A 121,896-nucleotide genomic window follows, 5' to 3' on the forward strand; every position below is an offset into this window, starting at 1 on the left:
TTGACCATGAAAGGGCTTAGATAGTTGACCATGAAAGGGCTTAGATAGTTGACCATGAAAGGGCTTAGATAGTTGACCATGAAAGGGCTTAGATAGTTGACCATGAAAGGGCTTAGATAGTTGACCATGAAAGGGCTTAGATAGTTGACCATGAAAGGGCTTAGATAGTTGACCATGAAAGGGCTTAGATAGTTGACCATGAAAGGGCTTAGATAGTCGACCATGAAAGGGCTTAGATAGTTGACCATGAAAGGGCTTAGATAGTTGACCATGAAAGGGCTTAGATAGTTGACCATGAAAGGGCTTAGATAGTTGACCATGAAAGGGCTTAGATAGTTGACTGTGTGGGGATGTGTGTGGGTGGGGGGGGGGGGGGGGGGGGGGTACATGTACATACAGGTTTGAGCTCAGGGTTATTAATTAAGCACACACACATCTAGTCTGTGTGTTTGTGAATAGATCCAATAAACTGGTTGGTTATTATTAGACAAGGGCTGTCTTTATATAGTGCTTTCTCTAACAATGAGCTTCCCACTGACCCTAACCCTGCTTCTCTCATTTTCTCTCTTTACCCTACACACAGTTCTGTACTGTGGTCTGATCTAAGACCTGTTCATACTCCTCACAAGCACCAGGTCTGCATAGTTCCCCAGGTCTGCAGCTAGGTGTCAGTGCTGCATGAAAGGGAGTGTACTTAGAGAGGGGGGGGGGGGGGTTAGCCACCACTAGGGGTGCTGTGGCTCTACATTACAGGCTGTGTGAGAGGGAGACAGAGAGGGTGGGGTGTAAGAGAGATTGTAGAACAGCAGATGTCTCAGGAGGATTAGACGGTGTTGGTCCTCAGAGCAGAGGGGGGGGGGGGGGGGGCATGGACCTGCAGAGGAGAGAAAGGGATCCACAGGAGACAATGATGAAAGGGGGGTAGGAGATGACGAAGTGAAGATGGATGCCCTCCTAGATCACCTCTTGTTGCTGAAGGAGGGGCTGTTGTGTGTGTGGTAGAGTAATACGTGTGTTCTGCACATAATGATGCCAGGCTGGGGGAGGGGGGTCTATTCTATCATGCTTATCTCCTGCTATGTCTCTAATGCTGTTACATTACTAACACAGCTTATCAACACAACATATGTCCTTAACTCCCGGACATGTGTGTCGGAGCAGGGTAGAGTGTTCCATAGTGACCTTGACCACAGTCCACCACTCAATACCCACTCTCATATTGATTGTTTTAATGGCTGTATTAATGAAGTAAATGTCCGTTTATGAACTATCAGCAAGCACTTCAAATTGATTTAATGCAAAACAGTTGTAGAAACCTTTAAGAAATGCTAGGACATGGTCAGTAGTGTTCCCTGTTTAATCTGGCTTATTCATTAAACAGTCATTCCCAACGCCTGTATGGCTCCGTATCATGATGCTGGACAGTCCATTAGCCCTCTACTGTCTCTGTCTAGATGCTGTCATTTTAGCAGCCTGGTCAATAAGCTTTATAAAACAGGTCCCCGTTTAACACCCACCCAGAGGCAGTTTCCTCCAGAGCGTGTGTGTATTTTTCCTGGATGTGTTTGGGTTTAACACAGGCATGTGATTTGTGGAAGTGGGTAGTGGATGGATGCCAGACGTAGTCTCCTTTGGGTAGAAATAAAACATGACTGCATGTTTTCTGCCTGTGCAGTTGTGTGCCGCGGCCACTTGGGTGTGTATGTGAGCTGTGTTGTGGGACTGCACTCTCTCTCTCTCGTGTGTGTGTGTGTGTGTGTGTGCGAGACTTTCTCTGAAGTGACAAGCGAGACCAGGGGCCATCTGCCGCTAGGTTTACAGTGCGATTAAACTAGTGTGTTTGGGGGAGGGGCGACAGGATGAGGGGGAGGGGGAAGAACTAAACCTTTAACCCCAGCCAGTTCACAGTGATAATAATGAGAACCATCTGCCTGAGTACCATTGAATCCTCCCCACACACACATTCCTGGTGAACATGGCAGTTTATTGAGCCTCAGTGTAATAGACGTGTAGACGGTGTGTGTACTACTAGATGTATGTAGCCTGCAGCCTAGGCAGTATCTAAACTGGGTCAGCGCCCAACTAGGTTAATGTATCTAATGGGCCACCGGGTCCATGTGACTAGTGATGTCGCTAAGTCTGTGTGTGTGTGTGTGTGTGTGAGAGAGATCTGATCTGTCCTCTGTCTATTATGAGAGAGAGAGACTAAATGTGGATGCGTGTTTTGTATTGACTCTGTTGTTATAACCATAGAATACTAGAATGGCCAGGAACCGTCTTCTAATGGGATAAAGGTCAGGGAGTTGGTCAACCCGGGGTGGTTCGCCAGGGCTGTGATAAGATATTGAATTGGAAGGAAGAATGTATGTTAGCTAGCCAGACAGTTTTAGAGGAATGATTCCATGTTTTTTTAAATTAAATGCCAAAATGGAACCATTCGATTGAAACAATGCAGTTTAATCGCAGCCGTACACTGGCTGAAGTCAGTTGATGATAGGACTTAGATACGTTGTAAATGTAGCAAGTACTTATACTGTATCATATAATAGCACACAAATATAGACTTCTGTAGTCTGTTTACATACTTTTAGACTATTTATACAGAATAAAAACCTTTATTAACTATTTTTAGAATTATATGACTATTTTAGGTTGACAATTCTATTACACCATTTCTGATACATCACACACCTTTTATTTTCACGCAGAAGTAAAATCAGGATTAATCCTCTACTGCCATTCATTCCAATTAGACTGGTTGGGTTTCTCCCTGAACAATGTGGCTGCATGTTCACCCCATTCTGGAACGTTGAGGGTTTATGACATAGCCCCTCCAGTAATTGAATAGGATGTCTCTGGTTTATAAGGTTGTGTATGTAATATTGATTGTGTATCTGTATGTGTGTCCAGAGGGTGATGAGACTGGTATCATGGACGACCTGATGGAGGCGCTGCAGTCTGGGGCTGCCTTCAGGAGGAAGAGAGGACCACGACAAGCTGGTAACAACACACTGTTGCTCTCTCGGTCTCTGTCTCTCTGTCTCACTTACACACACTTGGGCGGATACACTCTTTCAGTCCCTGCTTGCTCTCCTGTGTGTCTGCCATCTGTTGTGTGGCTGTAGGGCTGGGGCGTGACACCAGTTTGGGCTCTGCTCCAGGGAACCAGCCAGGGCAGGGCAGGGCAGTAGGAGAGGGATGGGGGTGGCAGAAATACACTGTAAAATGTGGCTTCACAATGACTTCAACATTAAACCGTGTTAACCCTGGACCAGTCTACAACCACTAGCCTGGGGCTAGCACTAGCAGGGATGTTCACACTTAGCGTGTCTAAATGATCTGTATTGATTTCCACTCAGATCTGTTCTCCAGCCTCTCTCTCTCAGGCCAGACGATACACCACCCACATAATCTGTTAGATAAGTTAGATACTCTCTCTCTGCTGTTTCACTGGCCTACTGGCCTATTGAGTTACTCACTTCAGCTGCTAGTGCTACACACACACACACACACACACACACACACACACTTAAAGCTAGAATCCTTAGTTTCTGTTTACGTATAAATGATTTATGTAAACCTAGTGATCAAGAACATAACTGAGAAATTCCCCATGACCTCATTTCAACTGTCGTACCCCATCAGTACCCCAAATATGAGTTTATATCAACTGTCGTACCCCGTCAAAACCCCAAATATGAGTTTATATCAACTGTCGTACCCCATCAGAACCCCAAATATGAGTTTATATCAACTGTCGTACCCCGTCAAAACCCCAAATATGAGTTTATATCAACTGTCGTACCCCATCAGAACCCCAAATATGAGTTTATATCAACTGTCGTACCCCGTCAAAACCCCAAATATGAGCTTGTATCAACTGTCGTACCCCGTCAAAACCCCAAATATGAGCTTGTATCAACTGTCGTACCCCGTCAAAACCCCAAATATGAGCTTGTATCAACTGTCGTACCCCGTCAGAACCCCAAATATGAGTTTATATCAACTGTCGTACCCCGTCAAAACCCCAAATATGAGCTTGTATCAACTGTCGTACCCCGTCAGAACCCCAAATATGAGCTTGTATCAACTGTCGTACCCCGTCAGAACCCCAAATATGAGCTTGTATCAACTGTCGTACCCCGTCAAAACCCCAAATATGAGCTTGTATCAACTGTCGTACCCCGTCAGAACCCCAAATATGAGCTTGTATCAACTGTCGTACCCCGTCAAAACCCCAAATATGAGCTTGTATCAACTGTCGTACCCCGTCAGAACCCCAAATATGAGTTTATATCAACTGTCGTACCCCGTCAAAACCCCAAATATGATCTTGTATCAACTGTCGTACCCCGTCAGAACCCCAAATATGAGTTTGTATCAACTGTCGTACCCCGTCAGAACCCCAAATATGAGTTTATATCAACTGTCGTACCCCATCAGAACCCCAAATATGAGTTTATATCAACTGTCGTACCCCGTCAAAACCCCAAATATGAGTTTATATCAACTGTCGTACCCCGTCAAAACCCCAAATATGAGTTTATATCAACTGTCGTACCCCATCAGTACCCCAAATATGAGTTTATATCAACTGTCGTACCCCGTCAAAACCCCAAATATGAGTTTATATCAACTGTCGTACCCCAAATATGAGTTTATATCAACTGTCGTACCCCGTCAAAACCACAAATATGAGTTTATATCAACTGTCGTACCCCGTCAAAACCACAAATATGAGTTTATATCAACTGTCGTACCCCGTCAAAACCCCAAATATGAGTTTATATCAACTGTCGTACCCCATCAGTACCCCAAATATGAGTTTATATCAACTGTCGTACCCCGTCAAAACCCCAAATATGAGTTTATATCAACTGTCGTACCCCGTCAAAACCCCAAATATGAGTTTATATCAACTGTCGTACCCCGTCAAAACCCCAAATATGAGTTTATATCAACTGTCGTACCCCGTCAAAACCCCAAATATGAGTTTATATCAACTGTCGTACCCCATCAAAACCCCAAATATGAGTTTATATCAACTGTCGTACCCCGTCAAAACCCCAAATATGAGTTTATATCAACTGTCGTACCCCGTCAAAACCCCAAATATGAGTTTATATCAACTGTCGTACCCCGTCAGTACCCCAAATATGAGTTTATATCAACTGTCGTACCCCATCAGTACCCCAAATATGAGTTTATATCAACTGTCGTACCCCGTCAGTACCCCAAATATGAGTTTATATCAACTGTCGTACCCCGTCAGTACCCCAAATATGAGTTTATATCAACTGTCGTACCCCATCAGTACCCCAAATATGAGTTTATATCAACTGTCGTACCCCGTCAGTACCCCAAATATGAGTTTATATCAACTGTCGTACCCCGTCAAAACCCCAAATATTAGTTTATATCAACTGTCGTACCCCGTCAGAACCCCAAATATGAGTTTATATCAACTGTCGTACCCCGTCAAAACCCAAAATATTAGTTTATATCAACTGTCGTACCCCATCAGTACCCCAAATATATGCTTGTATCAACTGTCGTACCCCATCAGTACCCCAAATATGAGCTTGTATCAACTGTCGTACCCCATCAGAACCCCAAATATGAGCTTGTATCAACTGTCGTACCCCGTCAAAACCCCAAATATGAGTTTATATCAACTGTCGTACCCCGTCAAACCCCCAAATATGAGTTTATATCAACTGTCGTACCCCGTCAAAACCCCAAATATGAGTTTATATCAACTGTCGTACCCCGTCAGAACCCCAAATATGAGTTTATATCAACTGTCGTACCCCGTCAAAACCTACTGATGTGGACTGGTGTATTGGAGTGGATATTACATTTTAGAATATATATATGCAAAAGAGACTGTGTTCTCTCTCCCTCTGTCTGTCTCTCCTCTCTCTCTCTCTCTCTCTCTCTCTCTCTCTCTCTCTCTCTCTCGCTTCCCTCTCTCTCGCTTCCCTCTCTCTCGCTTCCCTCTCTCTCGCTTCCCTCTCTCTCTTCCATCTCTCTCTCTTCCCTCTCTCTCTCTCTTCCCTCTCTCTCTCTCTTCCCTCTCTCTCTCTCTTCCCTCTCTCTCTCTTCCCTCTCTCTCTCTCTTCTCTCTCTCTCTCTCTCTTCCCTCTCTCTCTCTTCCCTCTCTCTCTCTTCCATCTCTCTCTCTTCCATCTCTCTCTCTTCCCTCTCTCTCTCTCTGTCTCTCTCTCTCTCTGTCTCTCTCTCTGTCTCTCTCTCTCCCACTCTCCCTTCTGTGTCCCTCTCTTTCGGGCAGGTCTGTGTGATTTTGTGTGTTATGAGTGTGGAGGTTGTTGGGCTCAGTGGTCTGTGGAGAGGTCTTCTGGGGTCCTCTAGCTCTGGTGTGTATGTAATTCTGTGGTTGTAATACATGCGCTACTTGGCCAGAAATATGAACATCGTTTGTCCTCGGTTGCAACACTCGCTGCTGAGTTCCAAACTGCCTCTGGAAGCAACATCAGCACAAGACCTGTTGGTCGAGAGCTTCATGAAATCAGATTCCATGGCCGAGCAGCCGCACACATAACTAAGATCACCATGTGTAATTCTAACTGTTTGGAGTGGTGTAAAGCTCGCCACCATTGGACTCTGGAGCTGTAGAAACGCGTTCTCTGGAGTGATGAGTCACGCTTCACCATCTGGCAGCCCGACGGATGAATCTGGGTTTGGACGATGCCAGGAGAATGTCTCTCTCTCGCCCTGTCTCTCTCTCGCCCTGCCTCTCTCTCGCTCTGCCTCTCTCTCGCCCTGCCTCTCTCTCGCCCTGCCTCTCTCTCGCCCTGCCTCTCTCTCGCCCTGCCTCTCTCTCGCCCTGTCTCTCTCTCGCCCTGCCTCTCTCTCGCCCTGCCTCTCTCTCGCCCTGACTCTCTCTCGCCCTGTCACTCTCTCACCCTGTCTCTCTCTCGCCCTGTCTCTCTCTCGCCCTGTCTCTCTCTCGCCCTGTCTCTCTCTCGCCCTGTCTCTCTCTCGCCCTGTCTCTCTCTCGCCCTGTCTCGCTCTGTCTCTCTCTCGCCCTGTCCCTGTCTCGCTCTGTCCCTCTCTCGCCCTGTCTCTCTCTCGTCCTGTCTCTCTCTCGCCCTGTCTCGCTCTGTCTCTCTCTCGCCCTGTCCCTCTCTCGCTCTGTCTCTCTCTCTTGGTTAGCTATGGTTTATTCAGGCCAATCAGAGCTTTGTTTATGTCAAATTTTCCAGTCAGCCACATGGTTCTCCCCTGGTCTCATTAGTTTGGATGCGATAGAGTGTGTGTGTGTTCAATGACTCAGAGGTCTTATAGTGGGCTGAACAAGAAGGAGAGGGAGACACATCCTGTTTCTAATACAGACATTTAAGATGGCTGACATTCTGACGAGCAACCCCCCCCCCCATACCTTATATTTTACTGTGTTGTTATTCTGGCGGCGGTTTCTCTCTCACATCCCTCTGTTCTTCCATACTGTTAGATTCCACACACACAGAGCTCCAGCCTCATGCTGAGTGGTGTCAGGACCTTCCATACTGTTAGGTTCGACACACACAGAGCTCCAGCCTCATGCTGAGTGGTGTCAGGACCTTCCATACTGTTAGATTCCACACACACAGAGCTCCAGCCTCATGCTGAGTGGTGTCAGGACCTTCCATACTGTTAGGTTCCACACACACAGAGCTCCAGCCTCATCCTGAGTGGTGTCAGGACCTTCCATACTGTTAGGTTCCACACACACAGAGCTCCAGCCTCATGCTGAGTGGTGTCAGGACCTTCCATACTGTTAGGTTCCACACACACAGAGCTCCAGCCTCATGCTGAGTGGTGTCAGGACCTTCCATACTGTTAGATTCCACACACACAGAGCTCCAGCCTCATGCTGAGTGGTGTCAGGACCTTCCATACTGTTAGATTCCACACACACAGAGCTCCAGCCTCATCCTGAGTGGTGTCAGTACCTTCCATACTGTTAGGTTCCACACACACAGAGCTCCAGCCTCATGCTGAGTGGTGTCAGAACTGTCTGTTTCCAACGAGAGCCACGAGGCTGAGAGGAGACAGACTGGGGAGACTGATCTCTAACCCCTGACCTGTGACTCAGCAGCTCTGTCTGCCTGGTTGTCTCTAGGGGAGAGGGGCAGCAGCTGCCCTCACTCTGTCTACACTGCTCTTTTTAAGCAAGGCCCACACACACACACTGCATACCAACACACACACACATACACACACTGCATACCAGCAGACATATATGCTCAAATACCAATACTGATACAAATATATACACACACATACACCCACACTATAACACATAGTAACACACTTTACACAGTCTAAGATTAGGCACTCATTCTGAATGGTTAAGATTAGGCACTCATTCTGAATGGTTAAGATTAGGCACTCATTTTGAATGGTTCATATAAGGGTTAAGGTTTAGGATAGTGGTAAAATAAAAAACCAACGTCCACGACTGAGATTGAACACACAACCTTCTGACCCAGAGTCAGGGGATTACCCGTCCACAAAGCCCTAGCAAAACCCAAGCCTGCTGATGGTAATATCGCGCGCTGTTGCCCCTTGTGGCTGGTGTTGACGTCTCAACGTCCTCAGGACATGGATAGATGTCCAATTTTGAGTAAAATCTTGAACTACTGGCTATTCCCCTCTGTCATGTGATGGTGTTTAAAGGAATGGTGACATCACAAAGAGGCGTCGCGAACATCACTATAGACCCATCTGCTAGGTCATAACACCACCCTAAAGCACCAATCACAAAAGATTACGAATAACAAAGCACCAATCACAATAGATGGACACATATGAAGAGCCAGTCACAATAGACACACTCTCTCCTCAGCAGGCCTGCCCTTTAACAGGGGGGTGACCCTAATAAAGACCTTCCCCCACCGTAGGGCTCCCTGTACACCTCAACAATACACACGCTTTCCAAAAGTTACTGACCAACAAAACCCTCATCTAGACAAGTAGAACCCCCTTCTCTCTCTCTCTCACACACACACACTGCCCTTTAACAGGGGGGTGACCCTAATAAAGACCTTCCCCCACCGAAGGGCTCCCTGTACACCTCAACAATACACACGCTTTCCAAAAGTTACTGACCAACAAAACCCTCATCTAGACAAGTAGAACCCCCTTCTCTCTCTCTCTCTCACACACACACACACACACACACACACACACAATGCCCTTTCTGCTTTGAGAGCAGTTGTCACAAATGGTTTGTTATGGGAATAAGTGTATTGCCTGTCTTGCCTGGGGAGGGCGATGGAGCTTCTATAACCAGACACACTGTCTGCTGCTCCAGTTGGGAGCTTCTATAACCAGACACACTGTCTGCTGCTCCAGTTGGGAGCTTCTATAACCAGACACACTGTCTGCTGCTCCAGTTGGGAGCTTCTATAACCAGACACACTGTCTGCTGCTCCAGTTGGGAGCTTCTATAACCAGACACACTGTCTGCTGCTCCAGTTGGGAGCTTCTATAACCAGACACACTGTCTGCTGCTCCAGCTGGGAGCTTCTATAACCAGACACACTGTCTGCTGCTCCAGCTGGGAGCTTCTATAACCAGACACACTGTCTGCTGCTCCAGTTGGGAGCTTCTATAACCAGACACACTGTCTGCTGCTCCAGTTGGGAGCTTCTATAACCAGACACACTGTCTGATGCTCCAGTTGGGAGCTTCTATAACCAGACACACTGTCTGCTGCTCCAGTTGGGAGCTTCTACAACCAGACACAGTGTCTGCTGCTCCAGCTGGGAGCTTCTATAACCAGACACACTGTCTGCTGCTCCAGCTGAGAGCTTCTATAACCAGACACACTGTCTGCTGCTCCAGTTGGGAGCTTCTATAACCAGACACACTGTCTGCTGCTCCAGTTGGGAGCTTCTATAACCAGACACACTGTCTGCTGCTCCAGTTGGGAGCTTCTATAACCAGACACACTGTCTGCTGCTCCAGTTGGGAGCTTCTACAACCAGACACAGTGTCTGCTGCTCCAGTTGGGAGCTTCTATAACCAGACACACTGTCTGCTGCTCCTCTCTACACAGACACATGACTATAGACCTCTCCCTCTACACAGACACATGACTATAGACCTCTCCCTCTACACAGACACATGACTATAGACCTCTCCCTCTACACAGACACATGACTATATACCTCTACACAGACACATGACTATAGACCTCTACAGACACATGACTATAGACCTCTCCCTCTACACAGACACATGACTATAGACCTCTACACAGACACATGACTATAGACCTCTACACAGACACATGACTATAGACCTCTACACAGACACATGACTATAGACCTCTACAGACACATGACTATAGACCTCTATACAGACACATGACTATAGACCTCTCCATCTACACAGACACATGACTATAGACCTCTACACAGACACATGACTATAGACCTCTACACAGACACATGACTATAGACCGCTACACAGACACATGACTATAGACCTCTACACAAACACATGACTGTAGACCTCTACACAGACACATGACTATAGACCTCTCCATCTACACAGACACATGACTATAGACCTCTACACAGACACATGACTATAGACCTCTACACAGACACATGACTATAGACCTCTCCCTCTACACAGACACATGACTATAGACCTTTCCCTCTACACAGACACATGACTATAGACCTCTCCCTCTACACAGTCACATGACTATAGACCTCTACACAGACACATGACTATAGACCTCTACACAGACACATGACTATAGACCTCTACGCAGACACATGACTATAGACCTCTACACAGACACATGACTATAGACCTCTACAGACACATGACTATAGACCTCTACACAGACACATGACTATAGACCTCTACACAGACACATGACTATAGACCTCTACACAGACACATGACTATAGACCTCTACAGACACATGACTATAGACCTCTACACAGACACATGACTATAGACCTCTACACAGACACATGACTATAGACCTCTACACAGACACATGACTATAGACCTCTACACAGACACATGACTATAGACCTCTACACAGACACATGACTATAGACCTCTACACAGACACATGACTATAGACCTCTACAGACACATGACTATAGACCTCTACAGACACATGACTATAGACCTCTACAGACACATGACTATAGACCTCGACAGACACATGACTATAGACCTCTACAGACACATTACTATAGACCTCTACAGACACATGACTATAGACCTCTACAGACACATGACTATAGACCTCTACACAGACACATGACTATAGACCTCTACACAGACACATGACTATAGACCTCTACACAGACACATGACTATAGACCTCTACACAGACACATGACTATAGATCTCTACACAGACACATGACTATAGACCTCTACACAGACACATGACTATAGACCTCTACACAGACACATGACTATAGACCTCTACACAGACACATGACTATAGACCTCTACACAGACACATGACTATAGACCTCTACACAGACACATGACTATAGACCTCTACACAGACACATGACTATAGACCTCTACACAGACACATGACTATAGACCTCTACACAGACACATGACTATAGACCTCTACACAGACACATGACTATAGACCTCTACACAGACACATGACTATAGACCTCTGCACAGACACATGACTATAGACCTCTACACAGACACATGACTATAGACCTCTACACAGACACATGACTATAGACCTCTACACAGACACATGACTATAGACCTCTACACAGACACATGACTATAGACCTCTACACAGACACATGACTATAGACCTCTACACAGACACATGACTATAGACCTCTACACAGACACATGACTATAGACCACTACACAGACACATGACTATAGACCTCTCCCTCTACACAGACACATGACTATAGACCTCTCCCTCTACACAGACACATGACTATAGACCTCTCCCTCTACACAGACACATGACTATAGACCTCTACACAGACACTTGACTATAGACCTCTCCCTCTACACAGACACATGACTATAGACCTCTCCCTCTACACAGACACATGACTATAGACCTCTACACAGACACATGACTATATACCTCTCCCTCTACACAGACACATGACTATAGACCTCTCCCTCTACACAGACACATGACTATAGACCTCTCCCTCTACACAGACACATGACTATAGACCTCTACACAGACACTTGACTATAGACCTCTCCCTCTACACAGACACATGACTATAGACCTCTACACAGACACATGACTATAGACCTCTACACAGACACATGACTATAGACCTCTACACAGACACATGACTATAGACCTCTACACAGACACATGACTATAGACCTCTACACAGACACATGACTATAGACCTCTACACAGACACATGACTATAGACCTCTACACAGACACATGACTATAGACCTCTACACAGACACATGACTATAGACCTCTACACAGACACATGACTATAGACCTCTACACAGACACATGACTATAGACCACTACACAGACACATGACTATAGACCTCTCCCTCTACACAGACACATGACTATAGACCTCTCCCTCTACACAGACACATGACTATAGACCTCTCCCTCTACACAGACACATGACTATAGACCTCTACACAGACACTTGACTATAGACCTCTCCCTCTACACAGACACATGACTATAGACCTCTCCCTCTACACAGACACATGACTATAGACCTCTACACAGACACATGACTATATACCTCTCCCTCTACACAGACACATGACTATAGACCTCTACACAGACACAGACACATGACTATAGACCTCTCCCTCTACACAGACACATGACTATAGACCTCTCCCTCTACACAGACACATGACTATAGACCTCTACACAGACACATGACTATAGACCTCTCCCTCTACACAGACACATGACTATAGACCTCTTCTCAGACACATGACTATAGACCTCTACACAGACACAAACATGAAAAACTCTCACTGGCACAATAAGTGACTTTCCCCATCTGTCAGTAATTATGAAGACTCCCATATTGTGTAATGTGTCGCAGATGATCTTTAAACCACTCTGTGTCCCCATCTCCCCTCTCACTCACACACACACACACACTCACTCACTCAGGAACACACTCTCTCTCACACACACACATACACACAGAGTTATAAACTAAATTGAACACAGGCAGCATGTTTTTGAGGCATTGTGCTGGGTTCTTGTCTAGACATCTCATTTCCTGGTGGGAAGAGAACTCTACTGTCCCAGAGCCAAACTCCCCTCTCAGCTCTGACTGGAGAACCAGTTACGATAGCACCAGGAGCTAGTTACGATAGCACCAGGAGCTAGTTACGATAGCACCAGGAGCTAGTTACGATAGCACCAGGAGCTAGTTACGATAGCACTAGGAGCTAGTTACGATAGCACCAGGAGCTAGTTACGATAGCACCAGGAGCTAGTTACGATAGCACCAGGAGCTGGTTACGATAGCACCAGGAGCTGGTTACGATAGCACCAGGAGCTGGTTACGATAGCACCAGGAGCTGGTTACGATAGCACCAGGAGCTAGTTACGATAGCACCAGGAGCTAGTTACGATAGCACCAGGAGCTAGTTACGATAGCACCAGGAGCTAGTTACGATAGCACCAGGAGCTAGTTACGATAGCACCAGGAGCTGGTTATGATAGCACCAGGAGCTGGTTACGATACCAGGAGCTGGTTACGATAGCATCAGGAGCTGGTTACGATAGCACCAGGAGCTGGTTACGATAGCACCAGGAGCTGGTTACGATAGCACCAGGAGCTGGTTACGATAGCACCAGGAGCTGGTTACAATAGCAACAGGAGCTGGTTACGATAGCAGTTGAGGTTACTATCAGCACAGATGGGCTTTGTCCTGATCAGTCAGGAATTGATCTGCTCTTCTAACCAACATCATCCTCTATTTCGTTCATAACAACCAGTGTCCTCTCCCTGATTCGCCGACCCCCAAACCAGTGTCCTCTCCCTGATTCGCCGACCCCCAAACCAGTGTCCTCTCCCTGATTCGCCGACCCCCAAACCAGTGTCCTCTCCCTGATTCGCCGACCCCCAAACCAGTGTCCTCTCCCTGATTCGCCGACCCCCAACCAGTGTCCTCTCCCTGATTCGCCGACCCCCAAACCAGTGTCCTCTCCCTGATTCGCCGACCCCCAAACCAGTGTCCTCTCCCTGATTCGCCGACCCCCATCCAGTGTCCTCTCCCTGATTCTCTGATTAGTGGTTTAGTCTTTATTCTGACCTCTCTCTCCCTAGCTCACTGTGGTTCTAATCATCAACCCCTTTCTTTCCTCTTTCTGTTCTCTCTCTTCTGAGGGAGAGGAGTGGCGCAGAATTGACATCCTTTGAAATTTCTTCTCATGTTGGGTCTCTGGGACTGGCTCTGATCTGTACTTCTCCACTCTATCAGAGTCATTTGCATAATGTCTAATTAGTGTGTGTGTGACTGTGAAATCTCTCTGTTCTGAACACCCTGGGGTGGCTGCCTGTTTTCGTCAGCATTGATGAAGTTCTGTGAAGCCAAGAACTGATCAAGTGAAATGGACTGAATTACATAACCGCTAATGTATCTCTCCATCTTCCTCTGACTGATCCCTCTCTCCTCCTCTTCCTCCCCAGACTCACAGCTAGTGCTGGAGACATGCTCGGTTGTGTGTGTGTGTGTGTGTGTGTGTGTGTGTGTGTGTGTGTGTGTGTGCATCCGTGTCCAAAGTCTTACTATCAGGTCAACTCCAGAATACACTACTGCATCTCACTGACTGCTCTAAACTCTCTCACACACCTACATCCAACTGTGTGTGTTCTCGGTCACATTTTGTGTGTGTGTGATACAAACACACAGTTCTTTTGCAGCAGGTCTTGAGGAATAATTGTACTCATTTCTCAGACACACACACAATCCCCGTCTGATCTATATAATTCAACATGGCCACTGCGGCACAGCTGTCCACCCATGCAGGAGAATAGGGAGGGAGGGAGGGAGGGAGGGAGGGAGGGAGAAAAAATCAGGATTGTTGAGATAAAACAAGTAGAATGATAAAAACGACATAACGTCAGCAGGGCACAATTTCTCGCTCCTCTCTCTCCCTCTCTCCCCTTTCTCTCATCTTCCTACTACAGGCATTATCCTTCCATCCCTCTACATTTCTCTGTGTCAGCAGGATCATGTGGAGCGGTAGTAATCTGACACATAGTGAAGGGTTTGGTACACACACAGACTAATCCTCACTCACATTAACACCACTGCTGTGTTCGTGTGTGTACACGTTTACTATACTTGTGAGTACCAAAAGTCCTGGCACGAATGAAAGCAACTAAAATTCAGAGAAGTGAGGATATTTTGCCAGTCCTCACTTGTAAAAAGGCTATTTTAGGCTTACGGGTTAGTTTTATGGTTAGGTAATAAAGGATTCTGAATGGGGATCAATTGTTTGTCCTAAAACAGTCCTCACAGTTCTAGTAAGACATACAGTTGAAGTCGGAAGTTTACATACATTTATGTTGGAGTCATTAAAACTCATTTTTCAAGTCGTTTAGGACATGTACTTTGTGCATGACACAAGTAATTTTCCAACAATTGTTTACAGACAGATTATTTCACTTAACATTCACTAACAATTCCAGTGGGTTAGAAGTTTACATACACTAGGTTGTCTGTGCCTTTAAACATGATGGCGTGGCTTTAGAAGCTTCTGATAGGCTAGTCAATTGGAAGTGTACCTGTGGATGTATTTCAAGGCCTACCTTCAAACTCTGTGCCTCTTTGCTTGACATCATGGGGAAATCAAAAGAAATCGGCCAAGACCTCAGAAAAAGAATTGTAGACCTCCACAAGTCTGGTTCATCCTTGGGAGCAATTTCCAAATGCCTGTAGGTACCACGTTCATCTGTACAAACAATAGTACGCAAGTATAAACAACATGGGCCACGCAGCCGTCATACCGCTCAGGATGAGACGTGTTCTGTCTCCTAGAGATGAACGTACTTTGGTGCGAAAAGTGCAAATCAATCCCAGATCAACAGCAAAGGACCTTGTGAAGATGCTGGAGGAAACGGATACAAAAGTATCTATATCCACAGTAAAAACGAGTCCTATATCGACATAACCTGAAAGGCCGCTCAGCAAGGAAGAAGCCACTGCTCCAAACCGCCATAAAAAAGCCAGACTAAGGTTTGCAACTGCACATGGGAACAAAGATCGTAACTATTGGAGAAATGTCCTCTAGTCTGATGAAACAAAAATAGAAGTGTTTGGCCATAATGACCATCGTTATGTTTGGAGGAAAAAGGGGGATGCTTGCAAGCCGAAGAACACCATCCCAACTGTGAAGCACGGGGGTGGCAGAATCATGTTGTGGGGGTACTTTGCTGCAGGAGGGACTGGTGCTCTTCACAAAATAGATGGCATCATGATGTGGGGGTGCTTTGCTGCATTAGGGACTAGTGCACTTCACAAAATAGATGGCATCATGATGTGGGGGTGCTTTGCTGCATTAGGGACTGGTGCACTTCACAAAATAGATGGCATCATGATGTGGGGGTGCTTTGCTGCATTAGGGACTGGTGCACTTCACAAAATAGATGGCATCATGATGTGGGGGTGATTTGCTGCATTAGGGACTGGTGCACTTCACAAAATAGATGGCATCATGATGTGGGGGTGCTTTGCTGCATTAGGGACTGGTGCACTTCACAAAATAGATGGCATCATGATGTGGGGGTGCTTTGCTGCATGAGGGACTGGTGCACTTCACAAAATAGATGGCATCATGATGTGGGGGTGCTTTGCTGCATTAGGGACTGGTGCACTTCACAAAATAGATGGCATCATGATGTGGGGGTGCTTTGCTGCATTAGGGACTGGTGCACTTCACAAAATAGATGGCATCATGATGAACGAAAATACGGTGGAAATCTTGAAGCAACATCTCAAGACATCAGTCAGGAAGTTAAAGCTTGGTCGCAAATGGGTCTTCCAAATGACCCCAAGCATACTTCCAAAGTTGTTGCAAAATGGTTTAAGGACAACAAAGTCAAGGTTTTGGAGTGGCCATCACAAAGCCCTGACCTCATTCCTATAGAACATTTGTGGGCAGAACTGAAAAGTGTGTGCGACCAAGGAGGCCTACAAACCTGACTTAGTTAAACCAGCTCTGTCAGGAGAAATGGGCCAAAATTCACCCAACTTATTGTGGGAAGCTTGTGGAAGACCACTCGAAACATTTGACCCAAGTTAAACAATTTAAAGGCAATGCTACCAAATACTAATTGAGTATGTATGTAAACTTCTGACCCACTGGGAATGTGATGAAAGAAATAAAAGCTGAAATAAATCATTCTCTCTACTATTATAGATTAAATGTCAGGAATTGTGAAAAACTGAGTTTAAATATAGTTGGCTAAGGTGTGTGTAAACTTTCGACTTCAACTGTAGTTGTGTGTGTGCGTTACCAGTGAATACAGGCTTGTTCGTGTGTGGGTCCTGTTGACCAGTATCAACAGACGGTATATTCCTTCAGACAGCCCGCCTGGGGGGAGTCAGTCTCTCTCTGCCATCTGCATCCCAAATGGCACCTTATTCCCTACATAGTGCACTACTTTTAATAAGATCCCTATGGAGTCTTGTAAAAAGTAGTGCACTACATAAGGAATAGAGTGCCGCAGTCTGGTTGTTTGCAGTGAGACGTTTGGTTTGCTAGTCTTTAACCTGTACTGAACTGACCCCCGTCTCCACTGTCCCTCTGAGCTTGTCTGGTAACACAATATGACCAATCCCTGAAATGACCTGTCTGACCTCTCTCTCGTTCTCTCACTTTCTCTCTCTCACAGCCAACCGGAGAGCTGGTCATGCAGTGACGAACATCTTGGCCAAAGAGTTGATGCAGGAGGACACCGCACCCCGCTTCAGCAAACCACCCAATAAGAACACCAAGATGGCGCAGATGGAGGAGCCTAGCATAGAGGGGGCGGGGTCACTAGAGGACCTCTTAGAGGACAGTCTGTCACGGTCCAATTAAAGGAGATGGGTGGAAGTTTGCCCTTAGCCACAGATCTAGGATAAGCTCGTCTTACTCATATCCTAACCTTAACCATAGAGAAAAATAGAAACTGTTCTTCAATCAGTGTCTAAGGGCAACTTCATCCTCCTGCCAGTTGAAGGAGGAGTCTGTGCCCATTGTCCTTCATGGGACCACCGGATTGGACATGCTGGGACTGAAGGAGCCAATGGGTGAGGGCGGGGCTCTCACCATGACACAGTCCCAGGGTTTTCCACTCTGAGGGACGACTCTTGCTTTGCCATATAAACATATCCCTGTTCAAGCATCAGCTTCTGCACACATCCACTGCACTCTCTCTCTCTCACACACACATCCACTGCACTCTCTCTATTTCTCACACACACATCCACTGCACTCTCTCTATTTCTCTCACACACATCCACTGCACTCTCTCTATTTCTCACACACACATCCACTGCACTCTCTCTATTTCTCTCACACACATCCACTGCACTCTCTCTATTTCTCACACACACATCCACTGCACTCTCTCTATTTCTCTCACACACATCCACTGCACTCTCTCTATTTCTCACACACACATCCACTGCACTCTCTCTATTTCTCACACACACATCCACTGCACTCTCTCTATTTCTCTCACACACATCCACTGCACTCTCTCTATTTCTCACACACACATCCACTGCACTCTCTCTATTTCTCTCACACACATCCACTGCACTCTCTCTCTCTCTCACACACATCCACTGCACTCTGTCTATATTTCTCTCACACACACACACACACTATCGGTCTACTTTCCTCTGTCTGAAGTGCATCGTGAGAATCCAAAGACTCTTTGTCAGGAGGAGGGGTCCTACATTTTCCCAGAGGGATGGTGGGGGTGTCCTGCTGTATGGAAGCCCTGGGTGGTTTTTGGAACACTTCTTTTTCCACGTGGTTTGATTTAAAACCTATTAAATGTTGCTCTTTAATTGTCAAATATACTGTATGCTAATGTTGTGCTGTATACTGCATGTTTATAAAAGAAACAGGTGCCAACCAATGCAATTCCAAGCTTCACATTTCAGCTGTCGTGTTGTCCAATAGGGTTAGGGTGGACCAATCAAAAACCTTCTATCTTAAAGTGTGTGTGTCTGTCTCTCTGTCTGTGTGTCTGTCTGTCTGTTTGTCTCTGTCTGTGTCTCTCTCGCTCGCTCTGTGTGTGTGTGTGTGTGTGTGTGTGTGTGTGTGTGTGTGTGTGTGTGTGTGTGTGTGTGTGTGTGTTTATATGATATCACATGTTGAGTGTGTTCCACAATCCTCATCTCCATTGTTCTATCTCCCTGGTTGACAGGGAGGAGTCACTGATTTACTGGTTATATTTAGAGCACTCATGGGCTTTTCTCGTGGCTTTTCTCGTGGGCTTTCTCGTGGGCTTTCTCATGGGCTTACTGGTGGGCTTTTTCGTGGCCTTTCTCATGGGCTTTCTGGTGGGCTTTCTCGTGGCCTTTCTCATGGGCTTTCTGATGGGCTTTTTCGTGGCCTTTCTCATGGGCTTTCTGGTGGGCTTTCTCGTGGGCTTTCTCGTGGCCTTTCTCATGGGCTTTCTGGTGGGCTTTCTCGTGGCCTTTCTCATGGGCTTTCTTATGGGCTTTCTCATGTAAGTCGCTTTGGATAAAAGCATCTGCTAAATGGCATATTATACATTATTATTAAAAGAGAAGTGTGTGTGTCTAGCGCTGTGTGTGTGGGTGTAATGGGGGTTGTTTGTGCATTTATGTAGTGTGTGTGTGTGTGTGTCAGTTTGTGCATGGGTATGTTCTGTCTATAAATACTGTCCGCTACTGCCTCTGTCTGCTGTCAGCATAACTGCTAGATTTCATAAACAGAGCTGTGGTCTTTCTGCTGAGGTTACTGGAGGACCTGCCCAAAAACTGCTGAGATATGTTTGTGTGTGTCCAAGTGTGTGTGTGTCCCAGTGTGTGTGTTTTGCCCTTTTAGACAGCAGCACCTGTTGCTTAATGTCTGGACTTGCTTTTCTCTATTCCGTAGCCATCAGCAAATGTTGCTGTCGCAACGCTAGCATTGTGAGGAGTAGTTCTGTCAGCTGCCTCATGCAATACCAATCCCTATGCAAATATAACACATCCCTACCGCTGATCTCAAGTCGGTCTCAAGCGGTTTGAACATCTGCATGTTCAAACCGCTGTGGTTTCCGTTAGTACTGATCAGTTTGTACTGTAGAGCCAAGCACACGTTGTTTAAGGGCTGTTACCAACACAACATGTTGTTGTTGTCGAGCTGAGAGATGAGTTCATGGTAATTGTGGATTCCTACAAAAAGCTTATCCTCCAGTCAGTCAAATGCTGGGGAGAATGTCTGACTGGAGACATTTAGCCCTCAGATAGTGATTGTTCGCCAGAAACACAACTACAACATTGTGTCAACCGCAAGACAGCGTTCCTTGTGCAAATGAGTTATTTCATGTGATCCTGTCACTATTGAATTTCTCTTTCAAACGTTGCTGAGAGGTTTAAAAACATAAATGGATAATAATCTGATTTTCTTTGTCTATTTTCTTTTCTTCATTTGATTAGTTTGTTTTCAATGTGAATTTTTACTCTTTATTTGTTTTAATGCTAGTGAGGTTTCATTTTGTTTTGAGAGATATCACTGTGGTAATGTGTATATGGTATTATGTATGAAGTCCTTCTGTTAAAATATCGTCAATAAGAATGTCTGAGGATTATTTTGTACGGCAGGCTTTGTGTGTGTGTGTGAGTTCAAATCAAAAACAGAGCTCTGTTCCTGGTTCTCAGCCAGAAGAAATTCCATCCGAGGTACATTTCTCTGCACCCCAGGGGTTAGAGAGACTGTGTGTACTGGATCTGACACACACACACACACACACACACACACAGACACACAAAGTCCATTTGGAAGAGCTATTACATCACCACAGAGTCAGACTTTACAGCCCTATACTGTATCATCACACAGTATTTCCTGTTGTGACCATGTTACGGCTGTACTAACACACACACACACACACACACACACACACACACACACACACTGCCATGGTGAGGCTGTGTTTCTGCTGTCGGTCCAGGTCCCAGACGTTTGCTGGTGAATTTTCCACAGACTTCTGCCAATGTACGTTCCACAGTTCCCAATGATCCCTCACTGGGACATCCACGGGACGAGCACCAGACTGTGTGTGTGTGAGAGAGAGAGAGACATGGACACGTTTGCCTGTTTTTTTCTCAATTCTTATTTTTTCCTAAACTCCTCTCCCTGATGGTGGTGGAGGGTTAGAGGTCAGTCTGACTACTCTCTAAACTCCTCTCCCTGATGGTGGTGGAGGGTTAGAGGTCAGTCTGACTACTCTCTAAACTCCTCTCCCTGATGGTGGTGGAGGGTTAGAGGTCAGTCTGACTACACACTGGGAACCAGCCAGGGGACCTGTGGAAGCCACTTTAAAGGTCAATGATTGTGTAGAAAATATGGTCATTATTTTATTCAACTTCCACTGTCCTCCAAGAATGGCTGACTATGATATAGTGACAGGCTACTTTCCCGTTCCAACGAAGACCTTAGAAAGGGAGGATGTTCTCTGTGACACACCACACATTTCTTCTTCAGTAAGGAGAATATCTACTGCCCCCCCCCCCCCTCATTAACACTGGTGTTGATTTAACCAAGACCCCTCCCCCCCCCCCCCCCCCCCCCCATTAACACTGGTGTTGATTTAACCAAGACCCCTCGCCCTTTCCCCCTCTCATTAACACTGGTGTTGATTTAACCAAGACCCCTCTCCCCCCCCCCCCCCCCCCCATTAACGCTGGTGTTGATTTAACCAAGACCCCTCTCCCCCCCCCCATTAACACTGGTGTTGATTTAACCAAGACCCCTCGCCCTTTCCCCCCCCCATTAACACTGGTGTTGATTTAACCAATACCCCTCTCCCTTCCCCCTCTCATTAACACTGGTGTTGATTTAACCAAGACCCCTCTCCCTTCCCCCTCTCATTAACACTGGTGTTGATTTAACCAAGACCCCTCTCCCTTCCCCCTCTCATTAACACTGGTGTTGATTTAACCAAGACCCCTCTCCCTTTCTCCTCATTAACACTGGTGTTGATTTAACCAAGACCCCTCTCCCTTTCTCCTCATTAACACTGGTGTTGATTTAACCAAGACCCCTCTCCCTTTCCCCCCTCATTAACACTGGTGTTGATTTAACCAAGACCCCTCTCCCTTTCCCCCTCTCATTAACACTGGTGTTGATTTAACCAAGACCCCTCTCCCTTTCCCCCTCTCATTAACACTGGTGTTGATTTAACCAAGACCCCTCTCCCTTTCCCCTCATTAACACTGGTGTTGATTTAACCAAGACCCCTCTCCCTTTCCCCCTCTCATTAACACTGGTGTTGATTTAACCAAGACCCCTCTCCCTTTCCCCCTCTCATTAACACTGGTGTTGATTTAACCAAGACCCCTCTCCCTTTCCCCCTCTCATTAACACTGGTGTTGATTTAACCAAGACCCCTCTCCCTTTCCCCTCATTAACACTGGTGTTGATTTAACCAATACCCCTCTCCCTTTCCCCCCCTCATTAACACTGGTGTTGATTTAACCAAGACCCCTCTCCCTTTCCCCTCATTAACACTGGTGTTGATTTAACCAAGACCCCTCTCCCTTTCCCCTCATTAACACTGGTGTTGATTTAACCAATACCCCTCTCCCTTTCCCCTCATTAACACTGGTGTTGATTTAACCAAGACCCCTCTCCCTTCCCCCTCATATACACTGGTGTTGATTTAACCAAGACCCCTCTCCCTTTCCCCTCATTAACACTGGTGTTGATTTAACCAAGACCCCTCTCCCTTCCCCCTCATTAACACTGGTGTTGATTTAACCAATACCCCTCTCCCTTTCCCCTTATTAACACTGGTGTTGATTTAACCAAGACCCCTCTCCCTTCCCCCTCATTAACACTGGTGTTGATTTAACCAATACCCCTCTCCCTTTCCCCTCATTAACACTGGTGTTGATTTAACCAAGACCCCTCTCCCTTCCCCCCCTCATTAACACTGGTGTTGATTTAACCAAGACCCCTCTCCCTTTCCCCCCCTCATTAACACTGGTGTTGATTTAACCAAGACCCCTCTCCCTTTCCCCTCATTAACACTGGTGTTGATTTAACCAAGAACCCTCTCCCTTTCTCCTCATTAACACTGGTGTTGATTTAACCAAGACCCCTCTCCCTTTCTCCTCATTAACACTGGTGTTGATTTAACCAAGACCCCTCTCCCTTTCCCCCCTCATTAACACTGGTGTTGATTTAACCAAGACCTCTCTCCCTTTCTCCTCATTAACACTGGTGTTGATTTAACCAAGACCCCTCTCCCTTTCTCCTCATTAACACTGGTGTTGATTTAACCAAGACCTCTCTCCCTTTCTCCTCATTAACACTGGTGTTAATTTAACCAAGACCCCTCTCCCTTTCTCCTCATTAACACTGGTGTTGATTTAACCAAGACCCCTCTCCCTTTCTCCTCATTAACACTGGTGTTGATTTAACCAAGACCCCTTTCCCCCCCTCATTAACACTGGTGTTGATTTAACCAAGACCTCTCTCCCTTTCCCCCTCTCATTAACACTGGTGTTGATTTAACCAAGACCCCTCTCCCTTTCTCCTCATTAACACTGGTGTTGATTTAACCAAGACCCCTCTCCCTTTCCCCTCATTTACACTGGTGTTGATTTAACCAAGACCCCTCTCCCTTTCCCCTCATTAACACTGGTGTTGATTTAACCAATACCCCTCTCCCTTTCCCCCCCTCATTAACACTGGTGTTGATTTAACCAAGACCCCTCTCCCTTTCCCCTCATTAACACTGGTGTTGATTTAACCAATACCCCTCTCCCTTTCCCCCCTCATTAACACTGGTGTTGATTTAACCAAGACCCCTCTCCCTTTCCCCTCATTAACACTGGTGTTGATTTAACCAATACCCCTCTCCCTTTCCCCTCATTAACACTGGTGTTGATTTAACCAATACCCCTCTCCCTTTCCCCCCCTCATTAACACTGGTGTTGATTTAACCAAGACCCCTCTCCCTTCCCCCCCTCATTAACACTGGTGTTGATTTAACCAAGACCCCTCTCCCTTTCCCCTCATTAACACTGGTGTTGATTTAACCAAGACCCCTCTCCCTTTCCCCTCATTAACACTGGTGTTGATTTAACCAATACCCCTCTCCCTTTCCCCTCATTAACACTGGTGTTGATTTAACCAATACCCCTCTCCCTTTCCCCCCCTCATTAACACTGGTGTTGATTTAACCAATACCCCTCTCCCTTTCCCCTCATTAACACTGGTGTTGATTTAACCAATACCCCTCTCCCTTTCCCCCCCTCATTAACACTGGTGTTGATTTAACCAAGACCCCTCTCCCTTTCCCCTCATTAACACTGGTGTTGATTTAACCAAGACCCCTCTCCCTTTCCCCTCATTAACACTGGTGTTGATTTAACCAATACCCCTCTCCCTTTCCCCTCATTAACACTGGTGTTGATTTAACCAAGACCCCTCTCCCTTTCCCCTCATTAACACTGGTGTTGATTTAACCAATACCCCTCTCCCTTTCCCCTCATTAACACTGGTGTTGATTTAACCAAGACCCCTCTCCCTTTCCCCTCATTAACACTGGTGTTGATTTAACCAAGACCCCTCTCCCTTTCCCCTCATTAACACTGGTGTTGATTTAACCAAGACCTCTCTCCCTTTCATCCTTGCAGTTCTGTTGTGACCAAAGACATGTGCCCGCCATATTAAACTAGACTAGTGCTTTTGGATGAACAGTAAGGGGGGAGAGGGTCTGTGTGCGTGTCTCCGCCGGTCTAACTCATCTTCCTGTATATATCTCTGAGCACATGGCTTTGGCATGTCATTCTTCCTCTCTTGTTTGAAGACAGACATAACTGGCCAGTTATTCTCTCAGCATCTGATCTGAATCGCAGTGAGCGTAACTGTCCTCTCTCTGGTCTGTCCTTATACCTTTGGCTAAGTGTGTGTCTGATTTACTTGCATGTGCGTGTTGTGTTCTGGGAAAGATGTGAAATGTGGCTGAGTTAAATGAATGTGTTGGTGGTGTGTGTGTTGTGCTGGGAGTAGTCTGAAGTTGTTCAATGTGTTTCTGTTAGTGAGTTTGGGGGAATGGCATGTGGGTCTGGATGGAATGCCACGACTACAGACTAGATTATCTTTAATCTACAGTGCTTTCGGAAAGTATTCAGACCCGTTGACGGTTTCCACATTTTGTTACGTTACAGCCTTATTCTAAAATTGATTAAATAAATCGCAAATCCTCATAAATCTACACACAATACCCCATAATGACAAATCGAAAACAAGGTTTTAGAAATGTTTGCAAATCTATTAAAAATTCAAAAACAGATACCTTATTTACATAAGTATTCAGACCCTTTGCTATGAGACTCAATTGAGCTCAGGTGCATCCTGTTTATATTTATCATCCATGAGATGTTTCTGCAACTTAATTGGAGTCGACCTTTGGTAAGTCAAATGATTGGGCATGATTTGGAAAGGCACACACCTGTCTATATACAGTTGACAGTGCATGTCAGATCTAAAACCAAGCCATGAGGTTGAAGGAATTGTCCATAGAGCTCCAAGACAGGATTGTGTTGAGACACAGATGTGGGGAAGGGTACCAAAACATTTCTGCAGCATTGATGGTCCCCAAGAACACAGTGGAACCTCCAAGACTCTTCCTAGAGCTGGCCGCCCAGCCAAACTGAGCAATCGAGGGAGAAGGGCCTTGGTCAGGGAGCTGACCAAGAACCCGATGATCACTTTGACAGAGCTCCAGAGTTCCTCTGTGGATATTGGAAAACCTTCTAGAAGGACAACCACCTCTGCAGCATTCCACAAATCAGGCCTTTATGGTAGGGTGGCCAGACAGAAGCCACTCTTCAGTAAAAGGTACATGACAGCCCACTTGGAGTTTGCCAAAAGGCATCTAAAGGACTCACACCATGAGAAGCAATATTCTCTGGTCTGATGAAACCAAGATTGAACTCTTTGGCCTGAATGCCAAGCGTCACGTCTGGAGGAAACCTGGCAGCATCATGCTGTGGGGATGGTTTTCAGCTGCAAGGACTAGTCAGGATCAAGGGAAAGATGAATGGAGCAAATTAGAGAGAGATCCTTGATTAAAACCTACTCCAGAGGGCTGAGGACCTCAGACTGGGGTGAAGGTTCATCTTCCATTAGGACAATGACCCTAAGCACACAGCCAAGACAATGCCAGAGTGGCTTCGGGACAAGTCTCTGAAAGTCCTTAAGTGGCCCAACCACTGCGACTTGTATGCTCTAGTCGGCTGGCCCTCGCTACATATTCGTCGCCAGACCCACTGGCTCCAGGTCATCTACAAGTCCATGCTAGGTAAAGCTCCGCCTTATCTCAGTTCACTGGTTACGATGGCAACACCCATCCGTAGCACGCGCTCCAGCAGGTGTATCTCACTGATCATCCCTAAAGCCAACACCTCATTTGGCCGCCTTTCGTTCCAGTTCTCTGCTGCCTGTGACTGGAACGAATTGCAAAAATCGCTGAAGTTGGAGACTTTTATCTCCCTCACCAACTTCAAACATCTGCTATCCGAGCAGCTAACCGATCGCTGCAGCTGTACATAGTCTATTGGTAAATAGCCCACCCATTTTCACCTACCTCATCCCCATACTGTTTTTATTTATTTATTTTTATTTTTCTGCTCTTTTGCACACCAATCTCTACCTGTACATAACCATCTGATCATTTATCACTCCAGTGTTAATCTGCATAATTGTAATTATTTGCCTACCTTCTCATGCCTTTTGCACACAATGTATATATAGACTCCCCTTTTTTCTACTGTGTTATTGACTTGTTAATTGTTTACTCCATGTGTAACTCTGTGTTGTTGTCTGTTCACACTGCTATGCCTTATCTTGGCCAGGTCGCAGTTGCAAATGAGAACTTGTTCTCAACTAGCCTACCTGGTTAAATAAAGGTGAAATAAAAAAATAAAAAAAAAACTTGAACCCGATCAAACATCTCTGGAGAGACCTGAAAATAGCTGTGCAGCAACGCTCCCCATCCAACCTGACAGAGCTTGGGAGGATCTGCAGAGAAGAGTGTGTTTGTGTGTGTGTCAGCCATGATATGTCTATGAAAAGGGCTGGGTGTGTCAGAGAGAGAGACCAGGCTAATGGGATGGCAGAGTGAAAGAGAGAGCTGCTCATAATGAAGTGATTAGCCATCTAACAAAGAAGAAATTTAAGAGATGGAGAGTGTGTCTCTGTGTGTGTGCATTCTCTGAATGTGTAATGTGTGTGTGTTCTTTGTTGGGTGTGTGTGAATGAAAACTCTGCACACACCGACTCTCGTGAACGGGTGTGTATGAATGGCACATCCTGTTTGGTCGTGTCTATGTGACTGTTTGAATGACTGAAGTTGAACATATCCTGTTTGGTCATGTTTGTGTGACTGAATGACTGAAGTTGAACATATCCTGTTTGGACATGTTTGTGTGACTGAATGACTGAAGTTGAACATATCCTGTTTGGTTGTGTCTACGTGATTGTTTGAATGACTGAAATTGAAATTGGCTGTGTGACTGTTTGAATGTTATCTATTGTGTTCTCATCATTTGAATGTATCCTGGGTGGATATTTCAATGTATTTTAATATTGTATCTTGAAGATCTAGCTAGGCTCTGGAGCATATCATTGTTTGCCATTGAAGTCACGTTGATGTTTTTGGGCCCCTAAGAATGTGTCTTATTGTTACTGTCCCTAGTGTCGGCCTGCGTACCTCATCCAGATCTGGGTTCAAATGTTATTATATTATTCAATTACTTTCAGACATTTCAAAGGAAGTATTTGGATATATTTTTTCTTTGAAAACACAAGTAGTTGAATATTGGAATGTATTTGGAAATACACTTTTGGGAATTATTTGCTTTCATTAAAAAATTATGAAATACCAAAAGTGTTTTTTCAATTACAAATGTTTAATTACTTAATGTATTTGAGTGAGGTCTGTTTGGTCCTGGGTATTTGAAATAATGTATTTGAGTGAGGTCTGTTTGGTCCTGGGTATTTGAAATAATGTATTTGAGTGAGGTCTGTTTGGTCCTGGGTATTTGAAATAATGTATTTGAGTGAGGTCTGTTTGGTCCTGGGTATTTGAAATAATGTATTTGAGTGAGGTCTGTTTGGTCCTGGGTATTTGAAATAATGTATTTGAGTGAGGTCTGTTTGGTCCTGGGTATTTGAAATAATGTATTTGGAATTACCTTTCTGAAAATAGTTTATGCTATTTATTGGAAGTTATTTGAAAAATAGCTTATTTGGCCGCAGTATTTGAAAATACTCAAATACAGATAAAATAAGTATTTAAATAACAAATATCCCACATGAAACTGTATCTGTGTCAATCTGAGTCTCAATCTTTCAGCTATAAACTCAATTCCTCCAGACTGTCTATTTAATTACCAGAAACTAGGAGTCACCTAAAGTATCTTTGTGGCTTTCTTGACCTTTAGTACAAAAGCATCATGGTCTCCTTCACTTCCTCATTAAGATGTTGTTTGTAGTGTGTGTTTGTGTGAGAGAGAGAGAGAGAGAGATAAAGGGTTGGGGGTAATGCAGCACAGAAACAGAAAGAAAGTCGGTGGACAAAGTTGAGGGGGCGTATAATTGGCCGACCATTGCCAGACGACACAGCGCCATTTACATTGATTCTGTAATGAGCCCAGGACCAATCAGAACACAGATGCTCGGTTCTCAGGGACTGTGATTGGATGGCTGGGGGTTCTGTTGGTCGGTCTCCAGGTAGCATAGTGGACCCTGGAGAATATCCACCCCCGGGAGGGACGATGGAGGGGGGCGACGTGACCTCGCTACAGGAAAAGAGGGATAAACTCAAACACGTTTCTCCCTCGCTCCCTCTATATTTCCATGTGTTTACCTCTATCCATTCTTCTCTCTTCCTATCATTATTATTTTCCCCTCATTACCCCTCTATCTCGTTCTTCCTCCACATCCTTCTCTCCCTCCGTCCCTCTCTCGTTGTTCTTCTCTGGCTGTTAAGGAGCAACAGGACTGCCAGGCAGGGATCAGTTTTAAATGAGCATCCTCTTTCTGTAAAGCTGTGGGTCTCTTTCTGATTAGTGTCGCCGTCTCTATTTCGCCCCCTCTCTCTCTCTGTTTCTCTCTCTCTCTGTCTCTCTCTGTTTCTCTCTCTCTCTGTCTCTCTCTGTTTCTCTCTCTCTCTGTCTCTCTCTGTTTCTCTCTTGCTCTCTGTCTGCTTCTCTGTCTCTGTCTCTCTATGTTTCTCTCTCTCTCTGTCTCTCTCTGTTTCTCTCTTGCTCTCTGTCTGCTTCTCTGTCTCTCTCTGTTTCTCTCTTGCTCTCTGTCTGTTTCTCTCTCTGTCTCTGTCTCTGTTTCTCTCTCTGTCTCTGTTTCTCTCTTGCTCTCTGTCTGTTTCTCTCTCTCTGTCTCTCTCTCTCTGGAATTCTGAGAAAAGTGGAGTAAAGCTGAAGTTTGTTTGGAAAGGCTTAGTCTAACTTTTTCCTCTCCCTGAGAGAAGAGAGTTTTGGCATTGACTTATTCCAAATACCCTCTCCAGGATACCATTCCAGAGAGAGAAAGGGTAGTACTGACTGATGAAAAATAATGTTTTGGCTGGCCTGTCTGGAATGGATTTTTGTGGGTGTGCAGAGAGACCCATTCTGGGTCTTATCTCCCTGTCTCAGTCATCATGTCTGTATGTGATTTCTCTGATTTAAATTATCCAGCTTCTTGTACAACAGGTTCCACGTGACACAATTAATACACAATTAACACGGGCCACCAAATGTCACTCAGTTGGTAGATGGCAGAGCAAATCGGTTGACATCTCCATTGTAGTCTTGTAGGCTCCCTCTGGCCCCTCCATGTAACCCATCTTACATAAGCAGCAACACCTGAACATTCAAGAAAGTAGGTTATGTCTGAAATGGCACCCCATTCCCTATATAGTGCATGAGTAGGGGGCCATTTGTGACTCGCATAGATCTACTACATCCTCTTATGTCACCAGCATGTGTCACATGTCAGGAACATCCACAGTAGAACGAGGAAGGGTGTTGTGTATGTCTTGGGGACATGTATGTAACGCATTAAAACGGGGCAGTCCATCTCATTTTGCCCCAGGGGCCGCATTTGGTTTTCAACAACGTCCAAAGTTCCGCACTGAAAATTGGTTATATTTCCTTGCCATCAATTTTTTTATTGTCCTCTCCGTCGTTTTGGTCATTTTCGATTCTCACGGACTGTCTAAAGATGTTTAGTGAGCTGGAGAGTCAATAAACTGTGTGAATATCCGTCATTTCAACAGTTTCCATTTGGTTTTGGTCAAGTTCTTTTACTCAACCACCCACGGGCCACATGTTTGACACCCCTGCGTTAACGTGCTGTGCCGTATCCGTTTAGAAAGAAGCGGTCTCAGGGGGATTGAGAGCACACTGCGCTGCAGAGAAAAGCCACCCAATTAAGCTCTTCTTTCCGCCCCCGATTCTCTGAGCGCACAGGAACAAAGTCAACTTGGCCTACATATTCACTGTGAACGTGATCCACTCCCGTCCATGCACTCTGAAAAAGACTTGAATGTTTGTGCTGTGCAGTATGCTAGATCTGAGGGCGTCGAATGTAGACCAGCTTAAGCATGACATCCTTTCATAAACCTGACTTGATCCTCCATAGACTTATGCAAATCAACAGAAGGATGAACTCTGTGATGAAAGGGCGTGTGGCCCCTGAAGGTTTTTTTTAAAGGAAATATTCTAGAAGAAAAGACAATTGTCTATTTTTAGATTCAAGTGGTGACTGAATGAACCGGAGCTCTACCATCATCATCCCTATATATTAGAGATTGGAGAAACAATCTGAAATTCTCCTGACACTTCATTCTTAGCTCTCGTCATGCAACGATCATACACCTCTCCCAGAGGATAATATTTATGGACTAAGAATAAATGTGTGAATGATGCTAAAGCTGCTATGCCATTTTTATAAGTGTGTGAAGATCAATTGCAAGTCTTTCCACTGCTTTTGTCACATGCAAATCTATCTCTGTCACTGCTTTAGACTAGAATAACCCCACACCACCACCCAACTATAACCCCACACCACCACCCCACTATATCCCCACACCACCCCTCCACTATATCCCCACACCACCACCCCACTATAACCCCACACCACCACCCCACTATATCCCCACACCACCCCTCCGCTATATCCCCACACTACCACCCCACTATATCCCCACACCACTATAACCCCACACCACCACCCCACTATATCCCCACACCACCACCCCACTATAACCCCACACCACCACCCCACTATAACCCCACACCACCACCCCACTATATCCCCACACCACCACCCCACTATATCCCCACACTACCACCCCACTATATCCCCACACCACCCCTCCGCTATATCCCCACACTACCACCCCACTATAACCACCACCCCACTATAACCCCACACCACCACCCCACTATATCCCCACACCACCACCCCACTATATCCCCACACCACCCCTCCACTATATCCCCACACCACCCCTCCACTATATCCCCACACCAACACCCCACTATATCCCCACACCAACACCCCACTATATCCCCACACCACCCCTCCACTATATCCCCACACTACCACCCCACTATAACCCCACACTACCACCCTACCATAACCACACCACCATAACACAACCCCACACCACGATCACCCCACACCACCATATCACCACACCAAGATAACCCCACACCACAATAACACCCCACCAAGATCACCCCACACCACCAAATCACCCCACTAAGATCACCATAACCCCACACCACCATAACCCCACACCATCATAACTCCACACCACCATAACCCCACACATCATAAAACCACCCCACCATAACCCCACACCACGATATCACCCCGCCACAACCCCACAACACAATATCACCCCACACCACGATATCACCCCACACCACCAAATCACCCCACCAAGATCACCCCACACCACCAAATCACCACACCACGATAACACCACACCACCATAACCCCACGATAACCCCACACCATCATAACTCCACACCACCATAACCCCACACATCATAAAACCACCCCACCATAACCCCACACCACGATATCACCCCACCACAACCCCACAACACAATATCACCCCACACCACGATATCACCCCACCAAGATCACCCCACACCACCATAACCCCACACCACGATAAAACCACCACACCACCATAACAACCCACCACAACCCCACACCACGATATCACCCACCAAGATAACCCCACACCACAATAACACCCCACCAAGATAACCCCACACCACAATAACACCCCACCAAGATCACACCACCAAATCACCCCACCAAGATCACCATAACCCCACACCACCATAACATCACACCACCATAACATCACACCACCATTTCCCCACACCACCATAACCCCACACCACCATAACCCCACACCACGATAAAACCACCCCACCACAACCCCACACCACAATATCATCCCACACCACAATATCACCCCACCAAGATCACACCACCAAATCACACCTCCAAGATCACCCCACACCACCAAATCACACCTCCAAGATCACCCCACACCACCAAATCACACCTCCAAGATCACCCCACACCACCATAACCCCACACCACACCACCATAACCCCACACCACGATAACATCCCACCACAATAACACCCCACCACAACCCCACACCACAAGATCACCCCACACCACCATAAAACCCCACACCACCATAACACCCCACACCACCATAAAACCCCACACCACCATAACACCCCACACCACCATAACACCCCACCAAGATCACACCACCAAATCACCACACCACGATAACCCCACACCACCATAACCCCACACCACACCACCATAACCCCACACCACGATAACATCCCACCACAATAACACCCCACCACAACCCCACACCACAAGATCACCCCACACCACCATAAAACCCCACACCACCATAACACCCCACACCACCATAAAACCCCACACCACCATAACACCCCACACCACCATAACACCCCACCAAGATCACACCACCAAATCACCACACCAAGATCACACCACACCACCATAACCCAATACCACCACCCCACCATAACACCATAACCCCACATCACGATAACTCCACAACCATGATAAACCCACATCACAATAACCCCACACCACGATAAAACCACCCCACCATAACCACACCACCTTAACACCCCACCACAACCCCACACAACAATATCACCCCACACCACGATATCACCCCACCAAGATCACCCCACACCCCCATATCACCCCACCAAGTAACTCCACACCACAATAACACCCCACCAAGATCACCCCACACCACCAAATCACCCCACCAAGATCACCATAACCCCACAATAACCCCACACCACCATAACATCACACCACCATTTCCCCACACCACCATTTCCCCATACCACCATAACCCCACACCACAATAAAACCACCCCATCATAACCCCACCACCATAACACCGCACCACACCACCACCACACCACCACAACCCCACAACCCCACACCACACCACCACAACCCCACACCGTAATAACACACCACCACAACCCCACACCGCAATAACACCCCACCACAACCCCACACCGCAATAACACCCCACCACAACCCCACACCACAATAACACCACACCACAACCCCACACCACAATAACACCACACCACCACCATAACACCACACCACCATAACACCACACCAGCACCCCACCATAACCCCACACCACCATAACCCCACACCACCACAACACACCTCCAAGATCACCCCACACCACCACAACACCCCACCAAGATCACCCCACACCACCACAACACCCCACCAAGATCACAACACCCCACCAAGATCACCCCACACCACCACAACACCCCACCAAGATCACCCCACACCACCACAACACCCCACCAAGATCACCCCACACCACCGTAACACCACACCATCATAACACCCCACCACCATAACACCACACCACCACCCCACGATTAAACCACCCCACGATAACCCCACACCACAATAACACCCCACGATAACCCCACACCACGATAACCCCACACCACGATAACACCATAACACCACACCACGATTAAACCACCCCACGATAACCCCACACCACGATTAAACCACCCCACACCACCACTAAACCACCCCACCATAACCCCACACCACGATTAAACCACCCCACCATAACACCACACCACGATTCAACCACCACCACCATAACATCACCCCACCACGATTACCCCACACCATGATAAACGCACACCACCATAACCCCACACCACCACCTGACCGTCCTCCAAATCAATCTGTTTCACTTCTCAAATGTTGAAACACATTTATATTTGAGCCTTCATCCTAATCCTAATGTCACAGCTCCTCCCACGGGATCAGTTCTGTACAGAAAGATGTCCGTGTTTATTTCTGCTGGCAGCAGGGGGAAGGTCTCTCTTTCTCTAGTCTCTGCACCAGGCTGAGCTGAGGGAAGATGCCACCAGAATATCAATAAGACCCAAGAGTCACACTCAATGCCGTAACTCACTCACACACAATGCACCAAATTCTACACACTCATTTTACCTTGTGTTAAGGCTGTGGGGATTAATAGTAGGGACTGTAGTATAAGCATGCTATGTTTCAGTGATAGTTGGTGTTCTAGTGGTAGTACTGTTGATGATGTATTTGATAAAGCCTGTGGTATCAATGTGTTAAGCCCTAGTTGTCTCTGGAGTCAGGAACCACTGACCAATTTCTCCCTTGATCTCCAAAGTGTGTGTGTGTGTGTCTGTCTCTGTGTGTGAGAGAGACCCTCCCTCCTGCCCTCTATGTATCTATATTGATGAAGATGAAGGAGTTGCCAGTCGATTCACCTACAACAGCTGAGCCTGCAGCTCTGTGTGTGTGTGTGGTGTGTCTGTCTGTCTGTCTACGGGGTCTTGTGTGTGAGAGTATGTGGGGCATAACAATTATTGTGGGGTTGGTTGGTGGTAGACGGGGATATTGGGTTAAACTGTAGTCAGACTAACTCAGAGACATTTATATTAGTTCAAGTCAGATGGAAGTCCCAGACAAAATGGCACCTGATTCACTACAGTGTTCCCTGTAAATGTCAGTCGGGAGGTAGGCCTCCTTACATAAGCTACCCGTTCACACATTGAAGAGTGTTGAAGACAGGTTATTCCTAGTCCGTGTGAATTCTTCCCTTGTTCTTTGTGTATAGAGACTGTCCTCTGCTTCTTAGACTGGGCCCACACACACATACACACACGCACTCTTAGGCCCTCTGTGGCAGTCTGGCTGGTTAGTCTCTGTTCATGCTCCATATTAACATTCTGGCAGTAGAGCCTCTTAAAGGGCTTAGTCCTCTCAGAGCTGCTGAGGGAGCGATGAAAGAGAGGAGGGGGAGCAAAGGGTGGGAGAAGAGACAGTATAGAGGGAAAGAGAGAGAAGGGGGAGCAGAGGGAGAGAAAGAAAAGCAGGGGAATAGAGGAGTATTTGAGGGGTAGCACTATTGTCATTGTTAAATAGCTTAAGGAAAATGGAGGACTCTGGCTTTGAAGAGTCATGAAAGGAGGTGGAATTGTGTTTTTCCTTTGGTGTATTAGACTCCCAAATGAAGTGCTGAGTGCACACACACATTCACACAACAAACCCTAAAATACACCTGCCCTGTGAAGGACATATTAACAGGGATGCCATCACCACTTTGGCTCTCTAACCACGGTTACCATGTCCTCTAGCTACTGAGCATCAGCAGAACCTTAATCCCCACCTTCTTTCTCCTGCTGACTTCCTGCTCTCTCTCTACCTCTCTTGCGTTCATCTCTCTCTCTTTCTAGTCTCTGTCTCCTTCCTTTTCCAACTCTGTTTTCATTCCTTTCCACCCTCTCGCTTCCTCACTCCCTCTCACTGCCCCCACCCCAGGTCCCAGTCGGTCTGTGTATAAAGTGGAGCAGTCATTGTGTATCATGTATAATGAAGGAGACACAAAGAGCAGTGGACAGGACCGTTCTCTGGCCCAGTGAAATGCCAGGCAATCAGCCGTGACCTTTCAGAGGCAAGAACGCAAGAAACAGTAACGATGTCAGTGGACAGACCACAAGGTCACATTTGGGCCAGAGGGAAGACGAACAGGGCTCTAAGAGAGAGAGAGCTCCTATAATGTTATGCTCTGTATGTATGGAGAGACACTAGTTCCAGGAGAGCAGTGGGTTAGACTACAATACATGAGAAATGTATTTGAGCGATCAGGCCCACGTATAGAGGGATGAGACATTGATGTACAGGGTCCCTATATAGGTCCTTATATAACATGCAATAAGTGATTTATATGACCTCTACGGGAAAGAGATGCTGAGGGCAGGACACAGAAGCATGTTGGCATTTGTTGGGATGACTCATGTACTGGAGATAGCTCTGCAGAGTGGTCACTAGCTGGCACAGCCACAAAGTCATATAAGCGGATTTTAAACCTAACCTTAAACCTAAACTTAACCACACTGCTAACCCTGATGCCTAAACCTAACCTTAAAATAAGACCAAAAAGCGAATATTTGTTTTCATGCTGTTTTTACAATATAGCCAATTTTGACTTTGCAGCTGACCCGTCTAGCGGAAATCGATCAGTGCAACCTCCAGGGCCAATAAACGGCAACCTCCATGACAATAAGCGTCAACCTGCGACACTGAGAGGAAGGATAGGACAGGGAGAGTGAGCGACAGCACCACCGCTGGTGAAATGGAGTCAAGACAGCGAGGTGTGATGAGACCGTGTCAATGGATCAGGGGGTATAATGCTGTATTAAATCCCATTCTGTAGCTGTCTTACAGTAAGCAGCTTACAGTCCCTCTGCAGGCCTGGTCTTTATGAAGGGACAGAGACTGGACAAAGACAAACCACAGTGGAGACCTTGGGACGGAGAAGGCAGGGTGGGTCCTATCGCTGTCTGTTCTCTGTTCTTACTCTACCTATCTCAATCCATCCTTCACACATGAAAAAATACTATGGTTTTCTCTGTACTGTTTTTGAAGTGAATACTGTAGTATTTACTGTAGTATTGCAGACATGACTGTAGTATTTACAGTTTTCTATAGTATAAATACTGTAGTAAAAAAAACTGTTGAATTTACTATAGTATTAACTCTGACATATCAGTGGGGCCTTTCTCCTTGAGGAAGACGACTGGACAAATACTCAAGGCACATTTTCTATAACCTGTAGGTAGGTAGGACTGGGGTCTGAACAGAGATTTCAGAGCTTCTGCTCTTTTCTATAACCTGTAGGTAGGTAGGACTGGAGCTTCTGCTCTTTTCTGTAACCTGTAGGTAGGTAGGACTGGAGCTTCTGCTCTTTTCTATAACCTGTAGGTAGGTAGGACTGGAGCTTCTGCTCTTTTCTGTAACCTGTAGGTAGGTAGGACTGGAGCTTCTGCTCTTTTCTATAACCTGTAGGTAGGTAGGACTGGGGTCTGAACAGAGATTTCAGAGCTTCTGCTCTTTTCTATAACCTGTAGGTAGGTAGGACTGGAGCTTCTGCTCTTTTCTGTAACCTGTAGGTAGGTAGGACTGGAGCTTCTGCTCTTTTCTGTAACCTGTAGGTAGGTAGGACTGGGGTCTGAACAGAGATTTCAGAGCTTTTGCTCTTTTCTGTAACCTGTAGGTAGGTAGGACTGGGGTCTGAAAAGAGATTTCAGAGCTTCTGCTCTTTTCTGTAACCTGTAGGTAGGTAGGACTGGAGCTTCTGCTCTTTTCTGTAACCTGTAGGTAGGTAGGACTGGAGCTTCTGCTCTTTTCTGTAACCTGTAGGTAGGTAGGACTGGAGCTTCTGCTCTTTTCTGTAACCTGTAGGTAGGTAGGACTGGAGCTTCTGCTCTTTTCTGTAACCTGTAGGTAGGACTGGAGCTTCTGCTCTTTTCTGTAACCTGTAGGTAGGTAGGACTGGAGCTTCTGCTCTTTTCTGTAACCTGTAGGGAACACAGTATATGGTCGATACTTGGCATGTACAGTTGAAGTCGGAAGTTTACATAAACTTTAGCCAAATACATTTAAATACATCCACAGGTACACCTCCAATTGACTCAAACGATGTCAATTATCCTATCAGAAGCTTCTAACGCCATGACATCATTTTCTGGAATTTTCTAAGCTGATTAAAGACACAGTCAACTTAGTGTATGTAAACTTTTGACCCACTGGAATTGTGATACAGTGAATTATAAGTGAAATAATCTGTCCGTAAATAACTGTTGGACTTGTGTCATGCACAAAGTAGATGTCCTAACCGACTTGCCAGAACTATAGTTTGTTAACAAGAAATTTGTGGAGTGGTTGAAAAACGAGTTTTAATGACTCCAACCTAAGTGTATGTAAACTTCCGACTTCAACTGTAGGTTTCTCACTTACGGGATATGGGGGAGGGGAATGGACACGGTATATGTAAATGAAATAATTTAGCATGTACTATAGTGCTTTTCTGGACTGTACTGCTTTTGTGGACATTACTGTAGTCTTTAGCTACACATATGATCGAGGGATACAGCCGTATGTAGTATGGTACAGGGGTGTCAAACTCATTTTGCCCCAAGGGCCACATTCGGTTTTCAACGAGGGCCGCACATAATTTTTTTATATTTCCTTTTGTCAAAATGTGCTAAAAATAGTCCTCTATCCATAATTTTGGGAATTGTCAATGATCCCTGACTGTTTAGTGATTATTTGCGAGATGGACATTCAAGAAAGTGTACGAATATCACTAGACAGTCAGGGATCATCAAACATCTCTCTCTGTTCAGTGAAGTACAGTGTAACAGTGCTAACAGACAGGCCCTGGCACCGTATGAGTAACTGCATGATTTCTCCGGTCTCATCTGCCCATACATGATACTGCAAATGTAGCTAGTCGCCTCGAGTTTTGGGGAAACGGCGGGATGGTGGGGTTGCAATGGACACTGAGGCTGTGGCGCTCGCTTGGCGAAACGACGACATCTGTCACTTGGCGGCACACAGTAGACATGAATATTTGAGCTTGATGAACACCGACATATGACACTTCCCAGCAGAACCCTGATTCAGAACCTGTTATTTCACATGGGAAAATAGAGAAGATGGAAGCAGACGGCAATGCATTCAAATCTCATTAACTGACATATTTGTGTCCCAATTGTCTCATCTCTATAACTATGATTCATTTTAACATTACACTGTTGTTTTTGATCGACAAAACCAAGGACCTAATAGTTTGTTCTCTTATTCTGGCCGATAGTAGTATTATTGGGTCCCAGGAAGCCATTCCTACCATCCACGAATTATGTCGTTCGGATTGTCTCTTCATCGTGATGGTTTTCACACCTCTCCCAGAGGTTCTGACCAACAGTATGTTCCTTTATGGGCCTTGGTACTGAAACCACTGCCGCTTAACAGAGTACTGCTGAAAGCTCTGAGTGTAGCCCTGTTTGAGTTGAGCTGTTTGAGGAGCCTGGAATTCCCTAGCTCCATCGCCGGGTGGAATATGAGGTCAGCTATGAATGGATGGGGTTTATTCGGAAGGAGCGGAGGGTAATAAGTGGGAGAAGGGGGTGCTGAACCTGACCAATTAACCTTCGTTCACTTTCGGGTTATGTCAGGGCTTGTTTAAGGACTGGCTGATTGCTGGACTAGGAGCCTCAGCAGGTTAAAGATGTAGCCTCCATTGTTAACTTATATTTATGAGCAATTTACAAGTCTTATTTGATGTTGAACAAAAGGTTTAGGCTGTTCCAAGCCTGTTTCTATTAAAGTTATTTGTGTAGTTATTATCATCATATTATACTCACAGTGGGACCTTTGTAAATGTTATTATTCAGGCCTTGGTCAACTCCTGCTGTATGTTTCACACTCTCTGAAAGAAAGGTGTTATCTAGAACCGAAAAGGGTTCTTCAGCTGTCCCCCTTTGAAGAACCCCTTTTGGTTCTACATTAAACTAAATGGTTCTATCTGGAACGAAAAGGGTTCTACCTGGGGAAAAAAATAGTTATCCTATGGGGACAGCAGCAAAACCCTTTTGGAACCCTTTTTTCCCTAAAAGTGCAGTATCTAATTCCATGGCTGTAGCTTAAGTTTCCTAAGAGTGCAGTATCTAATTCCATGGCTGTAGCTTAGGTTTCCTAAGAGTGCAGTATCTAATTCCATGGCTGTAGCTTAGGTTTCCTAAGAGTGCAGTATCTAATTCCATGGCTGTAGCTTAGGTTTCCTAAGAGTGCAGTATCTAATTCCATGGCTGTAGCTTAGGTTTCCTAAGAGTGCAGTATCTAATTCCATGGCTGTAGTTTAGGTTTCCTAGGAGTGCAGTATCTAATTCCATGGCTGTAGCTTAGGTTTCCTAAGAGTGCAGTATCTAATTCCATGGCTGTAGTTTCGGTTTCCTAAGAGTGCAGTATCTAATTCCATGGCTGTAGTTTAGGTTTCCTAAGAGTGCAGTATCTAATTCCATGGCTGTAGCTTAGGTTTCCTAAGAGTGCAGTATCTAATTCCATGGCTGTAGCTTAGGTTTCCTAAGAGTGCAGTATCTAATTCCATGGCTGTAGTTTAGGTTTCCTAGGAGTGCAGTATCTAATTCCATGGCTGTAGTTTAGGTTTCCTAAGAGTGCAGTATCTAATTCCATGGCTGTAGTTTAGGTTTCCTAAGAGTGCAGTATCTAATTCCATGGCTGTAGTTTAGGTTTCCTAAGAGTGCAGTATCTAATTCCATGGCTGTAGTTTAGGTTTCCTAAGAGTGCAGTATCTAATTCCATGGCTGTAGTTTAGGTTTCCTAAGAGTGCAGTATCTAATTCCATGGCTGTAGTTTAGGTTTCCTAAGAGTGCAGTATCTAATTCCATGGCTGTAGTTTAGGTTTCCTAAGAGTGCAGTATCTAATTCCATGGCTGTAGCTTAGGTTTCCTAAGAGTGCAGTATCTAATTCCATGGCTGTAGCTTAGGTTTCCTAAGAGTGCAGTATCTAATTCCATGGCTGTAGTTTAGGTTTCCTAAGAGTGCAGTATCTAATTCCATGGCTGTAGTTTAGGTTTCCTAAGAGTGCAGTATCTAATTCCATGGCTGTAGCTTAGGTTTCCTAAGAGTGCAGTATCTAATTCCATGGCTGTAGCTTAGGTTTCCTAAGAGTGCAGTATCTAATTCCATGGCTGTAGCTTAGGTTTCCTAAGAGTGCAGTATCTAATTCCATGGCTGTAGCTTAGGTTTCCTAAGAGTGCAGTATCTAATTCCATGGCTGTAGCTTAGGTTTCCTAAGAGTGCAGTATCTAATTCCATGGCTGTAGCTTAGGTTTCCTAAGAGTGCAGTATCTAATTCCATGGCTGTAGCTTAGGTTTCCTAAGAGTGCAGTATCTAATTCCATGGCTGTAGCTTAGGTTTCCTAAGAGTGCAGTATCTAATTCCATGGCTGTAGCTTAGGTTTCCTAAGAGTGCAGTATCTAATTCCATGGCTGTAGTTTAAGTTTCCTAAGAGTGCAGTATCTAATTCCATGGCTGTAGCTTAAGTTTCCTAAGAGTGCAGTATCTAATTCCATGGCTGTAGTTTAAGTTTCCTAAGAGTGCAGTATCTAATTCCATGGCTGTAGCTTAGGTTTCCTAAGAGTGCAGTATCTATTTCCATGGCTGTAGCTTAGGTTTCCTAAGAGTGCAGTATCTAATTCCATGGCTGTAGCTTAGGTTTGGACAGTGACACACATGCTTAAGATATTCTATTTTCTTTCAGTGAAATCATTCCAATCTCTGATCCAGGGAGGGATGTTTCAGTTTGGGGGAGAAAGGGGAGGGATTTATAGTGAACGCTTATTATCCCAAAGTACCCATGCAACAGCTGCATCATTTCCTCAGCAACACTTGTCGCCATGGCGCTGCGATGTCGACATGCCTCCATGTCAAAGTTTTCTGGCATTCACTGGCTGACGAGGTTGAGAAACACACACACACACACTTATTTTTCCATTACACAAACACATTAGTACGCATAACAAAATTCTACAGTTTTATCCCCCCCAAAATGTCACCTTTATTTAACTAGGGAAGTCTGTTAAGAACAAATTCTTATTTACAATGACGTCCTACCAAAAGGCGTCCTGTGGGGATGGAGGATTAAAAATAAAAAATATAGGACAAAAACACATCACCACAAGAGAGACACCACAACACTACATAAAGAGAGACCTAAGACAACAACATAGCAAAGAAAAAGCTACCATCTGGTGCTGTTGTTTTAGAGAAACCTTCCCCCCCACCCCATTCCCGCTCTAGTCTAGCCCCCTTAACCCTCCCCTCCCAATCCTTCTCTCAACTCCTTTCAACCACCCCTGTCCCCAATCACCCCCTCCTCCCATGACAGTCCCACTGCAGCCACATGACAGTCCCATTACAGCCACATGACAGCCACATGACAGTCCCACTACAGCCACATGACAGTCCCACTACAGCCACATGACAGTCCCACTACAGCCACATGACAGTCCCACTACAGCCACATGACAGTCCCACTACAGCCACACGACAGTCCCATTACAGCCACACGACAGTCCCACTACAGCCACACGACAGTCCCACTACAGCCACATGACAGTCCCACTACAGCCACACGACAGTCCCACTACAGCCACACGACAGTCCCACTACAGCCACACGACAGTCCCACTACAGCCACATGACAGTCCCACTACAGCCACATGACAGTCCCACTACAGCCACATGACAGTCCCACTACTGCCACATGACAGTCCCACTGCAGCCACACGACAGTCCCACTGCAGCCACACGACAGTCCCACTACAGCCACACGACAGCCACACGAGAGTCCCACTACGGCCACACGACAGTCCCCCTGCAGCCACACGACAGTCCCACTGCAGCCACACGACAGTCCCACTGCAGCCACACGACAGTCCCACTGCAGCCACACGACAGTCCCACTGCAGCCACACGACAGTCCCACTGCAGCCACACGACAGTCCCACTGCAGCCACACCACAGTCCCACTGCAGCCACACGACAGTCCCACTGCAGCCACACGACAGCACTGAGACGTTGGCCTGTTCCTCTAATCCTACATGGAATATAGCTCCCTTTGTTGGCTGTCTTTGTTTAATTCGCTCCTCTCTTTTTCAGTATCTCTCCCACTCCTTTTCCCCTCTCACTCCCACTTCTGTGCCTTCTTCCTCCACTGTCAGAGAGGGGGGAAAGCAGTGTTTCCAGGACAACTGCAGACATGGAGGAAATGGATTTGTGAAATGTAGAGTGCTAAAGGTGTGTTTTGCAGCTAGAACAGATATGGAAACAGGGGGTAGGGGGATTGGAATGGGGTTTAGGGGAGTAGGGGGTGATTGGGGACAGGAGTGGATGAAATTAGTTGAGAGAGGGATTGAGATGGGAGGGTTAAGGGGGCTAGACTAGAAGGGGGATGTGGGTGGGGGGGGGGGGGGGAGGTTTCCCTAAAACCACAGCACCAGATGGAAGCTTTTGATCCCACAAGAGTTTCTGTTTCATCATGACTAATGAATGTGATTCTACTCCATTTGATTCAATTCAGTAGTTTTAATTCTGATTCACTACATGGAGCTTTCTTAACCTACAGAGTGCTTGAATGCTTGAGTTATTTCCCTTCTGAATCATCTACCTTAGTGGGCTGTTACCACATAGAGCTCTGCACTTGACCTGAGTAAATGTATTTCATATGTTTGCCCTTTGACTATGTTCTTGGTGGTGTTAAATTGGGGTAGCCAGAAGGGGTGAAAATACCCCCCTCATCAACCTCTTATTTTAAAGCTTAGTTCTGATTAGAGTGTAGCTCTGACTGTCTGTCTGTCTGTCTGTCTGTCTGCCTCCCTCCCCTTTTCTGTCTGATTTCCTCCCAGCTGAGAAAACAGGCTCGGGGACTCTTGGCAGAAGAGACGAGGAGAGGACTTTTCAGACGGAGAGAAAAGAGAGTTTGCCACAATGAAAGAGAGCATTGTGCTAGCCTTACATTGGGCTACACATCTCTAGGCTACATCTCTAGCTCTGTTAGCAACCACAGCATTACTGTGTCTCTTTAAAGCAGATGAGATAGCCCCTGGCAATGCAATGACTGTGTCAAGTGTGTTTATTCAATGGCTTCTTCCATTTCCTAAGGACACTTCCCGCCATGTTCTCTTACATCACCATTCTAGTCATTTTGCATCAGTCAATTTAAAGGAAAGGCTGTTGCCAGTTGTATGCATAAACTTGTTCAAACCTCTGTGTGTGTGAAATATTTTATATGTGCAAATACTCATGAGTGCAAAACCATTTTTTTCTGTTGGTTTAGAGGTGTGTGTGTGTGTGTGTGTGTGAGATCAACTGTGTATGGTATTAATGGTTCAATGGTTCAACGTTTACACCTGTTGTGTCCTGTGCACATGGTGAATAAACAGTACAGGGGAATTCTTTGAGAGCTGTTTCCCACAATGCACTGATGATGATGATAATACTAATATAGATAATAATAGGCAGTAATATATACATGTAAACAGGGCTGAAAGTGACTGTAAGCAGGAATATATAAATACTTATGGTAATATACTAATGGTAATATATACATGTAAACAGGAGTAATAGTGACCAGTAACAGGATAAATAGATACTAATGGTAATAAATACATGTAAACAGGAGTAATAGTGACCAGTAACAGGATAAATAGATACTAAAGGTAATATATACATGTAAACATGAATAATAGTGACCAGTAACAGAATAAATAGATACTAATGGTAATAAATACATGTAAACAGGAGTAATAGTGACCAGTAACAGGATAAATAGATACTAATGGTAATAAATACATGTAAACAGGAGTAATAGTGACCAGTAACAGGATAAATAGATACTAAAGGTAATATATACATGTAAACATGAATAATAGTGACCAGTAACAGGATAAATAGATACTAATGGTAATAAATACATGTAAACAGGAGTAATAGTGACCAGTAGCAGGATAAATAGATACTAATGGTAATATATACATGTAAACAGGAGTAATAGTGACCAGTAGCAGGATAAATAAATAGATAATAATGGTAATATATACATGTAAACAGGAGTAATAGTGACCAGTAACAGAATAAATAGATGGTAATGGAAATCATTAATCAACGAACAGCAGTGTAATTGAGTAATTAATCTAATCAATAATCATTTTAGCAGCAGCGTAGGTTGTGTGTGGGTAGAGACCTGTGGAGCAGCATAGAGTCAGGTAAACCGTATAGATCATCTGTGGGAGATGGAGAGCACTAATTGTTAGGCATTTAACAGGCTTATGACCAGGGGATAGAAGCTGTTTTGGAGTCTGTTGATCTCAGCCTTGATGCACCTGTACCGCCTGCCGGACAGGAGCATGGAGAACAGTCCATGTCTCGGGTGGCTGGAGTCTTTGCCAATTCTTCAGGCCTTTCTCAGACACTTCGTAGTACGTACATCCTGGACGGCGATGCGCTGGGTCGTCCGCACCACTTGGTTGCGGGCGGTGCAGTTGCCATACCAGATGATGATACAACCAGTCAGGATGCTCTCGCCATCTTCACAACTGTGCTGGTGTGAGAGGACCATGTTAGGTCCTCAGTGATGTTGACACAGAGGAACTTGAAGCTCTCGCCACTGCGTCCCTGTCGATGTGGATAGGGGTGTGCAACAGGGGTTGGAACCAGTTCAGGGAACAGAACCGAAAGCCAAAAAATAACAATTTTAGAGGAACAGGATCAGAAACAAGAATGAAAGTAATCAATACTGTTCCGGAACAGAACCATTATATTAAAAGCATGGGATCTGGTTAATAATGTTATTTTACATTCTGGGCATTGTTTTCTGTCCCACAAGACACGCAACAAGGCACCTATGCCAAAGCCCTCACTGTCACTCAGCTGAAAAGCTTTGCCTGTGTGTGTGTGTGTGTGTGTGTGATGTTTATAGGCAACCTGCCACTCCCCCTCTGAAGCTTAGGCTACTGTAGCCTACTGATGTTACAAGCGTGATTCAGAAATTAGGGAGATATTTTAATTAGAGAAGAATGGATGAACTTTTTCAATGGTATAGTTGGTATCTTGCGCTCTACACTTGGTTGTCCATTGCGCATGTAAACAACTATAGCCTCGGCTGCCTAGGCTAAAACAAATATATCTTGCTCGCTCAATAGCAAGCTTCTCTATCCACACTGATTGATGAAGTCATTTCATGTCCAGCTAATAGAAAAAAAAGTGGAACGGCCGAAACAAAAAAGAAGAATGGTTCTGTTCTGAATCAAATGATTGGAAAATAATTTGGGCTCCAACCCCTGGTGTTCACCCCCCCCCCCCCCCCCCGTCAGAGTCCAGGATCCAGTTGCAGAAGGAGGTGTTCAGTCCCAGGATCCTGAGATTAGTGACGAGCTGAGAGGGCACTATGGTGTTGAGCGCTGAGCTGTAGTCGATGAACAGCATTCTCACATGTATTCCTCTTGTTCAGGTGGGAGAGGGCAGCGTGGAGTGCAATTGCATTGTGGCGGTATGTTAATTGGAGTGTGTCTAGGATGATGGTGGGGATGTGTGCCATAAAAGCACTTCCTGATTACAGATGTGAGTGCTACAGGGCTGTAGTCATTGTGGCAGGTAGCCTTAGAGTTCTTTGAACAGGATGGTGATGGTGGTCAACCTGAGACGTGGGGATTACATTGACAGTGACAGTGAAGATGTCTGCCAGCTGGTCTGCGCATGCTGTGAGAACGCATCCTGGAATATGGTCTGGTCCTGTGGCTTTGCGAGTGTTGACCAGAGATGGTGAGCTCATCAACGCTATCGGCGGAGCCCCGAAACATATTCCAGTCAGTGCTAGCAAAGCAGTCCTGCAACATAGCCTCTGATTTGGCGGAGCAATTCTCTACGGAGTGTGTCACGGATACTTCCTGTTTGAGCTTCTGTATGTAAACAAGAAGCAGGAGTATAGAGACATAATCTAATGTGCCAAAGGGGACAAGAGATGGCCTTGTATGCTTGCGTTTGGGTTGTGTTACAGTGGTCTAACACTTTAACGCCCCTAGTGGTGAAGGAGATGTGTTGATAAAAGTGTCTTAGTGAGGCGGATTTTAAAATCGCAAGCAACAAGAAAAGCAGTCTCCGTGTACATGGTTTCCAGAGTAGATGCGCGAAGAGGATGGCTGTTGTTTTATATGCTCCTAACCAGCTGTGCTATTTTGTTAGTTTTTAGTGTTGTTTTTCACATATTTCTTTACTTATTTTGTACATAATGTTGCTGCTACCATCTCTTATGACCGAAAATAATTTCTGGACATCAGAAGAGAGATACTCACCTCAAACTGGAATAAGCTTTTTCCTCTAACGAGTCCGACGAGAAGGATATATTGCTTCCCGGGAACAGGCCCAAATTCCCATGCTTTGCGTGAAGAAAAGCCTTCTGAGAATTCGTAGGCGAGCGAGTAAACTCCCACTGCCATCCGTTTTATTGGCTAATGTGCAACCATTGGAAAATAAAATGAATGACCTATGATTAAGATTATGCTACCAACGGGACATTAACAACTGTAATATCTTATGTTTCACTGAGTCGTGGCTGAACGACGACACGGATTATACAGAGCTGGCGGGATTTTCCATGCACCGGCAGAACAGAGAAACTACGTCTGGTAAGACGAAGGGTGTGGGTGTGTGTCTATTTGTCAATAACAGCTGGTGCGCGATGTCTAAAATTAAAGAAGTATCGATGTATTGCTCGCCTGAGGTAGAGTACCTTATGATAAGTTGTAGACCACACTATCTACCAAGAGAGTTCTCATCTATATTATTTGTAGCCGTCTATTTACCACCACAGACCGATGCTGGCACTAAGACCTCACTCAACCAACTCTATAAGGCCATAAGCAAACAATAAAATGCTCACCCAGAAGCGACGCTCCATGTGGCCGGGGACTTTAATGCCGGCAAACTTAAATCAGTTTTACCCAAATTTTACTAGCATGTCACATGTACAACCATAGGGGCGAAAATGTTTACTCCACACACAGAGATGCATACAAAGCTCTCCCCCGACCTCCATTTGGCAAATCTAACCATAATTCTATCCTCCTGATTCCTGCTTACAAGCAAAAACTAAAGGAGGAAGTACCAGTGACTCGCTCAATATGGAAGTGGTCAGATGACGCAGATGCTACTCTACAGGACTGTTTTGCTAGCACAGACTGAAATATGTTCCGGGATTCATCCAATGGCATTGAGGAGTATACCACCTCAGTCAATAAGTGCATTGACGACGTCGTCCCCACAGTGACCGTATGTACATATCTCAACCAGAAGCCATGGATTACAGGCAACATCCACATCAAGCTAAAGGCTAGAGTTGCCGCTTTCAAGGAGTGGGACACTAATCCGGACATCTATAAGAAATCCTGCTAAGCCCTAAGACGGACCATCAAACAAGCAAAGTGTCAATACAGGATTAAGATTGAAAACTTTTACGGACTACAAAGGGAAACCCAGACGTGAGCTGCCCAGTGACGCAAGCCTACCAGACTAGCGAAATGCCTTTTATGCTCACTTTGAGGCAAGCAACACTGAAGCATGCACGAGAGCACCAGCTGTTCTGGATGACTGTGTGACAACGCTCTTGGTAGACGATGTGAGCAAGACCTTTAAACAGGTCAACATTCACAAAGCCGCGGGGCCAGACAGATTACCAGGACGTGTACACAAAGCATGCACAGACCAACTGGCAAGTGTCTTCTCTGACATTTTCAAGCTCTCCCTGACCGAGTCTGTAATACCTACATGTTTCAAGCAGACCACCATAGTCTGTGTGCCCAAGGAAGCAAAAGTAACCTGCCTAAATGATTACCACCCTGTAGTACTCACGTAGGTAGTCATGAAGTGCTTTGAAAGTGGTAATGGTTCACATCAACAGCATCCTCCCGGACACCCTAGACCCACTCCAATTCGTATACCGCCCCAGCAGATCCACGGATGATGCAATCACTGGATCCTGGACTTTCTGATGGTCCGCCCCCAGGTGGTAAGGGTAGGCAACAACACGTCTGCCACACTGATACTCAACACTGGGGCCCCTCAGCGGTGTATACTTAGTCCCCTCCTGTACTTCCTTCTCACCCACGAATGCATGGCCATGCACGACACCAACACCATCATTAAGTTTGCTGACGACACAACAGTGGTAGGCCTGATCATTGACAACGATGAGACGGCATATAGGGAGGAGGTCAGGGGACTGGCAGTGTGGTGCCAGGACAGCAACCTCTCCCTCAATGTGAGCAAGACAAAGGAGCTGATCGTTGACGACAGGAAAAGGTGGGCCGAACACACCCCCATTAACATCAACAGGGCTGTAGCAGAGCGGGTCGAGAGTTTCAGGTTCCTTGGTTTCCACATCACCAATGAACTGTCGTGTTCCAAACACACTAAGACAGTTGTGAAGAGGACATGAGAAAACCTTTTCCCCCTCAGAAGACTGAAAAGATTTGGCATGGGTCCCCAGATCTTCAAAAAGTTCAACAGCTGCACCATCGAAAGCATCCTGACCGGTTGCATCACTGCCTGGTGCTTGGCGTCTGACTGTAAGGCGCTACAGAGGATAGTGCTTATAGCCCAGTACATCACCTGCCATCCAGGACCAATCCAGGACCCTATATCAGAGGAAATCCCATAAAATTGTTAGACTCCAGTCACCCAAGTCATTGACTGTTTTCTTTGCTACTGCACGGCAAGCGGTACCGGAGCGCCAAGTCCAGAACCAAAAGGCCCCTTAACAGCTTCGACCCCCAAGCCATAAGACTGCTGAACAATTAATCAAATGACCACCGGACTATTTACATTGCCCCCCCCCCCCCCCTCCATTTGTTTTGTACACTGCTGCTACTCGCTGTTTATTATCTATGCATAGTCACCACCCCTACCTACATGTACAAATTACCTCAACTAACCTGCACACTGACTCGGTACTGGTACCCCCTGTACAGTTGAAGTCGGAAGTTTACATACACCGTAGCCAAATACATTTAAACTCAGTTTTTCACAATTCCTGACATTTAATACGTGTAAAAATGCCCTGTCTTAGGTCAGTTAGGATCACCCCTTTATATAAAGAATGTGAGATGTCAGAATAATAGTAGAGTGTGTGATTTATTTCATCACATTCCCACTGGGTCAGAAGTTTACATACACTCAATTAGTATTTGGTAGCATTGCCTTTAAATTGTTTAACTTGTGTCAAACTTTTCGGGTAGCCTTCCACAAACTTCCCACAATAAGTTAGGTGAATTTTGTCCCATTCCTCCTGACAGAGCTGGTGTAACTGAGTCAGGTTTGTAGGCCTCCTTGCTTGCACAGGATTTTTCAGTTCTGCCCACAAATGTTGTATAGGCTTGAGGTCAGGGCTTTGTGATGGCCACTCCAATACCTTGACTTTGTTGTCCTTAAGCCATTATGCCACAACTTTAGAAGTATGCTTGGGGTCATTGTCCATTTGGAAGACCCATTTGCGACCAAGCTTTAACTTCCTGACTGATGTCTTGAGATGTTGCTTCAATATATCATAACATAATTTTCCTCCCTCATGATGGCATGTATTTTGTGAAGAGCACCAGTCCCTCCTGCAGCAAAGCACCCCCACAATATGATGCTGCCACCCCCGTGCATCACAATTGGGATGGTGTTCTTCGGCTTGCAAGCCTCCCCCTTTTTCCTCCAAACATAACGATGGTCATTATGGCCAAACACTTCTATTTTTGTTTCATCAGACCAGAGGACATTTCTCAACATTACAGTCTTTGTCCCCATGTGCAGTTGCAAACCTTAGTCTGACTTTTTTATGGCGGTTTTGGAGCAGTGGCTTCTTCCTTGCTGAGCGGCCTTTCAGGTTATGTCGATGTAGATACTTTTGTACCTGTTTCCTCCAGCATCTTCACAAGGTCCTTTGCTGTTGTTCTGGGATTGATTTGCACTTTTCACACCAAAGTACGTTCATCTCTAGGAGACAGAACGTGTCTCTTTCCTGAGCGGTTTGACGGCTACGTGGTCCCATGGGGTTTATACTTGCGTACTATTGTTTGTACAGATGAACGTGGTACCTTCAGGCGTTTGGAAATTGCTCCCAAGGATGAACCAGACTTGTGGAGGTCTACACTTTTTATTTTGAGGTCTTGGTTGATTTATTTTGATTTTCCCATGATGTCAAGCAATGAGGCACTGAGTTTGAAGGTAGACCTTGAAATACATCCACAGGTACACCTCCAGTTGACTCAAATTATGTCAATTAGCCTATCAGAAGCTTCTAAAGCCATGACATAATTGTATGTATTTTTCCAAGCTGTTTAAAGGCACAGTCAACTTAGTGTATGTACACTTCTGACCCACTGGAATTGTGATACAGTGAATTACAAGTGAAATAATCTGTCTGTAAACAGTTGTTGGAAAAATGACTTGTCATGCATACAGTAGATGTCCTAACCGACTTGCCAAAACTATAATTTGTTAACAAGAAATTTGTAGAGTGGTTGAAAAACGAGTTTTAGTGGCTCCAACCTAAGTATATGTAAACTTCTGACTTCAACTGTACATAGCCTCGTTATTGTTATTTTATTGTTACCATTTAATATTGTTGACTTTAGTTTATTTGGTAAATATTTTCTTAACTCTTCTTGAACTGCACTGTTGGTTAAGGGCTAGCATTTCACGGTAAGGTCTGCACTTGTTGTATTTGGCGCATGTAACAAATAATGTTTGATTTGATTCCTGCTTGTTCATAGCCTTGTACTTTTCATTAACTGCCAGTTTATTGTTGTTGTTGTTGTCCTGAGGTGGAACATATACAGCAGTCATGACAACAGATGAAGACTCTCTCGGGAGGTACAGTGCCTTGCGAAAGTATTCGGCCCCCTTGAACTTTGCGACCTTTTGCCACATTTCAGGCTTCAAACATAAAGATATAAAACTGTATTTTTTGTGAAGAATCAACAACAAGTGGGACACAATCATGAAGTGGAACGACATTTATTGGATATTTCAAACTTTTTTAACAAATCAAAAACTGAAAAATTGGGCGTGCAAAATTATTCAGCCACTTTACTTTCAGTGCAGCAAACTCTCTCCAGAAGTTCAGTGAGGATCTCTGAATGATCCAATGTTGACCTAAATGACTAATGATGATAAATACAATCCACCTGTGTGTAATCAAGTCTCCGTATAAATGCACCTGCACTGTGATAGTCTCAGAGGTCCGTTAAAAGCGCAGAGAGCATCATGAAGAACAAGGAACACACCAGGCAGATCCGAGAGACTGTTGTGAAGAAGTTTAAAGCCGGATTTGGATAGAAAAAGATTTCCCAAGCTTTAAACATCCCAAGGAGCACTGTGCAAGCGATAATATTGAAATGGAAGGAGTATCAGACCACTGCAAATCTACCAAGACCTGGCCGTCCCTCTAAGCTTTCAGCTCATACAAGGAGAAGACTGATCAGAGATGCAGCCAAGAGGACCATGATCACTCTGGATGAACTGCAGAGATCTACAGCTGAGGTGGGAGACTCTGTCCATAGGACAACAATCAGTCGTATATTGCACAAATCTGGCCTTTATGGAAGAGTGGCAAGAAGAAAGCCTTTTCTTAAAGATATCCATAAAAAGTGTCGTTTAAAGTTTGCCACAAGCCACCTGGGAGACACACCAAACATGTGGAAGAAGGTGCTCTGGTCAGATGAAACCAAAATTGAACTTTTTGGCAACAATGCAAAACCTTATGTTTGGCGTAAAAGCAACACAGCTGAACACACCATCCCCACTGTCAAGCATGGTGGTGGCAGCATCATGGTTTGGGGCTGCTTTTCTTCAGCAGGGACAGGGAAGATGGTTAAAATTGATGGGAAGATAGATGGAGCCAAATACAGGACCATTCTGGAAGAAAACCTGATGGAGTCTGCACAATACCTGAGACTGGGACAGAGATTTTTTCTTCCAACAAGACAATGATTCAAAACGTAAAGCAAAATCTACAATGGAATGGTTCAAAAATAAACATATCCAGGTGTTAGAATGGCCAAGTCAAAGTCCAGACCTGAATCCAATCGAGAATCTGTGGAAAGAACTGAAAACTGCTGTTCACAAATGCTCTCCATCCAACCTCACTGAGCTCGAGCTGTTTTGCAAGGAGGAATGGGAAAAAAATTCAGTCTCTCGATGTGCAAAACTGATAGAGACATACCCCAAGCGACTTACAGCTGTAATCGCAGCAAAAGGTGGCGCTACAAAGTATTACCTTAAGGGGGCTGAATAATTTTGCACGCCCAATTTTTCAGTTTTTGATTTGTTAAAAAAGTTTGAAATATCCAATAAATGTCGTTCCACTTCATGATTGTGTCCCACTTGTTGTTGATTCTTCACAAAAAAATACAGTTTTATATCTTTATGTTTGAAGCCTGAAATGTGGCAAAAGGTCGCAAAGTTCAAGGGGGCCGAATACTTTCGCAAGGCACTGTAGAAGGGTCGGCACTTGACCATCAGGTAGGTATTCCATCTGTTGTTGATGAAGAGACGTATTCTTCCCCCTCTGCAGTTCCCTGAATCCGATGTCCTGAATTGAGAATCCATTGAGGGTATCTTGTCCGAAAGCCATGTTTAAAAAATATTGAGAATATTGCAGTTACAAGAGTCCCGTTGGTAGCAAATCGGCGATCGGAGGTCATTCATCTTATTATCAAGTGACAAATAGAATGGAGGGAAGTGGTGGCCAGTTTTCCCTTCACCTTAATCTCAACAGGACTTCAATCTCTTGTCACTTTCTAACTTGCGTTTCCTCTTGGGTAGCCCGAAGATTAGATCAGATGTAAATGAAAGTTGAAGCCGATCTGATGTTCAAAAGTTTTTGAGGAAATGTTAGCGGATACACGCCAAAATAATCACAAAATGGAAAAGTTGGGACTCAAGACGGCCGCCATGAAGTATGGCGCCATCATAGAGAGAATGGTCCAACACTAAACTGCCCCCCTGCATCCCCATCTGAGAGCCAACACCAGAAACAGATGTTCCATTTTCCCCATTTTTTCATGAATCATTCCAAAGCCAGCGGAATCTCTCTCTCTCTCTCTCTCTCTCTCTCTCTCTCTCTTTTTCTCTCTTTTTCTCTCTTTTTCTCTCTTTTTCTCTCTTTTTCTCTCTCCTCTTTTTCTGCCTGTCCTGCTATGCTGGCTATTGCCTCAATAGTCGAGATTACCCAGAACTCTGTGTTCTGTCACAAGTCCCAGAACTCTGCTGCAGTAATCATTACACAGATATCATGATCTCATCTTTAATTTATCTTTAGGTCACCTGTTGATGCTCCCTGAAGAGACCTACAACTCTACCAGACATAGACATAACACAGACTTTATCATTGTCTTTTATCCTGTGTCTGTCCAGGGCTGTATTTTATAGTACAACATGTGTTGACCTATATTACTATATAAAAGCACGGTGGCTCTTCATCCTCTGTCAGTGGGGCAGCTGCCGGACACGGACACAGGGGTGGGGTGCTGGGTAGAGGTGGGGGTTCCTCCCCTCTGGACGGGCCTGAGCTGTAATGGCAGAGTAAAGAGCTTAAAATGGCACGGAAATTAACTTCCTGTCCCGCCATACACATATCTCATTACTTCCTGCTTTCCTCACATGGATCAGATGGCTGCCCCTGAAATCAGATCCCTGTTTCCCAGAGCCTTCATTTCCTCCTCTGTCTTCCCTGCTCTTCCGCAGTGGCCTGATGGTTCAGATGAGGAAAGGAGAAGTTGTTTCCTGCCTTTACTTTCTATATAAACGAAAGGGATGTTTTTGATAACTTTGTCTCAACAATGCATCCTAGATGTTTTGTTTCTGTGTGGAAATCTATGTATGGTGTGTCTGGTGTCTGGTAGGTGCGACCATCTGGTGTGTGAGTCTGGTGTGTGTGAGACTGTGTCTGTTGTGGGAGTCTGGTGTGTGTGAGACTGTGTCTGTTGTGTGAGTCTGGTGTGTGTGAGACTGTGTCTGTTGTGTGAGTCTGGTGTGTGTGAGACTGTGTCTGTTGTGTGAGTCTGGTGTGTGAGACTGTGTCTGGTGTGTGTGAGACTGTGTCTGTTGTGTGAGTCTGGTGTGTGTGACTGTCTGGTGTGTGTGAGTCTGGTGTGTGAGTCTGGTGTGTGTGAGACTTTGTCTGTTGTGTGTGTGAGTCTGGTGTGTGAGAGTCTGGTGTGTGAGACTGTGTCTGGTGTGTGTGAGACTGTGTCTGTTGTGTGAGTCTGGTGTGTGTGAAACTGTGTCTGTTGTGTGAGTCTGGTGTGTGAGATGGTGTCTGGTGTGTGTGACTGTCTGGTGTGTGTGAGTCTGGTGTGTGTCAGTCTGGTGTGTGAGTCTGGTGTGTGTGAGACTGTGTCTGTTGTGTGTGTGAGACTGTGTCTGTTGGTGTGTGTGAGACTGTGTCTGTTGTGTGTGTCCCTCAGGGTATGATGACATCTGTGATGTCCTTTGTCCAGAATGTCTGACTGACGTTATTACCACACAAAGACGGTCTATTGTCAAGGTTCCCATTAGCCTGGCTACGCCTGGGATCCCCCTAATGCTCTTTCCAGTGCTGCACATGCCTGATCCATGTGTTCATGTGACTCTGTGTATGGTGAGTGTGTATACCTCTTTGTGTACATTTGTGTGTGAGTGTGACTGGTGGAAATGTGCCTAATGAAGCCAGATGGGAAGATGGGATAAGTGTATGATAAAAGAACAATCCCCCCCATTCTGTTGTGTGTGTGTGTGTGTGTGTGTCCCAAGGCATCGCCCCACTTCCTGTTGCACAGTCACAGGAAGCAGGAAGTCGGCTCAATCAGAAATGACCTTTAAATTTCAACCACATTATAACGCAGATATTCTGTGTTCCGGATTGAATCTAGCCTCTAGGATCCCAGCGACGTTAGTCAAGAGGAATGAAAGATGGATTCTATATTATATCAATGTGATTCTAAAGATATTTATCCATTACATAGGATTGTGTAACCTAGAATAAAATGTGTAGTGTATCCTAATAGCTTAACAACATTCTCTCAATAATATAGAGTGTTCTGTATAGTTCCATCGATTGCAATACATACTGTACATATTTAAAACTTTGGAATATGATCAATTTAAAGCAAAAACAGGTGTCTTCAGATAGGCTATGTATTACATAATGCGCATCCACGTTCACTTTGAGGACTGTCGGAAGAAGTTGTCACATTTCTACTGAGGCTGAGGAAACATTGTCATCTTGCTTTCATCCCCCCTTCCCCTCATCCCATTTCCCCTGTTTCCACATCGCAGCGGACACTTCAAACGGGCGTGTGAGTTGAGGCTGCTGGGAGCAGAGGATTATGGGATAGCGTGGTGCTGATGAAGTCTGGTGGATCTGGGTCACAGATAAAAGCTGAGCAAACTGATGCAGAACTACTGCCACTTAAAAAAAAAACCTGGCCAACAGAACAGACTGGAACACTGTGGTTGCCAGGACAACTTTACTAGTTGTTTGATGTGCTGTAATGCCTTAGTTGGGTATCTATAATCATGATACATGACTATGGTAGAATTTAAGTTGGACCCTAATTATGTTGTTAGTGACTGTCTTGAATATTGCATCATTCTGCACTATTTTATTGACACAATTTATAAAGTTCCCTTAACTAAAATACATTTTTCCCATCTTACAAACCAAGCTGCACGGTAGAAAAGACTCTCGACGGACAACAAGGGTTTAATGATTTCTGAACCTTTAATTTGAAACGTCAGTGTTCAAGGGAAAATAAAACAGCAATATAAATATTAGCATAACAAATAAGAGATTAGGGGGGGGGGGGGTTAAGAGTTTCATAAGAAAGATATCAGGCCACAGCACGGGAGAGGATTAATTCAGCAGCAGACGGACATACACACATATATAATATTTATAATCATTTGTTCATATGGACAGAGAGAGAGAGAGGCATTCCTGCACAAATGCGCGATATGAATCACCGAAAGAAAACGTAAAGAGGTTACAGAAGGATAGAAACATTTTTTCAATATACTTTTTTTTTTGTTTGGTTTCTTTACAGGGCGGTAAAATGGAGAGAGTGAAAAATGAACACAAAAATATGCGCAACACATATCACAAGTTAACTAGTCTATGTGTGTCACTGTTTACTCATCGTCTAAAGTTAGCAACTTTATTTATTTACACTGAAGAGTTAGTTAGTTGGCCTTCGTGGTGTGTAGTTACTACATTGCAACACAAACTGTAGAAGAACATTTCAGAGATCTTCTTTTCTCACAGCGGTTTTCATATTTTTCTTGAAAAACAAATGCAACACATTCCAGTAGTAAAGCCACGCCTTGTGGAGAGATGCTGGACGTGGTCCGTACTATACAAACAACTGGCTCATGCCATCGACAGGACCAGTGTTTATTTACAGTGGGGAAGAGCCTTCACTGGACCAGGGAGTGGAGGGCAGAGTCTTGAGGTTAGCTTTACCAGAGTGGATTTACACTGAGGGGATAGATACAGCGAGGAATGGAACTAGCGAACTCTGTCCCCGCTCCCTTCTTCTGAAGTGGTATCTCCTCTGTGACATGGAGAGATGTGCTTGGCTCTGTCAACCTCTAACCGGGGTCAGTGCATTCGAGGAAGTTTAGGGGTGGACCTTGCCTATGTACATTCAGTGAGTAGAGCCAAGGTCGTTGTCCCCCTCCCAGTCAATCTAATGGTACCAACCCAGACGTCGTACCCCATCCCTTTCCACTCCCCCTTGAACCCTGCCTCCATGCTGCCTCTTCATGTGGTGGGAGCCTGACAGACGGACGACAAACTAAAGACTTCCTACGTATCTTCTAAACAACTCTTATGCTGCTGAGTCGTCAAAAAACATGTCTTATCACATCAAGAAATATAACTATCTGCACTTCAGGATACATAGCAAGGGGTGAACACTCAATCTGGAGCCTAGTGACCTAAGAAGTGTAACTTCTCAGCAATTTGTTGAAGATCTCTACTTGTGCCCTCCTCTGAAGGGCTTTTTACCCTACAGTTCATCTTTACAGTATGAACAGTGCATCTCCCATGGTTGAAGTGGGATAGCCAGTGAGGGGAGGGGGCATAAGGGGACAGCAGGTGGTCTCTATGCCCATCTATGGTGTTCTAAAAAAGGGAGAGGAGTTAAGGTGGTCGTCCTCTTTGCAACACTTAAGCAATGCATTGTTGAATCTTCTAGAAGGTCTGTGGTTTGAAGCTATAGGAACATGCAGAGGAGTAGAATACTCCCAGTGGACACGATACCCTTGTGTTCCAAAGAGCTGTGGTGTAGGATCCTATGAGGCTGATCCTATATAGCGGTGGAGGCTCGACGCTCACGTCGGGATTTTCACATTCAACTGAGTGCCGCACAGATTGGTTTTAGAACTGCTATATAGGAATCTATACTATAGTCATCTACTATAGTCAACACTGATCTCCTTTCCAACTCAGGAAAATAAACAATTACAAATCCAACATGAAACATCTTAGGGAACATGGTTAAAATATCAACCTGTGAATACGTCACTGGGTGAACCTTGTTACCCCAGCTAGGTTTCTTACACTCAATCTGTTGTCTGAAGTGAATCCAAATTCATTGACCCCCCCAACTCCAGTCTTCCTTACCAGGAAATACCATTAATACTTTGCTGTTGAGGAGAACAGAACCCAGGCTTTCCAAAAACAACTGTTTCTAGCTAGCCTTCAGAAAGAAAACAACTGTTTCTAGCTAGCCTTCAGAAAGAAAACAACCGTTTCTAGCTAGCCTTCAGAAAGGAAACAAACGCAACCGTTTCTAGCTAGCCTTCAGAAAGAAAACAAAAACAACCGTTTCTAGCTAGCCTTCAGAAAGGAAACAAACGCAACCGTTTCTAGCTAGCCTTCAGAAAGAAAACAACCGTTTCTAGCTAGCCTTCAGAAAGAAAACAAAAACAACCGTTTCTAGCTAGCCTTCAGAAAGGAAACAAACGCAACCGTTTCTAGCTAGCCTTCAGAAAGAAAACAACCGTTTCTAGCTAGCCTTCAGAAAGAAAACAAAAACAACCGTTTCCATCTAGCCTTCAGAAAGGAAACAAAAACAACCGTTTCCATCTAGCCTTCAGAAAGGAAACAAAAACAACCGTTTCCATCTAGCCTTCAGAAAGGAAACAAAAACAACCGTTTCCATCTAGCCTTCAAAAAGGAAACAAAAACAACCGTTTCTAGCTAGCCTTCAGAAAGGAAACAAAAACAACTGTTTCTAGCTAGCCTTCAGAAAGGAAACAAAAACAACTGTTTCTAGCTAGCCTTCAGAAAGAAAACAAAAACAACTGTTTCTAGCTAGCCTTCAGAAAGGAAACAAAAACAACTGTTTCTAGCTAGCCTTCAGAAAGGAAACAAAAACAACTGTTTCTAGCTAGCCTTCAGAAAGGAAACAAAAACAACTGTTTCTAGCTAGCCTTCAGAAAGAAAACAAAAACAAAATGTCAATGCGGTTTCGAAACCTTCAACCCTTTCCAGATTCAAGAGCCCAAAAACAAACATTCCCAAACCATCTCCATATTTTGTGTTATCATATGAGCGTGACCAATACAATTCCAACCATGGTTAGAGTAAAAGCATTGTGTGGAAAAGTGGGGGTGAGCGAGGGTTGAATTCACAGGAGGTTGGTGGCACTTTAATTGGGGAGGACAGGCTTGTGGTAATGGCTGGAGAGGAATGGTATCAAACACATGGTTTCCATGTCTTTGATGCCATTCCATTCGCTCTGTTCCGGCCATTACGAGCATTCCTCCCCTCAGCAGCCTCCTGTGGTTAAATTTCATTTCTCATTGGGTTGTTCTCTTCTCATCGTATACTCCATATCTATCCATTCATCGTTCGTCCTTCCATCCATCCTACTTCTTCTCCTTCTTGGTGGACTTCTTCTTGGAGGCGGGGGTCTGGGCAGCCTTGGGGGGTTCAGGCTGAGCCGAGGCCTCGGAGGGCTGGGCCTGCAGGGCCTGTTGTTGGGCTGCCATCTGCTGCTGCATCAGCATCTGCTGTTGCTGCTGCTGCTGCTGGGGATTGGAGGTCAGGGTGGCCGTGCTGCCAGGGATGTAGACGTTCTGACGGTAGTCGGGCACGTGCTGCAGGGTGAACTGGGGACTGTAACGGGTGCTTAGACCCATGGTGCCTGGTCCCAGGGTGGCGGTCGCTTCGCTCACTTCTGGGGAGAAGAGGGGCAGAGCGGGGAGGAGGAGAGCAGAGAGGAGAGAGAACATATTAACAAGATGTTCTGACACGGCAGAGATGACTTGTTTGTTAGGATTTCAATGATCACTTCTATGTGTTGCTTGGTAAACGTGTGTGTTTATGCAAAGCTAATTGGACTGAAATGAAGTGAATCGAGAGAGACTAAAATAATAAAGGCAGAGACCTTTTGTCAAGGTGGAGAAACTTGTGAATTCATGGTGTGCATGTGTGTGTGTTCATTTCTGAATGTATGTTTTATTTTATTTTTTATTTCATTTCACCTTTATTTAACCAGGTAGGCAAGTTGAGAACAAGTTCTCATTTACAATTGCGACCTGGCCAAGATAAAGCAAAGCAGTTCGACACATACAACAACACAGAGTTACACATGGAGTAAAACAAACATACAGTCAATAATACAGTATAAACAAGTCTATATACGATGTGAGCAAATGAGGTGAGATAAGGGAGGTAAAGGCAAAAAAGGCCATGGTGGCAAAGTAAATACAATATAGCAAGTAAAACACTGGAATGGTAGATTTGCAATGGGAGAATGTGCAAAGTAGAAAAAAAATAATGGGGTGCAAAGGAGCAAAATAAATAAATAAATAAAATACAGTAGGGAAAGAGGTAGTTGTTTGGGCTAAATTATAGATGGGCTATGTACAGGTGCAGTAATCTGTGAGCTGCTCTGACAGTTGGTGCTTAAAGCTTGTGAGGGAGATGTGTGTGAGTGACCTAGCTGCTAGCTCATAATTCTCTTCCAGCCCAGAGCTACAGACACACACACACATCCCGACCCCGTTGCCTGCTCTCTGCCTCCACTACACGCACGCACGCGTGCTCACACACACAAACGCAACCACACAAGCTAGTAGAATTAGACTACGGATAAAAGAAGCTGGGACAATAGCTGATTTGACAAGGCTGTTTCTGCTACCCTAACTGACTGTGCTATCTCCTAACTGACTGTGCTATCTCCTAACTGATTATTAATGCACTACCTAAAGCACCATCTGCCTTTGATAACATTCTAAACCCTCCGTTTCTAGTTGTTAACATGACTCGTCTGGGACCTCTGTTTCTAGTTGTTAATATGACTCGTATGGGACCTCTGTTTCTTGTTGTTAATATGACTCGTCTGGTAGCTTCTGTTTCTAGTTGTTAATATGACTCGTCTGGTAGCCTCTGTTTCTAGTTGTTAATATGACTCGTCTGGTACCTCTGTTTCTAGTTGTTAATATGACTCGTCTCGTAGCCTCTGTTTCTAGTTGTTAATATGACTCGTCTGGTAGCTCTGTTTCTAGTTGTTAATATGACTCGTCTGGTAGCCTCTGTTTCTTGTTGTTAATATGACTCGTCTGGTAGCTCTGTTTCTAGTTGTAAATATGACCCGTCTGGTACCTCTGTTTCTTGTTGTTAATATGACTCGTCTGGTACCTCTGTTTCTAGTTGTTAATATGACTCGTCTGGTAGCTCTGTTTCTAGTTGTTAATATGACTCGTCTGGGACCTCTGTTTCTAGTTGTTAATATGACTCGTCTGGGACCTCTGTTTCTTGTTGTTAATATGACTCGTCTGGTAGCTTCTGTTTCTAGTTGTTAATATGACTCGTCTGGTAGCCTCTGTTTCTAGTTGTTAATATGACTCGTCTGGTACCTCTGTTTCTAGTTGTTAATATGACTCGTCTGGTAGCCTCTGTTTCTAGTTGTTAATATGACTCGTCTGGTAGCCTCTGTTTCTAGTTGTTAATATGACTTGTCTGGTAGCCTCTGTTTCTAGTTGTTAATATGACTCGTCTGGTAGCTCTGTTTCTAGTTGTTAATATGACTCGTCTGGTAGCTCTGTTTCTTGTTGTTAATATGACTCGTCTGGTAGCCTCTGTTTCTAGTTGTTAATATGACTCGTCTGGTAGCTCTGTTTCTAGTTGTTAATATGACTCGTCTGGTAGCCTCTGTTTCTAGTTGTTAATATGACTCGTCTGGTAGCTCTGTTAATAGTTGTAAATATGACCCGTCTGGTACCTCTGTTTCTTGTTGTTAATATGACTCGTCTGGTACCTCTGTTTCTTGTTGTTAATATGACTCGTCTGGTAGCTGTGTTTCTAGTTGTTAATATGACTCGTCTGGGACCTCTGTTTCTAGTTGTTAATATGACTCGTCTGGTAGCTCTGTTTCTAGTTGTTAATATGACTCGTCTGGTAGCTCTGTTTCTTGTTGTTAATATGACTCGTCTGGTAGCCTCTGTTTCTAGTTGTTAATATGACTTGTCTGGTACCTCTGTTTCTAGTTGTTAATATGACTTGTCTGGTAGCCTCTGTTTCTAGTTGTTAATATGACTCGTCTGGTAGCTCTGTTTCTAGTTGTTAATATGACTCGTCTGGTAGCCTCTGTTTCTAGTTGTTAATATGACTCGTCTGGTAGCTCTGTTTCTTGTTGTTAATATGACTCGTCTGGTAGCCTCTGTTTCTAGTTGTTAATATGACTCGTCTGGTAGCTCTGTTTCTAGTTGTTAATATGACTCGTCTGGTAGCCTCTGTTTCTAGTTGTTAATATGACTCGTCTGGTAGCTCTGTTTCTAGTTGTAAATATGACCCGTCTGGTACCTCTGTTTCTTGTTGTTAATATGACTCGTCTGGTACCTCTGTTTCTAGTTGTTAATATGACTCGTCTGGTAGCCTCTGTTTCTTGTTGTTAATATGATTGTCTGGTACTTCTGTTTCTTGTTGTTAATATGACTCGTCTGGTAGCTGTGTTTCTAGTTGTTAACATGACTCGTCCGGTAGCCTCCATTTCTAGTTAACATGACTCGTCTGGTACCTCTGTTTCTAGTTGTTAATATGACTCGTCTGGTAGCCTCTGTTTCTTGTTGTTACTATGACTCGTCTGGTAGCTGTGTTTCTAGTTGTTAATATGACTCGTCTGGGACCTCTGTTTCTAGTTGTTAATATGACTCGTCTGGTACTTCTGTTTCTAGTTGTTAATATGACTCGTCTGGTAGCTGTGTTTCTAGTTGTTAATATGACTTGTCTGGTAGCCTCTGTGTCTTGTTGTTAATATGACTCGTCTGGTAGCTGTGTTTCTAGTTGTTAATATGACTCGTCTGGTAGCTGTGTTTCTAGTTGTTAATATGACTCGTCTGGTAGCCTCTGTTTCTTGTTGTTAATATGACTTGTCTGGTAGCCTCTGTTTCTTGTTGTTAATATGACTCGTCTGGTAGCTGTGTTTCTAGTTGTTAATATGACTCGTCTGGTAGCTGTGTTTCTAGTTGTTAATATGACTCGTCTGGTAGCCTCTGTTTCTTGTTGTTAATATGACTCGTCTGGTAGCTGTGTTTCTTGTTGTTAATATGACTCGTCTGGTAGCTGTGTTTCTAGTTGTTAATATGACTCGTCTGGTACCTCTGTTTCTAGTTGTTAATATGACTCGTCTGGTACCTCTGTTTCTAGTTGTTAATATGACTCGTCTGGTACCTCTGTTTCTTGTTGTTAATATGACTCGTATGGGACCTCTGTTTCTTGTTGTTAATATGACTCGTCTGGTAGCTTCTGTTTCTAGTTGTTAATATGACTCGTCTGGTAGCCTCTGTTTCTAGTTGTTAATATGACTCGTCTGGTACCTCTGTTTCTAGTTGTTAATATGACTCGTCTCGTAGCCTCTGTTTCTAGTTGTTAATATGACTCGTCTGGTAGCTCTGTTTCTAGTTGTTAATATGACTCGTCTGGTAGCCTCTGTTTCTTGTTGTTAATATGACTCGTCTGGTAGCTCTGTTTCTAGTTGTAAATATGACCCGTCTGGTACCTCTGTTTCTTGTTGTTAATATGACTCGTCTGGTACCTCTGTTTCTAGTTGTTAATATGACTCGTCTGGTAGCTCTGTTTCTAGTTGTTAATATGACTCGTCTGGGACCTCTGTTTCTAGTTGTTAATATGACTCGTCTGGGACCTCTGTTTCTTGTTGTTAATATGACTCGTCTGGTAGCTTCTGTTTCTAGTTGTTAATATGACTCGTCTGGTAGCCTCTGTTTCTAGTTGTTAATATGACTCGTCTGGTACCTCTGTTTCTAGTTGTTAATATGACTCGTCTGGTAGCCTCTGTTTCTAGTTGTTAATATGACTCGTCTGGTAGCCTCTGTTTCTAGTTGTTAATATGACTTGTCTGGTAGCCTCTGTTTCTAGTTGTTAATATGACTCGTCTGGTAGCTCTGTTTCTAGTTGTTAATATGACTCGTCTGGTAGCTCTGTTTCTTGTTGTTAATATGACTCGTCTGGTAGCCTCTGTTTCTAGTTGTTAATATGACTCGTCTGGTAGCTCTGTTTCTAGTTGTTAATATGACTCGTCTGGTAGCCTCTGTTTCTAGTTGTTAATATGACTCGTCTGGTAGCTCTGTTAATAGTTGTAAATATGACCCGTCTGGTACCTCTGTTTCTTGTTGTTAATATGACTCGTCTGGTACCTCTGTTTCTTGTTGTTAATATGACTCGTCTGGTAGCTGTGTTTCTAGTTGTTAATATGACTCGTCTGGGACCTCTGTTTCTAGTTGTTAATATGACTCGTCTGGTAGCTCTGTTTCTAGTTGTTAATATGACTCGTCTGGTAGCTCTGTTTCTTGTTGTTAATATGACTCGTCTGGTAGCCTCTGTTTCTAGTTGTTAATATGACTTGTCTGGTACCTCTGTTTCTAGTTGTTAATATGACTTGTCTGGTAGCCTCTGTTTCTAGTTGTTAATATGACTCGTCTGGTAGCTCTGTTTCTAGTTGTTAATATGACTCGTCTGGTAGCTCTGTTTCTTGTTGTTAATATGACTCGTCTGGTAGCCTCTGTTTCTAGTTGTTAATATGACTCGTCTGGTAGCTCTGTTTCTAGTTGTTAATATGACTCGTCTGGTAGCCTCTGTTTCTAGTTGTTAATATGACTCGTCTGGTAGCTCTGTTTCTAGTTGTAAATATGACCCGTCTGGTACCTCTGTTTCTTGTTGTTAATATGACTCGTCTGGTACCTCTGTTTCTAGTTGTTAATATGACTCGTCTGGTAGCCTCTGTTTCTTGTTGTTAATATGACTCGTCTGGTAGCTGTGTTTCTAGTTGTTAATATGACTCGTCTGGTACTTCTGTTTCTTGTTGTTAATATGACTCGTCTGGGACCTCTGTTTCTAGTTGTTAATATGACTCGTCTGGGACCTCTGTTTCTAGTTGTTAATATGACTCGTCTGGTACCTCTGTTTCTTGTTGTTAATATGATTGTCTGGTACTTCTGTTTCTTGTTGTTAATATGACTCGTCTGGTAGCTGTGTTTCTAGTTGTTAACATGACTCGTCCGGTAGCCTCCATTTCTAGTTAACATGACTCGTCTGGTACCTCTGTTTCTAGTTGTTAATATGACTCGTCTGGTAGCCTCTGTTTCTTGTTGTTAATATGACTCGTCTGGGACCTCTGTTTCTAGTTGTTAATATGACTCGTCTGGTACTTCTGTTTCTAGTTGTTAATATGACTCGTCTGGTAGCTGTGTTTCTAGTTGTTAATATGACTTGTCTGGTAGCCTCTGTGTCTTGTTGTTAATATGACTCGTCTGGTAGCTGTGTTTCTAGTTGTTAATATGACTCGTCTGGTAGCTGTGTTTCTAGTTGTTAATATGACTCGTCTGGTAGCCTCTGTTTCTTGTTGTTAATATGACTTGTCTGGTAGCCTCTGTTTCTTGTTGTTAATATGACTCGTCTGGTAGCTGTGTTTCTAGTTGTTAATATGACTCGTCTGGTAGCTGTGTTTCTAGTTGTTAATATGACTCGTCTGGTAGCCTCTGTTTCTTGTTGTTAATATGACTCGTCTGGTAGCTGTGTTTCTTGTTGTTAATATGACTCGTCTGGTAGCTGTGTTTCTAGTTGTTAATATGACTCGTCTGGTACCTCTGTTTCTAGTTGTTAATATGACTCGTCTGGTACCTCTGTTTCTAGTTGTTAATATGACTCGTCTGGTACCTCTGTTTCTTGTTGTTAATATGACTCGTCTGGTAGCTCTGTTTCTAGTTGTTAATATGACTCGTCTGGTAGCTCTGTTTCTTGTTGTTAATATGACTCGTCTGGTAGCCTCTGTTTCTAGTTGTTAATATGACTTGTCTGGTACCTCTGTTTCTAGTTGTTAATATGACTTGTCTGGTAGCCTCTGTTTCTAGTTGTTAATATGACTCGTCTGGTAGCTCTGTTTCTAGTTGTTAATATGACTCGTCTGGTAGCTCTGTTTCTTGTTGTTAATATGACTCGTCTGGTAGCCTCTGTTTCTAGTTGTTAATATGACTCGTCTGGTAGCTCTGTTTCTAGTTGTTAATATGACTCGTCTGGTAGCCTCTGTTTCTAGTTGTTAATATGACTCGTCTGGTAGCTCTGTTTCTAGTTGTAAATATGACCCGTCTGGTACCTCTGTTTCTTGTTGTTAATATGACTCGTCTGGTACCTCTGTTTCTAGTTGTTAATATGACTCGTCTGGTAGCCTCTGTTTCTTGTTGTTAATATGACTCGTCTGGTAGCTGTGTTTCTAGTTGTTAATATGACTCGTCTGGTACTTCTGTTTCTTGTTGTTAATATGACTCGTCTGGGACCTCTGTTTCTAGTTGTTAATATGACTCGTCTGGGACCTCTGTTTCTAGTTGTTAATATGACTCGTCTGGTACCTCTGTTTCTTGTTGTTAATATGATTGTCTGGTACTTCTGTTTCTTGTTGTTAATATGACTCGTCTGGTAGCTGTGTTTCTAGTTGTTAACATGACTCGTCCGGTAGCCTCCATTTCTAGTTAACATGACTCGTCTGGTACCTCTGTTTCTAGTTGTTAATATGACTCGTCTGGTAGCCTCTGTTTCTTGTTGTTACTATGACTCGTCTGGTAGCTGTGTTTCTAGTTGTTAATATGACTCGTCTGGGACCTCTGTTTCTAGTTGTTAATATGACTCGTCTGGTACTTCTGTTTCTAGTTGTTAATATGACTCGTCTGGTAGCTGTGTTTCTAGTTGTTAATATGACTTGTCTGGTAGCCTCTGTGTCTTGTTGTTAATATGACTCGTCTGGTAGCTGTGTTTCTAGTTGTTAATATGACTCGTCTGGTAGCTGTGTTTCTAGTTGTTAATATGACTCGTCTGGTAGCCTCTGTTTCTTGTTGTTAATATGACTTGTCTGGTAGCCTCTGTTTCTTGTTGTTAATATGACTCGTCTGGTAGCTGTGTTTCTAGTTGTTAATATGACTCGTCTGGTAGCTGTGTTTCTAGTTGTTAATATGACTCGTCTGGTAGCCTCTGTTTCTTGTTGTTAATATGACTCGTCTGGTAGCTGTGTTTCTTGTTGTTAATATGACTCGTCTGGTAGCTGTGTTTCTAGTTGTTAATATGACTCGTCTGGTACCTCTGTTTCTAGTTGTTAATATGACTCGTCTGGTACCTCTGTTTCTAGTTGTTAATATGACTCGTCTGGTACCTCTGTTTCTTGTTGTTAATATGACTCGTCTGGTACCTCTGTTTCTTGTTGTTAATATGATTGTCTGGTACTTCTGTTTCTTGTTGTTAATATGACTCGTCTGGTAGCTGTGTTTCTAGTTGTTAACATGACTCGTCCGGTAGCCTCCATTTCTAGTTAACATGACTCGTCTGGTACCTCTGTTTCTAGTTGTTAACATGACTCGTCTGTAAGCCTCTGTTTCTAGTTGTTAATATGACTCGTCTGGTAGCCTCTGTTTCTAGTTGTTAATATGACTCGTCTGGTAGCTCTGTTTCTAGTTGTTAATATGACTCGTCTGGTAGCCTCTGTTTCTTGTTGTTAATATGACTCGTCTGGTAGCTCTGTTTCTAGTTGTAAATATGACCCGTCTGGTACCTCTGTTTCTTGTTGTTAATATGACTCGTCTGGTACTTCTGTTTCTTGTTGTTAATATGACTCGTCTGGGACCTCTGTTTCTAGTTGTTAATATGACTCGTCTGGGACCTCTGTTTCTTGTTGTTAATATGACTCGTCTGGGACCTCTGTTTCTTGTTGTTAATAACTCGTTTGGTACCTCTGTTTCTAGTTGTTAATATGACTCGTCTGGTACCTCTGTTTCTAGTTGTTAATATGACTCGTCTGGTACCTCTGTTTCTAGTTGTTAATATGACTCGTCTGGTACCTCTGTTTCTTGTTGTTAATATGATTGTCTGGTACTTCTGTTTCTTGTTGTTAATATGACTCGTCTGGTACTTCTGTTTCTAGTTGTTAATATGACTCGTCTGGTAGCTGTGTTTCTAGTTGTTAATATGACTTGTCTGGTAGCCTCTGTGTCTTGTTGTTAATATGACTCGTCTGGTAGCTGTGTTTCTAGTTGTTAATATGACTCGTCTGGTAGCTGTGTTTCTAGTTGTTAATATGACTCGTCTGGTAGCCTCTGTTTCTTGTTGTTAATATGACTTGTCTGGTACTTCTGTTTCTTGTTGTTAATATGACTCGTCTGGGACCTCTGTTTCTAGTTGTTAATATGACTCGTCTGGTACTTCTGTTTCTAGTTGTTAATATGACTCGTCTGGTAGCTGTGTTTCTAGTTGTTAATATGACTTGTCTGGTAGCCTCTGTGTCTTGTTGTTAATATGACTCGTCTGGTAGCTGTGTTTCTAGTTGTTAATATGACTCGTCTGGTAGCTGTGTTTCTAGTTGTTAATATGACTCGTCTGGTAGCCTCTGTTTCTTGTTGTTAATATGACTTGTCTGGTAGCCTCTGTTTCTTGTTGTTAATATGACTCGTCTGGTAGCTGTGTTTCTAGTTGTTAATATGACTCGTCTGGTAGCTGTGTTTCTAGTTGTTAATATGACTCGTCTGGTAGCCTCTGTTTCTTGTTGTTAATATGACTCGTCTGGTAGCTGTGTTTCTTGTTGTTAATATGACTCGTCTGGTAGCTGTGTTTCTAGTTGTTAATATGACTCGTCTGGTACCTCTGTTTCTAGTTGTTAATATGACTCGTCTGGTACCTCTGTTTCTAGTTGTTAATATGACTCGTCTGGTACCTCTGTTTCTTGTTGTTAATATGACTCGTCTGGTACCTCTGTTTCTTGTTGTTAATATGATTGTCTGGTACTTCTGTTTCTTGTTGTTAATATGACTCGTCTGGTAGCTGTGTTTCTAGTTGTTAACATGACTCGTCCGGTAGCCTCCATTTCTAGTTAACATGACTCGTCTGGTACCTCTGTTTCTAGTTGTTAACATGACTCGTCTGTAAGCCTCTGTTTCTAGTTGTTAATATGACTCGTCTGGTAGCCTCTGTTTCTAGTTGTTAATATGACTCGTCTGGTAGCTCTGTTTCTAGTTGTTAATATGACTCGTCTGGTAGCCTCTGTTTCTTGTTGTTAATATGACTCGTCTGGTAGCTCTGTTTCTAGTTGTAAATATGACCCGTCTGGTACCTCTGTTTCTTGTTGTTAATATGACTCGTCTGGTACTTCTGTTTCTTGTTGTTAATATGACTCGTCTGGGACCTCTGTTTCTAGTTGTTAATATGACTCGTCTGGGACCTCTGTTTCTTGTTGTTAATATGACTCGTCTGGGACCTCTGTTTCTTGTTGTTAATAACTCGTTTGGTACCTCTGTTTCTAGTTGTTAATATGACTCGTCTGGTACCTCTGTTTCTAGTTGTTAATATGACTCGTCTGGTACCTCTGTTTCTAGTTGTTAATATGACTCGTCTGGTACCTCTGTTTCTTGTTGTTAATATGATTGTCTGGTACTTCTGTTTCTTGTTGTTAATATGACTCGTCTGGTACTTCTGTTTCTAGTTGTTAATATGACTCGTCTGGTAGCTGTGTTTCTAGTTGTTAATATGACTTGTCTGGTAGCCTCTGTGTCTTGTTGTTAATATGACTCGTCTGGTAGCTGTGTTTCTAGTTGTTAATATGACTCGTCTGGTAGCTGTGTTTCTAGTTGTTAATATGACTCGTCTGGTAGCCTCTGTTTCTTGTTGTTAATGTGACTTGTCTGGTAGCCTCTGTTTCTTGTTGTTAATATGACTCGTCTGGTAGCTGTGTTTCTAGTTGTTAATATGACTCGTCTGGTAGCTGTGTTTCTAGTTGTTAATATGACTCGTCTGGTAGCCTCTGTTTCTTGTTGTTAATATGACTCGTCTGGTAGCTGTGTTTCTTGTTGTTAATATGACTCGTCTGGTAGCTGTGTTTCTAGTTGTTAATATGACTCGTCTGGTACCTCTGTTTCTAGTTGTTAATATGACTCGTCTGGTACCTCTGTTTCTAGTTGTTAATATGACTCGTCTGGTACCTCTGTTTCTTGTTGTTAATATGACTCGTCTGGTACCTCTGTTTCTTGTTGTTAATATGATTGTCTGGTACTTCTGTTTCTTGTTGTTAATATGACTCGTCTGGTAGCTGTGTTTCTAGTTGTTAACATGACTCGTCCGGTAGCCTCCATTTCTAGTTAACATGACTCGTCTGGTACCTCTGTTTCTAGTTGTTAACATGACTCGTCTGTAAGCCTCTGTTTCTAGTTGTTAATATGACTCGTCTGGTAGCCTCTGTTTCTAGTTGTTAATATGACTCGTCTGGTAGCTCTGTTTCTAGTTGTTAATATGACTCGTCTGGTAGCCTCTGTTTCTTGTTGTTAATATGACTCGTCTGGTAGCTCTGTTTCTAGTTGTAAATATGACCCGTCTGGTACCTCTGTTTCTTGTTGTTAATATGACTCGTCTGGTACTTCTGTTTCTTGTTGTTAATATGACTCGTCTGGGACCTCTGTTTCTAGTTGTTAATATGACTCGTCTGGGACCTCTGTTTCTTGTTGTTAATATGACTCGTCTGGGACCTCTGTTTCTTGTTGTTAATAACTCGTTTGGTACCTCTGTTTCTAGTTGTTAATATGACTCGTCTGGTACCTCTGTTTCTAGTTGTTAATATGACTCGTCTGGTACCTCTGTTTCTAGTTGTTAATATGACTCGTCTGGTACCTCTGTTTCTTGTTGTTAATATGATTGTCTGGTACTTCTGTTTCTTGTTGTTAATATGACTCGTCTGGTAGCTGTGTTTCTAGTTGTTAACATGACTCGTCCGGTAGCCTCCATTTCTAGTTAACATGACTCGTCTGGTACCTCTGTTTCTAGTTGTTAATATGACTCGTCTGGTAGCCTCTGTTTCTTGTTGTTACTATGACTCGTCTGGTAGCTGTGTTTCTAGTTGTTAATATGACTCGTCTGGGACCTCTGTTTCTAGTTGTTAATATGACTCGTCTGGTAGCCTCTGTTTCTTGTTGTTAATATGACTCGTCTGGTAGCTGTGTTTCTAGTTGTTAATATGACTCGTCTGGTACTTCTGTTTCTAGTTGTTAATATGACTCGTCTGGTAGCTGTGTTTCTAGTTGTTAATATGACTTGTCTGGTAGCCTCTGTTTCTTGTTGTTAATATGACTCGTCTGGTAGCTGTGTTTCTAGTTGTTAATATGACTCGTCTGGTAGCTGTGTTTCTAGTTGTTAATATGACTCGTCTGGTAGCCTCTGTTTCTTGTTGTTAATATGACTCGTCTGGTAGCTGTGTTTCTAGTTGTTAATATGACTCGTCTGGTAGCTGTGTTTCTAGTTGTTAATATGACTCGTCTGGTAGCCTCTGTTTCTTGTTGTTAATATGACTCGTCTGGTAGCTGTGTTTCTAGTTGTTAATATGACTCGTCTGGTACCTCTGTTTCTAGTTGTTAATATGACTTGTCTGGTACCTCTGTTTCTAGTTGTTAATATGACTCGTCTGGTACCTCTGTTTCTTGTTGTTAATATGACTCGTCTGGTACCTCTGTTTCTTGTTGTTAATATGATTGTCTGGTACCTCTGTTTCTTGTTGTTAATATGACTTGTCTGGTACCTCTGTTTCTTGTTGTTAATATGATTGTCTGGTACCTCTGTTTCTTGTTGTTAATATGACTTGTCTGGTACCTCTGTTTCTTGTTGTTAATATGACTCGTCTGGTACTTCTGTTTCTTGTTGTTAATATGACTCGTCTGGTACCTCTGTTTCTTGTTGTTAATATGACTCGTCTGGTACCTCTGTTTCTTGTTGTTAATATGATTGTCTGGTACTTCTGTTTCTTGTTGTTAATATGACTCGTCTGGTAGCTGTGTTTCTAGTTGTTAACATGACTCGTCCGGTAGCCTCCATTTCTAGTTAACATGACTCGTCTGGTACCTCTGTTTCTAGTTGTTAATATGACTCGTCTGGTAGCCTCTGTTTCTTGTTGTTACTATGACTCGTCTGGTAGCTGTGTTTCTAGTTGTTAATATGACTCGTCTGGTACCTCTGTTTCTAGTTGTTAATATGACTCGTCTGGTAGCCTCTGTTTCTTGTTGTTACTATGACTCGTCTGGTAGCTGTGTTTCTAGTTGTTAATATGACTCGTCTGGGACCTCTGTTTCTAGTTGTTAATATGACTCGTCTGGTACTTCTGTTTCTAGTTGTTAATATGACTCGTCTGGTAGCTGTGTTTCTAGTTGTTAATATGACTTGTCTGGTAGCCTCTGTTTCTTGTTCTTAATATGACTCGTCTGGTAGCTGTGTTTCTAGTTGTTAATATGACTCGTCTGGTAGCTGTGTTTCTAGTTGTTAATATGACTCGTCTGGTAGCCTCTGTTTCTTGTTGTTAATATGACTTGTCTGGTAGCCTCTGTTTCTTGTTGTTAATATGACTCGTCTGGTAGCTGTGTTTCTAGTTGTTAATATGACTCATCTGGTAGCTGTGTTTCTAGTTGTTAATATGACTCGTCTGGTAGCCTCTGTTTCTTGTTGTTAATATGACTCGTCTGGTAGCTGTGTTTCTTGTTGTTAATATGACTCGTCTGGTAGCTGTGTTTCTAGTTGTTAATATGACTCGTCTGGTACCTCTGTTTCTAGTTGTTAATATGACTCGTCTGGTACCTCTGTTTCTAGTTGTTAATATGACTCGTCTGGTACCTCTGTTTCTAGTTGTTAATATGACTCGTCTGGTACCTCTGTTTCTTGTTGTTAATATGACTCGTCTGGTAGCTGTGTTTCTAGTTGTTAATATGACTCGTCTGGTACCTCTGTTTCTTGTTGTTAATATGACTCGTCTGGTAGCTGTGTTTCTAGTTGTTAATATGACTCGTCTGGTAGCTGTGTTTCTAGTTGTTAATATGACTCGTCTGGTACCTCTGTTTCTTGTTGTTAATATGATTGTCTGGTACTTCTGTTTCTTGTTGTTAATATGACTCGTCTGGTAGCTGTGTTTCTAGTTGTTAATATGACCCGTCTGGTACCTCTGTTTCTAGTTGTTAATATGACCCGTCTGGTACCTCTGTTTCTTGTTGTTAATATGATTGTCTGGTACTTCTGTTTCTTGTTGTTAATATGACTCGTCTGGTAGCTGTGTTTCTAGTTGTTAACATGACTCGTCCGGTAGCCTCCATTTCTAGTTAACATGACTCGTCTGGTACCTCTGTTTCTAGTTGTTAATATGACTCGTCTGGTACCTCTGTTTCTAGTTGTTAATGACTCGTCTGGTAGCCTCTGTTTCTTGTTGTTACTATGACTCGTCTGGTAGCTGTGTTTCTAGTTGTTAATATGACTCGTCTGGGACCTCTGTTTCTAGTTGTTAATATGACTCGTCTGGTACTTCTGTTTCTAGTTGTTAATATGACTCGTCTGGTAGCTGTGTTTCTAGTTGTTAATATAACTTGTCTGGTAGCCTCTGTTTCTTGTTGTTAATATGACTCGTCTGGTAGCTGTGTTTCTAGTTGTTAATATGACTCGTCTGGTAGCTGGGTTTCTAGTTGTTAATATGACTCGTCTGGTAGCCTCTGTTTCTTGTTGTTAATATGACTCGTCTGGTAGCTGTGTTTCTAGTTGTTAATATGACTCGTCTGGTAGCTGTGTTTCTAGTTGTTAATATGACTCGTCTGGTAGCCTCTGTTTCTTGTTGTTAATATGACTCGTCTGGTAGCTGTGTTTCTTGTTGTTAAAATGACTCGTCTGGTAGCTGTGTTTCTAGTTGTTAATATGACTCGTCTGGTAGCTGTGTTTCTAGTTGTTAATATGACTTGTCTGGTAGCTCTGTTTCTAGTTGTTAATATGACTTGTCTGGTAGCTGTGCCCTGGCTCTGTCTGAACCTGCACAGAGTGTATCCTCTTTCTCACTGTGATGACAGACACACTATCCAGCCAGAGTCATTCTATCATTCTCCTAATGGAAACCGTAAGATCACATCCGGGGTGTGTGAGCAGTGTCTTGGAGGGAGGGGTATATGTGTGTGCGTGGGAGGATTGATGTGTCAATGGTAGAAATAACAATGAAACAATGACAGAAGTCTATGTGCTAAGACTTCTTATTGAAGTTTGTCTGTCTGTCTCTCTGTACAATGAGTCATGGACATCTTTATCAATGAGTCAGGCTTCATGCCCTCTAACATAACAGGAACAAACCATGACCCCTCCCTCCCTTCCCCTTTACCCCACCACATTGAGGGAGAGAGGGGATAAAAACAAATGAAGATGGGGATGTGGTGATGGAAAGAGAGGGATAGAGAGTGGTAGAGGATTGGAATAAAGGATAGAGAGATGAATGGAGAAGTGTTGGACTCACCGTTGGCGGCGGCCATCAGGGCTTGGAGCTGCTCAGCCTCGGTGGGGGGGTTGGGCCAGGGTCCGGTTCCCATGGTCATTTCAGGGGGGCCTCCAGCCCTGCAAGGACAGAGAGAGACAGAGGACACATACGTCAACAACTGGCAGCCATTTTGGAACTCTAGTCTTTTGAGAGTGTTTTGTTGTGTTGCTGGTCCCTGGTGTGACGTTTGGTGGTTTATGATCTGATCATGAGTAGACATTGCCTGCGTGTACATCCGAAGATGATGTACACACACACACAGTCATGTGCACGCATGAGCACACACTTCAGTACATCCTCACTCTCTCTAGCATGTCCACTAGCACAGCACCATGTAGTAAATCGGATGGCACCACATTAAAAAAGAACAGCTGGCTAAACACACGGACACACACACGTTGAACATTTCCATATGGGCAATGTTGATCTTCAAAGGGTTGTTTTTTAGTCTGTAATCAGCATGTAGAGGAACAAAGGAAGGAGTAGACCTGCTCTCTAGAACGCTCACCTTCTTACACACACACACACACACACACACACACAAACAAACATTTAGGTCAAATAGTTTTCTGCTAGTCCTGTCCTGTTTCACAAGACCTAACAGAGAAGGCCACTGATACTCTGCAGTTTGTTTTCTGGGTTCTTCAGTTCTGTATCTGACTGCCTGGGCTTTACAATGTCCCTGTTCTCTAACCTTCCCTACCCTGCCATATCTCACAGAGTCCTATAGGCATTAGGCACGGGCATTTCCTCGAAGCAGTCGACTGATGGTTTTCACCCACACCAGTCTCTTCAGCAGCTGTTTGACGACCTAAATCAGTAGTTCATTAGCTCCAGGAGGTTGTGGGCAGTAGTTCATTAGCTCCAGGAGGTTGTGGGCAGTAGTTCATTAGCTCCAGGAGGTTGTGGGCAGTAGTTCATTAGCTCCAGGAGGTTGTGGGCAGTAGTTCATTAGCTCCAGGAGGTTGTGGGCAGTAGTTCATTAGCTCCAGGAGGTTGTGGGCAGTAGTTCATTAGCTCCAGGAGGTTGTGGGCAGTAGTTAATTAGCTCCAGGAGGTTGTGGGCAGTAGTTCATTAGCTCCAAGAGGTTGTGGGCAGTATTGGGGGGTTACATAATCAGATGACTTTTTACAGTTACTTTGTCAAACAACGTTACGCGTGCATTACTTTCAGAATCATATCTCTACGGGGTGCATGTTTCCGTGATCTGGTCTCCACTTGTTTCCTCATTTAGTTCTGGAGTGAACGGTAGTGCTGAGCAATTCTGTGACATTTAGGTTATTTTTCATTTTTTAAAACAACTAATTGACCGACGTCAATTAAATTATTTGAATTCCATTTTGTTCGTGTCATTTTTTTCTGTGAACTAAATGCACAGTTTCTTTAGAGATAAATCAGATCAAGTCCGAACTGGGCAATGTAGTTGGAAGTTGTAGTTTCCAACAGGCCAATATTCTACATAGTTTAGCACAGAAAACGTGGTAATTAACTACATGACCATAATCCATTGCGGGCCTACTACTGTGTGGGGCAGACACAGAGGGAGAGAAGAGAAAGAAGAACGCGCGATGGAGAGGGATAGAGAGCAGTTGCTTCGCAAAGTATCTCTACCTAAAAATACATGATCTAAGTGATGGATGGTTGGTGTTCAGCAGTCATAAAAGTATGTCTTATTTACTTTGAAATTAATAATATAAATAATAAATAATATAAGTAATCGAATAAAACTAATGTAATATACACAACAACTGAAGTATTTTATTAAAGTGAAGTAGTGTGAATAAATGATGGTTAACAAGTGATAAGTAGTAATGGGCAGTCACTACTGTCATGGGACTTTAATTGTTTCAGTCTGTGTTGTTACATCATTCAACCCACATAATGCATAGTGCATTTCATGTTTGTTTTTTAAATAATCAAAATCGTACCGACCTTAAAAAGCACTAATCGCTCAGCACTAGCAAGCAAAGAAAGGATATTTGGAGAAAAGCCATGACTGCTTTCCATAGAAATGTATAGAGGGCACTCCTCTGACCTTTGCCATTGATCACTTCTGTGATATTTGTTTTGTTTATTTGGATCCCCATTAGCTTTTGCAGAAGCAGCAGCTACTCTTCCTGGGGTCCACAAGAAACACAAAACATGACAAGGAAAGTAAAACATAGAGGGCTTTCCCGTCTAGTGCCCTCTATACATCTCTATACATCTCTATAGGTCCGTGTACATGCAGTCTATAACCAGAATTGACAGATTTTGAATGAAAAGATAGGAAATCTGTACAGATGTTTGGCTTACAGTATATATGGCTAATTAAGCAGCCCATATATAGTGCAGAACTTGTAGACTAGCACAGGGAAGCAGAGTCCCAGATGAAAGGAGGAACTAGTGATTAAACCCGAGTTAGAAAGTAGTCTGACTTTGGTAGAGTGTGCGCGGTTCGCCTTGCTCCCTCCGACAGTCAAACAAACAATGATCTTTTTTTTAAAATGTTCATGAAACTAGTGTAAAGTAATATAGCTTTTTTATGATTTTTTTTCAAATTTAACTAGGCAAGAACAATTTCTTATTTTCAAAAACCTGGACGACGCTGGGCCAATTGTGTGCCGCCCTATGGGACTCCATGGGACGACGCTGGGCCAATTGTGTGCCGCCCTATGGGACTCCATGGGACAACGCTGGGCCAATTGTGTGCCGCCCTATGGGACTCCATGGGACGACGCACAAATGTAACAAGTAAATGTAATATGTAATGTAATACTTTCCCAAGTAACTAATGACACCACTGGTTGTAGGTAAAGGCTGTGCCCCTGTTTGAAGCCCCAGGGAGGAAAGAGAATGGCACGCGAGGGGTTAAAAAGGTCTCAGGTCCAGCTTCCTGACTTATACGAGCAGCAGTAAAAATAAGATGAATGCGTGTCATGGACTGCAGTTTAAAAAAATAACTGAATGCCAATTAAAACCCCATTGGACTAAAGTACATGGAACGGGGAGTAGGATTTTGTTTATTATCTACTTCACTTGCTTTGGGAATGTTAACATATGTTTCCCATGCCAATAAAACCGTTACAGTAGAGAGCAGTGGAGGCTGCTGAAGGGAGGACGGCTCATAATAATGTCTTGAACGGAGCAAATGGAATGGCATCAAACCATGTGAGGATAGAGATTGAGCATGTTTTTGTAAAAACAAGTGGGGTGACCCAGCTTGCCAAAATGTTCTGCCAAATTTTTACCCACATTTAATTTTCTGCCAAAAATTTACTGATGTGCCAAAGCGTGAGACAGTCTTACATGTTTGACCACTGCCAGCATCTCAAATGAGAACCAGACAAGGTTAAAGTGGGGTCAGTGGAGGCAGCTGGGAGGCCATTTTGATTAGTTTCCTTTGGTGGATTGGAGAGATGAGGAGGCCTTGTTTGTCGCTAATTATCCTCTCCTTGCTCTATCACTTCCTGCGGTCAGGACTATCTCTTCCTGTGGCTAAGACGATTACTATTCATGCTCAGAGGGATCATTCTCACTGGTCAGTAAGAGCTGCTACTGTAACCATGCATGAAATAACCCTCTTATCTACGAGGAGGCCTTCAAACGGCTTCCTCAACTCTACTGTCCACTTCAACTATGGGTTACTCCTGTCCAATCCTTCTACAGAGAAGTAGGCGTTATTCCTGTCCTTCTCTACAAGGTCCTGTTCAACCCCGTTCTCCGCCAGCTGGGTTCCATCCATCATCGCACAGTCGTTTCAAAACCCTCTTTTCTGGCCACCAGGGAAAGCGCAGAAGAACCCCCATAGAGTGTTAGTGTGTCTGGGAAAAGCAGCAAACTCAACACATCAAAGGAATCTCTATTTGGGATAAAACATATTTTACACCGAACTAAAAACAGGACAACAGTCTTTGATTACACCACCACACCATGCGAAGTAAAACTCCACAAAATACAGACATTGAAGAAACTCGAAGCATCCCACTACACACGAGGGAACCAATCAGAGATCCCCATCAAAGTCTCACTATCGCAGAGGGACCAACAGCCCAGCTCGGCACAGGCTAGTGAATCTGCGATCAGGGATACCTACACACAACACTGCAGAGCTCTACCTACCAAGCTGTGGCTACTCTCTGCCCTTAACAACTGGTGTCGGATCAGTTTCCCTTACCTCAGCTCCAACATTACCCATTTACCAATGACTCAACAAAATCGATCCAGAACAGTTGTTAAGGGGATAAAGTGACCACACTGTATACTATACACATGTTGATACCTTATGCTTCGCTTCTGCGGCCATCTTATGTGATCACCATGGTAGTTGCAGGGACTGGAAACACAAGAGAAGTGTTGTGACTTCTATTTCCTCAGGATCTACAGGCTAGGGGAAGATCAGGCAATATCAACTCAGCGGCGCTCCACTCTCCTGTGAAAAATGTTGCGCCTGTGACATCCATCCAACATTTCAAAGAGAAGCCAAGTTTTCCAAATGGACCACTTCCAATGTATCCACAACCACAGTGGCATCCAGCATGGACAGCTGTTGTCTTTGTTCCCTGCTAAAGCTGCCTTGTGTGTGTGTGTGTGTCCGTGAGTGCATTTGTGTGTTGTGTACGTGCGTGCGTTTGTGTGTTGCGTGTCTGTACGTGCGTGTGTTGCGTTTGTGTGCGTTTGTGTTGTGTTGTGTGCGTGCGGTTGTGTGTGTGTGTACGTGCATGCGTGGGGTTGTGTGTGTGCGTGGGTGGGTGGGTAGGTGGGGTTGTGTGTGTGTGCGTGGGTGGGTGGGTGGGTGGGGTTGTGTGTGTGTGTGTGTGTGTGTGCGTGGGTGGGTGGGGTTGTGTGTGTGTGTGTGTGTGTGTGTGTGTACGTGCGTGGGGTTGTGTGTGTACGTGCGTGTGCGTGTGTACGTGCGTGTGTGTATGTGTACGTGCGTGTGTGTATGTGTACGTGCGTGCGTGTGTGTGTATGTGTACGTGCGTGTGTGTGTATGTGTACGTGCGTGGGTTTGTGTGTACGTGCGTGGGTTTGTGTGTGTGTGTGTGTGCGTGGGTCTGTGTGTGTATGTGTACGTGCGTGTGTGTATGTGTACGTGCGTGTGTGTATGTGTACGTGCGTGGGTTTGTGTGTACGTGCGTGGGTTTGTGTGTGTGTGTGTGTGTGCGTGCGTGGGTCTGTGTGTGTGTGTGTGTGTATGTGTGCGTGCGTGGGTCTGTGTGTGTGTGTGTGTATGTGTACGTGCGTGGGTTTGTGTGTGTGTGTGTGTACATGCGTGGGTTTGTGTGTGTGTTGTACATGCGTGGGTTTGTGTGTGTGTGTGTACGTGCGTGGGTTTGTGTGTGTGGGTGTGTGTGTATGTGCGTGGGTTTGTGTGTGTGTGTACGTGCGTGGGTTTGTGTGTGTGTGTGTGTACGTGCGTGGGTTTGTGTGTGTGTGTGTGTATGTGCGTGGGTTTGTGTGTGTGTGTGTGTACGTGCGTGGGTTTGTGTGTGTGTGTACGTGCGTGGGTTTGTGTGTGTGTGTGTGTGTGTGTAAGGTGCGTGGGTTTGTGTGTGTGTGTGTACGTGCGTGGGTTTGTGTGTGTGTACGTGCGTGGGTTTGTGTGTGTGTGTGTACGTGCGTGGGTTTGTGTGTGGGTTTGTGTGTGTGTGTGTGTACGTGCGTGGGTTTGTGTGTGTGCAAGAAAAGCAGGCTAGGAGAGGAGAGAGTTTCCTCTCCCAGATGGTTGATTTCAGATGAGGACGCATGGAATGTATTGTGTAATGTTCTGTTGTGGAAACTGCTGCAGCAATTTGGAACACAATGCGGGCTGAATAAGCAATGAAGGGGCACACAGTCACACACAGTTACTCACACACAGTTACACACACACTGATTGGTGTCGGTAGATGCAATTCCCCAGCTACCGCTATGAAACAGCCAATCATTGATGTCAAACAGTAAATCACAAGTGGTCAATCAAATGCAATCACCCAGATGGAAACACGACGATCAATGAGACACAATGTGGAGGTTAGAAATCTGTGCGCTTATGTTCTCCCCTCCCTGTCACTCTGGTCCCCTCCCTGTCACTCTGGTCCCCTCCCTGTCACTCTGGTCCCCTCCTCGCATGAGCAGTACTGAGTGATGGCACACAGGCTCTGAGCAGAGGGAAGGAGGGAGAGGAATGGAAGCCATTTTGTATGTGAGGGAGAGAACAGCCTGGAGACAGGCAGGAGAGACACTCGGGAGAGACAGGCAGGAAAGGGAGAAGAATCTGACTGTTCACTCAGAGGAGTCAGAGCTCATATGGAATCTCTCCGTTATCTTCAAAGTCTCTGTGCCTCAGTATCTGATGTCATCACCGCTGAGAACTGTATGTTCCTACTGCTTCCTCTCCTCCCTCCCTTCACCCATCTCTCCATCTCTCTCGCTATCCATCGCTTTATCTCGCTGTCTCCCCATCTCCAGGCCTCACTCTCTTGCTCTGCTCACTCCTCTGTTGCCCTCCTTCCCTCTGAAAGCCTCTGAGCAACACCAAAGCCCAGTTACTCGTCATGAATACATAATGTGTGTGTGTGTGTGTGTGTGTGTGTGAGAGAGACAGAGAATCTATGTACTCACCCACTGGGTCCAGGTCTCTGGCCTTGGGTGAAGCGCCAATCGGCGTTAGGAGGCTTTTGCTGTGAAGAAAACACAAAATCAAATCTCTGTTCTACATACAAACAACGGGACCATGGGACTGTGTGTCCGTCTGTCTGTCTTATGCATTACTGTTTGGGTCTCAGGCCATTCGGGCGTGTGTGTATGTGTGTGTACTCTTTTTGTCTGTAGTCAGGGGGTTGAATAAAGGGCATGCATCTTCCAGCCTACATGGGAGGCCATTTTGTTCTGAAATCCATGGAGCAGAAAATGTCAGTGAAGTGTACTGAGACACACACAGAGAGACTTGGACACCGCTCCCAATTACAGTCACAAAACAAAATCAACTCAGGAACTAAAAGGATTTCACGGGATATGGACAGGATATGTGTCATGCTTGTTGCATTACTGGTTATACCCTTAATACAGAGCTTCAAGCTTTACAAAGTCTCAGTTTATCAGATTCAGACAACACAAGATCACCATTGATGAGATATTCCCTCAAATTTATTCACAATAGGTGACAACATCTAAAACATGTTGTGGCTGATTCACAGTGATAGGGACTCCATATAGCCAGTATATAGACAAGTTAACTGGTTTTGTCTGATTCACAGTGATAAGGACTCCATATAGCCTGTATAGAGCTAAGTTAACGTGTTGTGGCTGATTCCCACCTATTTTCCCTCTTTCTCTCACTCTCTATTTTCCCTCTCTCTCTATTTTCCCTCTCTCTCTCTCCCTATTCTCCCTCTCTCTCCCTTTTTTCCCTCTTTCTCTCTCTCCCTATTTTCCCTCTTTCTCTCTCTATATTTTCCCTCTTTCTCTCTCTCTATTTTCCCTCTCTCCCTTTTTTCCCTCTTTCTCTCTCTCTCTATTTTCCCTCTTTCTATTTTCCCTCTCTCTCCCTTTTTTCCCTCTTTCTCTCTCTCTATTTTCCCTCTCGCCCTTTTTTCCCTCTTTCTCTCTCTCCCTATTTTCCCTCTTTCTCTCTCTCTCTATTTTCCCTCTCTCTCCCTTTTTTCCCTCTTTCTCTCACTCCCTATTTTCTCTCTCTCTCTCCCTATTTTCCCTCTCTCCCTATTTTCCTTCTCTCTCCCTATTTTCCTTCTCTCTCTCCTTTCCCCCCCTCTCTCTCCCTATTTTCCCTCTCTCTCTCCCCCTTTCTCTCTCTCTCTATTTTCTCTCTCTCCCCCTATTTCCCTTTCTCTCTCTCTCTATTTTCTCTCTTTCTGTATTTTTTCTCTCTCCCTATTTTCCCCTCTCTATCTCCCCATTTCCCTCTCTCTCTCCCTATTGTTTTTTTTCTCTCTATATATATTTTCCCTCCCTCTCTTCCTATTTCCCTCTCTCTCTATATTTTCTCTCTCCCTCCCTATTTTCCCTCTCTCCTCCCTATTTTCCCTTGCTCTCCCTATTTCCCTCTCTCTCTGTCCCTATTTTCCCTCTCTCTCCTCTAGCTATTTTCTCTCTCCCTATTTCCCTCTCTCTCTCCCTATTTTCTCCCTCTCTCTCTCTCTCCTTATTTTCCCTCTCCCTATTTTCTCTCTCTCTCCCTATTTTCCCTCTTTCTCTCTCTACCTATTTTCCCTCTTTCTCTCTCTACATATTTTCTCTCTCTACCTATTTTCCCTCTTTCTCTCTCTACATATTTTCTCTCTCTCCCTATTTTCCCTCTTTCTCTCTCTACCTATTTTCCCTCTCTCTTTCTACCTATTTTCCATCTTTCTCTCTCTACATATTTTCTCTCTCTCCCTATTTTCCCTCTTTCTCTCTCTACATATTTTCTCTCTCTACATATTTCCCTCTCTCTCTCTACCTATTTTCCCTCTTTCTCTCTCTACCTATTTTCCCTCTTTCTCTCTCTACCTATTTTCCCTCTTCCTCTCTCTACCTATTTTCCCTCTTTCCCTCTCTACCTATTTTCCCTCTTTCTCTTGCTACATATTTTCTCTCTCTCTCCCTATTTTCCATCTCTCTCTCTCTCGCGCATGTTGGGCATCGAGGCAGTAAATAGACCCTTGGCTCTGTTCCAGACTCTGTCTCCTAATCAACACAGGAGGAGAAAACAGGAGAGAAGAGAAAGGCTCCCCAGAGAGAAGTCAGCACTGCTGCCACTGAATTATCAACACAACTGTTCTACCACACTGAGACACAGAGACGGAAGAAAGAGAGAGGGGGAGGGATGGAGGGATAGAAGGAGGGAGGTAGAGACAGGGGTAGAGCAACACACTATCCAATTTCAATAACAACACTGGCTAACACAGAATTTACAAGCTGCACCAAAATGCCCCACTGATTAAATATCAGTCTACCCAAGGGTCTCGTAACACAATGATACACATCGCTCACATCTGTATGCATATTCTATCCTGTCAAGGATCCTTTAAATGTATACTTACATTGATAAGAGACTGTCAATTAAACCAAACAGGAATACCCTGGTCTCTGAACTATGAATAGGCTTCTAAATAAGACAATCATGACAGGGAGGGAAGAAAGGTGTGTAATCTAATCTTCTCCACTCATGTAGTGGGTATTTAGTTTCAAACGGAGAGACAGACGCACAGATGGATATTCCCCCATTTCTCTCTCTGCTGGTTTTGGCGGCAGTTGTCATGGCAGTAAGGGAGAAAAGAGAAAACGTGTTTCCTCATCTGAAAATGAACGAGGGGCCCAACATTCCAGCAGTGTGACGCTCACTGCCGACAAAACCATTCCCAGAGGTCATTCCCAGAGGTCATTCCCAGGTCTCGCCACAGGCATGTAGAATAAAGGCAAACAGATTCTGGGCTGGCGTTCCATACAGGGACACTATGTAGTGTTACTGTACTGAGGTGAGTTCACACATTTGAAGGGTCAAGTGACGTTAGCAAGAGCACAACAGCTCACGTTCATTTCTATCTCTTTCAGTTTGTATGTAACGTAATAAATGTGTACTAACTTTCTGCCCCTAAAATGGGGACCGGTGCTCCAGAAATCTGATCCAGAGTCAGTTAAAGGCAGAACCAAGAAAGTGACCAGAGAGGATCAAATCCACTAGACTCCCTCAGTGAGAAGTTCTGCCGGCTCTGAGGCCAGATAGGGATTAGAGTTCTCCTGTTCTGATCCATAGAGACTTATCAGAATTATAGCTCCTAGCACACAGTTACCACAGGAGTTAGAACCGTAGGTAGAGAACCTACTGCCTTACAGCCTGTTCATGTCCATAGGATACTGTGAATGAAAACAGTCAGTATAGAGGTTTAAAATCATTGAGGATTTATCTGATGTGGAGAAGGATAATCACAGTGAGGGGTGGCTCTGGATTCAAGTGGGAAGAGACACTAATCGCTGAACATGAACGTCTGGTCTCCATCTGTCTGTCTGTCGGTCGGTCGGTCGAACCAGAAAAGACTGGCCAGAATCTGATGAATAGAAGAGATTCACAGCAGGCTTCTCTGCCGAAACACACACACACCCTCCATTGGCATGGTTATCACACAGGCTGGACCCACCTGGTGCTTTGTGCTGTGTGAGGAAGTTACCGTTTTCAAACACACACCAAAACACACACACACACCCGAAGCTCTTTACATTAACAGAACTGTGGCTAGACTGCACCTGGTGCTCTGTCTGAACGTGGAGGTCCCTCCAACAGTAAATAGACAAATAATATACAGTACCAGACAAAAGTTTGGACACACCTACTCATTCCAGGGTATTTTTTAATTTGGACTATTTTCTACATTGTAGAATAATAGTGAAAACATAAATACTATGACATTTTTGACTGGTACTGTACATAGGCCATTTTACATAAGTGGTGGTCCCGGGAACCGAACCCACTACCCTGGTGTTACATGCTCTACCAACTGAGCTTCACAAACCCCCACACCCCTGCATAATATTATCCTAGTATTCACAATACATGCTTTTACGTTCCATTGTCCACTAAGCCATTCTGATGACGACACTAGAGGAAAAACAGATTATTATGAATCCTAAAGCTCTAGCTGGACCCTAGTGACAGAGTCAACCATGCTGGAACCACCAGGAGGCTACGACCAGGGCAGGAGACATGAAAGGAAGACTGTTGATGAGCTTTATTCAGATGCACTGGACCACACGGAGACACAGTCACACAGGATATGAGTCAAGGACAGAGTCAGTGAGCAATGCAGGCCTGTTGGTGGCACATGCTGCTTCTTCATCTGTGAAACACACAGTATTTACCAACCACTCCATACCTAGTCACCCCACGTGACCACACGAACACAGCTACATACTGTAGTGTCAACATGAGCGCATACACACACCCTGAATGTGGTACTTTACTCCTTATACACAACCCCACTCCAACAGTTCCAAACACAAAGAACCTTTGATGAAGAGCTACACACTCCTATTGAAACGAGAGGAGATACGGGGACACTGAGGAGTCACTCTCTCTGTCACAATGGGACATTGGGAACTTAGGGCCCTGCTAAAATGACACCCCTGTAGGGCTTGGAACACCTGACTATACGCTGTTCACACACACACTGATTGTGCACCCTCTGTGGCCTTGGCCCAGAGTGGGCACAAGTCCATCTGTCACTGGGGCACACGTGCATAAAGCCATCCCTTGCTCTCTTTCTCTCCCTTAATCCTTCTCTCCTTCCCTCATCCTTCTCTCCTTCGTCACTGTTCTACACGTGTCACTGGAGCATGGAGACAGATGTTACCCTGACAACAGCGGGGACAGGCATATTTAGGGAGACAGAGAGATTCAGGGAGACAGAGAGAGAGAGATTCAGAGAGACAGAGAGAGAGAGAGAGAGAGAGAGAGAGAGAGAGTAAAATCTGATGACAAGGTAAACAACCTGCTACTTCAGAGAGAATCAGCTGCTGTGTAACCCACCAGAGAAACAGCTGCTGTGTAACTCACTAGAGAAACACCTGCTGTGTAACTCACCAGAGAAACAGCTGCTGTGTAACCCACCAGAGAAACAGCTGCTGTGTAACTCACTAGAGAAACAGCTGCTGTGTAACCCACCAAAGAAACGTCAGCTGTGAAACCCACCAGAGAAACAGCTGCTGTGTAACTCACTAGAGAAACAGCTGCTGTGTAACCCACCAATGAAACGTAGGCTGTGTAACCCACCAGAGAAACAGCTGCTGTGTAACTCACCAGAGAAACAGCTGCTGTGTAACTCACCAGAGAAACAGCTGCTGTGTAACTCACCAGAGAAACAGCTGCTGTGTAACCCACCAGAGAAACGTAGGCTGTGTAACCCACCAGAGAAACAGCTGCTGTGTAACCCACCAGAGAAACAGCTGCTGTGTAACCCACCAGAGAAACAGCTGCTGTGTAACTCACCAGAGAAACAGCTGCTGTGTAACCCACCAGAGAAACAGCTGCTGTGTAACCCACCAGAGAAACAGCTGCTGTGTAACCCACCAGAGAAACAGCTGCTGTGTAACTCACCAGAGAAACAGCTGCTGTGTAACTCACCAGAGAAAAAGCTGCTGTGTAACTCACCAGAGAAACAGCTGCTGTGTAACTCACCAGAGAAACAGCTGCTGTGTAACCCACCAGAGAAACAGCTGCTGTGTAACCCACCATATAAACAGCTGCTGTGTAACCCACCAGAGAAACGTAAGCTGTGTAACCCAGCAGAGAAACAGCTGCTGTGTAACCCACCAGAGAAACAGCTGCTGTGTAACTCACCAGAGAAACAGCTGCTGTGTAACCCGCCAGAGAAACAGCTGCTGTGTAACCCACCAGAGAAATGTAATTTGTGTAACCCACCAGAGAAACAGCTGCTGTGTAACTCACCAGAGAAACAGCTGCTGTGTAACTCACCAGAGAAACAGCTGCTGTGTAACCCACCAGAGAAACATCTGCTGTGTAACTCACCAGAGAAATGTAAGCTGTGTAACCCACCAGAGAAACAGCTGCTGTGTAACTCACCAGAGAAACAGCTGCTGTGTAACTCACCAGAGAAACGGCTGCTGTGTAACCCACAGCAGAAACAGCTGCTGTGTAACCCGCCAGAGAAACAGCTGCTGTGTAACTCACCAGAGAAATAGCTGCTGTGTAACTCACCAGAGAAACAGCTGCTGTATAACTCACCAGAGAAACAGCTGCTGTGTAACTCACCAGAGAATCAGCTGCTGTGTAACCCACTGAAGAAACAGCTGCTGTGTAACTCACCAGAGAAATGTAAGCTGTGTAACCCACCAGAAAAACAGCTGCTGTGTAACTCACCAGAGAAACAGCTGCTGTGTAACTCACCAGAGAAACAGCTGCTGTGTAACTCACCAGAGAAACGTAAACTGTGTAACCCACCAGAGAAACGTAAACTGTGTAACCCACCAGAGAAACGTAAACCGTGTAACCCACCAGAGAAACGTAAACTGTGTAACCCACCAGAGAAACAGCTGCTGTGTAACTCACCAGAGAAACAGCTGCTGTGTAACTCACTAGAGAAACAGCTGCTGTGTAACCCACCAATGAAACGTAGGCTGTGTAACCCACCAGAGAAACAGCTGCTGTGTAACTCACCAGAGAAACAGCTGCTGTGTAACTCACCAGAGAAACAGCTGCTGTGTAACTCACCAGAGAAACAGCTGCTGTGTAACCCACCAGAGAAACGTAGGCTGTGTAACCCACCAGAGAAACAGCTGCTGTGTAACCCACCAGAGAAACAGCTGCTGTGTAACCCACCAGAGAAACAGCTGCTGTGTAACTCACCAGAGAAACAGCTGCTGTGTAACCCACCAGAGAAACAGCTGCTGTGTAACCCACCAGAGAAACAGCTGCTGTGTAACCCACCAGAGAAACAGCTGCTGTGTAACTCACCAGAGAAACAGCTGCTGTGTAACTCACCAGAGAAAAAGCTGCTGTGTAACTCACCAGAGAAACAGCTGCTGTGTAACTCACCAGAGAAACAGCTGCTGTGTAACCCACCAGAGAAACAGCTGCTGTGTAACCCACCATATAAACAGCTGCTGTGTAACCCACCAGAGAAACGTAAGCTGTGTAACCCAGCAGAGAAACAGCTGCTGTGTAACCCACCAGAGAAATGTAAGCAGTGTAACTCACCAGAGAAACAGCTGCTGTGTAACCCACCAGAGAAACAGCTGCTGTGTAACTCACCAGAGAAACAGCTGCTGTGTAACCCGCCAGAGAAACAGCTGCTGTGTAACCCACCAGAGAAATGTAATTTGTGTAACCCACCAGAGAAACAGCTGCTGTGTAACTCACCAGAGAAACAGCTGCTGTGTAACTCACCAGAGAAACAGCTGCTGTGTAACCCACCAGAGAAACAGCTGCTGTGTAACTCACCAGAGAAATGAAAGCTGTGTAACCCACCAGAGAAACAGCTGCTGTGTAACTCACCAGAGAAACAGCTGCTGTGTAACTCACCAGAGAAACAGCTGCTGTGTAACCCACAGCAGAAACAGCTGCTGTGTAACCCGCCAGAGAAACAGCTGCTGTGTAACTCACCAGAGAAATAGCTGCTGTGTAACTCACCAGAGAAACAGCTGCTGTATAACTCACCAGAGAAACAGCTGCTGTGTAACTCACCAGAGAATCAGCTGCTGTGTAACCCACTGAAGAAACAGCTGCTGTGTAACTCACCAGAGAAATGTAAGCTGTGTAACCCACCAGAAAAACAGCTGCTGTGTAACTCACCAGAGAAACAGCTGCTGTGTAACTCACCAGAGAAACAGCTGCTGTGTAACTCACCAGAGAAACGTAAACTGTGTAACCCACCAGAGAAACGTAAACTGTGTAACCCACCAGAGAAACGTAAACTGTGTAACCCACCAGAGAAACGTAAACTGTGTAACCCACCAGAGAAACGTAAACTGTGTAACCCACCAGAGAAACGTAAACTGTGTAACCCACCAGAGAAACGTAAACTGTGTAACCCACCAGAGAAACGTAAACTGTGTAACCCACCAGAGAAACGTAAACTGTGCAACCCACCAGAGAAACGTAAACTGTGTAACCCACCAGAGAAACGTAAACTGTGTAACCCACCAGAGAAACGTAAACTGTGTAACCCACCAGAGAAACGTAAACTGTGTAACCCACCAGAGAAACGTAAACTGTGTAACCCACCTGAGAAACGTAAACTGTGTAACCCACCTGAGAAACGTAAACTGTGTAACCCACCAGAGAAACGTAAACTGTGTAACCCACCTGAGAAACGTAAACTGTGTAACCCACCTGAGAAACGTAAACTGTGTAACCCACCTGAGAAACGTAAGCTGTGTAACCCACCTGAGAAACGTAAACTGTGTAACCCACCTGAGAAACGTAAACTGTGTAACCCACCAGAGAAACGTAAACTGTGTAACCCACCAGAGAAACGTAAACTGTGTAACCCACCAGAGAAACGTAAACTGTGTAACCCACCTGAGAAACATAAACTGTGTAACCCACCTGAGAAACGTAAACTGTGTAACCCACCAGAGAAACGTAAACTGTGTAACCCACCTGAGAAACGTAAACTGTGTAACCCACCTGAGAAACGTAAACTGTGTAACCCACCTGAGAAACGTAAGCTGTGTAACCCACCTGAGAAACGTAAACTGTGTAACCCACCAGAGAAACGTAAGCTGTGTAACCCACCTGAGAAACGTAAACTGTGTAACCCACCAGAGAAACGTAAACTGTGTAACCCACCAGAGAAACGTAAACTGTGTAACCCACCTGAGAAACGTAAGCTGTGTAACCCACCTGAGAAACGTAAACTGTGTAACCCACCTGAGAAACGTAAACTGTGTAACCCACCAGAGAAACGTAAACTGTGTAACCCACCAGAGAAACGTAAACTGTGTAACCCACCTGAGAAACATAAACTGTGTAACCCACCTGAGAAACGTAAACTGTGTAACCCACCTGAGAAACATAAACTGTGTAACCCACCAGAGAAACGTAAACTGTGTAACCCACCAGAGAAACGTAAACTGTGTAACCCACCAGAGAAACGTAAACTGTGTCACCCACCAGAGAAACGTAAACTGTGTAACCCACCAGAGAAACGTAAACTGTGTAACCCACCAGAGAAACGTAAACTGTGTAACCCACCAGAGAAACGTAAACTGTGTAACCCACCAGAGAAACGTAAACTGTGTAACCCACCAGAGAAACGTAAACTGTGTAACCCACCAGAGAAACGTAAACTGTGTAACCCACCAGAGAAACGTAAACTGTGCAACCCACCAGAGAAACGTAAACTGTGTAACCCACCAGAGAAACGTAAACTGTGTAACCCACCAGAGAAACGTAAACTGTGTAACCCACCAGAGAAACGTAAACTGTGTAACCCACCAGAGAAACGTAAACTGTGTAACCCACCTGAGAAACGTAAACTGTGTAACCCACCTGAGAAACGTAAACTGTGTAACCCACCAGAGAAACGTAAACTGTGTAACCCACCTGAGAAACGTAAACTGTGTAACCCACCTGAGAAACGTAAACTGTGTAACCCACCTGAGAAACGTAAGCTGTGTAACCCACCTGAGAAACGTAAACTGTGTAACCCACCTGAGAAACGTAAACTGTGTAACCCACCAGAGAAACGTAAACTGTGTAACCCACCAGAGAAACGTAAACTGTGTAACCCACCAGAGAAACGTAAACTGTGTAACCCACCTGAGAAACATAAACTGTGTAACCCACCTGAGAAACGTAAACTGTGTAACCCACCAGAGAAACGTAAACTGTGTAACCCACCTGAGAAACGTAAACTGTGTAACCCACCTGAGAAACGTAAACTGTGTAACCCACCTGAGAAACGTAAGCTGTGTAACCCACCTGAGAAACGTAAACTGTGTAACCCACCAGAGAAACGTAAACTGTGTAACCCACCTGAGAAACGTAAGCTGTGTAACCCACCTGAGAAACGTAAACTGTGTAACCCACCTGAGAAACGTAAACTGTGTAACCCACCAGAGAAACGTAAACTGTGTAACCCACCAGAGAAACGTAAACTGTGTAACCCACCTGAGAAACATAAACTGTGTAACCCACCTGAGAAACGTAAACTGTGTAACCCACCTGAGAAACATAAACTGTGTAACCCACCAGAGAAACGTAAACTGTGTAACCCACCAGAGAAACGTAAACTGTGTAACCCACCAGAGAAACGTAAACTGTGTCACCCACCAGAGAAACGTAAACTGTGTAACCCACCAGAGAAACGTAAACTGTGTAACCCACCAGAGAAACGTAAACTGTGTAACCCACCAGAGAAACGTAAACTGTGTAACCCACCAGAGAAACGTAAACTGTGTAACCCACCAGAGAAACGTAAACTGTGTAACCCACCAGAGAAACGTAAACTGTGTAACCCACCAGAGAAACGTAAACTGTGTAACCCACCAGAGAAACGTAAACTGTGTAACCCACCAGAGAAACGTAAACTGTGTAACCCACCAGAGAAACATAAACTGTGTAACCCACCAGAGAAACATAAACTGTGTAACCCACCAGAGAAACATAAACTGTGTAACCCACCAGAGAAACGTAAACTGTGTAACCCACCTGAGAAACGTAAGCTGTGTAACCCACCTGAGAAACGTAAACTGTGTAACCCACCTGAGAAACGTAAACTGTGTAACCCACCAGAGAAACGTAAACTGTGTAACCCACCTGAGAAACGTAAACTGTGTAACCCACCTGAGAAACATAAACTGTGTAACCCACCTGAGAAACGTAAACTGTGTAACCCACCTGAGAAACGTAAACTGTGTAACCCACCAGAGAAACGTAAACTATGTAACCCACCAGAGAAACGTAAACTATGTAACCCACCAGAGAAACATAAACTGTGTAACCCACCAGAGAAACGTAAACTGTGTAACCCACCAGAGAAACGTAAACTGTGTAACCCACCAGAGAAACGTAAACTATGTAACCCACCAGAGAAACATAAACTGTGTAACCCACCTGAGAAACGTAAACTGTGTAACCCACCAGAGAAACGTAAACTATGTAACCCACCAGAGAAACATAAACTGTGTAACCCACCAGAGAAACGTAAACTGTGTAACCCACCAGAGAAACGTAAACTGTGTAACCCACCAGAGAAACGTAAACTATGTAACCCACCAGAGAAACATAAACTGTGTAACCCACCTGAGAAATATAAAAACTAAAACTAAACCACAACACCACCCACTGACCTCTTTCTGTCGGGACTTTACTGAAACTATAATCACTGGTTAGGCTAAATTAAAAAAGGATTCAAAAATGTAAATTTGGGAAAGAGGCCACAGTCTCTCCACATGAATCATCAAAACTAGAGCACAGGCAGCCATCTTGGAAACCCAGCACTACATAGTGAGTCAGGAACAGAGAGGAGTCCTCTGTATACTGTATGTGGACAGATTTAACGGAATATACCTTTCCATCCACACCCCGAGAACATAGAGCGGAATGGTATTCTTAACAAGTGCTCTGGGAATGAGGTTTGGGAATGTTTGGCCAGAGCTGCTGCCACAGGCGTACAGACGTCCACACAGGGCGAGGCCATGGTTGTCTTGGTGTCAGAGGCATGGAACCAATCAAGGTTCAGAGGACAACAGGAAGTGAGAGGTCGAGCGCTGACTCTGGAATTCTTGTTTTTCAGCTTCTGCTTTACTCTTTGACTGATTCACCCCCTCTTCTCCCTTTCCTTCCCTCTGTTCCATCCTCCCCTCTCCCTCACACCCCTCCTTTCTCCTCCCCCTCTCCCTCACTTCCTATTTTACTATTCCGTTACTCTATTTCCATCTGTCGTTACTCTCCTCCTCTCTACTCTAAACCTTCCCCTCTATCTCCCTCCAATCTCTGCCTTCCAATCCATCCATTCCCTCTCTCCATCCAATCCCTACCCTCCAATCCATCCATTCCCTCTCTGCATCCAATCCCTGCCTTCCAATCCATCCATTCCCTCTCTCCCTCATTCTCTCATAGCACAGTGCTTCACTGCTGATCCTGTTTAGTAATTGGAAGTCAGAAAGAGAGGTAGACTGCATTTCCTAGTCTTGGGTCAGATGAAACATTAAATCTCTCCTCTTCTCCTTCATCTCCTCCTCTAGCTGGATGACACAGTAAGGAAAGCCCCGTCACCACGTCCTAAGGAGAAGGATGAGGCTCAACAACACTAGTCTTTAGGAGAAATACTGCATTGTTACGTGACTTAGTCAATCTAGGTGAGCCGGCTCAAGACTGGATGTTAAAAATAGTATTAGAACCATGAGTTGAATTCTCCTTTCAATATGGTAAGCTAACTCAACAAAGACAACCATCTTTGGATAAAACCTTCACCGCCACTGGTTATAACCTAGTCCTTATAGACCTCAAATGACATTGAACAAGTGATTTTTCAGAAACACCTGTGATATGGCTAATAGAGTTATCTCACCAATACCCTGCCTTCTGCCCCCTGGTGCCCTCACCTCATTGGCTGAGTTCATTAGGTGCTTCCTGTTGAGCGTCATACTGAGTGTGTTGTTTTGGCTCATCATGGGTGTCTTAACAAACATAAAGTCACTGCGGCTGGAGGTGGTGGAGTAGCAGGGTCTGTAGGTCCGTGTTCCTGGGGGGTCTTGAGCCCCTCCCACCACCTCCATGTAACGGATGGGTCCGTCTGTGTTGAGCTGCAGGTGGAGGTCCTTGTGGGGCCTCTGATGGTAGGCCCTGCTGGGCCGGTAATGGCTGTAGCAGCAGCCTGTCCCTCCATGGTCACTGCGGTGGCGGAGGCATCGGACCATGATGATGAAGAAGGTGAGGAAGGACATGGCCGAGACGCAGGCCAGTGAGATGATGAGGTACAGGGTGATGTCAGACATCCCAGTCTGCCGCATCCCCGACGTCTTCCGGTTGTCCATGGCGGCGTCACTGGCACCCTTCTCCTCCACTGTTACCGTAATGGCCACAGTGGTGGAGAGAGTAGGTTCGCCGTTGTCCTGGACGACCACAGTGATGTCATAGGCGGAGCCACCCTCCTCCTCGGCTAGCTTGCGAGTGGTGCGGAGCTCGCCGGTGTGCGGGGTGATGAGGAACAGAGCAGCGTGAGGCCCGGGGGCGATGGAGTAAAACAACCAGGCGTTATGACCGCTATCGGGATCCACCCCAACCAGTTTATTAATGAGATGCCCTGGCCCAGCCGACAGCGGTACACTGAGCTGCAGCCCCGTATCCTGGGGGAAGGGGGGGTACACGATGAGGGGCGCATTGTCGTTAAGATCTACTACGAATACATGCACGGTGATGTTGGTGGTCCGAGGTGGCGCCCCGGCGTCTCGAGCCTGTACCTCAATGCGGAAGGCGCTGAGGGTTTCATGGTCCAGGGAGTGCATGCTATAGATGTGGCCAGTCTCTGGGTTGATGTAGACATAGGAGGAGATGTGTGAGCCCTGGACCATGCTGGGCAGGATGGAAAAGGAGACGCGGGCATTTTCCCCTATGTCCGGGTCAGAGGCCACCACCATGGCGATTGGGGTGCTGGGGGCGTTGTTCTCGGGGACGTCCACTGAGTAAGAAGCCTGGGAGAACGACGGAGCATTGTCATTCACGTCTGACAGCTTGACCACGAAGGTCGTACATGACGACAGGGGAGGGGATCCAGCGTCGGTCGCCATGATGACCACAGTGTAATCAGCCATGGTCTCTCTGTCCAGGTTGCCGTCGGTGATGAGGTTGTAGTGCTCTCCAAAGGCGGAGTTGAGTTTGAAGGGCAGACCAGACTGGACCTTTAATGTTACCTTGCCATTCTTACCAGAGTCCAGGTCCCTTGCGCTGATGAGGGCGATAACTGTGCCCAGTGCTGCGTCCTCCTGGATAGGACTGGTCAGTGACGTCAACATCACCTCCGGAGAGTTATCATTCACGTCAGTGACTTCAACTTTGATGTTACAGGATGCTTCCATGGCGGGGGTTCCCCCATCCCTGGCCAGCACAGTGACGTAATACTCATTCGCTGTTTCGTAATCCACGTGACCATTCACACGGACCTCACCGGTTTTCGAATCCACGCTGAATAGCTTGAGCACCCGGTCCGGCGTGTATTTACTAAACAGGAAGGAGATCTCCCCGTTCTGAGCATAATCCGCGTCGGTTGCGTTCAGTTTCGTTACTAAAGTGCCCTTTTCAACATTCTCCAACACGCTAACTTTTTTAATCGACATGTCAAAGACGGGCGCGTTGTCATTGACGTCCAGAATTGTAATGAGTAGAAGAGTGGAGCCAGACTTCTCTGGCTGTCCCCCGTCTAGGGCAGTAAGCAACAGGCGAAACGAGGCCTGCGTCTCCCTATCCAAAGCCTTCACTAAAACTAACTCCGGGAACTTATCCCCGTCACTTTTCGTTTCCACATTCAAAACAAAGCGGTCGTTGGATGCGAGGTGATACGTACGCAGAGAGTTGATACCCACATCTGGATCGTGCGCACTTTCCAGTCGGAACCGGGTGCCCGGCGCGGCCGCCTCTGATATCTCCAAGGAAATATTATTAGTGGAAAACTGTGGCGCATTGTCATTTACATCCACAATATCCACAAGAACACGATGTATTGCTAAAGGGTCCTCGAGTACAATCTCAACATGCAGTGAACATGTTGCACTTAATTCGCACATGTGTTCCCTGTCAATTGTCTGTCTAATAATAAAATCCCCAGTCGCCTGGTTCACCTCGAAGTACTGCGCGTTAGATTCCGAGACCACCCGCAATTTTCTCTGAATTATCATTTGAACGGTGAGACCCAAATCTTTAACGATATTCCCGACCACAGCCCCCGGACTGAGCTCTTCTGACACCGAGTAACTAAGCTGGGCGGTCGCGCCCATGAGGCAAGCCAGGGAAAACCATAGCCTCAGCACGGGCCACCCTCCGCAGTGCTTCCTCTGTCTGGATTCCATTATGAGAGGGGTCCGGGGGATGGAAAAGTTAAAAGTTCCTCTTTACCTTAACTAATCCATAGTTTCGTGAAAACAACGGTACCAGGCCTTTGGTAAACACTTCCGTTTAAGAAAAAGTGCGGTGGGAAGTTTATAAGTAATCATGACGCCCTTATTCTATATGTAAAATAAAGAGTAAAGGTAAAACTGCTTGAAGGCTCGGCTAAAACTCTCCCCAGTCTGTCTCCTCTGCTCCGCTCCTCTTAGGGCGGGGACACAAAGACCCGTTTCCTATTGGCCGAGCACCCGGGACTTGCTCCCCATACAGAAAGAACTCTTTCACAAAGCGGAGAGAGTGAAAACGTTTTAGAGGCACTTCTTTTGCACTAACAACCAAGTTACCGACACGTTACAGGCTAAATCCATTATTGTTTTAAGCAAAACAACTCTGAATGCACAACAGAAAGGCAAAGGGAAGCGTAAAAGCAAATTATTGAGTTTGTTTTTTAAAAGAAAGTGACTTATGCCTTTTCCAAAGGCATGCTGCACAGACCGAAACAAAAAGGGTGGGTATGAACCACAACTGTAAGTATGAACTTGTTGCTATGTTTTGTCAACGAAAGGAACTTATTCCACTGAATATAGGCAACGTTAAAAGGGAAGTGATGAACTGATGGTCAAATTGCAATGATAGATTTAGCCGCAAGGTGGCATGTTTCCAAAGCGTTTCCATTTCAGACGTGTTGATAACGCTTGAATCATACACCATTATGTAACCTAGACTCGTCTTGGCAAGGAGGCAGCAATGTCATTGATGACAAATACTACGAGCATTGGCCTACTTACAACAGCTGTGTTGTAACAGGCCTACTACAACAGCTGTGTTGTAACAGGCCTACTACAACAGCTGTGTTGTAACAGGCCTACTACAACAGCTGTGTTGTAACAGGCCTACTACAACAGCTGTGTTGTAACAGGCCTACTACAACAGCTGTGTTGTAACAGGCCTACTACAACAGCTGTGTTGTAACAGGCCTACTACAACAGCTGTGTTGTAACAGGCCTACTACAACAGCTGTGTTGTAACAGGCCTACTACAACAGTTAATAAATGGCATATGCACTTATTTACATTTACATTTTAGTAATTTAGCAGACGCCTTTATCCAGAGGGATTTACAGTTAGATTACAAAAGTCACTTATCGTTTGATCCGGTGAAAATTAGTAGGCCTACGGTACTGACATTACAGTGCTATGATATAGGCCTAAAGAAATCCATATAATTCACTGGTATGCTAAATGAGGTAATCAACGAAAAAGGGTTTAATAACTATTAACACAATTTGTCCGGTGTAAATTCATATTTTGGAAAATCATAATTGTCTTCATAATTTTCGTTATGAAGAAAATATTTTACATGAAACCACAAGCCTACATTTTTTATGTAGTTGATAAGTGTTTACAATGAATTATTACAATGAACTACTCTACAACCATACATGACATGCAGGTTAAGATATCATCCATTCTCATAGGCTACAACGTTGAGGTGAATGTGCACACCGGTAAGCATGATTTGGCGCTAATACTATATAATATTAGGCCGACATTGTTATATCATAAAGTGCACCCTGGACAATTAAACGTCACAATACAGTTCTTCATAAACTCTCAGGGTGTGATGTCATAACTGATGGTGGATCTTCACTTACGGATTATGACATCATAGGCTACATGAAAAATTAACTCTGAATTCTCATGATAGGACGTCATAAAGCACTAGTCAGGAATATTATTCGTCACAGTGCTGTTGTTTACTGCTCACCTGCTGGCTCTCAAAGGTCCAGGCGCTGTCGGGTAAAGACGCGTCTAGAACGTTGATCATCTCCTTAAAGTCAGTGGTGCTGCTGGGCTTAACGAAGGTGAAATCACTGAACTCTGACATGGGAGAGAGACAGGACCTGAAGGACTGACTCTGAGACAACATGTCCCCTCCCAGGACCTCTACGTACTTAATAGGCCCGTCAGTGTTGAGCTGGATCTGCAGGTTTCTATTGGGGTTATTGTAGTCGTCCAAATCGTCCAGTCTCATGCAGCAACTACCGCTGCTCCTGCTGTTTCTAACGCACTTGACCGCTAACATGACAAAAGTCACCAGAGACAGCATGGACACCGAGGCCAGAGAGAGGATCAAATACAGGGTGATTCTCCCGCTTTTCTTGCCGGGCTCTGGCGCTTTCTGCCGGAGGTCCAAGATGGGTTCTTGGAGCCCGTGCTCTACCAGTATGGCCACTGTGACCGTGGAAGACTGTACCGGTTCCCCGTCGTCCTTTATCTCTATAAGCAGCCTCTGAGAGGAGTCGTCCTGCTCGGACACAGCGCGTTTAGTCCTTACTTCCCCTGTGTAAAGATTGACATTGAACAGAGACGCATCTGTGGCCTCCGCCAGTTTATACGAGATCCAGGCGTTATGACCCGAGTCTGCGTCCACGGCCGTTACCTTAGTAACCAGGTGGCCTGCTTTAGAAGAGCGGGGCATCTTCTGGTGAGAGAGCGAGCCCAGGGCAGCGGAGGGGTAAATAACAGCGGGGGCATTGTCGTTCTGGTCCAGGATAAAAACATGGACAGTGGCGTTGCTGCTCAGAGACGGAGAGCCGTGGTCCTTTGCCTGCACCAGAATCTGAAACACCTTCAGTGTTTCATAGTCAAACGAGTGCATGCTGTAGATGCTGCCGTTATCAGAGTTCATATACACATAGGAGGAGACAGACACGCCCTGCACTTTGGAGTCCAGGATACAGTAGGAGATCTTGGCATTATCCCCGAAATCCAGGTCAGATGCAGATACTGAGGAGAGCATGGAGCCTGGTAGTCCATTCTCTTTTAAATAGACATCATAGGAGGACTGAGTGAATTTAGGGGAGTTGTCGTTGACATCAATGATACTGACAGGTATAGTTTTCTTGGTAGTCAGGGGAGGGGAGCCCGAATCAGTGGCTGTTATCTCAATTTTATACTCTGAGAAGCTCTCTCGGTCTAAAACACCACTGGTGACCAGTGCGTAATTATTAGAAAATGACGGTTTTAGTTTGAAAGGATAGTCTCGCGGGAGCTCTAACGTTACGTTACCGTTATTCCCGGAGTCTAGGTCCCGGACACTGATCAAAGCCACTACTGTGCCACTGGGTGCGTCTTCGCGCACAGGGCTTGGTTTAGAGGTGAGGACGATTTCAGGAGAGTTGTCATTAACGTCTACGACTTCTACCTGCACACTACAATGTCCCTCCATTTTAGGGGTGCCTTTGTCTTTCGCGCTGATGTCAATTTCAAAATTTACAGCACTCTCGAAATCTAATTCCCCCTTTAAAAATAATTTCCCGGTCGCAGGATCAATCTCAAATACAGACAGCACGGAATCAGGTGTATGCACACCGAACGCATAATCTACCTCCCCATTTTGGCCCTCGTCGATGTCTGTCGCTTTAGGTTGTAATATTAGAGTACCCTTCGCGCTACTTTCACTTACATAAACTTTATACACAGTTTTTTCAAAAACGGGAATGTTGTCATTGTTATCAAGCACTGTAATTGTTATTTGTGCCGTTCCGGATCTTATGGGATTACCCCCATCAAGCGCTGTCAATAATAGCTGATGGAAAACCTTTTTCTCTCTGTCCAGAGGTTTTGCCAAAACGAGTTCTGGCACTTTTCTTCCACCAGTGATTTCTTTTAATTTTAAAGTAAAACATTCGTCTTTACTAAGAGTATATGATTTTAGAGAATTACTTCCAACATCTGGGTCTTGTGCGCTTTCTAATGGAAAACGTACACCTGCTGCAGTAGATTCAGCTATCTCTAATGTATGTTGTTTTGAAGGAAAACTAGGGGAGTTGTCATTCATATCTTGTATTTCTACCTCAACACGATATAGTTGTAACGGGTTCTCAATAACAACCTGCAGAGGTAGAACGCAGCTGACGCTTTGTCCGCATAAAGTCTCTCTGTCTATTCTCTCATTGACGACCAGCTCGCCCTTCCCCGCATCCACACTGAAGTACTGCTTACCAGCCTCAGAGGCGACACGCAGTTTACGGTGAAAAATCTCAGATAGTCCCAAACCCAGATCTTTGGCTAGATTTCCTACCACAGAGCCCTGTTTCAGTTCCTCCGGGATGGTGTAGTGAGTCTGTCCGTCTATTGTACTCCACAAGAGAAAGGAATGATGCCACCAAAGAGCCAGCCATCTCCAGTCTCGGTATCCCATTCTCTTTGTCATCCCTGATCCGTTACAGCACAATTCCTAATTAAATACTGTCCAGAACAAAGAGTGTCATATCAAAACATCTCCAGGATGTATATTCCATTCAGCAATTTTCCCATAAATGTTTTATCGCGACATGGACGTGTTTGGAGTATGTAGTCTTTACGTGTATGGAAGCGCATCCCTCTCTCTCCTCCAGCTCGGAGTATTGTAAGGGTTACGTTGCTGAGGCTGGGGAGGGGGTAGATCTCTTTGGACAGTTCTGCACACTATTGGTGCACAGCGTACATCTCTAACACCCAATGAGGGGCCACCAGTACAGACCTCTTAAAGCCACAGCAGTCACACTACCCACGCGCTCTAACACCCACTGACAGCACACAGAGAGAGTCCCATTAGCCCCTGCAATAATATACTGTTCATGTTGATGTACAACATCCTATGGGCAGCCTAGAGGTAAAGCCTATGACTCAGAATGTGTTATGGTGTAAACCAGGATGGAAAATAAATAATATAATATTATAATAATATTGCTAACAGACTTCATCCCAAACAGTCATTCTAAAAAGAGCCCAAGTGGAAGGAAACACTTTTTTTTTTTAACTACTAAGTTTATATAAACTATCAAATGAGCTGCAATCAATCATAAAAATACCAGCAATTGTACAATTTAAAAATGTTCAACAACTGTAAATGTACTTCTCTGTTAGACTGCCATGAGCCCACAGAATCACACCGTTGATTCCGAGGTGGTGTTAATCAGGGTCACAACAGAACTACCACCACGTTTAACACCCACAGAAACATTATCACTCAGAGTCACTGATGATTATGACCAGGGGATTTCTAATCATCCATTGAAGATGGCTGCCTACGTCAGCAGTTCAATTAAGAGTAACCGGCTGATAATATTTTTTACATAATTGTATTATGAAAAACTGAAACCATGATTTCGATTCATATTATTGTAAGGTTCCGTGGCAGAGTTTTTCACTGCACCTACTTCCTCTAATACATGACGAATACTGAGCATAAACTATGCGCTAGCCACAAAATATTCTTATTCTATATAAACAACCACCCCAAACAACAAGCTATGATTTATGGAATGAAAGACACCAGTGGAGGTTATTTTGTTACGTATTCTTCTAATGGTGATTAATGACGTCACTAAACAGTCTACATTCGAATATCATAACCATCACAATCAACTACACTTCACTGCTCACCTGCTGGCTCTCAAAGGTCCAGGCGCTGTCGGGTAAAGACGCGTCTAGAACGTTGATCATCTCCTTAAAGTCAGTGGTGCTGCTGGGCTTAACGAAGGTGAAATCACTGAACTCTGACATGGGAGAGAGACAGGACCTGAAGGACTGACTCTGAGACAACATGTCCCCTCCCAGGACCTCTACGTACTTAATAGGCCCGTCAGTGTTGAGCTGGATCTGCAGGTTTCTATTGGGGTTATTGTAGTCGTCCAAATCGTCCAGTCTCATGCAGCAACTACCGCTGCTCCTGCTGTTTCGAACGCACTTGACCGCTAACATGACAAAAGTCACCAGAGACAGCATGGACACCGAGGCCAGAGAGAGGATCAAATACAGGGTGATTCTCCCGCTTTTCTTGCCGGGCTCTGGCGCTTTCTGCCGGAGGTCCAAGATGGGTTCTTGGAGCCCGTCCTCTACCAGTATGGCCACTGTGACCGTGGAAGACTGTACCGGTTCCCCGTCGTCCTTTATCTCTATAAGCAGCCTCTGAGAGGAGTCGTCCTGCTCGGACACAGCGCGTTTAGTCCTTACTTCCCCTGTGTAAAGATTGACATTGAACAGAGACGCATCTGTGGCCTCCGCCAGTTTATACGAGATCCAGGCGTTATGACCCGAGTCTGCGTCCACGGCCGTTACCTTAGTAACCAGGTGGCCTGCTTTAGAAGAGCGGGGCATCTTCTGGTGAGAGAGCGAGCCCAGGGCAGCGGAGGGGTAAATAACAGCGGGGGCATTGTCGTTCTGGTCCAGGATAAAAACATGGACAGTGGCGTTGCTGCTCAGAGACGGAGAGCCGTGGTCCTTTGCCTGCACCAGAATCTGAAACACCTTCAGTGTTTCATAGTCAAACGAGTGCATGCTGTAGATGCTGCCGTTATCAGAGTTCATATACACATAGGAGGAGACAGACACGCCCTGCACTTTGGAGTCCAGGATACAGTAGGAGATCTTGGCATTATCCCCGAAATCCAGGTCAGATGCAGATACTGAGGAGAGCATGGAGCCTGGTAGTCCATTCTCTTTTAAATAGACATCATAGGAGGACTGAGTGAATTTAGGGGAGTTGTCGTTGACATCAATGATACTGACAGGTATAGTTTTCTTGGTAGTCAGGGGAGGGGAGCCCGAATCTGTGGCTGTTATCTCAATATTATACCCCGAGAAGCTCTCTCGGTCTAAAACACCACTGGTGACCAGTGCATAATTATTAGAAAATGACGGTTTCAAACTAAAATGATAGTCTCGCGGGAGTTGTAACGTAACTTTACCGTTATTACCGGAGTCTAGGTCCCGGGCGCTGATCAAAGCCACGACTGTGCCACTTGGCGCATCTTCTCGCACCGGACTCGGTTGGGAGGTGAGAACGATTTCGGGAGCATTGTCGTTCAGGTCAACCACTTCCACCTGCACACTACAGTGTCCTTCCATCTCCGGGATACCTTTATCTTTAGCAGTGATATCAATTTCAAAGTTTGCAGCAGTTTCGTAATCTAATTTACCTTTCAAAAACATCTCTCCTGTTTCCGTATCAATATCAAATGTAGAAAGTACAGACTCGGGTGTGTGCTCACCAAATGTATATTTTACCTCACCATTTTGTCCATCATCTTTATCCGTTGCCTTAAGTTTAACCATGAAAGCGCCTTTTGCGCTATTTTCGCCGATGGAAGCTTTATACACTGATTTTTCGAATACTGGGATATTATCATTTACATCAAGCACTGTGATTGTTATCTGTGACGTCCCGGATCTGACTGGACTCCCCCCATCTAGTGCTGTCAATAGTAGCTGATGGACAGCTTTTCTCTCTCGGTCAAGTGGTTTCTCTAAAACCAGTTCAGGGACTTTTCTTCCATTACGAAGCTCTTTTACTTTTAAACTAAAACAGTCGTCTTTACTGATGGTATAGGATTTAAATGAGTTGCTTCCCACGTCAGGGTCCTCTGCTCTCTCCAGCGGAAAATGAACACCCGCTACAGTCGATTCTGCAATTTTTAAAGCCTGCTCCTTTGTGAGAAAAGTAGGGGAATTGTCATTTATGTCTCGTATGTCCACCTCAATTCGATGTAACTGTAACGGGTTCTCAATTACAACCTTTAGAGGTAAAATGCAGCTGGCGCTTTGTCCGCATAAAGTGTCTCTATCTATTCTCTCATTGACGATCAGCTCGCCCTTCCCCGCATCTACACTGAAGTACTGCTTACCAGCCTCAGAAGCGACACGCAGCTTACGGTCAAAAATCTCAGATAGTCCCAAACCCAGATCTTTGGCTAGATTTCCTACCACAGAGCCCTGTTTCAGTTCCTCCGGGATGGTGTAGCGAGTCTGTCCGTCTATTGTACTCCACAAGAGAAAGGAATGATGCCACCAAAGAGCCAGCCATCTCCAGTCTCGGTATCCCATTCTCTTTGTCATCCCTGATCTGTTATAACACAATTCCCACTTAAATACTGTCCAGAACCAAGAGCTTCATATCAAAATATATCTCCAGAATGTATATTCCATTTAGCATCTTCCATCAGTTTTGATATAGAAACTTATGTTTAGATTACATTATCCTTCCGTCTGTGTAAGTACATCCCTCTCTCTTCTCCGGCTCGGAGTATTGTAAGGGTTACGGTGCTGAGGCTGAGGGGAGGGAGTAGATCTCTTTGTACAGTTCTGCACACTATTGGTGCACAGCGTGCATCTCTAACACCCAATGAGAGACCAACAGAACATACCTCTTAAAGCCACAGCAGCATCCAGGAGCAGCATATAAGCACTCTGACGCAACACACACAGAGAGAGAGATAGTTATGGTCAACTCACTATTTTTGATATACTGTCTATCTATATTGTTGTGAAATCTATTATGGACAGGGCAGCCCATAGCCAACAGAAAGGAATAGGTTAAAGTGTAAACAACCATGATCATCATATAAATGCGTTCAAGTGTAAACCATGATCAGAAATATTCTCTCTCATTACGCGCAGACATCATCCAAAACACTGCCATTCTAGTGGAGCCCATAGGAAGGAAACACTTGGTTTTACTATTATACATGAACTATTGATTGAGCTGCAATGAATGTGAACAATATACTGTATATCTTACAGCAATTATAAATTAGCCTCTCTTTGCCATCGCGGCCACAAAAACAACACAGCTCATTCAGAGGGAATGTCGCTGTCCATGGTGCTGAAACCCCAAGCCTCTTTAAACCAGTCAGACTGAAACATAATCATGCCCAACACGCACTACAGACAGTAACAATAGTTTTTACACTGTCTCGGAGGCTTACAACCAAGATTCAAATCATTCAGCTATTTCGAAATCATAGCGAAATCATACAGCAAATTATCTAACGTGGATACACCTAAAGGATGGAACAATTGCGCTGTTTTGTTCAATGGTGAAATTATTTCGAATTGACAAAACACTGCTTGAATTCTAAGTTTCACTCCGACTTCAGTTGCACAGCACAGTTAGTAACTATGCATTTACTGGCTTTAGGACGTGACATATGGAGTCTCAAAATGAACCTACCATTATATTCCATCATTGTAAAGGAAACTACTATCAGAAGAACAAGTTGAGATTTGGTAAATGTTGAAATACAAACTACTATACGTCACAAAACAGTCTACATTCGAATATCATAACAATCACAATCAACTACAGTTCACTGCTCACCTGCTGGCTCTCAAAGGTCCAGGCGCTGTCGGGTAAAGATGCGTCTAGAACGTTGATCATCTCCTTAAAGTCAGTGGTGCTGCTGGGCTTAACGAAGGTGAAATCACTGAACTCTGACATGGGAGAGAGACAGGACCTAAAGGACTGACTCTGAGACAACATGTCCCCTCCCAGGACCTCTACGTACTTAATAGGCCCGTCAGTGTTGAGCTGGATCTGCAGGTTTCTATTGGGGTTATTGTAGCCGTCCAAATCGTCCAGTCTCATGCAGCAACTACCGCTGCTCCTGCTGTTTCTAACGCACTTGACCGCTAACATGACAAAAGTCACCAGAGACAGCATGGACACCGAGGCCAGAGAGAGGATCAAATACAGGGTGATTCTCCCGCTTTTCTTGCCGGGCTCTGGCGCTTTCTGCCGGAGGTCCAAGATGGGTTCTTGGAGCCCGTCCTCTACCAGTATGGCCACTGTGACCGTGGAAGACTGTACCGGTTCCCCGTCGTCCTTTATCTCTATAAGCAGCCTCTGAGAGGAGTCGTCCTGCTCGGACACAGCGCGTTTAGTCCTTACTTCCCCTGTGTAAAGATTGACATTGAACAGAGACGCATCTGTGGCCTCCGCCAGTTTATACGAGATCCAGGCGTTATGACCCGAGTCTGCGTCCACGGCCGTTACCTTAGTAACCAGGTGGCCTGCTTTAGAAGAGCGGGGCATCTTCTGGTGAGAGAGCGAGCCCAGGGCAGCGGAGGGGTAAATAACAGCGGGGGCATTGTCGTTCTGGTCCAGGATAAAAACATGGACAGTGGCGTTGCTGCTCAGAGACGGAGAGCCGTGGTCCTTTGCCTGCACCAGAATCTGAAACACCTTCAGTGTCTCATAGTCAAACGAGTGCATGCTGTAGATGCTGCCGTTATCAGAGTTCATATACACATAGGAGGAGACAGTCACGCCCTGCACTTTGGAGTCTAGGATGGAGTAAGAGATTTTGGCATTATCCCCGAAATCCAGGTCAGATGCAGATACTGAGGAGAGCATGGAGCCTGGTAGTCCATTCTCTTTTAAATAGACATCATAGGAGGACTGAGTGAATTTAGGGGAGTTGTCGTTGACATCAATGATACTGACAGGTATAGTTTTCTTGGTAGTCAGGGGAGGGGAGCCCGAATCAGTGGCTGTTATCTCAATTTTATACTCTGAGAAGCTCTCTCGGTCTAAAACACCACTGGTGACCAGTGCGTAATTATTAGAAAATGACGGTTTCAGATTAAAAGGATAGTCTCGCGGGAGTTGTAACGTTACGTTACCGTTTTTCCCGGAGTCTTGGTCTCGGGCACTAATCAAAGCCACTACTGTGCCACTGGGTGCGTCTTCGCGCAACGGACTCGGCTTGGAGGTCAAAATTATTTCAGGAGGGTTGTCGTTTACGTCAACTACCTCCACCCGAACACTACATTGTCCCTCCATTTCTGGAGTGCCGTTATCTTTTGCATTGATATCAATTTCATATGTAGCAGCATTTTCGAAATCTAATTCTCCTTTCAAAAACATCTCTCCTGTGTCTAAATCAATGTCAAATATAGAAAGCACGGCATTGGGGGTGCGCTCACCAAATGAATACTTCACCTCCCCATTTTGAACATCGTCTACGTCTATCGCTTTAAGTTTGACCATAAAAGTACCTTTTGGACTATTTTCGTGTATGGAAACCTTGTACAATGCATTTTCAAACACTGGAAAATTGTCGTTTACATCAAGCACTGTAATAGTTATCTGTGACGTCCCGGATCTGACAGGACTCCCCCCATCTAGTGCAGTTAATAGTAACTGATGGACAGCTTGTTTCTCTCGATCTAGAGGTTTTTCTAATACTAACTCTGGGGCTTTTCTTCCATTATTAAGGTCTTTTACCTTTAAACTAAAGCACTCGTCTTTACTAATTGTATAATACTTGAGTGCGTTACTTCCCACATCTGGGTCCTCTGCGCTCTCCAAAGAAAATCGCCTGCCTACAACAACAGATTCCGCTATTTTCAACGTGAGTTCATTTGTTATAAAATTTGGTGAATTGTCATTTATGTCTCGTATTTCCACCTCAATTCGATACAACTGTAACGGGTTCTCAATGACAACCTGCAGAGGTAAAACGCAGCTGGCGCTTTGTCCACATACAGTCTCTCTGTCTATTCTTTCATTGACGATCAGCTCGCCCTTCCCTGCATCCACACTGAAATACTGCTTACCAGCCTCAGAAGCGACACGCAGTTTACGGTCAAAAATCTCAGATAGTCCCAAACCCAGATCTTTGGCTAGATTTCCTACCACAGAGCCCTGTTTCAGTTCCTCCGGGATGGTGTAGCGAGTCTGTCCGTCTATTGTATTCCACAAGAGAAAGAAATGATGCCACCAAAGAGCCAGCCATCTCCAGTCTCGGTATCCCATTCTCTTTGTCATCCCTGATCCGTTATAACACAATTCCCACTTAAATACTGTCGAGAACCAAGAGCTTCATATCAAAATACCTCTCCAGAATACATATTTCATTAAGCATTATTTCGTTAATTTTGTATCACGATAAGTATGTGTTTAGAGGATGTTGTATCTCCGTGTGTATGACTGCGCCCCCCTCTCTTCTCCAGCTCAGAATATTGTAAGGGTTAAGGTGCTGAGTCTAGGGGGAGGGAGTAGATCTCTTTGAACAGTTCTGCACGCTATTGGTGCACAGCGTGCATCTCTAACACCCAATGAGAGGCCAAAATAACAGCATTTTTAAAGCCAGAGCAGCATCCAGGAGCTGTCCAAGCGCTCTGACAGAGCAACACACACAGAGAGAGAGAGAGAGAGCGCGCGAGAGAGTGAAGGACTGTATTTTCCATTGAACAATAATACATTGTCTATATTGATGTGAAAAATATTATGGAGAGTCCAGAGGTAGGTTATATTTAAGAATTCATAAATGTGTGAAGCGGCGTCGGAAATATCGTGTGACTTTGCGCACAGATACCAACACATTGGCATTCCAATAGAGCCTCTTGCTTTGAAGAAAATATATTTGACTAGATCTCTTATAGTTTACATAAAATAATAATTGAGTGGCAGAAAAAAGATATCAAAATATCTCTAAATTCGGTGACCAAGTTATCCATTATTTATCAACCGAGCTTTGTTCTGAACCTAAAATAACAAGCATTGATTTGTGCAATGTTGAAACAAAACAGTGTTGCTGCTGGGCTTAACGAAGGTGAAATCACTGAACTCTGACATGGGAGAGACTCTGAGACATGTCCCCTCCCAGGACCTCTACGTACTTAATGGGCCCGTCAGTGTAGAGCTGGATCTGCAGATGTCTGTGTCACACAGGAGGACACAAACACGCCCTGCACTTTGGAGTCTAGGACGGAGTAGGAGATCTTGACACAATCCCCCAGGTCTGGATCAGTAACGGAGGTTGAAAATAATATTTTCCCCGGTGTGTAATTGTCTTTTACATACACTGGTTAGGAAGGCTGAGAGAATAGCGGTAGATTGTCTTTCACATCTAACACATCAACAGTGATAGTTTTCTTGCTGTATAGAGGGGTTTCTCCTGAATCACTAGCACTGATCTCTATACTGGGAGTGACGCTCACTGTCAAGAGGTGCGTTAGTTACCGGTGCATAATGCTTGGATACGGACGGGTTCAATTTGAATGGAGACGTTGGGGACACGCTCAACCTCACCTTCCCATCGTCTCCTGAATCGGGGTCTTTAGCGCTTGGCAAAGCTATCCCATTCCCGATAGGCGAATCCTCCGGAACAGTAGTACTTAGAGACGTCATAATGATCTCTGGGATGTTGCCATTGACGTCAGTTATTTTAAGTTCAACACCACAATGCCCATCCATCTCTGGGTTGCCTTTGTTTTTAGCAATAACGTCAAATACATGTGAATACGTTTTTTCATAATCTAGTTCCGTTTTTACTATAATTACCCCCAGATAAATGGTACATTTCAAATCATGTTGCCACTGAGTCTGGCGTTTGATCGACAAAAGACCTGCTCGATATCCCCACGTTCTTCATCTGGATCTGTCGCTTTTACGGGTAAAATCACAGTGACGTGAGCAACATTTTCGTTAACACTAGCCTCATAATGCTGTCTCTCAAACAGTGGTGCGTTATCGTTAATATCAAGCACCCTAATACTAGTCTCAGAGGTTCCTGAATGTTGTCCCATCACAGTGGTTTTTGTTCGTTAATGTTAATGCAGTAAGAGGGTATTGTTTTTGCAGCTCCATCAGAATCCAGTGCACTTTCGAGTGGAAATCGTGAGCCTGGGTTTGCTGACTACAATCTTCAGCCCCCCCTTTTTCGTAAGAAAACAGGGAGAATTGTCATTAATATCCCCCTGCATTTGAATCTCGACTCAGTGCAGCTGCAAATTCCTTTATATCACTATCTCCAAAGGCAATAGACACGAAACTCTTTGTCCACACATACCCTCTCTGTCTATCCTCTCACTGACGACCAGCTCTCCAAATCCACTCTGAAATCCTGCTTACCAGCCTCCGAGGTTATCCGTAATTTACGATGGTAAATCTCAGATAGTCCCAACCCCAGATCTTTGGCTAGATTTCCTACCACAGAGCCCTATTTCAGTTCCTCCGGGATGATGTAGCGAGTCTGTCCATCTATTGTAACCAACAAGAGAAAGACATGATGACACCGTAGCAGCACCTGCCACACACCCAGTCTATTCCACATGGTCCCACAACACATCAACACCTTTATATGATTCCATCCAACATTCGGCCTCTCGCAGGAGTGGTAATAATCAATCAGTAATCCAAAGTGTCTCATATTCTACAGTGATGGGGAAGCTTTTTGTAGATATCTTTGTACAGTCCTGCACGCTATTGGTGCACAGCATCTAATGAGTTAAACAACAGGATTTAGCTGTCATTTATAGCTACAGTGAACATGTCATTACCTGGGAAACCGATGAAGCACCATAGCAATTCAACATGAGAATTTAAAAAAACATCTATTATCATTATCAGCTGGTGAAGGAACTAAATGTTCTTATTAAATTGTTATAAATTAATTACAGATGGAATACTAGTATGTGCACAGCTATACTGTAAATCATTGCAGAGTTAAAAGAGGTATTATAGGTTGTAAAGCGGTGGTTCTAAAACTCTAGGTATCATACGGGCTCGGGCTAGATGCTTCCTGATGTCTGTGTGGGAGACAAAGGCTCTCCGTTGCCGTCCTGTGGTAACAGAAAGCAGGCGCAGCACAGCCTGAGCACGTCATAAGAGCAACCCACGTGGGTCCGAATATAAATACATCCCACAAGCCGTCTTAAAAATATCTGCATGAGGTCTGAAGAGCAAATGAAAAGAGAGGGGGAGCGGAGATCGCTCTCCCCCACACACACACTTCACTGGCCTATTTCCATGACATTAACTAATTACCTGAGAGCTGAATAGACCGCCCTAATATTTGTGATTTGGACATATTCTATCGAGACTTTTTTTTGGTCGACCACGAATCGGGTCTAGGAGATTAAAGGGTTGCGCGATTTCGTCATCCCTCGAGGTCTGCCTAGCAACACTGGCATCTGACGGAATTATTTATATCCGCAATGAAAAAAAAGCAAAACCTCCAGTGAAAGTAAACGCTATATTATTATACAAATCACAAGCCGTAGCTTACATCATATCACAATTGTGCAACGAATGTATCTAAATATGAACACAATATATCAGTTTTGCTATTAGATAATCCGAGTCTGACAGAACGACGAAGGTTGGTAGGGAGAGCGAGAGAGGGAGGGGGAACGCGCTTCCACTGAGCTCTGAAGCGAGTTTCAGCACCACACGGGTGGACAGCCCCACACAAGCGGCCAGCTCGCGCTGCTGCTGAAATGTGGCGGACCGCGTGGTGGCTGCTGCACAGACAGAGTCCTTCCCAAACAAAGACTTTCGAAAACACAACCACAACATACCCTTGCTAACCTCCTCTTCTCTCTCGATTCAAACAGAAAAACGTTCTGCCTTAATAAACAATCCACATGTTTCCAATAACAATTTTGATCGAGCAAATCATTTTGTTTTATAAACCTATTATTTTTAACGCACTGCCAAATCAGGTGCCGAAAGCAGTTATTGTAGGCTACCTACGCCACAACATACTTACGTATAAAAACATTTAGTGACGTAGGATATATATCGTGTTTGAACTTCCATCATACTCTGATCGTTGTCAGATTCGTTCTGACGTGCCTACACGGAGTCACTATAGAGATTTAGTCATCTATATGTCCTTATAGACCGTCTCTACATTGCAACGCTTTCAAACGGAAGTGACAACATATAGAATCTGGTATCCACACAACATCCACCCATATAATGAAGGGCTCCAGCCTTATATTCAGCCCCTGTCCTTTGCTTGGAACTGTGAATTACATGTCAATGTATAGTTTATTATATGCAAATGATATACAGTACATCTTCCCAGCTATTGGTGGAATGACACTCAGTGCTGGTTGCCACTGTATATGCGGATCATAAAGGTGCTTCGTTGTCTTACTTTGTCCTGTTTATGAGGTCATTTCAGTCAGTAAGGTCATGGAGGTGTGCACTGTATGTGAGTTGGGATGGTGGAGTCCCTCTAACTTAAAGTATTTCTTACCTTATTTGGAGAGCCAGGGGAGCAACAGAAGACATGTCCGCAACAGCAGCAAAGGAGAGACATGGAAGAGAAGAACAGAGAGACAAAAGAGACGTGGGTTAGCACACGTCTTGGGACAGACACATCCCTGATACTTACCGTTCACCTTTACACCTTGACGGACTCCAGACTGGGTGACAGGGATGATATGCATTGTGATACCTGTGACATTTGGCCAAATGATGATGTTCCCAGAGCTGATCTGCTATGTGAACTGTTTGTGTGCGTCAAAGAAAGGTGGGCTAATATCAAAACAATACAAATAATGAATGTGTCTGCTATATGTGAGGTGTGCTTCTTTGTTCACACAGAGAGAGAGACAGAGAGAGAGAGACAGAGACAGAGAGACAGACAGAGACAGACAGAGAGAGAGAGAGAGAGAGAGAGAGAGAGAGAGAGAGTGCGAGAACAGATCCTCACAATAATCTGAAGTGAAATGTCTACTGATGATCTGGTGCTTTTGTCCCCAACCAAGGAGGGCCTACAGCAGCACCTAGATCTTCTGCACAGATTCTGTCAGACCTGAGCCCTGACAGTAAATCTCAGTAAGACAAACATAATGGTGTTCCAAAAAAGGTCCAGTCACCAGGACCACAAATACAAATTCCATCTAGACACCGTTGCCCTAAAGCACACAAAAAATGATACATACCTCGGCCTAAACATCAGCACCACAGGTAAGTTCCACAAAGCTGTAAATGAGCTGAGAGACAAGGCAAGAAGGGTCTTCTATGCCATCAAAAGGAACATAAAATTCCACATACCAATTAGGATCCTGCTAAAAATACTTGAATCAGTTATAGAACCCATTGCCCTTTATGTTTGTGAGGTCTGGGGTCCGCTCACCAACCAAGAATTCACTAAATAGGACAAACATCAAATTGAGAGACTGCATGAATATCCTCCGTGTACAATGTAAAACACCAAATAATACATTCAGAGCAGAATTAGGCCGATATTCGCTATGATCAAAATCCAGAAAAGAGATGTAAAATTCTACAACCACCTAAAAGGAAGCGATTCCCAAACCTTCCATAACAAAGTCATGACCTACTGAGAGATGAACCTGGAGAAGAGTCCCCTAAGCAAGCTGGTCCTGGGGCTCTGTTCACAAACACAAACGGACCCCACAGAGCCCCAGGAGAGCAACACAATTAGACAATTAGTTTAATGAGAAAACAAAAATATAATTACTCTACACATTGGAAAGAATTAACAATTAGCAAACTAGAATGCTATTTGGCCCTAAACAGAGAGTACACAGTGGTAGAATACCTGACCACTGTGACTGACCCAAAATTAAGGAAAACTTTGACTATGTCCAGACTCAGTGAGCATAGCCTTGCTATTGGCTCTCAAGAGGAGAAAGGCTACAAAATGAGGTGGAAACTGAGCTGCACTTCCTAACCTCCTGCCAAATGTATGACCATATTAGAGACACATATTTCCCTCAGATTACACAGACCCACAAAGAATTTGAAAACAAATCCAATTTTGATAAACTCCCGTATCTATTGGGTGAAATACAACAGTGTGCCATCACAGCAGCAACATTTGTGACCTGTTGTCACAAGAAAAGGGCAACCAGTGAAGAACAAACACCATTGTAAATACAACCCATATGTATGCTTATTTATTTTCCCCTTTTGTACTTGAACTATTTGCACATCATTACAACACTGTATATAGACATAATATATTTGAAATGTCTTTATTCTTTTGGAACTTCTGTGAGTGTAATGTTTACTGTTCATTGTTATTGTTTATTTCACTTTAGTTTTTTTGTTGATGTATCTAGTTCACTTGCTTTGGCAATGTAAACATATGTTTCCCATGACGATAAATGTGATTGAATAGAGAGGGTGGATACAGAAGACAAGACTTAATGAAAGAGAAATACAACACCCTTATTGACCCAGCCTCTCTAAAACAGGAGTGTGAGCGGTGGAGTTGATCATCATCTGCATGTCCCAGCCAGAACGCTGATAGCCCCATTTAAGGAGGACTGAGGGTGTGTCCAATATGGCTCCCTATTCCCTATGTAGTGCACTACTTTGACCAGAGTTCTATGGGAACCTGGTCCAAAGTAGTGCACTATATTGGGAATAGGCTGCCATTTCACTATGCTGCAGTACAGGACGTTGCCATGCTGCAGAGGAACACAGGAACAGCAGGTGCACTCGAGGAGATGCCCAGGGAGGATGTATTCTTTATTAATTACATGCTTTCCCGCTGTGCGTCTGATAGAGGAACAGAGCTTGTGGTACTGTGTGTTACACATTGATAACCACTATGATACACACACAAGAATGCACATGTACCAGTCAATAGAAAATCATTGTATAGCCTGTGATCAAAGGAAACAACATCTACAGAGCCTTGAGGGTTTAGTTTAGACAGCGTTTTCACACTCCCAGTCAGAGCAACAGGGAGGTGAAACCGTGAAAGGTATTCAGGGCAGCGTCCATCTTCTGGAAACAGAGAGGTAGAGCCTTCAACATACCCCCACTCCACCCTCTCATACACCCTCTCTCCCACCAATCCAACTCTGAGCCCAAGGACACTGCACCTGTGTCCTAAACAGGGGTGCGTCTGCCCTCTTTAAAGCCCACAGCTGCCTGTATCCCATCAGACAGCAGACACTGCATCTGCTGATTTCCCCCCTGTGTACCGCACCACAATGGTACAGTCCTGACAGTGAGTCAGCTTGTTGCTACGGCAACACATCCCACCTCTCTTCCTGAGAGTGGAAAAAACAGAAGTATGTAGAAAACAGAATGGAGGGGAGAAGAGAAGAGAGAAAGGAAGGGTGATAGGGTGTCTAAAAGGTTCCTCATACACTGTAGTCCTCTCTTCTAATCATTCATCACTTACCAAGGCACCAATACAATTAGTAGTGTATCTAAGTTAAGAATGTACAGGCTTGTGGACAGCAGCAATAACCTACTGACCAGTTACATCAAGAGACCAGAGGGAGAAAGAGCTCCTCTGATAAACACAACACAGGTGTGACTTTGGACGCCCAAATGCGTCCATGGTTTTATGCACACAGTACAAAATGTTTTGGAACGAGCAGAGGAGATCTCGCTCTCCCTCTTCCCCCTCCAGCTCTCTCACACTCACTGAATCAGAACGGTGCAGCTGGAGAGGGGGGAGGGGAGAGAAGCAGAGAATCAACGAGATCAGGAAGAAAAAGGAGAGGACCAACAAATCCAGAATGCCTTACAGAGGAAACAGCTAACCAAAAGGCCTTTGCCACAAACATACATGTTGAACCATCCCCAAAATGATTATCGCTGTCACCACTACTTTTATCCACGGACATCATCACTGGTAATGATCATGACAATAATGACATTGAGACTATTAACAATAACCATCATTGTGATTGTGATCACATTACTAATCATACTGACTACATTGCAGTAGCCATTTAGTGCATACTAACGCTTTCTTCCTGCTAGTGTTGTGTCAGGGCTTGTGTCAGGGCACAAAATGGCTGCAGTGAGTCTATCCAGCCTGACAGATCAGAACATCGTCACACACCACCACCCACATGCCCTGACCTCAGGACTATCACCTAGTGTGTGTGTGTGCGTCGCGGAGTGTGTATCATGTGAATGTCTGTGACTCAGACGGCGTGTAACAGTATGTGACGTGCAATACAATTCTGGCTGAGCCTTACTGTTACACTGGCCTGTGTAGTCCCTGGTATGATCCTTTCCAGAGGAGCAGCGAGCCCAGAATCACTGGGCATCACTACTGGAACAGTAACACAAATAACACACAATAGAAACACACAACTCAATCTGGAGCATACAAGAGCACCTGGACCTAAGAGTAATATAACAGGTGAATGTGGTCCTTCATATACACTGAGTGTACAAAACATTAAGAACACCTAATCTTGAGTTGCGCCCCCATTTGCCCTCAGAACAGACTCAACTCATCAGGTCATGGACTCTACAAGGTGTCGAAAGCGTTCCACAGGGATGCTGGCCCATGTTGACTCCAATGCTTCCCACAGTTGTGTCAAGTTGTCTGGATGTCCTTTGGGTGGTGGACCATTCTTGATACACACGGAAAACTGTTGAGCGTGAAAAACCCAGAAGCGCTGCAGTTCTTGACACACTCAAACCCTGTTCAAATACACTTAAAAATGTTGTCTTGCCCTTTCACACTGTGAATGGCACACATACACAATCCATGTCTCAATTGCCTCAAGGCTTAAAAATCCTTCTTTAACCCGTCCCCTCCCCTTCATCTACACTGATTGAAGTGGATTAAACAGATGATCAAAAGTTATGATCAATAAGGGATCAGAACTTTCACCTGGTCAGTCTATGTCATGGATGGAGTAGGTGTTCATCATGTTTTGTACATGTATGTATGTATGTATGTATGTATGTATGTATGTGTGTGTGTGTGTGTGTATGTATGTATGTATGTATGTATGTATGTATGTATGTGTGTGTGTGTGTGTGTGTGTGTGTGTGTGTGTGTGTGTGTGTGTGTGTGTATGTATGTATGTATGTATGTATGTATGTATGTATGTATGCGTATGCGTATGCGTATGTGTGTGTGTGTGTGTGTGTGTGTGGTGTGTGTGTGTGTATGTACAGTGCCTTGCGAAAGTATTCGGCCCCCTTGAACTTTGCGACCTTTTGCCACATTTCAGGCTTCAAACATAAAGATATAAAACTGTATTTTTTTGTGAAGAATCAACAACAAGTGGGACACAATCATGAAATGGAACGACATTTATTGGATATTTCAAACTTTTTTAACAAATCAAAAACTGAAAAATTGGGCGTGCAAAATTATTCAGCCCCTTTACTTTCAGTGCAGCAAACTCTCTCCAGAAGTTCAGTGAGGATCTCTGAATGATCCAATGTTGACCTAAATGACTAATGATGATAAATCCAATCCACCTGTGTGTAATCAAGTCTCCGTATAAATGCACCTGCACTGTGATAGTCTCAGAGGCGCAGAGAGCATCATGAAGAACAAGGAACACACCAGGCAGGTCCAAGATACTGTTGTGAAGAAGTTTAAAGCCGGATTTGGATACAAAAAGATTTCCCAAGCTTTAAACATCCCAAGGAGCACTGTGCAAGCGATAATATTGAAATGGAAGGAGTATCAGACCACTGCAAATCTACCAAGACCTGGCCGTCCCTCTAAACTTTCAGCTCATACAAGGAGAAGACTGATCAGAGATGCAGCCAAGAGGCCCATGATCACTCTGGATGAACTGCAGAGATCTACAGCTGAGGTGGGAGACTCTGTCCATAGGACAACAATCAGTCGTATATTGCACAAATCTGGCCTTTATGGAAGAGTGGCAAGAAGAAAGCCATTTCTTAAAGATATCCATAAAAAGTGTCGTTTAAAGTTTGCCACAAGCCACCTGGGAGACACACCAAACATGTGGAAGAAGGTGCTCTGGTCAGATGAAACCAAAATGGAACTTTTTGGCAACAATGCAAAACGTTATGTTTGGCGTAAAAGCAACACAGCTGAACACACCATGCCCACTGTCAAACATGGTGGTGGTAGCATCATGGTTTGGGCCTGCTTTTCTTCAGCAGGGACAGGGAAGATGGTTAAAATTGATGGGAAGATGGATGGAGCCAAATACAGGACCATTCTGGAAGAAAACCTGATGGAGTCTGCAAAAGACCTGAGACTGGGACGGAGATTTGTCTTCCAACAAGACAATGATCCAAAACATAAAGCAAAATCTACAATGGAATGGTTCAAAAATAAACATATCCAGGTGTTAGAATGGCCAAGTCAAAGTCCAGACCTGAATCCAATCGAGAATCTGTGGAAAGAACTGAAAACTGCTGTTCACAAATGCTCTCCATCCAACCTCACTGAGCTCGAGCTGTTTTGCAAGGAGGAATGGGAAAAAATGTCAGTCTCTCGATGTGCAAAACTGATAGAGACATACCCCAAGCGACTTACAGCTGTAATCGCAGCAAAAGGTGGCGCTACAAAGTATTAACTTAAGGGGGCTGAATAATTTTGCACGCCCAATTTTTCAGTTTTTGATTTGTTAAAAAAGTTTGAAATATCCAATAAATGTTGTTCCACTTCATGATTGTGTCCCACTTGTTGTTGATTCTTCACAAAAAAATACAGTTTTATATCTTTATGTTTGAAGCCTGAAATGTGGCAAAAGGTCGCAAAGTTCAAGGGGGCCGAATACTTTCGCAAGGCACTGTATGTGCCCAGTTCCCTGCACATTGCTCAAAGGGCCAGGCCAGGCCAGGCCAGGTGAATACTCATAACGCCAATGACTGCTTTGAGCACCTGAGACTCAGTGTTCAGAGGACATCTGCCTCATCATCAGAGACAAAACTGCCTCTCTTCTCTTCAGGCCTCTTCAGGCCTGCACACTGAATGCACGTACACAACATGTCCCCATTTTCATTCCAATTATTGTCCATTGAATGTAGAGAAGCAAAGGAACCTTTGGCTGTAGACTATTGAGACAGCCTGGGACTGTGCCCCTTGGCCTGTAGGATTGAAGGGCTGTAGGACACTGCAGGGAAACAGGACATTCTTACTACCAGGCCAGAGAAAACAGAACATCAGATCACCACAGCTGAGAGCCTGAGGGTTTACTGTCATGACTGAAACAGACTGAGGGTAACGATGATACGATTCAGGGGTACATGTCAGTAGAAGCAGAGTTGCCTCCCTCCTCAAAACCATGAACTGAGATGACAGCATACTGTTGGAGTGATTCCACAAGGAAGGATGATTAAAGAAAACATACATGACATGTTCCCGCTTCTCTGTACTTACATCAGATCACACACAGTCACAACACAGACTTATGGATAGAGCTGACAAACTGTGAGTGTGGTCTCAACTCCCCTTAGCAGAATATTTGAGTGTGCAGGAGTGTGAGAGAGAGGATAAAGTCACTAACAAATTATCCAGACATCCCTGATATCTAATCAAGGATCTTAATGGGGCAGGGCGAGCAGAGGAATCATATATGTGAGAATCAGAACTTCTAACCCCACTTTTCAGAAGGCTAGATAAGAAGCAAGCACGCACACACGGACATACGCATGCACAGCACACACACGGCTCAATGCATCCTGATCACCATACACAGCAACCATGCTCAAATACTGCTCAAAGTCCAATGTTAATCTTCAGACAGAGCAACACACTGTAGAGAAACAGCTGCTCACCAGATGACTGGGCCAGTGAGGAAGGAAGTACAGTATTAACAACAGCTGTGGGAAAGCAGTTTCTTCCCATATCAATGTGGACAGTCACAAGGTCTAGAAACTACAGGGCCTCGGCTCAGGGTGGCATCCAAAATGGCTGACAAGGCAGGGGACTGCTAAATTCTGCTCCAGAGGACTACAGCCTTGACATATGTCAGCAAACCACTGTTCTACAGTTCAAAGGTCATCCAAGTGGGGATCTGAACCAGAAGCGAGAAGTCATATCCAAGGGTCACCCACACACCATCCACATCTATGCACTGGACTGGACCATTCAGGGCTAGACCGAGGGGTGTATGGGTCGGTGGGGTCTGACCCCCACAGAGACACAGTAAGTTCAAGGGTTTATGGTCCATAGTAAAAGCCTTCCTCGCTGACAAGCCTGAGAACCAGGGTTTAGTGGTTAAAAAGTGGTTTAAAATGGGTAAAACGGACACAGATGTGGGGTGATAATGATGATAGACTGTTTCCAAAGGGACAGAGGTTTCCTCCATAAAACCTCAAGCGTTTTTGTGTCATGTCAGATGTTTATGAGGCATGTGCTACTCATCTACACATAAACATTCAACACAAACACATACAAAATGCCTGTGCAGTATGTACACAAACAGACAGCCTGTTGTCTATGCCAGGGCCACTCTCCATCTACAGACACCGACTGAAACTACACCACCTCTAGCATTAGATACTATGTCCCCCCACACCATAAAGCCAGCATCATGACCACCTTACTAAGAATTTAACAACATTGACATACAATAGGATCACCACGTTGTGAAAAAGAGTGACCATCACCTATTTTATGAGGATACCTATCAGTTGACGGGACACACTCTTTTCACGCCACTTCGATACAAAGTGATTTTCATGGCATGTTAGGAGAGCATTTTCGCTATCCCTAACCCCTTTCCTAATCTTAACCTCAGTCTCCTAACCTGCTATGTTAATTCTCCTAACCTGCTACGAAAAAGTCCCTTCGGTATCGAAGTGCCATGAAAAGAGTGTTTCCAATCGGTTGGCCTGGTGACTTGCTGTGTGTGGCAGTGGCCTGGTGTGTGGGATTAGTATTATGGGCTGCATGTGAGAGACATATGGAGGGAATTTCCTCCCTGTGTGTGTGTTACCCAGTACACATGGAAGCCTGTGGGCCATGGAGCTCTAATGACCCCTTTATGATGTCTGTGGTGAGGGAGGAGAAAGAGGGATCGAGGAGCTCTCCTCAGTGATACAAACAACATGTCACTATACTAGCATCATATAGAGGAATCTAGCACAGTTTACTCATCTGTCTCTCACTCTCCTTTCAACACAGTAGTTTACTCATCTGTCCCTCTGTCTCTCTCCTTTCAACACAGTCGTTTACTCATCTGTCCCTCTGTCTCGCACTCTCCTTTCAGCACAGTAGTTTTCTCCTCTGTCTCTGTCTCTCTCCTTTCAACACAGTAGTTTACTCATATGTCTCTCTGTCTCTCTCCTTTCAACACAGTAGTTTACTCATCTGTCCCTCTGTCTCTCACTCTCCTTTCAGCACAGTCGTTTACTCCTCTGTCTCTGTCTCTCTCCTTTCAACACAGTAGTTTACTCAATATATCCCTCTGTCTCTCTCCTTTCAACACAGTAGTCTACTAAACGTTCTCTCTCTGTATCTTTATCACTCTCTCTCTCCTTTCAGCACAAAAACAGTTTGCTCTTATATTTTAAGCTGGATGTCATATACTGTCATTTTCTTTCTCCCTCCCTCTACTTTTCCCTGCATCTATTTTTCCCTGCATCTATCTTTCCCTGCATCTATCTTTCCCTGCATCTATCTTTCCCTGTTTCTATCTTTCCCTGTATCGAGCCCTGCCTCATCTAAATTATTTATAGTTGTTTATCCATCCCTTTCTACCTTAGAGGTGATGAGGAGCCTATTTCTCTGCAAACACTGCAGCTTGTGGTGCAAAATGGCTGCCGTGCATCACTAACGCAGTGTTGCTGCGCATGAACGGTGGATGAGGCCAGCTACAACACATCTCTTCCCCTCCCCCACACCCTCCCTCTCTCTGGCTCCCTGCTACTGCCTCTCCCCATCCTCATCCTTCTCTCCAACACATTTCCCACCTCTTTCAGTCCGATTCCTCTCTAC

At 44.7% G+C, this 121,896-nt stretch overlaps 3 protein-coding genes across 5 annotated transcripts in view; 1 reads left to right on the forward strand and 2 right to left on the reverse strand.

Annotated features, from left to right (window-relative positions):
* Positions 1 to 18,539, forward strand: part of LOC110504416 (protein diaphanous homolog 1) — a 185,218-nt gene extending 166,679 nt beyond the window's left edge. For all 3 annotated transcript variants that reach the window (XM_036970339.1, XM_036970341.1, XM_036970340.1), the window contains 2 exons: positions 2,911 to 3,000; positions 17,900 to 18,539. In XM_036970339.1, the coding sequence (XP_036826234.1) occupies positions 2,911 to 3,000; positions 17,900 to 18,087 (278 nt within the window). In that variant the 3' untranslated portion in view covers positions 18,088 to 18,539. The remainder of the gene's footprint in view (positions 1 to 2,910; positions 3,001 to 17,899) is intronic.
* Positions 18,540 to 57,031: 38,492 nt separating this feature from the next.
* Positions 57,032 to 104,712, reverse strand: LOC110504858 (protocadherin Fat 4). Its single transcript, XM_036970074.1, has 7 exons — positions 104,335 to 104,712; positions 102,095 to 103,305; positions 98,430 to 99,869; positions 94,166 to 96,667; positions 81,725 to 81,783; positions 75,118 to 75,215; positions 57,032 to 60,510 (listed from the first exon to the last, which is right to left on the reverse strand). The coding sequence occupies exons 1-7, from the start codon at positions 104,543 to 104,545 to the stop codon at positions 60,203 to 60,205; spliced, it is 5,829 nt and encodes a 1,942-aa protein (XP_036825969.1). The 5' UTR covers positions 104,546 to 104,712; the 3' UTR covers positions 57,032 to 60,202.
* A 1,076-nt stretch (positions 104,713 to 105,788) lies between these two features.
* On the reverse strand, positions 105,789 to 108,461 carry LOC110504887 (protocadherin gamma-C5-like). The gene has a single exon (XM_036970075.1). The coding sequence runs from the start codon at positions 108,255 to 108,257 to the stop codon at positions 105,789 to 105,791; it is 2,469 nt and encodes an 822-aa protein (XP_036825970.1). The 5' UTR covers positions 108,258 to 108,461.
* Between the last annotated feature and the right edge of the window lie 13,435 nt (positions 108,462 to 121,896).

This window comes from Oncorhynchus mykiss, chromosome 31, assembly GCF_013265735.2.
Source record: "Oncorhynchus mykiss isolate Arlee chromosome 31, USDA_OmykA_1.1, whole genome shotgun sequence".
Taxonomy (NCBI): Eukaryota; Metazoa; Chordata; class Actinopteri; order Salmoniformes; family Salmonidae; genus Oncorhynchus; species Oncorhynchus mykiss.

Excerpts from the sequence above, each read along its gene's own strand:
- LOC110504858 (XM_036970074.1), bottom strand. The coding sequence starts at position 104,545 with ATGACAAAGAGAATGGGATACCGAGACTGGAGATGGCTGGCTCTTTGG. Across the intron at positions 99,870-102,094 it reads GGACCTTTGAGAGCCAGCAG|GTAGAAGTCGTAGACGTTAA; the intron begins GTGAGCAGTGAA and ends TGTAGTGTGCAG. Across the intron at positions 75,216-81,724 it reads CAGAGACCTGGACCCAGTGG|GGCTGGAGGCCCCCCTGAAA; the intron begins GTGAGTACATAG and ends CTGTCCTTGCAG.
- LOC110504887 (XM_036970075.1), bottom strand. The coding sequence starts at position 108,257 with ATGACAAAGAGAATGGGATACCGAGACTGGAGATGGCTGGCTCTTTGG.